This window comes from Zosterops lateralis (genome assembly GCF_965231275.1).
Source record: "Zosterops lateralis genome assembly, chromosome: 9".
NCBI lineage: Eukaryota > Metazoa > Chordata > Aves > Passeriformes > Zosteropidae > Zosterops > Zosterops lateralis.
Window position 1 is genome coordinate 14,332,014 of NC_139769.1, and position 142,746 is coordinate 14,474,759.

Genomic DNA, 142,746 nt, shown 5'->3' on the forward strand with positions numbered 1-142,746 from the left:
TTTGCAAGAATTCCTTATAAAATACCTTCTTTTTAAATTCCTCCCCTTTGCTTAATTCTTCCTTAGATTCTTTAAATCATGCTCAGTCAGGCTTCCAAAAGTTTTACTTCTTTTTTTTTTCTCACATGCACACAAACACACCTGTGTTCTGAGACGTTTGACACAGAGCATTTGAACACATCACTGCTCTTTGCAGGGTTTCAGCAAGGAGGTTGCACTATGAGCTGCTGGAGCTTCAAGAAGAACAGGAGGGGAGAACCTGGGAGCCTCAGGTCTACCAACCTCTGTTCCCAGGATGAGCCTGGAGCAAATACTGCTGGAACACATTTCCTAGCACTTGAGGGACACAAAGATGACAGAGAACAGATGGTGCAATGTGGCTTCACCTTTGATGGGAAGACTGAAGAGCCTTTCAAGGCTCAACAGAAGAGGAAGAGTAGAGCTTGCTATTTACCTTGACTTTAGGGAGGCCTTTGGCATAGACTCCCACAGGGTCCCTATAGTCAAGTGGGTGAAATATGGAGTGGAAAAATGTACAAGATGGAGGGATGATCAGCTGGGCTGTGCAGTGAAATGGGTGTTGATCAGCAGTGCTAACTCCACGTAAAAAGGAGGCTGGTTACTAATGGTGTTCCTCAGGGACCCATACAGGGGCCAAAACTCCTAATGTCCTTTTTAAGGGCATTCTCAGCAAGTTCACGTGATACTTTTTTGTGGGCAGGGGTGTTGATACTGACAAAGATAAAGCTGCTATTCAGAGGGGTCTTTCTTCTTTTTTTCCATTGTTTGCTTTCTTAAACTTAGGACTTTTTACATAAAAGCATGAAGTTTGTAAAGACATTTTAAAATGCAAAAGCACTACAGAATGAAGACTAAAAAAAATCATTTGGTCTTCTTATTTATCCATAGTACACCAAACTTTTTTAGACAGTCAGTCTGCATTCCTCATTTGCTGGGTGATATATCTGGAATCTGGTACCTAGAATGATCCTGAGCATGCAGACATTAATTGTGAATCTAATTGAATATAATTGTGGTTTGAACGCATGCTGCTAAATATTTGTAAAATGACCTTTAGGTGTCTTACACTGGGCATTCTAAATGTGTTTGATAAATTTTTGTTTTGACAGACTAGTTTAAATTTCCCATCTGTCCCATAATGGACATCATGCCTTCTTTCCAATAAGCATCTTAATGTTTGTACACAGCATACAATTTTTTTTTTAAATTAATTTTTTTTGTTGTTGTTGTTCTGTGTTGTGGGATGTGAACAAGGCATTGAGAGCATATAGAAAGATATAATGTTCATCCCAAAAAATTAAATAATACCCAACTTTATTGTGCACGATACCCATTTTATCCATTAGAGAGATTGCCCTTGGTGACTGAAAACACTGAAATTAAAAGACTGTAGACAAGATCCACTAAGGAATGCAAGCCTGTAAGTCTCAAACAGATGATCCTGAAAAACTACCCACACAGTTCCTGCACAGACACCTGGTAATTTAATGTTGCTCCCCTGGAGAAACAGCTCTGGGTATGCCTGAGTCTGGGAACAATGTAGAAAGAGCTAAGCAGTTTATTAGCATTTATTTTGTTCTTACACCTAGCTGGGTAAACAAGAGCCTATTCTACAGTGGAGGCCCCAGATGGCTTAGTACAATAATACATACCAAGCACCACTGTCTTAGGCTCGCTACAAAACACAATTGCAGCTTTCTCTCAGAAAATGATGGTATGGATGTCCATCTTTCATAGTACAGCATATTGTGGTGAGCCCATGCCCAACTCTTTCCTCAGCTGAAGGAAGCCTCAAAGACGGATTCTCCTGCCACAGGAGCATCTCCCACCACTCTGACTGTTCCACCCTGGTGAAACCATGTTGTCCATTCTTCACTGTGCAAAAAGCCCAACAGAGCTTCAGGCCAGGAGTATAGAAGGAACCAGACTCTTCAGCCCAGAGATGAGAGCATACACAGAAAAACTGAAGCTGGTTACAATCCATTCTCTCTACAATTTGTTTTTTTGCTGTTACATTTTTAAGTAAACTACAGGGAGAATACTGAGACCTGGCCAGTAGTCGAATCTTGTTTCCTTTCAGGAGAGTGCCCCAACCTAGCTATTTGATTCAGCATTTTCTGGATCTTACTCAACACACAGCAGTAGCTTCATCTGGAAGAATGAAGACAGTTGTCACCTCAGAAAAACCTGCAGGCTTGTGGTTTCACTGTTTCATTGACAGGTAAGATGATAATCTCCAGAGGCTGGAAAGTCCTGTCTTCTGTATCCTTTTTTATCTTTTCAACTACCAGTTAAGCAAAGCCACTATCACTAACTTTGCTACATATTCCATGGTTTTAGGCAGCCCCTGGGAACACCTACCAGAGAGAAGCTGCGAGCATGAGGGGCCTGCTAAGGGTTCAGATGTTATCAAAGCTGTACAACTGCTCTGCAGTCTCAAGGGCTGGGGTGCTTACAGGCATAACAAAACCAGATCTTTGGGGTACCACTTCACTATCCACACAGCACTGTGAAGGGCAGGAGAACCAGCTTTGAATGGAAGAGTAAGAAGAGTGCACTGGCCTCAATTCAGGACTCTGCTGCTGCCATTTGGCCCCTGGGCAGCTGCACAAGCACTCCTGCTCTGCAGCCACACTGCCAGCCCCAGCTCCTCTTCCTTCTCCTGTTCCCCCTCTTCACCAACGCCAGAATGTTCAGGGAGCCTAAGGATCCTGCTCAAGGTTTGAGGGCCAGAAATGTCAATCTCAACAAATCTAAGCCTTGAGGGAACCTCAAGCCACCTCACATCTTGCTGTTTTGTTGTGATCTCGTGCTCCTTGTGTTTCCCCTCTCCTCACCAGTTTTAGATCCGTGACAGTGCTGAGTCCAGCTGTGTAATATGAGGAATTCTGTCCTAGAGAAAAATCAGTTACCCCTCCCTTGTCCTCTACTCTGCTAACACACCAAAAATCTTAATACCAGAGACACTGCAAACTGTGCTCAGAATCTTGTGATCTTCAAATTACTCTTACCAGTTGGTGGTTATCTCTTTTTAACAACAACCACAAGGAATTCTGGCTCACTGATTCAGAGGGGAATTGCTTTGCCATGTTAAGAAGACAATGTAACTACAGTAAAAATTAATCCATTAAGAACATAAAATAGCTTTTTGTTTTGATTGTCAAGTGGGAAAGGAAAGGAAAGGAAAGGAAAGGAAAGGAAAGGAAAGGAAAGGAAAGGAAAGGAAAGGAAAGGAAAGGAAAGGAAAGGAAAGGAAAGGAAAGGAAAGGAAAGGAAAGGAAAGGAAAGGAAAGGAAAGGAAAGGAAAGGAAAGGAAAGGAAAGGAAAGGAAAGGAAAGGAAAGGAAAGGAAAGGAAAGGAAAGGAAAGGAAAGGAAAGGAAAGGAAAGGAAAGGAAAGGAAAGGAAAGGAAAGCCTATAGGGCATAGCTCTCTTCTAAGGTAGACAATGGTTTGTTTGGTTTGGAGCACTGCATTTTCTGGGGCATTTTTTTCAGTGTAAGGAATGTTGAAGACAAGTCATATGTGCTCTCAAACTTCAGGTAATGAAATTTAACCTGAATTAATGAAATTAAAAATCCAGGAAAATAGAAATATTCTGGCTATTACATAAAAACAAAAAGACAAACCCCAAAGCAACCAAGCAATCAACCAACCAACCAACCAACCAACCAACCAAAAAACAACAAATAGAGTAAAAGCCCCCACCCCAAAACAGTTCCCTGATAAATTATTGAATCCAGAGGTATACCTTTCTATATTTTCTTACTTAATTTCCCCAGATGAATTTTTGTCCTTTCAACTTAATCGCAAAATATTTTTTCAATTGTTTGAAATGACAGTACAGAAAAAACCAAAACAGTGCTCTATTGATACAGCTCAAAATGATGCTTCTCTACTGAGCTGGGTTAATTTACAGAAAGTTTCCCTCCAAAATTTCTAAGTGCTGACATGCAATGAATGTCTTCATTCATCACCATTCACTAGAGAACTTGCTTGTTGAGGGGGTTTGGTGGGGTTTTTTCACTTGTTTTGTTTCTAACCAAGCAGCTTCTTCCAATGGTGGTTTCTTGACAATGCTGCTTAAGTTGTAAAATAGGAGTATCCTGGTAAAAATGTTATTTGCAAAGATCAGAGTTCAGAGCTAAAACAAGAAAAACACCTTGGAACTTTTATGAAAAATTAAAGTAATACTATGCATGCATGTATTAGTTAGACCTTCTATTGAAGTCATAATTGTACCTTGTCAGTGATCTCTACCAAGTCATCAGTGTGTTTCTGGTGTCTTTTTGTTGTCCCTCCCCTGCCCTAGGAAGTTCTTGTATTATTGTCTATCATTATTTTGTTCCTGTGAGCCCTTGGAAGAAAGGTATTTGAATAATTTTAGGAGGTTGTCATCCCTCTTGCTAGAAGGGAGAAAGATAATGTGTTTTTTCCTCATCTAAGCACTCAGTGATCCCAACAAAAACAGCATTGCAAATAGGAACTACAAACAACACAGAACTCCCTGTATGCTCTGCTAATAGCAGTGATGAAAATCTCTGCTAATGACTTTTAGAAATAACCTTGCAATCTCTGACATCTGCATCAACTAGAGAGATAAAGTTACAGTAAGTCCTTGGTTGACATATTCTCAACAAAATCCTCTAAACCTCAATTGCCATGGAAACTACTTATCCTTAAGGAAGTAAGGATAGCTGAAATATTTTCTCTTGACAAAAATGGGAGTGAAGCCAGAAATATATGGGATTGTGCATAATGAGGCCTTTGATCTTTCATTTACATCTGTGTTAAGCAGAAGTAATCTCAGTGAAGCAAGTTGAGTTGTGGAACAAAATTTGTTTATAGGACAGAACAAGGTTTAAGACATTCTCTAGTTATTTCTATTTTCCATTATCTCCCTATGTTTATGTTAACAGAAATCTGTTTTACTTGTTAAATAGTTAAGGATGTTAACAGATTTCTTCTTCCCTTTTTAGTGAGAGAAACATAATAAGGACAAAGAGTATTTGTATATAAAATCAGTAGACAACTTTGAAAAAATGCTTGGGACAAATGGAACTAATCAGTCCCATTGAGGCTCAGAATTTTGCAGCCTGAGATTAAAAATGCCTCCAATTTAGACCAGGTGCCCCCAAATCCCCAAGTACTCAATTTCTATAAAACAGTGTGTAGTCTTTGCTGTGCAGAAACATTTGCACACATCTAAGCATGAAAATCAGCTCAGGAATAGAAAACTTCATTTCTGACTTTATGTAAATTGAATCTCTAATTTGCTGTAGGAGTTGTTTCATTTTAACATTGAGTTTTAACAGACTTTAATAGAGTAAAAATAACTTTTGAGAACATTACCATTAAAACCCCTATGGTTCCTAATAAGCAGATGCTCTCCAAAACTTAAGTCACTGTGAGCATCAGTCTGAATGTGAAAATGTGCACATGGGCAGGCACTGCTGGGCCACGGTGTTGCCTGCATTAACTAAACCCATCAATATGTCATGTTTGCCCAAAGCTTCCCACTCTGACAGCTAACTGGTTTCTAAATTACACTGCAGCAATAATCCCTATGAGATACACTGATTTTATCTCCAGGCTCGCTGTCTGCTGAGCAATCAGCCCGGACACGTCGTGGGTTGAGATGATTGTGCTCGGCTCTGGAGTGGGCTCAGCCTTGAGTGTTGTGTGCAGTTTTGGGCACCACAATGTAAGAAAGACATTGAACTATTTAGACGGTGTCCAAAGGAGGGAAACAAAGGTGGTGAAGGGCCTTGAGGGGAAGCTGTGTGAGGAGCAGCTGAGGGCACTGGGTGTGCTCAGCCTGGAGGAGACTGAGGGCAGAGCTCACTGCAGTCACAACTCCCTCCTGAGGGGAAGGGCAGCGGCAGGCCCTGATCTCTGCTCAGTGACAGCACCCGAGGGGTGGCCTAAAGCTGAGCCAGGGGAGGTTCAGGTTGGGTATCAGGAGAAGCCTCTTCCCCCAGAGGGTGGCTGGGCACTGGAACAGCTCCCCAGGGCAGTGCTCACAGCACCAGCCTGACAGGGCCAACAAGCGTTGAGACGACACTCTCAGGCATATGGTGTGGCTCTTGGGGTGCTGTGCAGGGCCGGGAGCCGGACTGGATGATGCCCGTGGTCCCTTCCAGCCCGGAACGCTCCGGGACGCCGCGAACAGCCTCCCACCCCCGCCCCGCCCTGACGGAGCCGCCCCGAGCGCGGGCCCGTGGTGCGCATGCGCGGCGCCGCCCGGCGGGCAGGGGTCAGGGGTGAGGGGTGAGGGGCCGGCCCCGCCCCGCGGCAGCAGCAGCAGCAGTAACAGTAGCAGTAACAGCAGCATGGCGAGCGAGGGCAGCGCGCCCGGGCCCGGGGATGGCGCCGGCCCGCCCGCCTCGCCCGCCCCGCAGCGGGTGCTCTTCCCGCCCACCTTCAGCGTGTCCGAGATCAAGAACAAGCAGCGGCGGCACTTCATGTTCCTTCGCTGGAAGCAGCAGCAGAGGAAGGTGGGGCGGGCTGTTGCCGGGGGGTGCGGGAGGCCCGGGTCAGGCGGGCCTGGCTAACGCAGCGCTGTCCCTCTGCCCGCAGGAGAAGTTGGCCCTCAAGAAGAAGCGGAGGAAGGAGCGAGAGGCCCTCGGAGACAAAGTAAGGGCTCCGGCCGCAGGAGCCGGTGTGGCGGCCAGGCCGCTGCTGTCCCGCGAACGGGGCACGGCTGGCCGGGGTGAGGGCCCTGCGGCCCTGCCCCGAGCTGGGGCTCCTCAGCTCCGCCAGCCGAAGGGTTTGTCCGCAGACTTCAGAGAAGCGCAGCAGCGGATACACTGAGAGTGATAAAACACCACAACAGGCTGCCTAGACAGGTCGTGGATGCCCCACCACTTAAAAGTTGCATCAAATAAATTATACTTCTAATTCTGTGTAGAAATATACACAATATCGTGGTGTTGGTGGTACGAATGTGGTATTTGCAATGAGTTTAATAATTACATGAATGTGTTATGTTAATAAACTATGTATTTTAGGCACCTCCAAAAGCCGTACCAAAGACTATTGAAAACCAGCGAGTGTATGATGAAACCACTGTAGATCCCAATGATGAAGAGGTAACTGCTTTCATTTCTGCAGGTGCTATTAAGTTCACCATTTTTTTCCTAAGAAGGGAGACAAACTGATTGATGAAACTGAACATCTTAACTTAACTTTCCCGTTAATCTCTTGATGAATTATTTTTACACGTGATGGGTTTACTAAGAGGTGATGTCATTCTTTCATTATCTGTTTTAAATAATTGCTTTTTCATTACTGATATTGGTTGTAAAAGCTGCCCATGTTCATCACACTAGATTCTTAAAAACATCAAAACCATGGGCCTTTGGATGATTAATTACAGAATAGATCTTGTGAATTGAAATTTAGATCAGATTGAACAATTGTTCTTCACTTATTTAATACATGGTGGATTTATCAAAACTTCTGTTCTTTCAGGTTGCTTTTGATGAAGCAACTGATGAATTTGCACCATACTTTAACAGACAGACAGTTCCCAAAATTCTTATTACAACATCAGACCGACCTCGTGGGGTATGTATGTTTTACTTGGAAACCAACTGGTTATAAGATACCAGGGTTTTCATCCTATGATTGTTACCTTAAAACTGAAAATAATAGCATTCACATGGATTTTTTTTCTGTAATTTTATTTAGCGCCCAACAATAACCTCGCATGTGTATGTAATCTGTTGGTTTCTCTAGCACTGTTTGTTTCCTCCAATAAAAAAACCCAACCTTGTGCATATGTTCTTGTATTGAGATGACCAGCACTGCCTGATGGGAGAGATTACTGGCATTTGTGAAAAACATAAAAAAAATTGCTTTAAAAATAAGGAAAAATGCACTTCAGACAGTTTATCTGAAAACTCAAGACATGAGTTCATGAAGAAATAGTTATATTGTACTTTCAGATGCTGTGAACTTTTTGTAAACCAATGTCTTTTATAAATGATGAGTGTGGAGATTATGCTTTTTGCATTTTCCTGCTTTTCTGTGACAGAGAAAGGGGAAGTCCTTAAAAAATCTCTTGTGTGCTGCAGTCTTTACTGCAAATAAATGTTTTTGCACTAACTGAATGAAGTAATTTAATAGCTTATTTTCAAATCTTTATAGAGATACTGGTAGTAATATATGCTTAGGGAGTGTAGTTGGAATGACCAACCCTCTGTTCTTTTAACAATTGAATTCAGCGCTGAGTTGCCCACAATGCAATTTAACTCCCCTGTTTTGCAGAGAACAGTGAGATTCTGTGAGCAGCTGGCTACTGTTATACCCAACTCACATGTCTACTATCGAAGGGGACTGGCTTTGAAAAGAATCATTCCACAGTGTATTGCCAGGGACTTCACAGATTTAATTGTCATTAATGAAGATCGCAAAATACCGAGTATCCTTTTGTGTATTTATCAGGGAAAGAAAACAATTCTGTTGTGTGCATCAGAGATCTACTTCACAGTGCAAATTACAGAGCTAAAAATCAGTGTGCCAACTTGAGTGTCTGATGGCTAATGGAATTTGGAATTATTGAAGAAAGTGTGTAGATATGGTGGCACTTTGTTGTTGTTTGTAATGCATGGATAAGCACTGTTATTATTTCAGTAAATTTAACAGTTTGATTAATTAACAAGTTTTTCTGACCAGGAAGATCCATTCTGTTTTTCTGGCTAGATAAAGCATTACAAATTTGTTAAATGAGAAAGCAGTAGAGGATAACACTTGTTAGCAATTGAAACAAAATGTAACAGACATCCTTCAGAAAGCTGGTTAACTAGTTTGGGAATGTATGTTTGAACATACAACAAAACCTTGGGCATAGATTATGGATTTAAACCTCTCATGTAATACTGCATTTTGCATAGAATGTTTCTCTGTAAATTACATGCTCAGTTTTATCAGCCTTTTTTTTTTAACTTGGTGCACAGATGGTCTTGTTTTAAGTCATCTGCCTGATGGTCCAACTGCTCATTTTAGAATGAGTAGTGTACGTTTGCGTAAAGAGATAAAGGTGAGACTCAAAAAACATTTGAAAACTGGGTTATCTGTTGGTTAATGATAAATACATCCAGTCTAGTTCAACTGTCAAATCTGCATTTTGATATGATTCAGCTTGATCTTGTAAATGTGTTTTTGGTAAGCTAACAGGAGGCTAAGGAGTAGTGTGTTCTACTTCATAAGCAGCATATTTTCATTTGCAACTTTATTTGCTGTATTTCTTTAACTGCCAAGTATTTTACAGTCTGAGTCTGACAAGTATTTTTAAAATCATGTCATTAAACAGCAGATGATAACCTACATCAGTAGGAAATACCCCATGTCTAGCATACACACAATAGAGTATAAAAGGTTTCATTTGATGTTTTTTTGAACAAAACCTAGTTGTTCTTGTTCCTATTGCCCAGCCACCTCTTCTGTAGTATTGCTTACTTAGCCCTAAGTAATTTGCGGTAAAATGGGTTTTCTTCTTTGAAATAAGTAATGTCTAATTAGTTTTTTATTAAAGAAGCCTATATGCTCTGTCCCATATATCTCTAGTTGGTATGAGTGCAGAGGGAATACTCCTGTGACAGGTAGAGTGCATTATCTGCTATAACAGGTTCTGCCAAGAGTCAAAAATGGTGCAGGAGAAAACATACAATTATTTGTGCTTTTTCATTGAATTTATATTGTTGAACCAAAGATCCTTATGTTACGAGCTGCTTCTTTACTTGTTTCTTAGGTTGTGTTTCAAAAAATGCTTAGGGCATGCTTTTGGCCCTGTCTTCCTATTCCAAACACTTCTTTGATAATCCATTAAAATCGTTTTGCATTCAATGTGTTCACTTTGATTTCAGCGGAAAGGGAAGGAGCCCACAGAGCACGTCCCTGAAGTGATCCTGAACAACTTCACAACGCGGCTCGGCCACTCCATCGGCCGCATGTTTGCCGCCCTCTTCCCACACGATCCTCAGTTCATTGGAAGACAAGTAGCTACATTTCACAACCAGAGAGATTACATCTTCTTCAGATTCCACAGGTGATGTTTTCCACAAAACTCATTTACGAGTCAGACAGAATACTCTCGTAACTTAATTCCTAATTTTAATTCTTTTCTTCCCCAAGGTATATCTTCAAGAGTGAAAAGAAAGTGGGAATTCAAGAACTTGGGCCACGTTTTACATTAAAGCTGAGGTCACTTCAAAAAGGAACCTTTGATTCCAAATTTGGAGAATATGAGTGGATTCATAAGGTTAGTAATGACAGTAGTCCTGTTTGGGGAGGCTAAATCTGACATGAAACATAACCAAAAATCTTACCCTAGAGAAGTGGTATAAATGCAGTTCTCAGAGTGGAAGTGTTTAACTGAAGCATTTAAAGGTATATTTTGAGAAACATGCAAAGCAGAAACATTCTTCTGTATTTCAAGCCAAAAATAAAAATAGCAAGGATTATGAAGGTCAATGCACCATAACTACTTATTTGCAACTCTACTGTACCATAACTGCATTACACTGACTGCTCTGCTATAAAATGGAGTGGTTATCCTTGTTGTTTGTGTTCCATCCTGTTGCATGAACTTGCTGCTAAACAACTTTTCTTGTAAATTTCAGCGTCGAGAAATGGACACAAGTAGAAGAAAATTCCACTTATAAGTGAAATCTGCCAATTGCTGGTGACCAGGAATACAGCAGCTGCTTTGAACTATGGATGATCTTGGATTCCTAACTAATGATAATGATACTGAACAGTATCTGTCTGCAGAAAGACAAACAGCAAACATTAAAACTTTCTACAGCAGCAGATGAAGTAGGATGTGCCTTTCTTCCTGGTTGTAGCCAACATGACAAGGACAGTGACTTTTTCAGTTTAGCAGGAAAAACTATGGCCATGTTTGACCAACTTGTCATTTAGCTGTCACTAAGGATTTGGCAGAAGTGCTGCTGTGCTGTAGAAACAGATTATGCTTCACAACATCAAAGACAGTAAATATGTTGGTCAAAGAAATTTTCAAAATAAAGTATTTATAGTTTTACAGCTTTGTTTTATTTTTTTCTGTTAAGCCAGACATCTTCAGTTAATCAGGTAAGAGATAAATATTTTAAACTTATTTCTAACTTACAGTATGCTGTTCCCTGACAATACTGGAAGTTTTCCAAAAAGGTTCTCCTATCCAGAGAACATGGAGAAGGCAGTATGCAATCCATGAAATCCATGGTATTTTATTTCATTAGCATTTTGCATAAAATAGGCATGTTGCTGAAGTTACAAAAACAATATGCATAACTCCTACAGGTATCTCCTTGTAAATATCACATTGACAAGAGGTCTATATACCCAAAGCAGTTGAAAGGAAACAAAGACAGATGGGAGATAATTCATAAAACCCCCTTACAGGAAGTACATAAAACTATCATCTAAAAATGCATCTCAGTGACTATGTGAAGTCTCTGAACAGAGTTTTCCCCATTACAATTTTAAAAATATTTCTTCAGCCTCACAGCAACACTTGAGTTGGTACTATCTGCACATAAACTACTGTTTAGCCTTAAGTTAGCACATTCACTGGCAGCTAGGAGGTCAAGTTTTCTTTGAGCTACTTTCTTTTCATATACAACTGTAAGTGCTTTTTCATATTTACCTAATGAATAAGAATGTGCATAGGGTAAGTTATCTCCTGGGGTAGAATTACTCATTAAGATAAAGAATAATTTGTCTTAATGTGATGTCTATGATATGGCACAGCTGTATAGCTGAATTATAAACAGTCCATTTTTTTTCCTGTTCTATTTCTATTATACTTTTAAGCATGGTACTGCTGGAACCTCATTGTTCTGAAGGACTGTTAACCCCAGGCAGACTTAGAGCAGCAGAGAATATTTACACTCCCCTCTCTCTGCTCTTCAGCTGCTACAGAGTGATGCACTGACTGTGAGGTGCCACCATATGCAGAAGTTAATCAAATTCTTACAGTAATTTCAAGGCCAGACTAAGTCAAGACACTTTTATTTTTTGCTTGGCATATAAAACTGATTCCCGTATGAAACAGAAATACGTTGAAACTAGCATACAGTTCATCTGGAGAGGTAGATGGTAAGAAGTTTGACAACAGTAGCACTTTTAGAGTTAGATTTGGCACATTAAAGCTAAGCTTTTGTACAGACTTCAAACCAGGCCGCTCCTTGAGGCACTCTGCCCATACACACATCAACAGGTAGGAAAAGATGCTAAAAGATCTGAAAAACAAAACCAAAATTTAGTTAAAAAGGTATCACTGCTAAATGAAGCAGTTAAAAATACATGTTTCAGAATATGCCATGGACAAGGATTTAGGGAAAAATACCCTTTTTCCACAGCTGCTTTATAAAATATTAGTTTAAAAAATAAACTCTTATTGAAGCCATCCTTAAAGATACAAGAAGATAATCAAAGCTCTTACAAAAGAACTGAAGCTTAGTGTCTCCTGGAAACCAAACTGCTAAGTGGAAGGATAGAAGAAGCTGTTCCCAATCACTTTGTGCTTGCCCGAACACCAGGTTTTGCCTTTGAAAAGCAGGGAATTTGTTGTGTAACTAACAAATTACACTTCTTCTTCAGTGAGGTGGTGCTGACTGTGCAAACACAAACGCTATCAGCTCATCAAGAAAACACAAGGAATCAACCTTTTCAGGAAGTGCCTCAACAGATGCTGCAAAGTGAAGGAGTTTCACATATAGGTAGTGTAACTAAAACAGAAACAAGTGTTCTAGTCCAAAGGCTATAACTGAGAAAATATTAAGCCCTTTATGTCCTGTGTATGCAGGTGTTTTGTGAGACAGAGGAAATATTGTTTCCCTACATCCACACCCAGGAATCACTTTACCTTACCAAACCTCAATGGGGAATTGTACATGTCACTGGTTAAGTACAGTTTATTTGGCTTTGTATAAGTTATCAGTCTATAACGCTTACAGATGATCTGATTTCTTCCTTGGATTAGTGCTTACAGCTGAAGCTACACTAGTGCAGCATCCATTTTGGCAAAAATTCACAATAGAAGTACCTTTAAAAGTTACAAGAACTCTCAAGCACATTTTAGTTATACTGTTGTAATTCATTGCTCAAAACAATGTGGGAAGTGGTTTTGCTTGTTAAATTGTTAAGGATCAACTTCTATACTGTTACTACTCTGGTCTTTAAACATGATTATTCTAGTACACACATCTGGAACTTTTCTACCATCTGCTTGAGGGGAGAACAATTTTAATAATTCAATATTGTGGTCACCTTTCTATAAAGCTGCCTAACAGCCCAATTTAAATCTAGCAAACTGCATAAAATTCAGCTACACAACCAGAATTTTTCAAGGTTAAGACTCACTATGAGATTTCTAAGGATTGTGAACTACAGCTAACTGTGTATCAGGTGCTTTGAAATAACATCTGTGCTCTCATCTCTGACAGATCCAAGTCAAGGGGCAACAGGAAAAGGGAACACAGTAAAATCATCACGCATTTACTGTGGTCAAAATAACCAAGTTATTGTGACTCTGAGTTTTGGTGAAACCATTATAGATCTAAAACTCACCTTTCTAAAGAGGTTAGCCTAAAATCTAATCACAAAAATGCCAGATGCATGAGTAGTTTTTCTGGTGATAGCAGTAATGCTAATGAACCTATGAAAGTTTCGGAATAAAAATCCAAATGAGTACTCCACTGTTTCTACTTACTTAAACTACTACCTCCATAGTAGCTAACTTGAGTGGAGTATGGGCTTTTAAAAGTACATACCTTAAAAAGTATATACTTTTTTCTTTTGGCAGAGGGCATCTCCCCTCCACAGTGGTAAGTGCTCTCCTAGGGGACCACCACCACTAATCTGGTTTTGGAACTGTTTTTTAAGAACTAAAGTTTGGTTTATCTGCCACAATCAGGATTCACCATGATTCATATGCTGTCAGGCGATTAATTCTATGTGAGAAAAGGGAAATAATACCCTTACAGAGAGGAAGACACAGCACAGTTACTGTTCAGTTGGGTTAGTCTAAATAGCAGCTCAGGAGTAGCTGGCCTCACTACTTTGCTACAGAAACTGTAGAAGCTCTGCAACAGCCAAGTGCTACTCATAATATCTACACCCAGCCCGTGTCCAGTACAGAGCTGTGACCAGAAACGGGGAGAAGGGACTAAAAATGGGGATCTAGACCAACACCAGCTGCACAAGTCAGATGTTTCTGAGTGCCTTTCATACAGCCTGTCTCATTTAAATGACAAAAGAGTTTATGAATTGTAATTCAAGAACTTACCACTGAAAGATACTGAAGTAGTTCACATAATTACAAAAATGAACAAACTTTCTGGGGTCTGAATGGATTTGTACTTGATGATACTCCCGTCAGAAGGGGATCATGTTGTGCATTCTGCAGGCAGAACTGCTTCAAGTCAGCCGCAGCTTGAGAAACCTAGTTATAAGAAAAGCTGGTATTAGAATTCACTGAACAATCTTAACCAAGGATGTCGTTTTTACATTGAAATGTATAAAGATTACTACTAAATGTTTCTGCAATATAGCTTATGTAGATTTTATGCAATAATTTCATTGTAGGGTTTGGTTTTTTTTTAAGACAAGATGAACAATATAAGAATGAGAACTGATTTGGATGTTTTAATTTCCATGTTAAACTTCTAAGTATGAAGGGCGACACATGAGCAAGATCTTGGAGATGGCTTTATTAAATACATGAAGATCCTTGTTCTAGCATAAATAATTTTAAAATACTGTCTATGGTTTAACATGTTCTACTCGGCTGAACTGGCATTTCAGGCTCCCTTGGAAAGCCATCCTTATGATGAGATAATGGGGTTCTGAGCACCCTTATAAGGGGTTTTTGGCATGCTCTGCCTTCCTAAAATCGGAACAGTGAAAAATTCTTTGTCTTGCTTTTCTGCTTTTCTTTGTCTTGCTTTTGCTGTAACTACGAACTCATAAAACAGAACGATCAAAGTTTCAAAAAGTTGCATTTAGCACTGACACTGTATCTGCCTGTTGCCCAGCTCCTCCGCCGTGCCAGGCGCGGTCCGGCCCCGGCCCGCACAAGTTCAGAGCAGTCCGTGTGCCTGGCAGCGACATCTCCATCTTGCCGTGCCGGGGCCGGCACAGCCTGTTGCGGCCCCGGCGGGGGCGGCCTGTCCCCGGAGCCCGACGGAGAGCGCTCCTCGCCCCGGGCACGATCGGGCAGCGCGGGCCGCGCCCTCGCCCCGGGGGAGCGCCTCGGCCGGGAGCGGCCCGGGCCCAGGGGAGCGAGCGAGCGGCCGAGCCCCGGCCCGGGGTGGCGGCGGGGGGGACAAGGCTGCGCTGCCTTTCCGGGCTCGCCTCGGCCGACGGACCCCGAGGGAGCCCCGGGAGTAGCCCGGGCGCCACCGCCCAGCCGGGTCGGGGGGCAGGGCAGGGCAGGGCAGGTGGGAGCCCCGGCCCGGCCCCAGCGCGGCGGGCGCGGCCCCGGGGCGGTGAAATGGCGGCGCGGCCGCCCCGTCCCGTCCCGTCCCGTCCCGTCCCGTCGTCCGGTCTCGGCTCCGCGCTCACCTTCACGCGGGTCACACTCGCCTCCAAGCGCAGCTGCTGCACCACCTTCTTCATGGCCGCCACGTTGGAGGAGCCCGACATGGCGGGGTCGGCGGCGGGCAGGGCTGGGCTGGGCACTGGCGGCACTCCCGGCACAACTTCCCGGCACGGCCACAACTCCCGGAGCGGCGCCTGCGCACCCGGGGCGGGGCCTCCCAGTGCCCGGGACGGGACCGGCCCCGCCTGAGGGCGCAGATACAGCTCCGCTCCGGGCGTTCGTGCTGTGGGCTGGAGGGAGGGCCGCTTCACACCGGGGTGGCGGATATTGGTGATGATACCCACTGGGCTCCAAGTTATGTTGGAGTTTATTTTGAGATGCGATGACTGAAGTTCCTAACTTAGTTCTTGCCAGCTGTTTGAGTGTTGACTGTAGCCTGGAGGATCAATTTATTAGTCCTGGTTCATTGCAGAAAGTGCCCGGGAACGGCAGTGAAGCCTGAGCATGGGGTGACATCGGGTAGTGCAAAGTGCAGCATCTTCCCTGCACACAGGGGCGATGGCAGGGCCGGGCTGTGCCCGCTGTCCCTGGAATGGCCTCAGGGGCGATGGCAGGGGCCGGGCTGTGCCCGCTGTCCCTGGAATGGCCTCAGGGGCGATGGCAGGGGCCGGGCTGTGCCCGCTGTCCCTGGAATGGCCTCAGGGGCGATGGCAGGGGCCGGGCTGTGCCCGCTGTCCCTGGAATGGCCTCAGGGGCGATGGCAGGGCCGGGCTGTGCCCGCTGTGCTGGGAATGGCCGCAGGGCGATGGCAGGGGCCGGGCTGTGCCCGCTATTCCTCCCCGGGCTGGGAATGCCCACAGGAGTGATGGGGTGTCACACTCGGGTCATTGTGGGAGCTCGCAGGTAAAGACACAGGCCCTGTTTAGTAGGTATTTCCCACTGACATGAGGAAATTTTAGTTCCACAGCACCAGGGTGAGACTTGCAAGGTCCGGTCACTGGAGCTGGAGAACAGGTGGATTAGAAGTGCCTGGGGCAGGGGCAGGAAGGGAATAGAGATCTGCTGAGATCAGGAGAACAGCAAGTGAGTTCAGCAGGATGAAAATCCAGAGGAGGTTTGTAACCTCAGAGGGGCTGGAAGAGCCTTCAAAGTGAGAACAACGAGGAAACTCCTGACAAAAAGTGAAAGATGGAAACAAGCTTTTAGCAGGGCCTGTTGCAATAGGACTGGGGGAATGGTTTTAAACTGAAAGAGGGTTGATTAGAGATGAAGAAGTTTTTTACACTAAAGGCGGTAAAAGCCTAGAACTGGTTAAGCAGAGAGGTGGGAGGTGCCCCCACCCCTGGAAACATTCAAGGTCAGGTTGGATTTGGGGTCTGGAGAAGCTGTCCCTGCTCACTGCAGGGCCTGGACCAGCCAACCTTCAAAGGTCCCTTCCAGCCCAACCCATTCCATGATTCGATAACAATGTTAGGACAGAACCATGTTTATAATATATTTATGGAGATGTTTTTCTGGCATGGTTGCCCAGCACAGTCACGTTTCCTTGGAGCGCTGCATTTGGCCAGCACAATGTGTTTGCTGCAGTTCACAATAATTGTCACTCTATCAGATCCAGGCCCTGCAAGAATCTTGTTTTGTGGGAATTCAGCTCTGTGTCTTTAGGAAAACAGTGGAATTGTATAGAAAATTATATTCTACCAAAGTGTTTTTATGAAAGGGGAGCAAATGTTAAGAGGAAGTGCTCTAGGGCAGATTTCTTAGAGCCACAGGGCTGTGATTTAGCAATTCCCCAGTTACTTAGGTGATACTCACTTGTGTAGAGGGTGTGGTTGGTTCTGTTTGCAGTTAGCTGGAAGCTTTCTGCCTCAGCACAGACACAACTTCCATTTTCATAAGTGGAATGAAGATCAGTACATGAAAAAAACTCCATATTTATGGAGTAACTTCTCTCATAAAAGATTATCATGAAATTCATTCTTAAAGAATGCTTCAATCAAAAAGAAAGTTAGAAAGCCCACCTGGCATTTGCTGTGGTCATATAAAGGGATCAACATGTCATTAAGTCAAACGAGACCTCGAACATCACAGGTGAGAATTTTTATACTTTTTCACCAAGATTTTTTTGATTTCACAACTAAACAAATAAATAAATGTATATATTAAGATAACATTCTAGAAGACCTGAGAGGAAAAAAAAAAATATGTGCTTTTGAAATAGTATACATAGAAAGAATTATTATCTAGTTCATATTAAGTAACTCAACACTCGCAGAAATATTTAATATAGCTTATTTGCATGGCTTCTAGCTAAAGGGAAGTGTGGCATCCTTGTCAATACTATCTGATTTTTACTAAAAATATCAAGACCTGGAAATTAGCAGTGCAACAACTACCACAGGTCCAAACACAGCCCAAGTAAACCTTGCTCAGAGCCAGCTTAGTTATTCTTTTTGCAGACATTAGCAGGAGCATTTTTGTGTTTCCAAAGTATTAACAACAGTCAGAAATATTTTGATTATTTTCTTGATGACATGATCAAGTTGTGGTGCTATTTGAATCAAGCTTTCAGGGCTTTGCATTTTTAATGAGATGAACAAAGGTAAGATTTCAGCTGAGGGATTCTCGTAGTCATGACACTCTCCAGAGTATCAATAGTTCTGGTAAGATCTCTCCATTGCTCTCACAGTGATACACAGCAGTAGCACAGGCTCTCTATTATCTCACTTTCATTGGGGAGCTTGTTCTAATGTGACTTATTTTGATGCTGTCAGCTAGCATTAGGTCACAAATTACTCTGCTGTCACTGTTCTCTCTCTGGTCATCACTCTGCGACAGTTCTGGTCTCACTGTTCTAGTTCCTGTGCTAATACCAAAGGAACCATTCCTGCCTACACAAATTGGAAGTCCACCTAAGCAAAACAAAGCATACAGGAAGAGGATGATAATACATTTACATCTGTTCTTTTTTTTTTTTTTAGCTGGTGGAGCTTCATGTTTTTTATGTTCCAGCAGAAGTGTGGAACTTCAAGCTGAACACAGTTCCTCTAGCTCTTACTAGCAAATTCATCTCAGCTGGATTTATAAGGTGAGTGTAGTTTTAGGTTTCATGTACATGGTAGGTCCTTCACACTGGCCTTCAGTCTTTTAGTCCAAAAAAAGTGTTGCTCTAGAGAGCATAATTTGTTGTCTAATTAAATTATTATTTCTGGAGGGTAAGTGGTGACCATAACTAGCATTACTTGCTAGTTAATTTGTACTGTATCAGGCTTAGCTCCCTTGCAGCCCATGTAGACCATGCAGCCCATGTACACCATTGAAAAGCACTTCCAAAGCAGTGCTGGTATTTCTGCAGATTGATTGATATTGTAAAATCGTATCTTACAGTCTTTCTGTCTCCTTGAGCCTGATTATCAAAAGCTGGAATTCTTTTGGGCAATGGGCCAGCTTCAGGACAGTGGCTTGATGAAGACAGGATAGCCTGTCAGTTCCCAGGAACAGGGATATGATGATCTGAGCTCTCTCAGTCCAGAGAAAGAGCTGAAGCCTTGTTTCTCAAGGGGAAGCATTACAGCCCATGAACCAGCGGCATTTCCTCTTTCTTCTTGAGCAGTGAAAGGCTGTGGACAACACCATGTACTGTCTGTGCTCTCAGGTTTAAAGGACTTAGTGAAAGAATACCCTAGTTCCTAGGCTCAAACCTGGCACAGGGAGTTGCATTTTTAATCTGTCATAATTTTATAAGTTTTATTTATACTCCTAAACACTTTGCTCACAAAATCTGTGTGCGTGTATTGTGGTAAGAAGTTGTAGAAAAATCAAATAACGTAAAGATGTGTATTGAAATGGTGTTTTTATGTGCATCTTGTCTATACCTGTGCAAAACCTGTCAATTCAGCTAAAACTGCAGGGAATAGAGGTTTTAATTAATTTGAATGGAGTCTTGTATTATCCATTTAAGACAATATACAGTGTAGCTGAAAAGACTGACAGCAGTCAGGTATGAACATGTAGGGCAGAATGTATTCATTCTCACAGCTGCTTTTGTTGAAAGGCTGCTCAAAACCAGAGAAAATAAATGCACATACCCATTTTGTTTGCTGTTCTAGTCTGCAGCAGAGGTGCAGAATACATGTCTGAAGTAACTTCATTTCACATCATGGACATCTGTCATTGCCCTATATGTTCTAGTGTAAATTTATTTCACTGAGAGATGATATTAAATTAGGATCCTCACTGATTTCAGTGGGTTTATGTCTGCCTGGGTATTGTTGCTTGCTAATGACTCCTAGATACTTGCTAACTAAGTATTCTATGCTTACTATGCAATGTTGCAGTACATTAGCATTACCAATAACTAGCACCTGGCCAGTGAATCACTGTCTTTAGAAACAAAAAATATTTTCAAAATCTTCTTTTATTATACTCCAGAAGAGGGAATGGCAGCCTTGCTGGTGCTCCCATGGCTTGGACGTTGTTGATAGCTCTGTTGTTCAGTCAGCTTGACAATCCTAGTGCTGTCTGAGTCAGCTTTACAAAGGATTCCTAGGTCAAAGTACAGGCCACTTCCATTAGCTGTGAAATTAGAGGATGATATTAAGGGTGTAATTGTATATGGTCCTGAGTTCTTTTTCCCATAAACTTGATTTCTCAGCCTTTGTGAGCCTTTTTTTTTTTTTTTTTTTTTCATTCCTCATTCCTCACCACAGAAGCCAAACTTTTATTATTTCTAGATGAGATGGCTGCAATGTATTCTGGTTTGCATTACTTTTAAAGAGATACCCTGAAGCACCTGACACCTGATATGTGTGACTGTTTCCTGCCAGCCAGTGGCAGCAAGTGACAGACTAATATTATTGTATTTTCCTAGCAGCTGCACTGGCAAGTAACTTTTAGATAAATTTCTGCCCTATATCTCAGGATCTGGATACCTAGGTATTTTCCCCCATTATACATTGTAGATGTGTCCACTCTGCAGACTTTGGTCCCCTCTGCTGCATCCCTGTTCTCCAGGGCAGTTTCATGATCTTGAGGAGGCTCCTTTAAGTTCAAGATATTTGAAATAATACAAGGGAAGCATTGTAGCCCACTTTAGTATTGTGTTCATGAGATGAAAGTGGTAGTGTTTTTACCTCATACTCGAGGTGTGGAGGCCTATAGGGCTGTTTGCAAGTGCAAACAAACCTTGACAGGTTAATGTTGAAGACATGTCCAAATGGAAGACCTGGTGGGTTCTTGTTTGTACTGTTTGCTGAGAGTGGCATGTGCTATCCCCCAGGCTGTGTCTGTGCACTGCTTGAGAAGTGAGATCTGCCTGGGCCAAAATCATCCTACCACCTAATCAGCGTGGATGATTAACAGTCTCAGGCCTGCATTTATTCCCTGGTTTCTTATATGGCAGCATAAAACAATTAGAATTGCTTACGCAGTGCTGCAGAGCTTTGGTATGCCTCTGGCACATTTGGATTTTTGTGCAGAGATGCTTTTTCATTCTGTAGTGATTTTTCTACTGAGCTCATTACCTATATGTTTCCATGCTTTCAAGTAGTACATTAAATGATGCAATTCATATTTGTGTCAGCATTCTCATCCTCAAAGCATGGTGGAAATGTTCACACTGTAGTGTTTGGTTTTTATTTAAAATACATTTGCATACACACATGCACACACCCAACTGTGAATTTGTGTTGGAGAAGACAAAAGCAAAGGAATGTGTCTGCTGCTTAAAGTGGACAGTGATGAAGGCTCCTGTGGCCCTGGGTGCTTGAACGGAATGTTCAACAGTCCTGGTCCAGCCCCACAAAACTGTCATTTATATGGAAGTACATGACTGTAGCTTCCAGTGTTGTTGGTATTCATCTGCAGATGAGCCATAGCATTCTGAAGAAGTATATTTCAAATTTTGTCTGCTTACATATTCTCCCTTTGTATGAGGCTGATAGAGTGTTAGTAGTTAATGTAAGGACACCCTCACAGTGCAGTGTTCTGACTGCCACACCAGCTCTCTGGCCTGTCTGTAACTGGGTTCAGTTCTAGGACATAGTTCCCAGTTTGGGTCATTTTGTCTGTGCAAGCCAGCACATACAGACCATTATCTTCCCTCTCCTACTAACTAGCCATCACCATTTAATCTTACAGATGTATTAATGAATGACAACATTCTAGGGTGTCTCCTCACATCACATTAAGAGCGCTGCGGGAGAAGCTCGGAGAGTACCTGGGTGGAGTGACAGTCACTGATAAATTCAGATTTTTAAAATGCATTGGGAAAAAACTAGCAGTGGTAAGTTATTTTTTTTTTTCTTTAGTGCTCTTCTGTTTTATAATGTAAAGCAGAGAATTCATTCCTGCAGATGGGATAGTATCACATAACGTAGAGATGACTTTAGGAGCACTTTTAGCATTTCTTTTAAACATGCTGCAGCATAAGCTCTTGTCAGAACACATTTATTTTCCCAAGTGCAAAGGCACAGCTGGACAGTTATATTAGAAATACCCTTTAAAGCAACAAGTGTAATTAATAATTGCCATCCAGTGAAAAGACGATATTTTTGATAAATCCATGGAATAAATACAATAAATCTGGTTGCATTAAAAACATCCTCTAACCCATAAGGCCATTATTACCTGTTCATGGTTGAGAATATGGCAGTTGACAAATTTGCAGTGGAAGCTCAGTGAGAGTTCCTCTAGTGGTTCCTGCTGTGACCTGCCCTAAAGCATTTAAGATATCATTCTCTGAATGAAAACTTCTCTGGATTTTTCACTGTTTAGTCCAAAAATACAGCCTGAGATGTAAGTAATAAACCCCCTACATTTGTGAATCATTGTTCCTCACATTGATCAATTCTACATATATATCTTAAAAAGTATAGCTAAAGATTAAATAAACTTGAAAATTAGTCCAACTGAAAGTTTGTTCAAAAACATAAGTCATTTATGTAAGTATAGAATGCTTTTTCCATGTCTCATTTCACCTCTTTCTCATGGATTTGGAAATTAACTACAAGCAGGAAATCTGGTGCCATTCTTTATTTCATTTCTAGTTGAATTATCATTAAAATCACTCTCACAGAAAACTAGAATAAATACTAAGTAATATGCAAAAACTAGGTGGAAAAACTTGAAAATAAACTTAAAAGACTGTGATACAATCTAAATTGGAAAGTATGTATATGTTTTCAATGAACTGAGATCTATTTAACTGGACGATAATAAGTAAGATGGTTAATTTTCTTCCCCACATAGTTCAGAGATAAATGGAGAAATTTTCCAGCCTTTATAATGTCAGCAAATGAATAAAATATTTTATGTTAATAGAGAATTAAACATACTGGTAGCATACATAAAGATTTATAGAGGCAAATGAAAGATACAGGTTTACTTTGAGGTATTTGGTGTTGCTTGATGTTTAACTTTGTAACAAAGTGTAAAGCAATAAACCAACTGCTTTATTTGTTGTTTAGGGTCATGGTAACCTCACTGAATTACATCTCCATGATCAAATATTTGTTAAGTGTTCTCTCCCCTTAGTCTTCTGTTTCACAATTCTAACAATGTAAGCAGAACCAAGAGCTGTGCTCTACTTGCAAGTCTTTTAAATGAAAAAATAAACTAAAATCATGTTCATTTCCTCTTCCTTTTTTGCATAGAACCTGTGTGTTTAATTGAATATTATTATTTGAATAAGCTCAGTTTTCTTTTCCTTACATTGGAGCACATCTTTCAAATATATATTGACTGTTTTAGACTTTTTTTTTTAGGACAGCTGTTAAAATGTGAAAGTTTATGTCAAAAAAAGAATATGAAGGAAGATGATAAATACAAGAAGACATAGGATAATATTAGATTTTTTTTCCATATACATAAAATATTTTGCAATACTGTATTAGGTGAATAGAGAAAATTATATGAGACTCAGCATTTCTGTCCAGATTCAGCTTGAAGCAATTTCTGATAAAAAAAGTTGAAAATTTTCTTTTCCTGTGACTGTTGGAACAGGTCCTTTGAACAATAAGAGAAAGTGTAAAGGATAAAAAAAACATTCAGTACGTGCATGTAATCTTGTGGGTCTGATTAAGATTTTGAAAAATAGACAAAGTTTCAGAACTATGTCAGAAAATACAATTGTAGTCTAAGATACTTTTTCCCCATAAGGCCACTACAGATAATAGTGGTGGTTATAAAAGAATCCAGTATGTAAAAATGACAATAGAATGCATATGTCACATGCAAGATTATTGATAAAAAAGTATTGTATTTGTTACTCTTCCATACTTTATTTTCCAAGGTGAAAGCAAAGCAGGAAACAGAACTGGAAGTGAAGTCATTTGCTCCCCCTTATGTAAGTACTAATTGGCTTGTAAAGTACCATTTTCAGAAAATTTACACTGCACATTTTCTTTGTCCTGTCAGATGAATATACTGTATATTTTCAGGCACTTAATCCTGAATTATACTTACTACCTGGAGTGGAATATTTTGAAGATACTTATTCATTACCATCATCAACTCAACAAAAACATCACATTATTGAAGAAGCCAATAGGTTTGGTCATGGATCAAGATTACCTAGCCTTTCCCAACAGAAACCTGAAAAAAGCAAATCATTTTTAGAAAGTATAAAAATCAGGCATCGGGTAGAAAGTCTGGAAGTGCCCAGTTCCGTGGAATGGGATGAGAAAGAATCTGTTCCAGTTTCACACACAAGCAATAAGCAAGACAAAAACAACAGCATTCCAGAAAAACAGTTTGGAGAAAAAGGTAAGCTTAACCAGTGTAGTGAAGGAGGATGATGAATGAGAAGAACAATAAATATTATGGTTAACATTTACAATAAAATAATATCTCTGTTTCATATTATCAATTATTATGCAGGTCAAAGTGGATCTGATGGATCTCTCTTTACTCCACGTCATTCAATTCCTGCAGATCAGGAGTCTGGAAAGTGTGGCCTGGTATTGCAGACCTCTGAGCAGAATCATCTCAGCCAAGATCAAGAAGAGTGCAGTGCTCCTAACTGGAATGACAAAGCCAAAGAAACTGCTCTTACTCATGTAAACCACAGTGATGGACAAGGCCAGGGTATCCAAAGACCCCAAAATCACATTAAATATCAAACGGGTACAAATGTTTGTTATTTTGGCTTTTTGCTAAAGCAAGAGTTCTAGAAAGTCAGCAAAGTAAAGCTAAGTTTTAAGAAATCTGTAATTAAAGTGTAAGTGCAATAGCACTATCAGAACAATATTCAATTTTTTAAAAATAGTTATGATATCGTTCAAAGAGATGCAGTTTTACCTTGTGAAACATCTCTGTGTGCTGATATAGAGAGACACTTTATTATAGTTGATAAATTTGTCTAATCACCAGAATATAAATTCTAATAATAAAAATACCTTTTATTTTTATTTCTTTTTTCTGTTATTCATGGAACATTTCCAAATCCTAGAGATAACATCACTTGCTATGTTGGAAAGTTGGAAAGGTTGGAAAGTCCAGTCATTGACAGTCAAATCAGTCTGATTTTTGCAAGTGTAATCTATGTATTTTTGTCATCACTATCCTGTCACAGAACTAGCAAACATGGAAAATAATGAGCACCAAAAAGATACAAAGTTAAGAAGAGATGGAACACAGGATGCTGAAATTCTTAAAATAGTGGAAGACCAAACTACAGATTATGTCCACAAAAAACAAAGGTTAGCAAATAATGATTCTTCTAAAATAATGGATAATATTAATTCTCCCATACAAACTTACTTTATAGACTTCAAATAAATGAAAGAAAAGGAGGGGGAAAAAATCATTTCAGTCAATGAACTTTCGCTTATTTTTTTGATTTTATCTTAGCTTGCAGAAAAACAGAACTGAGAAGATTAGAGTTGGTCTTGATGAAAAACTGGATAATCAGGTATGTTTTTCAAGGTAACATTCCTTGTAATCTTGAGCAATAAATATAGTCCTCCACCTGGAAACAGTCTAATTTTGTAAGACTGGTGACTCATAAATATGAAAGATTTGAGAATAATTAAGAAAAGTCAATTAATGCACTGCTACTTAGCAGATTTTCTAATGAATATCAACTATGTTTCTAAACAATTTAAATCTGCAATTACGAATTTTAGTTTAGAATTTGGCAGGTTTTGATTTCATAATTAATGAACCAGGGAGGCTCTTTTAAGGCCCTTAGTTCCTGGTCTTGCATGGGCATATCAGTGACTTGTGGGGTTGTGGACATGGACAAGAACAATTACCAATAGTCTGTAGTTTTGTCTGTATGTTCTCTGTGATGTAAATGTTCAGTGTTCTCATTTTGTTTGCAGAGATCCAGCTGTTTGTAATTTAGTCATCATGTGTACTGGTGACAGAATAAAGAAACCTACCTGCAGAAGTCAAATACAGCCCTCTCATTCACTCAGGCCACTTTCAGGGCATATGCCTTAATGAAACTATTCAGGATTATGGTTATGTACTTACAGTTGTGTCTTTTGACTCTATAGGGAGACGAAAATAAGCAGAATAATCTTACTTGTCCAAAAGAGTATATTTCACCTCCTAGTCCACCTTTTTTGGCACTGAGTGTAAATCCAGCTCAAGTTCCTGTAATTCAAGCACCAAGTGAGTACACGATTCCAAGAAATTGCAAGGAAGCGAACACTTAATCAAGACTGAAGAGTCAATGAAGACATAAATACCTACACTATACGTACATTCATTCACAGTATTGTTATGAATTTTAATTTATGATTAGAAAATTCTAGGTATTTATGATTGCATGGGCTGTCCTAGAGCTTGACAGGTTCCCAGCACTAGAAAACTCAACTTGTCAAGTTGTGGATGGAAGGAGAAAAGGAGGGAGATCAGATGAAATCTTGCAGTGAGAATGTAGCGAAGAAAATCATGAGTAGTGTTTCTGAGGAGGAGGATAGTGAGAAGTGTTTGACCTATGGTTGCAGGTTAGTGGAAATCTGAGGTATTGTCCTGCCAGCTGGAGTTTAAGGCAAGATTTTTCTACAGTTTATATTGCACTGTATTTTAAGCAGGAAATAGTCTTTTGGAGGCTTTTTTGGCTTTCTGGCAAGAGTTTGCAAAGTATGGAGTGAATGTATTTCTTGATTGCATAGATTTAATGATTTATTGTCTAAACATATAGAAAGATGTTTGTTTGTGTGTGTGTGAATGCCTGGATGCATGCTGGATTTCTCCCTGTTTCTAAAGCGTCAGCCATTCTGAAAAGTTAGATTAAAATGAAACCTGATTAAAATGAAATTGTTTCTACTGCTTGTTCTGACAGAGCTTTTGGCATAATTTGTGATGAGTGCATTACAAAAGTCTTAACTGATCCTCGTACTTAGACTATAAATATAATTGTAATATCCTTAGAAAACAAGATGGTAGAACAATTGCAACAAATGAAGAAAGACAGAAGGCACATGGAAAAAACTAGAGAAGAGCTGACCAAAAAAGCTAAAGGGCTGCTGGAACAAAATAAGCTGAGGAGATACTATGGTACACTTTTAATTTATTTTGGAATTTGGAGTGATTGAGAAATTACACTGAAACAAATGTGAAAATATTTGTCTCCTTGTCAGTGAGCTTAATTACAGAGAGAGCAGTTTGCTAAACAATAGCTCCAAAACTCATTTTGTGTAATAGCATGCTAGAAAAATTCAAGGTTGTATTGTTTCCTTCCACCCTTCCACTTTTTTTTTTTTTTTTTTTTTTTTTTTTAGCATATCTTATAAAGTTAAGGTTATTCTGGCTTTCACAAGCTATTCTCATGTCTCATGTATGTGCAGTGTCCAGAGTGTTCAGAGAGCTACTGCAGACTGTTTCTCTCTGAGGCCCAGGGCAGCTGGCATATTCTAATCCTGCCTTTAGCTGGTGCTTACAGAGGCTTGTACTGTGTTGATAGGGCTTCAGGTAAATTGTAGCATAATAATTTTTGTTCCTCCTATCCAATGGTATTCAGCTTATGACATGGAAGTTACAAGCCTTTTATGAAAAGTTTGACAAACCTTGGTTTTTAACAAGGTCAAATCTCACTGAAATCTCACACTAATTTTCTTCATAAAATTATTTTCAAGTTTATACTTAAAGCTATCTTCCATAAGTCACATCCCAGTTATACACAGATGAGATTTAATCATTTTGATGTTTTGAGAGCTTTCTTGGTGCTTAAATGTAGCTAAATCATTACAAGTCTCAAATATTACTTGTAGCTTGTTGGAAGGAGACAAACCAATTCTTTCAGTTATTCTCTAAGGACATTGCTGTGCCACACTCTGCAGCATGGGAAATTTGTATTTAAAAACCCCCAAACTTGGGTGCTTGAAGCAGTAACTCTGTAGTAGCATGGAGCTGCAATTCAAGCTAGAGTTGAGCCCCAAATGACACCTGCATTACCCTAAATAATGTTATCCAGTTAGGGAAAATAAAGGTTATCTTCACTGGCCAGGAGCACTTAGCTGCAGCACTTAGAACCCACAGAAAAGCCACACTGGATAAAACTTTGGATTTGGACCCTGTATTTTATCTCCCTGGACAGATAGAGCCTTTTGTTGCAGGTGTTTGTGTGAAAATTCAGTTCCATTTAGAGTGAATGTAATTTTAATGAAGTTTTTTTCATTAATGTTTATTTTAAAGACACCCTCTGCCATGTGTTAGTGTGTGCATTGGCCAGCTGAAGCTTGTGAGGTGAGCTGCTCATGACTTCAGCAGACCTTATGTAAAGGTGAACAAGACCAAATACTGTTACTGTTTTCCTGTGCAGTTCGTGAGGAATGGAAGAAGAAGTACTTTGAAACTAAGAAAGCTACAGTTTCACTGGAGGACACTTTAGACAAACTGGGACAAGATTTAGAGCTTTACCACAAGAAATTGCTCTTGCAATTGGAAGCCAGAGATAGCCCAAAACAACCAAACAATACAACAACCTCCAAGGTATTTGCTTTTATTTTTTATTATCTCTTTTTACACAGTCTGATGTTTTTGGTATAAAATATAAATTAAAGAAACAGATATATCACCAACCAATGACTTGTAAACTAACTTTAGCTCAGTGATCTGAGGGACAGAATTCCTTCAGGTCATTAGTCTCAAAAGGACTGCAGAAGTACTTCAGTGTGAGCATTTGGTTCTTTCTGCTTTCTGTTGGTACTTTTTTGTAACAAAATCCCCTTCTGTTCAGTATGGTTAATGGATTGTTCATTTCTACTTTGTTTCTATCATCCAAGATTCCATACAAGGACGCAATGGGGAGGAGGGTCTTTGGAGCACGCAGAACAAATCTGTAGCTTTTGAAGTGGTTGCACTTCAACTATTGTGCAACTGTGAGTTTCATAGGAAGTTCAGAGGGATTTAAAAGAGAAAAGATGAAAGAAAAGGAGGAAACACCCTTTGCAACCTTTCCAGTTGTGTCTGATAATTTTCTAGATGCATTAATGGAAGCAAGGCTGTTGACAAAAGTCCCTCGCCTAGGAAACATAAATGTCCCTTCCTTGCATCTGAAGGGTGTGTGCATGTCCATTCTAAGAGTATATATTAAATACAAACGTGTATTATTTGAGCTATCTTGAAACATATACAAAATAAAAATATGAATAGGGTTGACATGGCATTACTGGCTATGTTCAGATATGTTATTGCTCCTTTTGAGGGGCATATCAGGGGTGGGGTTTTTTTAATCTCCGTGGCTAGGCACTGAGAGGCCTTACATGAAGGATATGCACAATGCAGCATTCCTACAGCAGTTCTGTGGTGTCCAGCACCCAGAGAAGGGAGCCAGGATTTACTGAGCTGTCAGGCTGAGCACAAGGGTGCTCCCCACCCCTGGTGAGGACGTGCAGCCAGGCAGGCATCAGTCGGGTGGGAAAGCAGGTGAGCTGCAAAGAGGTTGTTAGAGGATTGTTTCTGAGTGGTGAAGTAACACCCAGTGAGGGAACAGATGCACTAATGCTGCACTTCAAGTTTGTTGTTGTTTCACACAGAATTACACAATCATCCGGATTGCTACAGTGCAGCATGAACTGGATCAACTGAGGAGGAAGCTAGATGATACAAAAATGAGACTTCTAATAGAAATTAAGGTACTCTGCCTTTTAATTAGAGCTGTCAAAATATGGCAATGTATAAAAAAATTAGAACTTCTCAGTTATTAGATTATGTAAATATTTGCTAAACAGTTCTTGTTTTATGCTGTTATTTTTAAGGTGTTAGGTGTTGTGACTTTAGCATTTGAGCTAAATTATTCCAGAACACCAGGTTATCAGATGACTTGGAATATATGGCATTCAAACAAATTAGATACTCAATGTACTATGTAAGCTAAGGTTCACAATCTTTTTCATAAAATTCCCATTTCATTCAAAAGGTAATTGAAGAAATACACCTGGTGTGGTGAGGCACTGAGCAGTAATAAATAGACCATGGCTAAAGAAAAAAAAAATGGTATGAAGGAAAAAAAACCAACAAAAAAAACCAACAACAACAACAACAACAACAAATTTAAAAAGAGAAAAGACTGCCTAAGCAGATGGCAGACTTCTTCATGTGTTTTATTCCATATCAGTGTTGCCTATGACTCTTTTTGGAAGGAAGAGGTAGTAGATCTATGATCTTTCAGCTCTGAAATCTTGAAATAGGAGTGCTCTACATCACAGAGATTGACCATACTCCTGTTTGCTGGGTACTCCAGGCTGGTTGTAATCATTATGACTCCTCCATTGTCTAGCAAGGAGTGGAAAGAACAATTAATTTTGCAGTTGTCTCAAAAACATCAAGGCAAAGTACAGAACAAAGTAGTGCTAGAACACATAAAATTTCAAAGATGAAAGTTGTATCTTGTGTTCAGCCATCCTGTATAAAATTCAGTCTTAGTTATATAAACCTATATGCATGTCAGCTCCCAAAAAAGCCATTCCATAAATGATGGGTTCTTTTGCAGATGAGAAAGCAGGCAGCATCTGATTTACGAGCACAGAAGAAGATTCATTCAGCTTTAATTCTCCAGTCCAGAAAATCAGGAATTTAAGAAGCTGACATGACTAACAATTGTGAAGTCTACAGCAGCTCTCTAGTGAATGTAGAAAAGAATTGCGGAGCATTTGTTTGTATGTTCTTGAAGTTACTTTGTAAAAAGACATTAACTATACATATGTGGAATTTGTATACTAGGCTACTGAGAGAATGCAGCTCACTTCTTTTTAAATCTCACTTACTGCAAGATTAGTCAGCTACTTAAGCATACAATTTAAGCTAGTAACATGTCTAAAACTAGGCTTTTATTTTTAAAGTGCAAATTAGTTAATTGTGTAACATCCCAGTGGTATGCTGATGTTCTTTGATTAAATAGTTACTAAGAAATAAACCTAAAATCTGTGACCTCCTGTTCTTATTTTCAGGCTTACACATTCCATTTTTTAGAAATTATTAAAATACAGTTTCTGTAGAACTACACAATCCATTATTTGGCTATTTACTGGAGTGTGTTTTTGCCTTTGTGAATATACCTATCTATAAATTACCAATGTATCATTACTGTATAATAATGAAGCATAAACAAAATCTCAGATAATCCGACTTTATTCCAGATCTAGCTGGTTTTGTTCCCTCTCTTATTAGGAAAGGCACACGGACATGAACAGTCTTCTGTAGTTTGAAAGTTTGCCTGAAAGCTTTCTCTTGGACCAGTATAATGATGATCCTGGTCCAATTTACACTCTTGCATATTCTGCCTTTCCTTAATTCCAAGGTCATGCATGTCCTGAGATGAACAATTCTCTGAAAAAGGAATCAGAAACATTTTCATAGGAATTTTCTTCTAGCTCTGCTGTTTGCCTCTTTGACAACCAGATGTTATCATATTAAGCAGAAGAATAACATGCTAGAAATTAATCTCAGCTAAAAAGCTGTCAAGGCTGTATTTATTACTGGAAATGAAACACTCATGGGAAATAAGTTATATGATAAGAAAATTATGCAGCTCTCAAAAGAATTGACTTAGAAATGTCTTGAGTCAAACCCCCCATTATCCAATTATTGTTAAGTCCTCTCTTAAAGATAGAATTTAACAAAGATTTTTAGTGCTAAAGGATTAAATAAATTATTAAAACTACACCCACTTTTGCTTAATTCAGGGTTGAAGCTCACATTCTCTATTTAAGAATTGTGTCTTATATGAGAGTAGGCTACTAGCTACTGGAAAATCAGAACCTAAATTTAAAATACAGTATTATCAATTATGATTCTTGACTCTATAGGAAAGAGAGTTTTATTATTAAGTCATCTGACCCCCAGAATTTTGCAGGTGAGATATTTGTGCCATTCTCAATTCAGCAAATATCCATCTCGCAGTATTGAAGCATTTAAGTAGTAATACACATTCTGAACTACATATATGTGTATAGAGATACATATATAGATATTAGATATATATAAAATGTAGCAGTTTCTCTTAAATCTTATAGAGTGGTGTTCTAGTGAAAAGCCTTCTGGTTTGTCAAGGGAATTTTTTTAGTTTCTGCAAGAGCAGTAGGTTTCACCTTCTGCTTTCTATCACCAGAAATATCAAGCAGCCCATTCAGATGAAATCTTCCAGTCTTTTCCTCAGTAGCCATTAGGGTAATGCTGCCATACTATGGTAACTCTTTAGCAAGCAAAAAAAACCAACAAAACAAAAAAAAACCCCAACCAGACCAAACCAAAAAACCCACCAAACCCACAACTGACTACATCTACCTAATTAAATAATTATTTTAATTAATGGAGTCACTTAAGCAGGGCCCAGTGCCACTTTAATCTGGTTGTGAAACAGTTCTGAGAAGCAGACAAGCAGTGTGGGCTGTAAGCTGTAAAACAAGTAAAGCACAGATAGGAACATTGTTTACAAGCCTTACCAAGAAAAATCATTTTATTTTAAAAAAATCCTGTAAACACCAGCCAATCTTTACATCACTATGGGTATTTTAAAAAGTTAATACAACTTCTTTAGGCAAATGATTTCATGAAAATATGAACTAGAAAGAAAACAATCTCCTATTATCTCAGAGGCAACACCCCATAAAAACAAAAAACAGGCTACTGAATGAATCTTAGGGTGTACGCTAAAATAGATATGCAATTCATTAAATAAGCTTCTGAATTCTAGTTTTCAGGAAGTAAAATAGCTTGAAATGGAAGGAAACATCATCCAAGCCCTCTTCATATCAATGCTTCTTCAAGCTAAGGTCAGAGATTTCAATTAATTTGACTAGTTTTTAAAGTTTTTGTAATCTCAATATATTTATATAAAATCAAAATCTGTGATAGTGTAAGACAAAATAAAAAATTACCAATTTTCATCATTCTATAAATCAAGGGTTCACATAGTTCTTATGGTGTCAGAGCTTGCCACATTGCTCGAGTTTGTTGTTCTGCTGCAGCTTCCCTGGAATAGTCAAGACTATTTCCATTCCACATGCCAATGCCCCTTAAGCCTCGACTCTTCACATAGGCTGCTTTCAGAGAGATGCTGTGAGGGTCATCAAACCACACCTGGTGGAACTGACCAGCAGAATCCTAGAAAAACATTTAAACACTGGTGTCAGTGATTACACTTTCTCTTGAACGCAGTTAAAAATACAATTAAAAACAGATATACAAGCTATGTAGATTTTTATAGTATTTTCCTGATTTAACAATTCTTTGGCACACAGGACAATTAAAAATTCTACACCAAATATTTGGATATTTTTTTAATTGTAGAATGTAAGTTAGAAAACAGTGACACAATTTAACTGAAGTTAGATGAAAAGACTTAGCTAATTTGTATTTTAATATTTTTTTAAATACAGCTAAAATTTCAGATACAGTATCTAAGCTAACAGGTGAATTTAGTTAGAGATTGTGGGTTTTTTTAAGCAATAAACAGTTTTAGAAGAGGTTATAAAATTTTATCAAGGTTATGCTGCTTTTACCTCGTCATTGCTTACAACATCTTTTAATCACCAATGGGAAATTTAAATAATGTCAAAAGAAACAAGACTAAATGGATACACTGTGGTGTTCTTGTAAGCACAGTCACTTATGGACTCTTTCACTGTGTCTATGTGGAAAACAAATGCAAAAGAGAACATGCATGTAAGGCACTGAGCTAGACATGAAAAATTGCATCTCAGAATCTTTTTTAGTTTAAATCATTTATCAACTCATGAAAGTAACTGTAACAGTGAAGGACAGAACTACGGGATGTCTTTGTGCCAAAATGTCCTTTTTGACATGATGCAGTGTCTCGAGAAGACTGGAAAGTAATAAAGATCTTTGTTACTCCTGTAGTCTTCAGGCACTGCACCCCTCTTCTCAGACTAGGAATTCAAGACACAGATTTCCAGCGACTCTCTACTATACTATTAAATATATATATATATATATATATATATATATATATATATATATATATATATAAGTAGAAAACATAAAAGGAAGAATCTAATCCAAATAACTTTATAGTCAAAGATGTATTGTTCATGAATGCTTACTCCATACCACAGTGTTTGGAAAAAGACTCTTCTTACCTTGTACTCATAAAATGGAGCCTTCTGGACCTCATCCCACAGCAGCCCTGACAGGGAACTGTTCACCTGCTTCATGATGGTTGAATAGGGGACCTGCCTCCCTGCAGCGTCACTGCAAGGAGCCCCACGGAAAGGCACTTTGGGAAGGGAACAAATGTGGTCCTGAAAAAGAAATAGGGAGGCTTGAGTTTCATGTAAGATATACTGAACTCCAGAATAGAAGTACAGCCAAGAACAATTCACAAAAGGCATTAGGGCCACAAAAATTCCAAATCTTCAAGCAACTCCAGGAGATAGTATTTGTAGAGAAAAGTAAATCAAAACAGTTAAATTTTCTTTAATCTGCAGTAATACAGGACTGGATGGATATCATTTAACCTAAACAGTTGTCTTATATTTTCCACCTTTAATTGACCCTTACATTTTTCATAAGTATAATATTTTAGACCTCATAAACTGCTCTGTTGTAACAGTCATAGGTTTGCTAAGGTTTGTTGCACCTGTCTTTAGAGTGATGTTGAGACAGCATATACAAGTGTTGTAGGGCCTTTGGACATCATCTCTTCTCATACAGACAGCATTTATAGCTGCTTAGTCAAACAGTGCTTGGATTGGGGTTCAGGCTGCCTAAAAGGAGCTAAAATGCCTTGTCTGGTAACACACTGCTCATCAGTTATCAGCCAAGCAAAAGATGTTTTGTGTCCCAGCTTGATGCTCTTATCCATCAGACCACAGTATTTCCTAGTCCAAAAACAAGATTACCAAAATCTAGTTGTATCTTTCCAAGGAAAAAAACCCTAACTGATTGCAAACACATAATCTTCACCTTACCGTGGATAGGTTTTGGCAGACATAGTCGTAGCCATACCAGGGCACACCCATCACAAGCTTCTTAGGATCAATGCCCATAGCAATGTACTCTTCATATCCTAGTTTTGAGGAAAATAAAAATTAACATGCATTACTTACTTTTCCTATGTTTTTTATTCTTACAACTAATTTAGAGCCAGAGGCAGGGCAGAACTTGCATGATCCCCAGACAAAGCCAAAGTACAAGCTGTCCTTTGCCTCCACCTGCACTCTCCAGTGAGTGAGAGGTTTGCTCTGCTGAGATCCCAGTAACTGCTCTAGTTGCTCACACTTTAAACCACCTGCCCCGAGCAGAGGTTCACAAAGATGAGAGAAATGTTTCAGGTTCTTTGCAATCCCAGGCAGTGTTGCTCTGGCTGCCATTTGTCATTCTAAAAGCATTCTTCACACTCATGATGTTACATGTAACAAACAACACCCAACTGCTAAAGGTCTGCCTGTAGGGTCATAGGGATCAGGGATACTGTTTTCATATCAGGAAAACACATATTTGAACACACTCAAACCTCACTGCAACAAAAACAAAATAAATCTGTCCAAGAAAAAGCAATCTTTTCAATCTATTCATGTGAACAAATAGAAGTGTTCTGACTCCTGGGGAGGTGTTTAGTCCTCACCAATTAAAGTCTGCAGGTAAGGAGCATTGGCTTTTGCAATGCAGTCTGTCCAGATCTGGCTCTGTTCATCATAGGACATCACAAATAAGAAGTCACAGGCATCTGCAATCCCAGTGTAGTTGTAGCACCTTTTATCTATGCATGCTGGAGACCAAGCCACATCAAATGTTACCTGAAGGAAAAATGCATAACTTTGTTTCAAGTATGGCCCTTAGGTGCCTCTGTTATCTCTTTAAAAAAACAAACTTGACTTTTAAAGACAATATTTCCCAAATAGTGCAGTTTAACACATCTTGATAATAATGAACTATAAGAGAAGCTGCTCATCTGATAAAACAAACAGAAGATAATAAAGTGAGTACTCCATTAGTGAATATATAGCACAAAAGAAATTAAAATATAATACGAAAACCACCAAAAATATGAAGCATGATGCAAATTCTGGAAACTTTCATGATGGGTTTGCCAAAACACTGTCAAGCTTTTGCCCCAGAAATATTTGCCCTACTTTCAACAATACATTGAGACACACTAAAACCTGGCAGCTCACACAGAGCAGTAACATTGTATCTACAACTCTCAGCAAAGCCCATCTCTCATTTAAATTCCCACGGGTCAAAAAGAGTGATTCTTACAAGATCATATCACAGCTAACATTCATAATTGAGCATGCACTAGAATACTATATTTAGATCTGCATAAACTTTTTCATATTCATATGCTAAACAGCACTGCCAAAAATCCTTACATTTCATAAGGTTAAATTTAATGTTTCTATAAAGCACATTATTATTACCTGTGATCCAGCTATTTCTCTGTGAAAAGCATCCGTAGTTTCTTTAACAAGCTCTGTCAATGCATAATACTCAGGGGAGGTTTCATTAACTTCTTGCTCTATATCTATGTTAATTCCATCCATATACTGTTTTTTTGCAAGGTCCACCTGTTGGGATATCCATGCTGCTCTTTTAGCAGGATCAACAATTTCCTTAAGAGGTACATCACCTAGACAAGAGGCCTTCAAGAGTTAACATGCATTTGCACCACAGTAATGGTAAGAAGGAAAGGTCTGTCTTTAGTTAACTAACAAATTCAAACACAACATAAAAAATGCCATATCAATACTGGTAAAATACAAAGGAGTTCACTTTTTCCCCCAAGCATAATTTTGAGAAACCATCCCAGAAGAGATTACCAAGCTTCTTTGAGACAGTGGTGGTAAAATTAAGTTCCTCTGGTTTTTCTATAATTTTAATCTTCTTACTTCTGCTTTAATAATTTAAATTTAAATATTCTCTTAGCCAAGGAAAACTGCCTTTCTTGAAATCTGAGCACTTTGAGCATTTCCACTGGTCATGTTCAGAGGAAAATTACTTTTGTGTTTAACCTTTGTTGTTTTCCACACTGTAGTCGTTCTACAGTGTGGAAAGGTTCTGCTTTTTCTCAACAGAGTCAAAAGGTAATTACAACGTGTAACCTAATGGACTTTGTCTTTCTAATCAGAATTTGTACCTGCACGAAGTTCCTCAGTGTTCATGTTTTAAAACTCAACCACTTCCTAATACAGAGGGACTCATTTAAGTGCAAAATACCAAGTAATTATTTAAAATCCCTTTCCTTACTTTGTCTTTTGGGTACTGCACATAAGATGCAGAATACAGACCCAAATACCAGGCTTTTCCTTGCTCCCTCTGCCTCCATAGCAATGTTTCCTGTTAGAGAACTTTTACTCCGATGTCGCTGGGATGGTTTGGTTACCACTGTAGCACAATCCACTGTTGGTTTCAATGCCCTGCACACCAGCACGTGCAAAATGTCTATGTATTATAGTCCTGGGTTCACTAAAGCCTTATTAATTAATCCTCTTAATGATTTCAATACAACAGAATGTAAAATGCCAAAGCAATACAGGCCTGTGTACCTTATCTTCTTATTTAGATATCATAAACATCCACGTTTTCTCAATGTAACCAACCTTTCAGTACTATCCTCGAGCCTTTGGAGTGAGCATAGCACATGAGCTCAGGGTCGTAGTTTCCAAAAGCTGCCACAGTGGTAATTTTTGACCAGTCGTAGGATTTCCAGCTTTCCTGCCCCACATCAAACACAAAGACCTGGAAAAGGGGGTAAAAAACACCCTTGTTAGCGCCGAGCATTCCTCAGCAGGACTACCACTCTCCACACGGCTCCAGCACTCACTCCCGCTGGAGGGATGGCAGGGAGGGCAGGGACGGTAGGGCTGGCAGGGAGGGCAGGGATGGCAGGAATAGCAGCCGGGGAGCCGAGCGTGGGCAGCGCCCACAGTGCGCCTGGCCCGGACACTGCCCGCACAGCCCCGGCCCGGCCCGGCCCGGGGACACGGCCCGGGGGGACACGGCCCGGGGGGACACGGCCCGAGGGGACACACGGCCCGGGGGGACACGGCCCGAGGGGACACGGCCCGGGGGGACACACGGCCCGGGGGGACACACGGCCCGGGGATACACGGCCCGGGGATACACGGCCCGGGGGGACACCGCCTGGGGAGACACAGCCCGGAGACACCACCCGGGGGACACGGCCCAGGGGGACACGGCCCGAGGGGACACGGCCCGGGTGGACACGGCCCAGGGGGACACGGCCCGGGGAGACACGGCCCGGGGAGACACGGCCCGAGGGGACACGGCCCGGGTGGACACGGCCCGGGGAGACACGGCCCGGGGAGACACGGCCCGGGTGGACACGGCCCAGGGGGACACGGCCCGAGGGGACACACGGCCCGAGGGGACACGGCCCGGGTGGACACGGCCCGGGGAGACACGGCCCGAGGGGACACGGCCCGGGTGGACACGGCCCAGGGGGACACGGCCCAGGGGGACACGGCCCGGGGGGACACGGCCCGAGGGGACACACGGCCCGGGGAGACACGGCCCGGGTGGACACGGCCCAGGGGGACACGGCCCGGGGAGACACTGCCCGGCCCGGGCCGAGCGCAGGGGTTCGTGCGGCAGCCCCGCTGAAGCTGCTGCGAACGGCGCTACCGCCGGGCCCGGCCCTGCCCCGCCCGCCCGGGCCCGGGGCCGCGCACCTCGGAGCCGGCGGGGCCCGTGACGGGCCGGCACAGCCGCGGGTCCCGGCAGGGGCAGGCGCCGGCGGGGCCCAGCAGCTGCAGGAGGCCGACGGGCAGCAGCCAGGCGCCCCACAGCCGCCCCATGGCCCGGAACCGGCCGGGCCGCGCAGCCTCGGCCCGGGGCGGGCTGAGCCCGGGGCGGGCCCGGCCGGAGCCGCCCCCAGCGCGGGGCAGGACAAATGAGCTCGGCCGAGCGCGGTCACAGAACAGGTGTTTATTGAAAGGTCTGCCCGGGGAAAGAAAGGTGCCCGGGTTGTTTCCAGGAGAAGCGGCAGCTCAGAGCGGTCTCCCGGAGGGTCAGGGCTCATCCCCGCCGCCCCAGCCAGCCGTGCCCGAGCGGGCTCAGGCCGGGCACTCCTGAGGCCCGCAGGAACACGCCGTGTGAGCCGGGACAGAGCTCACGACGTCCTCGGATTTCTGGTCCAGCCGAGGCTGCCCGTCCAGGCTGAGAGCGGAGTCTGAAGGAGAAAGGAGGGCGGGGTTGGTTACACACGGGGCGCTCTGCCCTACCCGGGGCCCGCACGGGTTTGGCAGGACCCGGTCACACGTACAGACCGGCCCTGCTGTGCACAGCGCACCAGACCCACCCGCGGGGACGCAGTGGAAACCCACGGACACGGGAACAGTCTCGGTCGGTGAACAGCCTTTTACACAGCGAAGCACTGGCTCCACGGAGAAGCATTTTGCCGCTGTCTCCTCAAATGAAACTGGCTCCTCGATTTTGACAACTTGGCGCTGCAGCTTACAACCTACAGAACATGAACCCTCTTAAAGCATGCGCAGAGTTTAGAAAATAACTTTCTGGACTTAATTAGTAGAATTAGCAAACAGTAAGACCAATGCATAAACAGTGTGACACAAGCTAGATGAAGCTAATCTGGTTGAAGTGAATCAATTTTTTGTCAAAGGCTGTGAGAAAATGAGGCACATGGGGCACGATTGCAAGGACAGAGGCTTGCAGATGGGATCTGGGTGGGACACTGATGTCCAGATCTGAAAAGATACATGTGGAAAGCTTGGTCGGCTGATACTCAACTTCATTTAAACTAAGACAGCACTTTATTTTGGAGCAGCACTGGCTCCTAGACCTCTATATATCCTCTTCTGCACTGTGAGCAGCATCACACCCACATTGCCATGGCTGAGTAGCTCAGTCCTTAAGTCTATGATCCAGGCTTTCCTGAACCAGTCACTCCAGGGAAACTTGATGTAAGAATACATTACAGAAAGGCCAACACATGCCCAGAGGGTTGAGTGCCACACAAAATGTGTAGTGCACCCTAATGTAACCAAAACATTCATGTTGTTTTTATGTAGGACCTGGATGGAAAGAACAATCAATCATTCCCAGGCTGATGTTTTCAGATTGTGTTAATCTTCAGCCTGAGGAAATGAAAAGATTTTCCCACCTCAAATGCCCTCTAGTTTGATAGTCAGGGCTAGATATGATTTTTAAAATCTAAATTAAAAGCCTGGAAATAACAGAATGAAAACAAGGAATGAAACTATTAAAGATGGCATAAAATTAGTTTTGTCAACAGTCAAACTACCTCCTTTTCATACTAAATTATCAACTTACAGAGTTTTAAGTTGAACACACAAACTCCAGGTAACTACACAATGCATAAGACATTGATTAAAAAACCCCAACAAAACTAGAACTTGCCGTGAACTACCAAAATCAGGAAAAACAGATTTTTTTTCTTGTTTCAGTCTGTGGCCACTAATCACAAAAATAGCAAAAAACCCAAGATGACTGTGCTACAGTTAATATAAACCACCTATTCATGTGATTAATTAATTAGTTGAAGGCAATGATATTAATATATGTTGGGATCTTAGTACCTCCTGCACAGGGGTCTTCTGAGATGATCCAAGAGTGACCAAAACTTGCAGCATCTTTAGCTAAATATCCACTGGGAGTTCGATATTCTCTTTCAATCTCAGCATCATATTTTCCACAAATTCCACATGTTTTTCCAGTCATCCAGAAAGCAGCTTGAATCTTTGTGGAAATACAGAAAAGTTGCACATAAATGCTTTTCTTCTAAAACTAAACCCACTTAAAGTAGCTTAAAAATTACCTCAACTCTATGCCCATCATAATATAATTTATCTATGCCATAATCTGGGGCTTTTAGTGTCAGTCCTTTCTTTTCACTGTTGATCAACATGCTTGCATCTGCAACAAAAAAGCAAAATGAGATCTTTTCTAAAATGAAGTTACTGGTTTAGGGTCCACCCTGAACCATTTGTTAAGTTCCTGGGGACATAATGCACACTCTACAGAATCTCAAAAGAGACAGTGGGAAGTAAAAAGACTACTGCTCCCTGCCTTGGGAAAAGATGAAGCCACTCTCAGGGGTGGCTGTGACAGGGGCCATCTAAATGCTCGTTCTATGGGCCTCTGGAATCAGCAAAACATACCACAGCTCTGCATTTTTTGGTCTGTGCAAAGATGCACAGGACCAGCATCTCTTTCTTTGCTTCTCTTCCTTGCCAGCCACTAGAAAATCTTGCATGGAGGTATGTTAAAATCTCCTAACTGTTTCTCAAATTAGGATGATCTTTACCTTACGAGGTGTTTGCAGGATCATGTCATCTCCTTCTTCAAAAGATCAGGAAAGATTAAACAAAACCTAAAGATGAGTCTCTTACCAGAATTAGATGTGTATGGAAGATCTTTTGAGGTTTGGACATCATTAATCTTCAACTGGACAAATCCATTGGAAACATACATGTCAATCACACTTTAAATAAAGGAAATTAGTGTAAACAAATGCTTCTCCTTTGCCCTATTCATCTTATAATTTCCTGTTCTGGCAGAAGCATAACTGCAGAATGCTCATATCATTCTGGCATGAATCACCTTCTACCCTTTAGGAGGAAGGTTGAGGGGGCCCAGGACAGCTTCCCCTGGCTTTATCGTGTCTGGGTGGCAGCTGGTGGCCACGGCTCCGGCAGGAAGACACCAGGTACAGGAGCCTTGTTGCAGAACAACCTGGTTGCTATTATCTTTACATAGATTGAAGGTGCTTTACATTTCAAAGGAAGATTGGGTTCCCTAGTTCTCTTACAGCCTGAACAGTCTGTGTATTATAGTATTTTCTTCAGAGCAGTGTTTGCTCTAATGAAGAAATATGAAGCTCAAGCACATCAAAAGCACATCCATACAATTGTATGAAACAATCAGGAATGATTCAGTGATGAGGAATGTCTTTATCACAAAAGATACAGTCTATAGAACAAGCATCCTTGTGTTCTTCCACAAAACAGGTGCAGGGAATACTAGATTCCTTCTGTTCTCTAACATGATGGCACAGTTAGGCACACATTTTTTAGAAATAAATAATTACTTGTAATGAAACCTTACAGATCAAAGTCTATTTATATGCTTTGAAGAACACTCACTACAGGGATTTTAGTATGCATAATCCCATACAATTTAGACTGAAACAAAGTGTGTCTTAAATTAATCTCAGTTAGATTAGAACATTATGTACCAACTAAGAGATGTCCTAAGAGAGTGACTCTAATCTGGGAAAAGTAATGCTCTTTTTGGCATGTCCACTTCTCAACAACCCTGTGTAATGAGTGGGGGTTCTAATTTGTCCTAATTATTAGCTTAGTGTGGAATGCCAGACTAATTATTACAATAGCTCCCTCTGGATTTATAGTTTATGTGTCTGCCAAATCACTAAGTACTAAAATGAGATGGTTAAATTCTAACAAATTAATGAAGAATTTGGGGCAATAAAGACTTGAGGTTACTGTGAACCGCAAATATATTTCAGAAGCACTTTTAAAAAAAGTCCCAAACCCCACTGACACTTCTAGATATCTTTCCATTGACATCAGTACTTTCTGCATGGGTCTAATGCTATTGCCAGTCTGCCCTACCAATTTGATCTTAATTTATAACATATTCAGCTTGGCATCTGTTTTTTATTAAGTTTTAAATTACTTACTGGCTGGCAAGTCTGACATTTACTGCTGTAAGGTCATCAGACTCTTCAAGTCTTTTCACCATCACCAGGAATTTAAGCTCTGGACTACAGTCCTGCACCAAGACATGGTAGCAATTTGCAGGCATTGAATACTTAAATTCAACACCATTGAAGGTTGTAATCTTATTTTGGAAAACTGTACAATGACCTGAAAAAAAGCCCAATAAAAAGTAAGCATTTTATAATTTATATTAAATAGCTATTTTATTTTACTTTTGTAATTAAAAGGAAAAAATCTTTTGGTTCTGCATGTTCTGACGTAGAAATGAATTAATTCTGTCAGACAAAATTTTAGATTTGTAGTAATTCAAAAGTAAAACTTTGCCAGTTGCCAGGCAGCAGGACAACACCCCCATGATTCAATCATTGTGTGAGATGAATTCTGCTCACAGCTGGTGCTGATGCAACTCTTGGTTTGTGGCATTTTGGCTTTTCTAACTTTGTTGTAGTCAAAAGAATTTCACAAAAGTTGGTAACAATTCATATATCATTAACACTAGAGAAAGTTCACTGAAATGCTGATAAACCAGGATTAGAAATACTTAGAAGTTGGGAAGGAAAAAATACAACACTAGACTTTTCTCTTTTTCACTGTAATGGCATTTTGTTGGACATCCTACAAGCTCTGATTAGAAATCATTTTTCAACAACCATAATTAATAAAGATTAGTTTTGGTGTTTACCAAAGAAATACCACAGAATGATAGAATGGCTCGGGCTGGAAGGAACCTTAAAGATCATCTAATTCCAATCCCCTTGTTGTGGACAGGGACACTTTATGAAAATGCATGGTATGCTATTATCCCACTGATTCCAAGCAAAATGTGACTCTTTATTGCAGGATTACATAAAGCTTTTAATTTTAAAACTTACCCTAAGTAAGTATAATGTGATTAGCTCTTAATACAGCATTAATCAAACAATAATCCCTTCAAGCTCAAAGTGCAGATTTGAAATTAATGAGTATACTTTTGGAGCTGTTTCACCTTCAAGATAACAGTGCTAATCAAGCAGAGTACCCCAAATCAGAGGTCGTTTAGATGTTCCCCTCACAAATTTGTATTGTATTTTCTTCACCAAACAGTTTTTGCAGTGAAGCTGAAATGGAGGCATTTGAAAATGGATGTATTTGAAAGCACTATTTGGCATGGATCTGAATGTTTAATGTTCCTAGTATGTCTCTGTTTCTTTACGTCTTTGCAGCTCACAGATTTTTGTAGAAATGCTTTGTTTCTCTGTGACATCCAACTGATTTTTAAGTGAATAAATAAGTTTAAAAATAATTAAAAAAAAAAAAAAACAAAACAACAACAACAACAACAAAACACAGCAAAAAAGGTAAAACATGTTTACAAAATTTACAAAGTCAATGTCTGTGCAGGTAGTTACTTGCTGACCTTTAAGACTTTCAACAAATGAAAGTGTTGCTTGAGAAAAGACCTTCCAGTCAGAGGACGGTGATGTTGAGATTGTTGAGATTGGTGTACCCGGATGTGAAGGGACTGGCAGGGGGAGACTGATGGCTGTGTCATAAATTGTGAGCTGAAAATCAGGCAGGAAACAAACATGAACAGAAATGCAAAGTACAGTGTTGAGGTAAGGTAGCATTTTCCTCTAATGTTCCAAGAGAACTGTGCTGACTGAAATCTAAATTAGCATCTGGATTTTGGTCAGAGTGAAAAAGAAATCAAGTCCTCTGTCTACAGCATGAAATAGTTCTACAGTGTGACACATCTGCAACCTACGGAACAGCAGTGCTACATTTGAATTTGGATAGTCACCAATTTGCAGCTTTTTGGGTGGCTGTATATCACATTTGTTCTCAGGCTGAACAGTTTGCTTACCTGAGATGTGCACCCTCTTTCTGCCTATACACCAAGTGCTGCTGTCCGGCTGCCTCAGCAGCCTGCTTTTACTGTCTTTTCCAGAACGCAGGAAAACTCATCATCTTTTTAAAGATTTTTGGAGGACTGGGCTTTTTAACAAGTTATTTTTTTAACATGCTATCAATCATGATTGTTTTCTCACCTGTTTCTTATTTCATATGCTTGCATGCTACATGAGAAAGACAAATATGTTGTAAGATATTTCATAGTAAAACCAACTGCATGAATATAATGTCTTGTGAAGGCAGCTTCTTTATAGTTTTGATTTTTTTTTTTTTTAATCAGCAGGTTAAAAAAGCCCTTAATCATCCTTTTCCTAGGTATTATCTGTTTTAGGATAAAAGATGGTGGAAATTGTTACCTCTGGCAACTTAAAGACAACATCACAGGTTCTTGGGGATGTCAAAGCCATAACCAAGGTTGCCTGGTGAGAGAGACCAAGTTGTTGCCTTTGGGAAAGCCCAAGCAGATAGGCAGCTCCTGGAAGAAATGAGTAAAACCTGGGGAAGAAAAGGAAGTAAGCTATTAAAATGAACTGTCTTTGAAAAAAAAAAAAAAAGGTTATTATTTGTTCACACTAAAATACCTCCATAAAGCAATATGCATTCTGTGTTAGCATCAGGGCATGTTTTGCATCAGGGTTTGGTGATATGTGATGTTGTATATGGATGGAGGGGCAGGCAAATTTATTTTTAACTGTAAATAAGATCTCAAGAGGCTGGATGGGAGAGTGATATGAAAAGAAAAGTGTGGCAAATTTGTTTTAAACACATTCAGACTTAAAAATAGACATCAATTACATAAGCTCTGAAATACTAACATGCTAAAATATTAAATTATTATTTCATATTAATATATCAGTCCTGCAGTGGTAACTTTAGGCAAGGATCCTTTGCCCACTAGGACCGTCAGCAAGCTGTTGAAGGGATCTCTATGAATGAGCCTCCAAACAAGCTTGGGACTAAAAGAGAGAAATACAGAAAATATTCCTTTATAAAAAGGCATAGTCTCAGAGCAGAAAAAAAGGTAAGTTCTGTGGCTTTGCTCCAGGATAGTCAATTGGATGATTTAATCTCCTCTAATAAGAGCAGATAACAGCTTTTACATTCAATCGAATGTAAAATGTTACCCTTTTCGGTAGATTTTAATAAAATCACCTATATGCCTTTAATGTGAACACTTGTGTTGTATGTGTATTTAGTTAACTGAGTTGTTGTACATGTCTATATTTTAGTACCACTATGCCAAAAAAATAGGCTTCAATGTGGATCTTTATGTTATTGCAGGCAGGTAAGTGCATGGAGGGATACAATTAATGAATGCAACAGATATTTCATGAAAAAGGAAACATGTGAGCTGAACCCAGAACGTGCAGTTTTCTTACATTAAATGTCATAAAATGTTTGTTATTTAATGTGCAAAAGCCTTATAGGAAGTTTGTATCACCTGCTTTAGAAGCCAGAGGCAAGTGCCTGCATTAGGAAATTAAGTAAGAGACTGATTGCTTCAGAGAACCAAGGTCAGGCTTCTGCTCTGAGCCTCCATGAAACAGGAAGCATGACAAAACCAACCTCCTAATTCAGGCACTTTAAATTACAAGTCTGGAATAGATTAGGTGAATCCCATCATCCCAAGTGGTTTTCTTGCAAAAAAAAAAAAAAAAAAAATGCAGTATGCTTTGAGGGAATGAATACAGAGAAAGCAAACATATGTAATCTGATTTTATAATATCCTACTGATTAAGGAGAATTTTTCCAGCTTGGAAATTGCAGAACTGAACCTGTAATTGTTTTGAGCATTGACATATACTTTTCAAAAACTAAAATGAAATTCTCACCATCTTGCAGTTGTTCGTATAATTGAAGGCACTTTTAGCCACTCCAGCTTCATCTGCATCGCTGGATAAGCAGCAAATTTCCCTGTTGCAATCTGAGTAGCAACCTGGTAGTCCTGGCAGTCTTTACCCCATTTAAGAGAACTCTAGTAGAGGGAAATAAATAATTTTTTTTTGCATAAAACATAGTAAGATCATTATGTTTCTTTTATATTTGAGCTGATTGATATTTTAAACTTACTGATACTTTTCGGTAATTTATTACTGAAGCATCAGCACAGAGTTTCCATCTGCTTGGTCCTGTGATGCTTGAACCAAACATCTGTATTCTCCACCTCTTGGGTTGTGTATCAGTGTACAGGACAAGCTGCAATCCTGTTGGCTGCTTGTTTCTGTGGATGGCACGAAGAACTGCAGCCAGTACTGGTGGCTTGCTGTCTCCCAAGAATTTAGGCTTCAGTGAGGAGAGATGAAATAGAGACCAAAGACATAAACAAGGCATTAGAATTATGATAGTAAAACCACTGGCATGACCTATGCAAGTAAGACTGTGTTGGGATTTTTTTTTTTTGTAAAGAAATTTCAGTGCAAGTAAAAGAAGTATGGTACTGGATAAAGAACCAATACTACCCAGCTCAGCACTGCTCTCTTACCAAACTGTAATTAAACTAATAGCCTTTTGGATAAAATTAGCTTGATCACCTGTTTAAAACCATGATAATTTTTATTACAGGGGTGTCTGTTCAGGGCAGCCCAAAGTGTGGTGGTTGCAAGAGGAGCAGCACATGGCCCTGTTTGATGCTGGACCCTTGTGCCCAGCAGCAGCACCTGCCTGACTGCGTGTCCTACCTGAGCTGTGGGCAGGGTCCCCACCTGGCCAGGGGAGAGCTGCAGTAGAATTTGCTGTGGGGCAGCATGTCCTCCCTGTGCTGCCAGTTCTGAGTGGCAGAGACACACAAAAGGATTGGGTGAGACAGAGCTGGAGAGGGCTTAGTGGGAAATGGGGAAAGAACAAAGCTGTGGCTGAGAAAGAGGTCAGGGAAGTAGTAACGTGGTGAAAAGATGAACAAGAGAGGTAAATTTATGCTGCAAAGAAATGGTGGGGGAGAATGTAGATCCAGTTGCCCTCTTTCCACAAGCTACTTGCACTAACGTCTGGGAGCTGCTGCTGCACAAGGGATGCTTCAGCAAAGAAAGGGTTATTATTTTGTAGGCATGTTGTAGGTCATTGCCTGAAATATGTGAAATTTTTCTTTGTTGACATCTGCTCCGGATTCCCTCAGTTCTAATAGAAGGACCAGGTACCATTAACCATGTACCATACAGACACTCCTGAATAAACACCTGGATTGCTCTCAGAGTTGGAGCCTTGCTGCACACTCAAGGTTTTTTCAAAGGCCTGTTGCAGTTCTGCTAACATGAGCAGAAAGACTCTGCAGTGAGGACCTAATGAACAAAAGAGTGGCAGAGTCAACTCCTAAACTTTTACAGAAAGATACACAATGAAAATATCCCTGAAATATCTCTCATCCAGCAGGTTGGCACTTCTAAAGTGTTCTGATTTTTACAGTGAATTATTTACTGAGTAAGGCAAATTTCAACATATACAGCAATACATTCCAGTTTCATTTAAAAATGTAGCCTGTATTAAATGAATATTGAATTACATTTAATGACTGTCCAAAATGCTCATCTCTATGAAATGAGAAACAGTTCAATTTCTTTCCATGCTGAATCACCATAATTTCCTATTCTGTTATAAATATATAACTGGAAATGCAAAGTAAATGTTTGAATTTCTTGCACATTAAGACACTTACCTGAGATATGGCTCTAGAGACATCTTCATCACTAGCTGAGGAAGAGGAAGACCTGATGCTGATGTTCAGGATTTCCCCTCCTGTGTCCTGCAAAAACAAAGAATCACCTTGAAGCAGATGCCTACCACTGGAAGTTGTTGCAGAATTAATCATATTTTTACTCTCAGAGAACTAGGATCTGATTGCAGCAAAGGCAGCAAGACTAGTTGTACACCCTGCTCCCAGTATATGCCGTAAATGTACCTGTTCATCCACTGGCTTAAACAAGAGCTGATAAACAGGTGGGTTTGCCTGTGAAAATAGATAGTATGTAAGAAGACCCCAGAGAAAATAAAAAACTAACTTTTGATAAATGCATTAAAAAAATCAATTCTGATTTTGGGGGGAAAAAAAGGCAAAACAAAATTATTTTTTTAAGGCATTTTACAGTGAAAAATTCTGAAATGTCAAAATTCTGATCTGAAATGCCCCAGAGAAGTAGAGTTCCTCTTTCTTTGGTCCATACTCTTATGAGCACAATTTTCTGATTTACAAAAACAATCACTATAATAAATATAAAAAGGTCTAGCCAGAGTGAATTACCTGTTGGTCAGAATATTCACTGTCCCCACTGCAGTGTCTGTCCCCAGAGTGGTCTTCTTGGCTGCTGCTGGCACTGCATGCTTGGCTGCTAGCAGAGCTCCCACTGCTGCTGCTGCTGCTGCTGCTGCTGCTGCTGCCACGCTTCCCAGGCTCTCTGCCATCAGCAGAGGAAGCAGCAGCAGAGGAGGATGAGCTGGAGAGGGCTGTGCTGGGCTCTGCCCACAGGCCTGTGTCTGCAGTCCCGTACTCTCGGTTAATCCGCTTTGTGCGCCGCCGTGTTTTATTTGCAGCCTCCAAAAACAGTTGAAAGCATTATGAATTTATAGCTTGTTCTTTGACATTTCCCTGGCTGTCAGACAAGATGCTCACCACAGGCTTCCGAGGAAATAGAATTTCCTGTCCCCACACACTGTGGAAGTTGTACCAGAACTCACTCAGGCCCATTCCTCCCAGCCCAGTTCTTTGCTTTCCCATGCCAGTTTTCCACAATGGAAACCCTTGGCTTCATTATAACAAATATTTCCCTCTCTGATGCTTGAAGTCTCTTACCATGAACACACTTTCAATGCCTAGAATCTTCTTCAGTTTAGTTTGAATGTCCTCATATGGAGATGTCTCTCCCTCTTTCTTTGACCCTGATCTTGATACCTCAATTATTTTCGAAGCTGCTTTGGATCCTGCTTGAACCTCCAGCTGTATTTTGTCAATATCAGCATCTGTATGAACTAAAGGCAAAAGCATTCCAGGGTTGTGCTGCTTGAGCATTTTTTACAGTGATTGACAGAAAAACTTTTTATTAGACTGTACCTGGCTTTAAAATTATTTTGGCTTCAAATTCTCCATATAATTTGTGCAGGTAGGTATTTCTTAAGAAAGCAGAATTATGTGATTTAAGGCTGAGACAAGTAGAACATCCCAAACTTTCAATTTTTTTACAGAACCTGCGTGCGTAAAATCTTCCTGCACTGCTGTGATGTGCCTCTTCTGGACCTTGCTGGTATCCTTTGGATATCACATTGGGCATGCTGCTTTGCTGCATTAAACAAAAATATGGCAGATAAAATCATTTTCCATTAAAAAAAAAATTGTCCCAGCTCCTAAAATAATTCCTCCAGTTAATGAAGAAAATTATGACAGTCCTTCTTAAAGAAGGAAGCAATGCTTAGAATTAGAGATCCAGGCAGTGGAAGTAGTGGTGTTTCCTGCAAAATGCTCTGTGGAATAGGACAGGTCTCCTGCCCACCCTTTCTCAGGCAGTGCTTCACAATTCCACTTCCCAATGAGAACCTGCAGGGCTCTTTGGAGGGGTAGTCCCTCTGCACCCATTCAGGCTTCTAGCTCTCCTGCTGCAAGCCAGCATGGCCTTCTCACACCAGCCTCAGAAGCTGAAGAGCACATGAAAGAATGTGCTTCTGCAATCCACTCAGGATTATCTCAGGATTCAGGAAGAAAAATCTATATCCTGCCCAAGAACTATATTTTTTGTGTTATTCTGATTCAGAAAAAAAAATGAGATGATGTACAAGGGATATGAATTTCAAACATCCTCCCATGACTGTAAAGCAATAGGAAGACATGCTGTCAAAGCAGTCCTGCCTGCATGCAACGAAGAAGGTGAGTGGACTGTGAAGGATCAAGTTCATGAACCACTGGGTTTTAGGCTTGGTTTGGGAAATACCAGACCCATGTTGAATTTCATCATTCCTGTGTTTGTGATCTGGTTAGCCAGCTCCTGTGTCAGGGGTACCCAGCCCTTCTGAGGAGCTCTCTGTTCTCTGCCTGTCTGCAGTACGGGTGGCAAGAGGCTTCCTCACCTTCCAGCTACCAGGCTTTGAAGATCCTTCTGTTGACTGCAGTAGCTGGTCAGAGATATTTCGTACTTCTCCTTTAGGGAAAATATGGGATTTCTTTTCAGAATCTACTTCTTCCATGTTCCTTGAAATAGCAAAAACTTCGCTCCTGTGGAGGTGATAAATGGCACAAAAGTAACACATTCTGATTTCACTCTACCCATCTTTGCTGGTGTAAAAAAGACAGTACTAAGCTTTATGTGGCTGCCAAGGTATGGCAGACCTTAACAAGTAGTTGTATACTTGTGATTTTAAAACAGGGAACTCACAATCAGTAACACAGAGCAAGGAAAACAAGAAAAGCTCTTCTGTACCTCACAGCTGCAAGCTCAATCTCTTGATGGCAGGGAAGGGTCTCAATTTTCAAATTTTTCTCTTTTATATTTATCCTGGTATCGGATTTCATTGTACTGTTGGCACTGAACTCTGCATGAAATTCAAAACCACTCTGAAAGTACTGTGTATTAATCCCCATCATTGCAATCATATGAAAATAGGCTCTGAAAGAGTGGAAATAAAGCCAGGCATAATTATGTATTAATATGCAAAAATTTAACTTTGAAATGCAAAATTACATTTTCATGCTGTTCTTTTTATTGTAAGACCCACTACTGATGGATGAAGAGATTTCTCACAACAGGATAAGAAAAAAGGTGAAATGCTGCTGGAAAAGGTGAAGTGATTTGTCTGAAAAACAAAGCTAACATGGAGCTTCTGACTGCAATGTCACTGGTACATTGCTTGAGGAACAAACTAACTCCAGAATCCTGTAGCTTTCAGATTCTGCCTATTTTTTTAATATTATCTCTACTATTGTTATTATCATAATTGTTCCCATTATCATTATTAGTGCTGTTGCTTTTGCAGATCCAGAAGTATTTCTCTTTCCCTCCTGAAATGCTTCTGGCTTATGCCAGGTGATTATGAGATTCTATGCTGAAATTGTAAAAAACTTGATACCTAAGATAACATATTTTCACATCTTAGTATCTTTACAAGTACAAATGTAAGCATTTTTAGCAATGGCAGAACAGCACAGTATCCTGTGGGATACCATGCACATTGCTAGATTTGCAGGGTTGTAAAACATCAGGAGATTGCCTTGCTTTCTCACAACTTTGCTGCTCTAGACTAGCACATTTGTCCAAAATCTGGGACAAGTAAAATCCCTGTATAGCTACATGCCACCACATATCTATGTCAAATGTAACTATAACTACTTGTGTGTGTATGTGAAAATATATGTAATTTTTACTTTGGCCTGATGTCAGCATGAATATCCATCTTGGTTTGCCACAACTGTGATGGTGTAAAATCGTCAAATACTGGTGGTGATACCTTTACATCCACTGAAAAAAGACAGAGAGAAATTATATGAACAGAGAAACAATAAATTCTGAGGATACAATACTTTCAATAAGCCTAGTAGTTAGTGCAAGGGCAGTGCTTTTACATTTTGAAATACTTTACATGGTTGTTTAAAGGTTGCTAATCTAAATCAGTTATACAAATATGTCTCAGGTGAAATATCCTAATTACTTCTCAAACCCTTTGGAGGCAGCTGGTCATGAATATTTTGACATTACTGGGGTGTTTTTCAAGATAATAGAGGGATTTAATTTCAGCAGAGGGACTGGACCCACAATAACTGTGGGGAAGCTGCTCAGTTTGGCACCCCAAGCTCACCGTCAGCCGCAGCCTGGGCCACTGTGACCCCGCACAGCCCCAGCTCCAGTGGCAGGCCAGCAACCGTGGGGATGATGTGCCTCATCTCACCCACCAGCACTGGCAGGGTCCATCGGCCTGAAATGCCTCTCTGGACCTCTTCCAACACTGTTTTCACCATTGGCTGCCAGTCTGATGATCCAGTTAGACTCTGGAAATAGAGGAGTAGGTTAGGTGAGTAGATAAGAGGAGACACAGAAGGGAAATTGTTCAGTATTGCAGACAAAAAAGTCAACAGCCTTGTCAGTACCAGCATCATGTCTTGAATGGCATCTTTGTCGATGTCAACAAAGGCAATCTCTTGACCCAATACTTTGATGTAAGCAGATACCAGGGGGTCTTCAGGTGGCAGTTCTTTCCATCCCAGAAGCTGTGGTGTAAAGGAGAAATGGGGAGAAAGGGAAGAAACAGAAAATGTCACTTAAGATGGAGCAATGTATTAACAAAGAGTAGATCCCATCTGAAGGATGAGAACTGTGGTTCCTTAGCCAAAAACCCAATAGATATATTACAGGTCTGAACCAATGTGGCCTTTCTTATATTGCACAGCTGATTTCAGAGAGAGTTTCCCCGTGTAAGGATGAGGTTAAAGGGCTTGGTAATTGCTGCTGCTGTAAGTAGTAGGTGACACCCAAGAGCTGATGAAGGAAAAACCTTATTCAATCATCATTTTAAAAGAGATGAACAGCCACTCAGTGTTGTTCTAACATACACTTTAAAACATTTTGGCTCTCAGCAGCATCCTCATCTTTTGTACTATACATTAAGAGCTGACACATGTTGAGTGAAAAGGTGGCATCTGTTGAGAGAGTAAGTACAATGTAAGTGCAGCTTTCCATGACTAAACAGGATGACGGACTCCTTTCTTCCAGAAACATCAAAGGGATGGCTCAGTGGGCGGGTGGTGCAACCCTGGTGCTGTCAGGAGCTGTCTGTTGCAGACAGGTCAGAGGGTGCCCAGACGTACCGATTTACCCAGCTCCTTCAGGACCTTGTATGTGTCATATTCAGCAAAGGGAATGTTCTGCCTCCTCATAAGCTTGGGTAGACTTTGTGACCGGAAAGCCACCTGTAGGAAAGAGTCAGACATCACAGGCCAAGTACAAGAGAGCTCGGGAGAACTCTTGTGCCTGGTATTAACTCACCGAGGCCACATGAAATACTTGTTCCATGAAGCCGTTGCGTTATAAGGACATGTTTGCCTGGTGGATGGCTGCAGGCTATGGCTGCAGATGCTGAGGACGTGCTGAGCCAGTCAGCCTTAAATTAGTCAGCAGGGATAATTTTAGGGTAGTGCAGCACTCAACCCAGGCTGCAAAGCTTGCCCAAGAAGCTGTATAAATTCCTACATGCTGTTACATGGAGCTTTGTGCTGCCCTGGCTTTATTGCTGGCTGAAATTTAATTTTGCTGTACTTATGCAAAATACCCTGGATCCCACGTGACTTAAGGTGGGCAGATGGATGTTCTGCTGTGTAAGCTTTCCTCTGCTCCTAGGCTTACATGCCTGTACTGGATGTGTTCATTGATGAATGTATGTGTCAAGAAGCCCAAATAAAAGAAGAAGCCTAAGTAAAATCATAATCATTATCTAAATTTTCCCTTCCACATCCGCCCTCACAGCCAGAAATGGAGTTAAACACTACATCAGAGTCCAAAAGCTGGCAGCCTTAATGCAATACTTACTTCAATAATATCCGTTGCAGTGTCTGCATAATATCCTCTTACTTTTGTGATTATATCAGATGGAAATATGGTGTTGGGACTGTTCATTAGATAGACCCTCCAAATGGCACCAGCCTGATAGTGAGCTGTCACAGGAATAAAAAGCAGCAGAAGTTAGGGTCTCCAGGGTGTCTGGTGCACATAAGCCACCTCAGGATGTTCTGTAGTAGTTCACAAGAGGTTCTGTCAGGATTCAGTCCCTCAGGTCCTCAAGTTTGCTACCTCAAGAGGAGGACTTCATTCTAGGGTAGAGTTAATGCAACCCCAGGGACTGAAGGAGACCTAAAATCCATGTGTAAGCAGCACTTTCCCCAGCAGATACCAGAGATTTGTGGTAAAGTCTCAGGCAATTTTGCGTGTTCAGAGGTTCTTCTGCTTTTTCTATTTCAAGAGTGCACTAAATTCACAGTTCATTATTGGGTTTTGGGTGAAAATCACAGAACACAACAGAGGCATTCGGCTACCTAAGCTGAGGAAGTGCACAGGGCAGCTGGTACTCACAGGAATAGTCACTGATCTGAATGACCTTGCTGTAGCGATAGCTCAGCCTGTCGAGTCTGGGGCCCAGGAGTTTAATGGCAATGTTGCAAGCAGCAGATCTGAGTAATAGAATTAAAATCATATGAAGAGAGTTGACTTTGACCAAATTCTTAGAAAACTGCAATAAAAAAATCTCTATTTTCTACTAGTAAAAATGTACTTCATCTACTTACAGTTTATAGAGCTGTGGGATCCTGCTAGCTGCCAAAGTCTTCATGTGTGAATATGCAAAACTGGCTACTTGCAGGCTGGGCTCTGTCAGCAGTGAGCTGGCCAGAGCTGATACTGTTGGAAGAGCAGGCTTTGTTTCAAAGAGAACAATACAAGCAACCATTCGGACATTTGGCGCAAGTGTGCTGTCCATGAAGACCTGGAGGGTGATCTCCCTTACCTACAGGAGGAAGACAGAACCTCTGAGTGGCCCATAACTTGCCAGTGAGCAGGGCTTCCAGAACAGTGCATATGTGCCCTGCAGCGGATAGAGAACAGAACCCTAAACAAGAGATGTGGGCACGGGACCTTTCACTGAAAATGAAGATATTGCTGGGTGCACAGTGAGCAGGGCTGGGAGAAACAAGCTGAGTATTACAGTGACTGAAGAAAACTCTTTCCCAGGATATCAGCAAGGATGGGATGATGTCAGGAGTTTGCAGCTTGAGCAAGAGGAAGACCAGTAACTGAGAAGCCTGTCTAGAGTTGCTAACATTACCTGATGGTTTTATTATTCCTGAATCACTGAGCAAATCCAACCCACACCCCTTAAGACATTTGTTTAAATAATAATTTCAGTTACTTTTGCAGGGTCTTTTCTTGCAATTTTCCTTAAGGCCAGCACAGCATCAGCATGAATTCTGTTTGGTAATGAAGCTGCATCTGAGGAAAATGTTGGCAGAAACTTCAGGATGCGTTTCATACTGGCTGGTTCTCCAGCATTGCCTATGGCTTTCAGGGCCAAGGACATGTCTTTGGCATCACCTCTACTGGTGGCTTCAGTAGCAAGGTCGTGGAGTGGCTGAAAATGGAGCAGACACTGTTAATCTTACCAGGTAATGATCTTGTAATAATGCATTAAAAATATGCATTTCTGTAGCAAGCAAAACAATTACTGCTGCAAATCTCAGAACTGAGCTGTTCAGACTTTTCTCCCAGAAAAAATCTCACCATCATTATCAGGATGCTAAACATGGACCATACAAATAGACTTGGTTTTCTCCTTGCACTGTGTTGCAATTGATTTTGAACTGTGCCTGAGCCTGAGTGTAGGAGAAAATCCCAGGTGGGTGCCTGCACCAAAGACTGTTGCAAGTTCAAAGGCAGTGCTGAGCTGGTGCCAGGTTCAGTCGTCCCCAGGGCCACCTCTGCCAAATTGCACTTGCATATTTTTCACTTCCTACAGCAATTTCAAGTTATTTCAACAGTTTTGCTGTTCTGAGAGGTGGAATTACCATTCTGATGGCTTGGCTTTGTTTCACTTCTTTTTGGAAGATTCAAACACATGTGAAATGCCAGCAACACCTTCTCTATGGCCCTGCTGAGCAAGGAGCTGGAGCTGCACAGTCCAAGGACAGTGTCCTGAATATTTCTGACAGTGAAATGCAATTGTGTAGCAGGGCTTCCTTGGAAGCCCTAACCTATGACATACCTAGAGCTTTGCTTATATTCACACTTTACTGCCTTTTTAATACACCCTACCTAATGTAAAAGTAGAATCATAATTATTTTTCTTTAATATGAGTTTTGTCACAACTTAACTCGATTTCAGGCTGGTTACAGGATCCATTGTCCCCGTGGGGTTCTAGTACTACATTTGAAATTCTGAACTGTTACAACCTGATCTTTCAAAGGCGTCAGCTCAGTGTTTCATTCTGTCTTTGCATTGCTGAGTGAGGCATGCAAATAGTGAGTTACCTAACTGCCAGTATTGTGAGAGTTAAATTAAAGGCACTTTTAAAATATTTTCCCCTTTTATGAATAAAAAATCAGAGTGACATACCTGAAGAAGTTCATTTGGACATAGTAAAGCCTGAGCACAGTGTTTATTCACCATGCTACCATATCCTAGGTAAACAATTATCCTATGCATCAGTACTTTTTGGATTTGGGGACAGGTCAGAAAAGCCTGCAGAAGGAAGAAGTATAATTTTTTTACTGTTTCTAGTAATTAGAGCTGTATTTCTCAATAAATGCATTTAAGAAATAGATAAAATTTATTTCTACTGTTTCTAAATAATTTCAGGAATTAAATCAAATACTAGACATTCAGCTACAAGAAAATTAAGTAGATTTGCCCCAGTTATGCTGTATGCTCTTTAGATACTCATATATTATTTTCTTGAGTTTGTCTTTTTTCTTTTTAACTTCTGATTTGGCAAAAAGAATCAACAGCAGTTTTCTTATAGTTTGTGTGGTTTAATATAAAATATAATTGCAAACTTTTGGCAACAAATGTTTGGGAACATTTTCTGAACCATTTCCCATTTTTATTAATACCCTGCATTTTACAAATACAGATGGAAACATGTTTTATCTTTCACTTATAATCCTATGAATTCACCTTTAAAAAGGAGTGAGAGGGAAAACAGAAGGAAGAATGATCTGTACTCACTGAGGCAATTTCCAGGGTTTGCTTGTTTGGTGTAACAAAATGGAAGGCAAGAGGGAGAGTCACTGCTGCTTCCCAGATGTTCAGCTTCTCGTCATGGATTTTTTGCTTCAGGAATCTGAATGTGTCAGTAGCTCCAGCAGCACAGATGGCACTCAGGAACCAGGGCCTGCCAGGAAAAGGAGGACTCATCATCCTCATTGCCCAGTGTGCCTCTGATCAGAGACCCTGGCTGAAGGTCATAGTTACCTGTAGGGGGGTTCATTGACAAACTGCAGCCACAAAGACTCGATTTGATCGAGGGTTGCTACACGAAAAAGCTGGACCATTTGTAGGAACTTGGCTGAAGCTTCTTTAGTGTCTCCTTTCTCATTATTCTGAACTAATTGCCTCAGCGTCTCTGTTAACTGTGGGGAAAACAGACAGTTGGAAGGATCCATGTCTAAAGTAATTATGTGATGACCTGTTAACCTTATAAATAGTAAAAGTGTGTGAAAATAAGGCTCTAATACCTGTAAATCTGGGTTTTTAATCCTGATTAGAGGAATTGGCATCTGGAGTAGCTCTCCTGAGAAATGATAACGAAGACTCCCCTGTTTTTGCAGCTGATATGTTGGTGCGCTGATAGGAGGCCTTTTAGTGCCGACCAAAGACAGCTCTTGTCTTCAAAGGAAAGAGGGAAATGCATCAGTAGACAGCAACCACACTGTGCACAGAGGACTTGTACAGCATTGGAGCAGACTGAGGGGTACCCAGTGGGACTGCCAATGGAGCATGGATTTATTGCTCAGGATTATCTGGAAGTCATATGACTGCAAGAGCCTTTGTGAGAGTTCACTAAAGTCTCTGAGAGGCTGGATGGATGTTTTGGGTGGCTTAATCAGTAGGGCACAGGCCACCTAAAACATACTGGATATCCTGGCCTGGGGATCCCAAGGGCTGTACGGTGTCTTGGCCCTTGACAGCCACAGGCCAGTTTTATCTCAGAAATCAACAGTAAATATATAAACAATTTTAGGCATGTCCCCCTGGTTGTGATAATGTAGGGACATGCACAGTGCCTACCTTGCCTCCATGACTGCTACCCCGTTGGGTTCATTGAAAGGAGAGATCTGGTACACCTGGTCCGACATGGCAGATGTCAACGATACCCCGCTGTTGTCATACTTCATCTTGTAAGTGAATGTCACTGTGCCCTTAATGTTCCTGGCTTTCTAGAAGTGCAAAGAGACCCACTCAGAAACAGGAATGGGCTGGCCAGCCCAGAGACGCCAAACCCCCCAGGAGCATCATTGCCATGTGGGTGCTGAGCAGTGGCTCATGCTGAGCAGAGCAGAGGTGGCTCCATGCTGCTCATACCAGGGGACAGTTAGGGCAGGGTCGGATGTAAGCCATTCCCAGGTTCTTCACTGCTTTATCCTGGCAGTTTGTCAGGTCCTTGCTTTTGGAAATGGTGGCACGGTTATTCTTGCTGTCATCCTGGATAACGTATCTGGTATGGCAGATGCCTTCAATCCCAGCCTGCAAGTGTTGGTTAAACACAGTGAAAGTCCCACTTGAAACAGCAATAAAAAGATCAAAGAGAACAGTCTGGGAAGTATAACTTACTCTTTAATGCTAAAATGAGAATAAAAATAAAATCAGAATGGAAAAAACAAACCTCCTGTAGCTCATACACATTTTGTGACTTTTTGATGGTTATCTGCAGCATGTTCAGAACCCCTCTCACTAGGTTAGTGCACAGAATGGGACAGTCCTCAGGGACAAAAATACTTCCAACCCTTCCTTCAGTGTATTCAAACTTAAAGGTCTGGCTGAGACATGCAGCGATTGTTTCTGAGAGCTTCGAGGACAGAATGAAGGAGTCAGTGGGCCAGAAGCCATTGTGTTCCTCCAGCTTTGGTGATCGAATCTGTGAACAAAAACAGGAAAACAATCATACTGTTCACCATCAGTTTGAAATAGTGCTACAATGCAGAAAGTGGACACTTCTTATCCATGGGAAGCCATAAGTCACTTGTCCGATGTTGCAGGAAACAGTTTCCAACTTGAACTCCTGTGCTGAGCCTGGGAAGCATCCTTGAAAATGCAAACTTCATGAAGGATTTCTGCCAGAAAAATAAGATTATGTGAGCAGAATTTAGAAGTTCAGCAAGTCTGATGAAGCTTGCAGGGTGAGTGAAATACCAGCTACCAACAATCAGTAGAGACAGGATACTCACTCCTTTCCCACAGATGACAAGTGAGATCTCCCTTCAGTCTGCAAGGCAGGCAAGCCATTATTGCCCAAGCTGCCTGCCCAAACATACAGGGACTGTTCTGGCTGCTGCTCCAGGTCCAGCACGTCCCCAGGCACCAAAGCCATGGCACAACTGATGGGGGAGCAGGGGTGACCACAGGAGCTCACACCTTTGGAAGTGGCTGACATCCCTCTGAGCTCCTCTGGCTGTAAAGCTTGTGCACAAGTCCTTGACTGCTACCTAGTGGGAAGTGTGTGCCTGCATGCACAGACCTACCTAGTCCTATACTTACACACCTCCCACCCTCGTGCATGAAAGTACATGTTCCTGCATAGAGGGAAAAGGTGTGGGCTCAGTGCTCTGTTTTATTTTAGGCATTTTTAATCAAGGCTGCAAGGGTGGCTTGCCTCTTGTCACATTTTCTCAAACTAAATCCTACTCAACACTGTTGTCTGCAACTGCTAACATTGTAGCAACTTCAGTGAGGTTACACAGAGCCTGCAATTGCAGCAGTGTGTAAAGTTTGACAATAGGTATTCCTTCGCACTGTTTCACTAACATATATACAAGATTATGGACTGAGAAAACTCCTAGGGTGAGTGCTAAGTGCAACTCTTACAGCTCTTTCCCTGTGTACTGTCTTCTCAATCCCTAGTCTATGGTCTTTTGTGCCATGCCAGTATCCTAAGCTGCTTGGTTTTATCTTTTTGCTGAGTAACAGTGCTTCCAGATCTGGTATCCTTATGATAAACACAGGCATTACCATTAGAATTCTTCACATTTGAAATAATGCCTATGTGAAGAATATCAAAAGGTAATGCAGACAGTTGGGTCTTTCTCATGTAATATCTGAATTCCAGTGCTGAGCTTTTTTTTTTTTTTTAAGCTATGGACCAGGTTAAAAAACATGGATATTTCATTCTAGAATAATCATGTTCATACTCAAGCTTGGTGTTACCTTAGTAAAATTATGTTAAGGACATTTCTTTAAAGCAGTTGCCAGCCATATTTTTGTATGGAGGTGAACCTAAGGTAGCTTTAGTCAAGGGGGCTCAGGTACTGAGGGCAGCAGAGCTGGAACAGCTCCAGCTCCTTCCTGCAGAAGAGCAGGCTGTGAGTAAGCCCGTGGTGCTCTCTGTAGGTCCCTGCTATTCTGGATGCAGCTGCAGACCCTTCAGCAGTGGCCTCAGCTCTCCCCATCATGCCTTGGGTACAGGTGCCTTGGGTGCTCAGTGCCCATGCCCACTGCCTCCACTGGGGAATCATCACTGCCTGAGGGAAACCACTTGGACTGACACTGGGCATAGCTTTTGTGGGAGCTCTACATCTTTTTGTCACTCATTTTGCCAGCCTGAAGGTATGACTGAAGCATCTTTAAGTGCATGATATTGGTGAGTGTGTGGGTGGGTTCCCATGGCCATGGTGATTTACCTGCAGAAGGTGATCACTGTGAGACACACGGCTGATCTCCACCTTGCTGGTCAGCCTCACCCCTGCCATGGCCAGGCTTCTGTCAGTGAGGTCATGCAAAATGATGGTCTCATAACTATACAGGTAAGTCTTGCCCATGTGAAAAACAGGCTCTGTTAGGGAAAAAAATATAACAGAAACACCTCTTTGGCTATGACTGTTTGTGGTGTTACTTGAACCAGCATAGCAAAAAAAGGTGATGCTGCCACTGCCAAAAAACAGGTGCAAGCAGTGAGCAAGGCAAGACTGTAAGGGAAGGCAGCAAGGGAAGGGAACTGCTCGCTGGCAGGGGAGCTACTTACCAAGGTCCTGTCTCTGGCCCTCTGTGAGGAAGGAAAGAAAAATGTTCATGAAAAAAAACACATTTTTGTAGATCCTTTCATGTATTATTCATTAAGTCACCATGCTAATGGTTGGCAAACCACCAGTAATGGGGCTCATCCCACACCCCCAGGAGACCAAGCCTATGCCAGCCCTGCTCACTAGCTGCTCCTTGCTTGGCTTTTCTCCTGCTGCTGAGCTTAGCACAGAAATCTAACTGTTTACAGCTGAAGCTATAAAAGGGCTTCAGCAAATGAAGCTGTAAATATCCCTGAAAAGCCCCAAGGAGATGCAATTTGCTCAGGATCACAGTGGCTTTCATAGCTCAGCAGTGATGGTAAAGCTTCCACTTACCCACGAGGGCGAACACCAGGACCAGGATGAGTCCCTTCATGCTAAAAGTGACTGAAGTCCACAGGGGGAAATCTGTGCCTTTTATAGAAGAATTATTAACAGGAGCAGTGAATTTTGTTGAGTTATCAACTTCTTATCAACCACCCAACAAACCCTTTGAGGGAGAGGTAGTTGGCATCAGGGCAATGGACATTTTTGCTGAACCAAAATCATCACAAGTTCTGTTGTTCTCACTTCATCAACTGAATGCCTTGAAAGTACCTTTAGAAACAACTACTTAAAAGTATTAAAACATAGTTAAAGCCAAAATGTATTATTATATAAGTAAAACTACTAATTATCCTTACTCCCTGAGAGCACCCAGTGGTATTACAGTCTGTGCTGACTTTGTCCAGGTTATCCTGACCTGACCACAGACACACAGCTTATCTAACTGATAGTGCCCCAGCAGGATTGTGCAAAACCCTGGGCAGCCCTCCTGTGACACCGTGCCCACCCCTGCCCTGCTGTGAGTGGGACAGGCTGCCAGCATAGTGCTGCTCTCTGGGGACAGGGACTTCACCCAGTAACACAAGCTTCCCGTCATCGTCACGGGGCCATGGCTGAACACCACTGATGTCCATGCTTCCCTCACCTGCCTTCTCTTCCAGGGCGGATGTGTCTGCCCCTTTCACTGGTGTCTTTAGCCACAGGGGGCTGTTGGTGGGGGTTGCCTGGCAAGGGGGAAGGGGTGAGGCTGACAGGTGTTACAGACACAAAACTCTTGGTTTAACAAAGGTGGACAATGTGCAACTCACCCAAACTCTTCACATCACACAACAAGGAGCGATATCTTCATCCCATAGTGGAGCCTCCTTCTCTCATCAGCAGGCATTTTCCCCATCCCTTTGTAGGCTACCCCACAGATCTCTCAGGCTGCTCTTGGCTCCAAGGTTTGTCTTCATTCCCAAGTCCACCTGTTCCCTCCAGTCAGGTCATGGAGTTGCTCCATTAGGAATTGGCACCAGGAAGGCTAAGGCAGCCCCAGGACTGGGAGGTTCATGTTGGTGCTCTGTGGCCACTGTTTGCCTACCAACCTTCTCCTCTGTGGGTCAGGAACCAAAGCTGCTGCTCCCCAGCTCACTGTGGGAAGGGACTGGATTCATTTCCTCATCAACAAAGCAGTGGCTCCTATCCAGGACAGCTTAGTTTTTGTAATACTGTTTAGCTGATGGGTTTTTATAATTAGTTAGCAGTTGGGATATAATTTATAATGTCTGACAAACAGTGGATTTTGTTCTTAGATTGCATCTGTAGAGCAAAAAAAAATTTGAAGTGTGACAAATCCTTTGCCATGTTTTCATTTGCTCTATAGTCAGGTCCTGATTTTTTTAACCCCTTCCCATGTAAAATTGGTAGTACATGATAGAAAGCCAAGCTATCCACTAGAGAGTTCTGTCATGTCTCTGGAGATCTCGTAAATGTATTTAAAGGATTTGAGTATACAGCTACTGGCTGCTGGAATTCAAGGCTCAAAGGCTATTATGGCATAACTATATGCAGCTGCACTGGTCTGTTTTTTTTTTTTTAAAATCTTTCAGGCAGCAAGGACTTGAGGTCAGTGGCAGTACAAGGAGAAAGCTGCTGTGATGGCAATATTAAATGCAACCATGCTTGTATCTCAAAATTATAACACTAGATCACAGAAACATCACACTTTAATAGTGACTTCTCAAAATAAAGGTCAAGCAACATTCCTCAAAATAAGGGTCCTCACTGGGAGCTGTACAGGCTGCACCCAGCTACAAGGGCAGGGTCTCCCCAAAACTACCAGCACTGAAGGCTGGGGCTGCAGAACCCTGTCCCCATCACACCCCATCCCTCCCTTTGGGCAGCAGATGCTGCATCCCTGGTCATCCCAGCCATGCTGCTGCCACAGGGACATTTGTTCTTCTGCTCAAAGGTCACCTAAACCTCCTGGCAAGGGTTTTGTCAAACTGAAACCTCTCCTTTTCTAGGTCACTTTTTCAGTCGCTCAAGAAAAATTTCAACTCCCAGCCTTTGCCCCCATATGCTCACAGGCCTTTTACACTATTATTACTCGGAAAGACATAACCTGAATTTAAAAGAGGAAAAAAAGAACCCTAAACTGAGAAAACTGTGAGGGTGAAAACAGTTTTGCTGAGCCCAGGACCTGTCCTGGACAGCATTTGAGCTGTGCTCAGTTCCCTCCACAGTGGCAGTGGAGGAGAGGAGCAGAGGCTGGGTGAGCCTCTCCACAGGCCTTCCTGAGGTGGACACCTACAGCCCACATACCCTGCAGTCCCACAGGTGCTCTGGCTGCCTCGTGGTTGGGTGATGCTCACCCAGGGTCTCCTGACAGGGGGTACTGCTGGGGCTCATCACACCTGAATGCCAAGGCTTGTGGAAAACAATCATCCCCAAACTGTGCTCCAGCCTTTGCACATTGAGAAGAGAAAAGCCCCATGGGCTGCCCCAGCTGGAGCTGGAAGTTTGTGCCAGCATTGCTCACAGAGGCCAAATAAAGCCCTGGATTCTGCTGGATTCAGCCTGAGGTTACCTGAAAAGTCTGAAAACTTCCCATCCCTGCTCCGTGTGAGTTCCAGGCAAGCAGCAAACCCACCAGCTCATGGCTTTGCTGCTGCTGCCAGCTCCCCATCATTCCACAGTGCAGGTTACCATGGCAGCATTTAAACTGCATAGAACAATATATTTAGACTTTTCAAACATATTTCTTTTTGGTACTAAGGACTTTACCTTTCTGAACTATAGAACAGCTATCCAAACAAGAAAACTCAGGTAGGTATGTGCATCCATTGAAGGTACAAAAGCTGCTGGGGAGAGCAAAACAACACATTTTTTTACAGAATGTTCTCAAGTGTTTTCAAAATCCCATTCACCCAGTGTGCATAATCAGCCTGTAAACACAGCCTTAAGGCAAGCAGAAAACACCTTCCAGGTCTGCTGGAATCTTCTGGGCTCCAGTGCTCAGGGCAGATGAGCTCACCCCTGACCATGCCCACACAGACCTGGGGCAGGGGGCAGGAGGCAGAGCCCACCTGTTGGTTGTTGCAGTGATGACTGTTGCTGGGCACAGAGGCTGGGGCATCTCATCCAAAGTGCAGAGGTCTGGCTCAGCTTCAGAGCCTTTGGCAGGTGGTGTGCTTGAGTAACCTGCCCTGTCCTGCTCAAAGACACCAATTCACCATTGCTTCTGCACGTGGTGCACCAGAAAATTAACCTATTCTTGGTTCCCTCAGAGCAGCCTTGCCCAGGGACACAATTCAGGCTTATTCCCTGAGCCTGCCGCTCCCTACAGCAGCACTGGCCCATCACAGAGCTCTGGCCAAGCATCAAGCACAGCTGCATGGCTACTGCAGAGGGTGCAGCATCACACCAAGGTGATCAGTTCCTGCTGCAGGGGTACAGAATCCCAGCACCAGGGAAGGAAGCACTGGGGGAACAAGCAGCAGCAGTAGTACCACAGCTACCCAACCCAATTCCCAGTGTAACCCTGGTGCACAGAAGACGTCCACAAACTCAAGAAGTCTGTGAAATGGGGGATAAGGAGAACATATGCAGACCTCATCTTTCCACCACCAGTGAAATAAGGAAGCCTTCACAATTTTTTCCATGCATGGATTTATTATGAAATCAGATATTTATGGGCAATCATGACAGTTTCTACAATAATAAAGTTTAATACTTTAAATTACTAGGGGAGATTCCACACATCCTGGAGTACTTAATTTAGTATCTTTATTATTCCTTAAGACGAGGTTTTTTACACCACACAATAAAAACATGAAAGTATTTCTGTTTTCTCCTATGCTGCAAATGTACAGCTTCATGGGCTGCAGTCCTCAGCCTCACAAGAACATGCTGTGTGTGCATCAACAGTGTCCTGCATATCCTCTGACTTCTGGTCAAACTTCGTCTGCTTGTCTGTCAGGCTGGTGGCTGAATCTGATGGGGAACAAGAAATGAAAATTAAACAGTTTACTTCACAAGTAGTTCTGCAAGCCACAGCATTTACCATGTACTAGTCATTAATTACAGCAGGCTTGGCTGTTCCTCATGGATTTACATATTTATATTTGTCTCAGTCACACAGAGATGTTCCAGGAAACCCACTTCATTAATAAGCCGGTTCTATCTTAAAAGCTACTACATCCATGAAGAATTTTATTAAAGATACATTTAGGAAAGGGTAGTATGATCTTTAAGAAAAAAACCCTTGGAAAACAGATACAATTCTATGCTCTATATAATCTATATCTAATCTAATCTATCTTTATCTAATGTCTTATAATCGACAATACACAAATAGAAAATAAATCCTCCTATATCACTGTGTGCAAGAATCCTGTACACGCCTGTTCTTGTAGTAATTAAATCAGCTCAGTGAAGTAGGACCACATCCAAAGGCAGCAATATATAAAAAATGCAAGATAAAGATCCCTGTTTGGGGTGCTGCACTTCATCATATATGGCTCAGTCTCCACAGGCCGCAATACACGGTTTTTAGCTGAATCACAATGTTGAGTGTGCTGTTGCCCTGCCCTTACCTTGTTAGCCCTAAGCACCATGAAGGAGAATTCTGTTTAGATTTTAAATTCCAGTACAATGAAAACAAGTAAATGTACAATAGAAAATGAACTCCTTCACTGAAGGAATGTTTGCCTATTAATAAAACAGGGAAAGGTCTTCAGTCAATAGGGCAATAAGTCCATGCCTACCTATGGCTACGTTACATTAGTCATATTTTTCAAGTGGAATAACTGAGCCAAGTCACAATCTATTTACACTTTTGCTCAGCTCCCCTTAAGTAGGATTTCTGTAGACTCACCAGCAGGGAGACAGTGGAAGCCCACGGTGACAGGAGCAGTCCTGGTGGCAGAGCAGCCCCTGTGGCAGCGCAGCACGGGCTCTGTGGAATAGCACTTGGACTCCACGCCAGCCAGCTGGACCGACTTCTCCAGCTTCACAAAGGAGCGCCGCAGCTTGCAGCCTGCAACAGCCAGGGGACATCTCGCATCGTGTGCTCACACCCTAAAGCTCCAGACCTCCCCACAGGCACCCAGCTGCCAATACTGCCAATTTGCAAACAAATTCCTGCTGTGAAAACTGTGTTTTGATCATAAAATGAAGCAGCTTTACTGACTGATAAACCTTTCAAGTCAGCTTGTGAGATATGGAGCCCTGGAAAGCTCATTTCAAATGCAACTGTCTACTTCTAGATCAGGATATAAAAACACAGTTCTTTCTAATAAGCATTTTTCAAGGTAAACTGGCTTACTGAATAGCTGTCAAACCACATTTTAAAATGTTGAATATTCAGCAGTGGAACTAAAGGGGAGATTTCTGACCAAATAAAATTAATCACTAAAGAACTGCATTATAACCAATGTCATTCAAACACAGAACTGGTGAAGAGAGAGAGCAACAGTCATTGCTGCCAACAAGTAATACTGATCTCATTTTGGATTCCCAGGACAAACAGTTACAAGTGAGAAGCTAAATAGGCCACAATTTATTCCTAGCTATAAGTTTTATGTCTTCAAATTTCAGCAGCTTCCACTGTATGTAAATGGAAACAGAATGTAGCCACCACCAGCCACAGGAATATTATCATGGATGTGCAGGTGAATTCCATATCCATCTAAGCAAGTTTGCCCAGAATTTGTGACAAAAACATGGAAGAATAGCAGCTAATGCTGAGCTAGACATGTACAAGCCATCTCCAGGGACTGAGGACGTCCTTCCCACAGGGCAAGTCTCTACACATGCAACGTGCCTGCTCTCCTCAAGCACTGTGGTGTGACATTGCATCATAACCTCAGCTGAGAGCACCAGCACATCATAAGATCCTAATCTACTGAAAGATTTAAAATGCAGCTTTTTTATTTCAACCATGTAATTAAGTTCCTGGAACTGCTCATGTACTTGAATGCTTTGTTTGACAGGTTGCACTGGTTCAAATAACCAGGTGGTCAGCCATGGTAATAACTACTAATCCTCATCTGATTTTTTGATGGGCCAACCGCTGAAAACTGATGTCTAGAAAATGCTGTTGTGCTTAAATCAAAGCATTCTGTGCGAGTATTATCCTCTTTCTGATCCTCTTCTAAAATATTTCAAAACTGAAACAAAGACTTCTATTAATCTTATTTTTTGAACTTCAACTAAGTTGTACGTTTTGGGTTGTTTAATCTGTGATTTCTTATTTCTTTCTCAACCTGTATGTAATTTTAAAACTTAATATATAACTTAATAATTAATCTTCTAATGTGCCTTTTATTTCCAAAATAGATATGGATTTAAAATTTTCCAAACAGATTATACATTTTCTGAATAACTGCAGTAATCTTATATTAAATTTATTAGAGTTTGCATACCTCCTCTGCAAGGCTTTTCTTCCAAAATCCAAGAATGTCCAAAGCTCACTGCATCTTTAGCTACATATCCATTGGGCATCCGATATTCCTGTTTACATTCTGCATCATATTTTCCACAAAGTCCACACATTTTCCCCGCCATCCATAAAGCAACTTGGATCTTGGAGGAAAAAGAAGCAGGAAGTATTTCAGGTTAAAAAAAAAAAAAAAATTATATATATATATATGCACACACACACACACACCTGTGGAGCATGTTTTTGCTATGCAGGTGCCACTGTTAGTTAATGCACAAACATTTAAAATCTCTTTGATAAGAATTCAAAAGGGTCTGACAGTCAGGTGTCAAACTCCTGTGGGGCTGCAGAATCTATCTGCTACCATCTTTATATTGTGCCAGTCTAGGATGTTAAGTTATTTGTGCTCTAGACTATTAATATGCTGAAGCTTTTTTCTGGTGGTTGTTTTGATACTACAAGAGAAAGACATGGAACAGTTTACTGACCTCTTACATTCCAGCTTCATATTAATTTTAGTGTAGACTTTACACCACTCTTTTATGTAAAAAGAATGGCTGCATTTTTGCTGTTTTGAAGAATTACACAACTGTAAGAATGGTGCTCAGGAGCTGAAAACTCATTTTTCTTGCAAAGGCACTGCTGACTCAGTGTATGTCTACTCACAGACCCACCTCCCAACACACATCTGTACTGCAAGAACAGAGTACTTTTGTTGATCAAAGATTTTCATTTCTCACACCCAGAAATAAGGGGCAGGACTGTGCAATCCTGTAGCATCATCTTCCCTTTTGGGTTTTTTGAGCCCTGCACACACCTGCCTTTGCCACTGTATACCCTTGCCCTTATACACACAGATTTGAGGGAATCCTATGGAAATTTCTTAACACCCAATCTTATGAAGACGAAGAATGATACCCTGCATGTGTATCCATCAAAGAACAGTTTATCAATGCCATAGGCTGGGGCGTGAAGTACAAGCCCTTGCTTTTCACTGTGGATCCACAGAGAAGCACCTAGAAGAAAAAAACAAACCAAAACAAAACTGGACCAAACCTAGCTTCTTTAAGAGGGGAAAAAAGCAACTGTTGTGGTCCTAAACTGTTCTTTTCTTCAAAATTCCTCAGTTACCCTTTTTAAGAAACAAAAAAATACAGAACAAAGCAATGTAGAAATGTGCACACATAGAAAATGGGAGTTTGCAAAAGGTTGAAAGACAATGTTAATGACCACAGACTTATTAATTTTTCTTTGGGTTAATAACATAATCACATTTATGTCTAGAAATTATTACAGAGCTGTCTACAGTATCTCTGTAGTTGTGCAGATCAACAAGGCTCTGAGTACACTGTATTGGAATATGGAAACATGAGGAGCACCATGACTGTCACTGGAGCCATTTCTGGCACAATTATCACTTCCCAAATACATATCAAATAGGACAGAGCTCAGCACTGGTACATGCTAACCCAATTTCAGCAAGATTCAGCCCAATACTGCAGCTCTTCACTCAGAATATCCATGCTGTATATAGCCCCTGACTACACAGCACAGGATGAAACAAGGTCTTCCTGTACCTTTCACAGAAACAAATTATTCCTGTTTTGGGACAACCAAGCAGGTTGTTTCACCAGTTCTCCATATCTACCTCTGGCAGAATGCAAGCCAAATTTATACCTACAAATCTAATCAGGAAAAACATCACTACACAAAAGTCATGTGTAGCAAGCAAAATTTGATGGTGTAGCTAAAACACTTCTCAAATTTGGAACTACAGTAGGACCTGCAATGATGTACAAAAAGGAGGGATCTTCATGTTAACTATATCTTGCTTATTTAGGCAAGATACAATTAATTCAAGAGCTTGATACTCAAAATCAATCTTTCTACATGTCCCTGTGCAAGTGACTAAAATACATATTCTTAAATATTACCTTAAAACCAAAGAAATACTTATTGAATACAAACTGATCAAATCTCCTTCACAGATTTCTTCTCTTCCCTTCTTTCTCCTAAAGCATATGTGAATGTTAAACAACATATGCAGCATCACTTACCAGCAGATGTAAGTGAAACATTTGTTGGGCTGTCAGCCCCATCCACCAGCAGCTTCACCTGTCCATTTTCAGGGAGCATGTCGACTTCACTGTCAAGGACAAGAGAGTTCACACCCTGCCTGTGCCACATTCACACAGTGACAGAGGCATTTTCCTACTCTCTAAATATCACTGGTCAGAGAACAAGCTCATTTCAAATGCTTAAATGACATCAGGGGTATTCTTGTCACCCAGAATGCAGGATAAGGGCATGAGCATCCCATTCTATATGCATGAAAAATAAATAAGGGAAGTGCTGAAGCCCCAAGGGCTGCTAACCATTGCAGGAAAGCTCAGATTGGAGCTCATTTCATGCTAAATGTGGACAGTGAGGTCCCTCAGACTCCCAGCATCTGGCAGAAGTTACTTACTGATTGGCAAGCTTGATGTTGATTGCTTTCAGGTTCACAGCTTCTTCTGCATTCTTCATCATCACCAGGAACTTAAGGTCAGAGCTGCAATCCTGAGCCAAGATGTGGTAGCAGTTTTCTGGCATTGTGTAGTTAAACCGAACTTCATTAAAGGTTGTGATCTTGTTGTAGGAAACTGAGCATTGAGCTGGTTAAAAAAAATGCCAGTGAGTTTTCTTTTCCATGAGAGAAAGTCATTAAATGATGTGGTTTATTTTTAGTGCCATATTATTTTAGCTTTGTATTTTTTTCACTATATGATATTTTCATGTGGTTTACATGGACTTTTGGCTATTAAGCACCCATAAATTCTTAAAAAGGCATATAAAATGTGTTCTTCTATCTAACAAACAATAATTGCCAGAAATTTTAAATGTTATCAATTCAGGTAATTGGTATCTTGATCCCTGAAATGCTGATGGTTTCTGTACTACATGCACAATGTTTTCTCTCAGTTGAACCATCCTCACATTATTACAGAACATCTCATAATTAACTGGAGATAATGCCAGCAAAATTTAGAAGATGTCTAAATAAATTGTGAGACTGAAGTTGTCATGCTTCTGAACCTAATTAGACTCTGACCTTTCAAATTCTCAAGCACTGCAGAAGGGGCTTCAGCAAAGACATTCCAGATGGGAGGCTGTGGCTCTGAAGCTAATATCCTTGGACCTACAGGAAGTGACAGGGGAAGCCTCATGGCTTTTTCATAGAGGGTAACCTGAAAAGGAATTCAAAAGCACATTCAAAATGCATCTGTGCCAGCCAACAGGTAAGATTTTTTCCCTATTTCTTCTGCTTCCATTGAAAAGATATTACATGAACGTAACTCATCTGACTCATTGTCCATGGGGTTTTTGCTTTTGCTCAGTTTTCTCTCATGGTGTGGGAGAAGTCATTCAGGTATTATTTGGGAAAGAATGAATTACTCCCTTTCAAAGATGATGACGTGAACAGTTACGGTGATATTACAGATGGAAACTCATGTCATTATGAGTACCCACATCTCTCTCTGTGAAAAAAATCACTATATAAACATCCTTCTGTGAAATATTACAATGCTGGAAATATATAAAAGTAATTGTCATAATTTGCACCCAAACTAATGCTAATTTAATTTTTCTTTCTCAGAATTGACCCACTGTAATTAAAGAGTCACACTTTTATACTAGAAAAAAAAAATAGGAGAGTGATAAAAATATTCTATAATTACATCAGGAAGCTTGATAACAACATCACACGTCCTTGGAGAAGTTAGAGCCACGATCACCCTGGCTTGTCGAGAAGGATTCTTGTCTGCTTTTTCAGAGAATCCCAGCATAAATGCAGCCCCAGGGACAAACTTGTAAAGCCTTCAAAAGGTCAAATCAGAAAGATTTAGTGAGATGGAGAAAAAAAAGGCTTCACACATCCCAACTAGATTGCCTCACACCTGTGAGTAAGTAGCGTAATAGTCTTCATGATCCCCAGTTATGTCCTCACATCCACTCTCTTCTCTACTGTTCAAGTGTTCAGTGGAAGGAAGGAAGGATCTTTTCCTCAGTTTTCAGTAATTATGGCAAATATAAAGAGTTACTGTACATTAAAATGAGATGTAATCCCACTCAGCTTTTATATCCAAAGGAAGTACTTGGACAGATCAGGAAATAAAATATCAGCCAGTACTTAAGACACTAGAACCTCGTGTGCAGATGCTGATTTTTCCCAGTTGACCAGTATTGTTAACAAGTGTCACTAAAGATTCAATTCTCACCATTCTGCTATGGATTTCACACTGGAAGGAACTTTAGGCCACTCCAGTTTCACTTGAGCAGCAGGGTGGGCAGCAAACTGCCCAGTTACCAGCTCAGATGAAACCTTGTAGTCCTGGCAATTCCGTCCCCATTTCAGGTAAGCCTGTAATGGAGGGACAACAGTCCATTTTTTAATGCCTGGAGCACAGTTTTTCTGGGATGCATGTAGAGCTGTACAAGCTAGTTTTGAGCCTTACCGCTGCCTTGTGAGCATTGAGGACTGAAGCATCAGCACAGAGCTTCCACTTGCTGGAATCTGTGAGGTTTGACACGAATACCTGCATCCGGGGCCTGATGGAGTCAATATCAGCATATGCCACAAGCTGGAGGCCTCCTATCTTCTTACCATCACGGATGCCATGCAGAAAAACAGCTAATACTGGTGGTTTAGCATCTCCCAAAAACTTTGGCTAAGTAGAAGGGGGAGAAAGTAGGCAAAGCATATAATTATAGAAGAGTTACCATGGAATATTTTAGATGCAAGATCTAGATGGATAAATGAAAAATAAACAACTGAACCACAAATATATACCAGCATATGTATCACACATATATACATGCCTATAAAACCTCATGCATATGTCTATAATGTGCACGTGCCTCTGCATGCCAGATGGATTTTATCACTGTGTTTTTATGAGCCAAAACTTGTGCCATTTCCTGAGCTACAGCTGATACCATGGAAATATTCATATAATTAAAATACAGTAATGACTGTATGATTTGGGCTTCGTTGTTACTATCCAGCCTGTGAATAAAAGAAAGTGGTTCAGTTTGAACAACATCAGCTGTCAGTTGTATGTGTCACTCATTCCCACAGCAATAACACCCCCCGGCTTGTCTCCCCTTGTTTATCTGTCTGGGTCTTGTGTTGGCTTTCTCCTCACACTTTGGCTGTGAGTCCTGTGGCACAGTCAGGTTTTGTGTTTGCACAGCAACCCAGCACAGAATATAATCCAAGACATTTTCTTCAACATCAGGAACCCGTTCCCTTGGAGAACAGCCTTAAGTGCATTATGACCTTCAATATCTTTACTCCATCATTCTTAAGCCTGCATGCATCTGGCCTGGGTGGTGTTGAAGAGCCCAGGTGCCCCATGTTACCTCTGGAACATGCCTTTTGCTGAGGCTGCTCTGAGCCCCAGCTGCCACCACCAGTGTCCTCACACTGGCACTGCAGAACATCAATCTCCCTCCAGGCTGCAGAGCTTACAAAATCTGTTGGGTGGGATTTCCATGAGTGAAGGGTTGTGATGCAAGTGAGAAGGATTCTCACTGAAGAGGAAAATGCATGTGGTAGCTATGGTGCATGTCTTGACTGATACCTGAGACTCAAGAGATTTTTCCCTTCCCATTATTATTATAATTATTATTATATACAATTAGTGTCAGCACACGGCCACTCTGGCATCATTCCAAGCTGTCAAAACCCCCTAAAAATGATGCAACTAACCCATGAAGGTCCAGATGAGGCATGACTGGATCTGGCAGAGGAATGTGAGCTGCTAATTTGGTCATCTGTGAGTTTTTCTTTTGGGAACTGCAAAAAAACCCAAAACCAAAATCAAACCACAACAGGCTTAAGAGGGTAACTTTAAAGCTTGAAGAAATTGCACAAGGCAGTGCTGAACAATACTATTTCTCATGGCACTTGGAGTTGGTGTGTTCCAGCCCTGAGCAGCTCAGTGACTTGCAATAGGCTTTGTTGTGCTTAGTACATAGGATCGAACTCTGAAAAATCTTGTTTTCCCAAACATATCTGACTCTTCACCATAAAGAACCATAAAGACCATATCTAGATGAGAATTCCCTGTATGAAAAAACAATGGACCAGAGCAAATCAAATTTAATCAGTGTCTCACTTCAACATGAAAGACCAGAAATTCTGCACAGGCCTGATGAACTGGAAGATAAACTGAATGGACCAGCTGAATAGAAAGGAGCATCTGAATAGACACACACTGCTGTAACATTACTTTTTGAGGAAACGATAGTATAAAGTACACTGCTCTGGCTAGATCATGCCCTAGTAAGAATCTGATCAAAATACTATAAAATAGTGTAACCTCCCACATTTGTCCACATCACTATCCTCATTGTGTACCTGCAGTGATTACAACCCAAGAAACCAGGTGATAAAGCCAGTCAAATGAACCAAGCTTCTGATGGTTCCTCCAAAGTCTGCAGCTCCAGTCTTTTTCATTGCTTTGGAAGAGGCTTTGCATCTCCTTTGCAGAGCCACAAGCGGCTTCATACACACAGCCCAAAAGGGAGCACAGCTCTCTGTCTTTACCCATCCCAGAAGAGCCACCACGGTTCTAATGTTATCAGTACTGTAATTTTCCTCAACAAAGATAACAAGTTGCCCTTAAAGATTCCATACTTCTATTGAGGAAAGAAAAACTCACCTCATGTTGATGTGCTGATTTAAAGCGGTACTGATAAATCTCATGAGCTTTCTTTGAAAATGACAAAAACAAGAAGATTAGAAGTCTCAGAGGAAAAGAAATGCTGCAATTATATGAAAATCTAAGAACTGGGAATTAAATAAGAAATTTACTAATTATCATTCATACTTAGTTCTGTATGCTTAGTCACAAGCATATAATGCAAGATGAAGTAGTTTATATAAAGCATTAATGTTTCTACCACAAAATTAAGACAGAAATATACAATGTTTATGGACAGTAAATTGTCAAAAAAATCCTATGTCCTGACAGTAACAAAATTTTCAATAAACCTGTGTAAACTTTTGAGATTAAGTAGACATTTGTGCCAATGATTTCAGGTGTGTTTGTAGAATAATTTTTTTAATTTTATGTTGCTACAATTTACTGGTCAACCCTTAATGTCCTAATGTCTTGCAAGGCCAGCCGCCATCAGGAGCCTGATTCATAAGCATTAGTAGCATCAGTTGATTTACTGACAAACCTACCCATATTTTGGAATATGCACTGCTGCTGCTGCTGCTGCTGCTACCACCCTCCAGATGTCCTGAATGATGTTTGTGGCTATGGTGGCTCAGTGACTCGCTGCTGCTGCTGCTGTCATTTGCATACCTCGAGTGATGCCCATGGCTATGATGATGATGACTTGATGACTCCCTGCTGCTGCTACTGCTCCTGCTGCTGCTTTTGCTGCTGCTGCTACTACTGCTGCTTTTGCTGCTGCTACTGCTGCTTCTGCTGCTGCTGCTACTACTACTGCTTTTGCTGCTGCTACTACTGCTGCTTTTGCTGCTACTGCTCTTGCTACTTCTGCCACTGCTGCTACTGCTGCTGCTTTTGCTACTTTTGTCACTGCTGCTGCTACTACTCTTGCTACTTCTGCTGCTACTACTACTACTCTTGCTGCTTCTGTCACTGCTACTGCTGCTGCTGCTGCTACTACTCTTGCTACTTCTGTCACTGCTACTGCTGCTGCTACTACTCTTGCTACTTCTGCCACTGCTGCTGCTACTGCTACTGCTGCTGCTCTTGCTACTGCTGCTGCTCTTGCTACTTTTGCCACTGCTGCTGCTCTTGCTGCTTCTGCCACTACTGCTGCTGCTACTCTTGCTGCTCTTGCTGCCTCTGCCACTGCTGCTGCTGCTGCTCTTGCTGCTTGCATCTTTGTTTCTTGCTTGCTCTTCTTGATCATTCTCATCTTCACCGCCAGCCTCTTTACGACGAGGAGAAACAGCAGACGATGAGGAAGAAGAGACAGCTGAGGAGGCAGAAGATGAGCTGGAGGGATGTTTTATATCAGGGTCTGCCCCAAGCTCTGTGAGCATAGTGTTTTCTTTCTTTGAAGGTTGCTTCTTCTGGTGTCGAGTTTTATTTGCAATCTGCAAACACAGTCCAAGAGGTGCAAAAGAGAGAATATATCTGGTCCTGATTTTACGAAGTAAAATTTCTATGGGTGTCAGAGAAAGCTGGATTCTCACACCAGCTTTTCAAGGAAAAATGCTCTCCCTGCCTCACTCACTGCAGAAGCTGCAGAATTCCCTCAAATCTATTCCATCCAGCTGAAATCCAGCCCAGCACAGACCATCTTGCTGGATGCATCCCATAGGAGCAATACCTCAGTGTGGGGCACTGGCACCTTTCAAAACAGCCCCATCCTTTCTTTGCCATGCCAGATTTCCACACTGAACTTCAAATCCTTGCCCTCATTTAGGGGAAAATATCATATTCAAAGTCACTTGCCTTGAACATATTTTCAATGCCTAGAATCTTCTTCAGTTTAGCTTGAATGCTGTCATACGGGGATGATTCACCCTCTTCCTCAGACTCTGACTTTACTTCATGAATTATTTTGGAAGCTGCTCTGGATCCTGCCTGAATCTCCAGCTGAATTTTGTCAATATCAGCATCTGTTTCAAGTACACACCAATGCATACATTAGAAAGTTATACTGCTTCAAATAGCACTGATAAGCCAAAGAGGCTCAGTATTTTACCTGGGATCAAGGCTATTTTAGCTTCATGTTCTCCAATTAGTCTGTGCAAGTATGTATTTTTTAGGAAACTGGCATCTCGTGACTTTCTGGAAAAGCAGAGCTGACACCCAAGATGATGCAGCTTGACGCAAATGTCTCGTTTGTGAGATTTTCTTCCTGTGATGTGGCGAAGATCCTCTTGGGAGCTATAGGCCTGTTTCTTTGATGTGCTGTCAGCTTCTTGCTGCGTTAGAGATGAGTATGTGAATACCACTGGGAGTGTGTCATAGGCAAGAGTAGAACTACAGACATCCATTACAGACAGGGTAAATATTACTATATAAGCAAGAAAAAAAAAAAAAAATAGGCTACCTTTGTGGAATCTTCACCAGAAGCTGTATCTGATGGTTTGAAAGGTTCTTCCACAATATTTGATGAAGCATCTCCTGGGAGAATTGAGGTTCTCTTTTCAACACCTAGTTCTCCTAAATTTCTTGATACAGCAAAAGCCTTATGTCTGTTGAGATATGTGCAAAAAATAGTACGTTATTCCAGCCCCTCGTCTTTGGATTAAATACATCCTTGTCAGTATCATGTGACAGCACAGAGGTAAGATATTTGAACAGGGATGATATATGATTTAAGAAATATAAATATTATTGAAAACAAAAAAAAAGAGTTCATGACAAATAAAATTTTCTTATATTATAGGAAGTTTTCAAAATCTGGATAAATTTAAATAAAATTTCCAAAGCATTAAAAATATTCCTTCAAACATAAAAATCAAAATCTTTAGAAGACAATAAAATAATAAAAATAATAAGAACACAAAATAATAAACAATTTAATATAAAAATTACACTGCTAAATAATTTAGGTATCTTCTGATTTTTAGCTACTGTATTTTTCTTCCTCATGCTTTATCCCAAAGGTTCTGCTACACACTGAAGAGGCACTCTATCTATCTAGAGACCTCTGGGGGGGTCAGTCAATAGTGAACCTTGTCAGGCTTCAGCAACACAAAATATTCTGAAGTAATGCTGCCGTACCTTCCAACCACTATCTCAGTTTCCTCTTGGCATGGGTTTGTTTCAATCTTAATATTTTTCTGCTTCATGTCTACCTTGGCATCAAACTTCATTGGTACTCTTATCAGGACCTTGCCTTGAATTTCCACAGCTTGTTGGAAGTATTCTGTGTTGACACCCATTGTTGCAAATTTCTGTACGTATAAGCTGAAACAGAGTACAGCAGTCTGATGTAAGAAAGGTTCTCTTTTTACCCAAGGGGTTTTGCCTTCCCTTAAAAACCTCCTTAATATGTAAAGCCTTAGAAACCTGCCCTACCTGGGGTTTATGTCAGAACGAATCTGCACAGTGGATTCAAGCAACTGCGAAGGTCTAAAATCTCCACTTAAAGGGGGAGATATCTTTCCATCAACTGCAAATGCAAGAACAATATTTGAACATTGTAAAAATGAAAGAAAGGGGTCGAACATAAGCAGTTTTCAGTAGGAGGCAGTGTTTTTGTTAGTACAACAAATATGCCTGGAAAATAAAACAGACTTTGGGGTACATGAGAATTTTTATGACTCTGCAGAATACTGAAAATATAGAGGAAGCTTGTTACGTAGGCAAAGGTTCTGATGTAGCATATTGAAAATCGAAATAAAAATATACTAAGAAAATGAAGAGCTGACCCAAACTGAAAGTTTGATAATTAGTGTGACATTAAAATTTCAGAAACATGGGGAGTCAGAAGACAGAGTGAATGCAGAGAACAAAGTTAAGCAACCTCTGCTCTCCAGTCTTTCCTCACATCAAGTGTGTACATCTTGTACTGTGGACCCAAAACCAGACACTCTACTGCACATGCAGCTGCCAATGTGCTACACAGAGAAGGAAATCATTGTCACACTGGCTCTGCTCTTGCTTCTGCAGCCCATGATACAATTGGCCTTCATCACCACATGAGCACACAGCTGGTTTATCGTACCAGGTTGTCCCGCCCTTCCTGCTTCACTGCTCTCTGCCTGGGTGATGAACAGCCTATACACTTGCATGGGTTACTCCCTTCCACGTGAAGGATTTTGCATTGCCTTTGTCAAATTTTACCACACTTCTGTCAAGCCATCCTCTCCAGCCTGTTAAGCTGCCTGTCAGTGGCAGCCTCACCCCCAGTGCAGCAACTGCTCCCACCAACTCAGTGGTAATATTGACACAGATATCCTGAGGGTGAGGGTGCCTTCTTTTACAAAGTTCAAGTTTTAAAAGAAGACAATGAACGAGTGCCAATGGCAGAGGAACAGTTCATGTAACAAGTCATCAATTATATTTTCAGGTGTTGACTACCCTTGGAGATCAGCAGTCCAGACAACCTTCACTCATTTTGTAGACCATCCATCCAATCCATACCTCCCCAATTTGGCTACAAGGTTGTTATTAAAAAAACCCCCAAAAATCAAACCAAATGAAGTAAAAAAAAAAAAAAAAAAAAAAAAAAAAAAAAAAAAAAAAAAAAAAACCCCAAAAAAACAACCACAGAAAAAAAAACACAGAAGACAGACAGAAGGGGCAGAGCTGCAAAGATGTTACTGAAGCAAACTAACAAACCAAAAACCAGGAGAAGCAAAGATTGGGTACGTGGGAGAGCACAAGCACATGTACATTATCCTTCATTATTTATGTGGTGTCAGCAGATACTAGAGTCAGTTTTGCCTAATTTAATCTTGCTGCACAGCTCACAGTATGATCACTGCATTAATTTCTTGATGAGGATTAGCACTTGCATATTTATTCTTTTAAAAGAGAGTTCTAGTCTCTTTCCACAGGCCCTCCTCTCTTTCAGCCTTCTTAATGTTACTAACAGTTCTCTTTTGATTGTTTTCTATTTTCTTCTCTTTTAAAATCAACGCTGAATCCTGCTTAGTTTGTGTGTACACCTCTTAGGAGCAGCCCCCTTCTACCTATATCACCTCCCCAGGCAGCTCTTGAGGTTTTTGGCCTTGGATGTTGTGGCCTCTCTCTCTCTCTGGTTTCCCAGGTTCTCATCTCACCTTTTCTGTCTTCAATCCATTCAGACAATGCACAAATCAGCGCATCCAGCTTCTCTTCAAACATCCTCACCGCCCCACTCTCCAATACAAAAACTAGTCCTTTTTATAACTTCCTGGCTCTTCACTTCTTCCTCCAGCCTCCCTCAGCCCCTGTCCCTCTCATGCCCTGCCCAGAGCTGGCAGAGCTGCTGTCCCCGTGCCCAGCTCACCGCTGACCGCAGCCCTGGCCAGGGCAGTGCTGTAGGAGCTGTACTCCAGGGGCAGGCCGGTGCAGGTGGGGAGGATGTAGCGCAGCTCTCCCAGCCACACGGGCTGTGTCCACTGCCCCGTCACACCGCTGCGCAGCTGCCCCGCCAGTCTCTTCAGCACCGCACTCCTGTCACCGGGCTCCGCAACACTCTGCAGGAAAACACACATCCAAGAGCTTGGAGTATGGAAGGGTAACACTTTTTCCAGCATTGCAAAGAAGAGGAGGGGGCCCTGGTACCTTCACAGCCTGTTGTAGGACTTCCTTATTGATGTTGATGTAGGCCAGCTCTTGGCCAAAGAGTTTAAAGTAAGCCGATATCAAGGCGGTTTCTGTTGGCAGCTCCTTCCATCCCAGCAGCTGGGGAACAGATAAAGAAACAAGTTTCTTAATGCAACACTTCACAAATGATAATTCATCCAGGTGACTAAACCCATCACTGGCCAAGCTTCCCTTCTCTTTTGTATAATTTCCATTTGTAAGTAGCATGATGGCACTAATTCGGACCCTCTTCCACCACTGAGATGTCCCTAAATGTTTGGTATCCCAATACAATAACAATTACACACAGGGTCTGGGGTGTTAGTACCACTAAAGCCAGTTTGAAAGCACAGCAAAAAAAAAAAATCTTCCTTGAAGAAAAAGGGATATTCTTTTAAACTAGGTGAGATGAAGACAGGGAGTGGGAAGCCTGCCAGGAGAGTGACACACCATTCTACAATGCCTGCAAATCCCTTCTCTCCTGTGCCCCTCCTGCAACCATCTCTGAGGTGGGGAGGAGGCAGAGCCAGAGCAACAAGTGATAGAAGCTATTGCAGCCATGGCAGATGTCCTCTGCAGCCCCCATTGCACATCTCTCCTTCACAAAAATACTTGAGCTGACTCCTAAGAGAATAGTTTATCTCCTGACACAGGGCTTAGCTAGAGTGAAAACCATCACCAATGCCCCTTCACATAACCCACAGGTTGTATTACTGAAAATACCTACAGCTTTTCCAATCTCCTTTATCTTTTTGTATGTGGAATATTCAGCAAATGGGATGTTTCGTTTCATGATGATGTCTGTGAGGCCTTCCACACGGACCCCAGCCTACCAAAACAGCATGAGAAGGAGCAGTCTGAGACATGCTTACAGACAGGAAACTTTGTGAGCAGTTTTAGTTTTAATTTGATTCATTATTGATTTAGGTAAATATTTACCTCCACCAAATCAGCCACAGACCCTGCAGAATATGCCGTCAGCTTGGAAATTATTGATGATGGGAACATCGTTCCTGGGCTGTTCATAACAAAGACATCTCCAGTAGCACCAAATTTGTAGTTATCTGTGGCAGAAGTAAACAAGAGACATCTTTTTTCTAATCATTCTGTTTATCATTCAAGATTGTATTTCTGCAGCCTTTTCCATTGTCAAAAGTAAGATATATCATTAAATTAAATCTAACTGTTTAGGCAAAAATTACTGAATGGCTACTCTAAATATGTGAGCCTCACATTTAATTTCTCACTGAAACAAAGAATGTCATATTTCTCCAAAAGGACTTAATATTTCAAGAATGGATTTCTGAAGTGAAAGTTTTCTGATCGCTGAATCACTTACCAAAGTAACCACCAATACGTATGACCTTGCTGTAGCGATAACTCAGCTTGTCCAGTTTGGGGGCCAGCAGCTTAAGGGCAATATTGCAAGCTGAAGATCTAAATAAAATGAGAGAGGTAATGGCATCCAGAAACAAGCTGCATCCTGTCAGTAAATAAACTGACCTCAGTTGTCAGCACATGCAAAAGATCAATATTTGCAGAAGAGCACCTGCTTTGTTCCTGTCTCTACTCACGTGTTGTATGTGTACGGCGACCTGCTCTTGGACAAGGCCTTCATGTGGGAATACACAAAACTGGCCACTTGCAAATTGCTCTCCTTCATGGCCACATTGGCAATGGTTGTTATTAAGGGGAGGGCAGGCCTTGTCTCAAAGATAACAGCACAAGCTATCATCCGCACTTCGGGGGAAAGCGACTCCTCAGCAAGGATCTGGATGAGATATCCCTGCACCTGCAGAGACAAAACAGGGTCTGGAATTACCAATAAGTGAAACCATTTTGCAAATTGGATCCACACCTAACCCACAGGAAATATGGGAGAGGGGATCATTATCCCTGCAGAAAGGTTTCCTGATCTTTTTTACTGCAGGGTTCCACATAACTTTACTAATATAACTGAAGGGGCCATGGTGGGAGAGCCCCATGGAGACACTGAACCTGAAATAAATGTCCATCTATTGATGTATTGAGTCAACCCATGACAATCAAAAAGGCATCAGCATTGCTTTGTGCATTACTGACATTCAAATATCAGTAAACATCTTTGGAAGAAAAAAATGTAGATAATAAGACATATTCATTGTTTGAAGTAACTCCACTGACTTGGTGAGCATGCTTCATTATTTTAGACCAGTTTAAAAGGGTTCAGCAGTTCACCAAAGACGGAGTGAATGGTTTCTCACGTAGGTCCTATAGCTAAACCATCTGAGGGGCAGGAGCCTTGCCTACAATTTCTGTGACAGCAACCTCAGCGGTGTCAGTGGTGACTCATCCAACCTCAAGGGAAGGGTCTAAAGCAGGCAGAGAAATGCTGACATTTGGCCTAGGAGTTCAACAGAAAGTGTCTCTCCTCCTGACTATAGAAGCAATTTAAATTGTAATCAACCTGACTTTTAGGTGGCTAATTGTCCACCACATATAACTAGCACAGGACTTAGTTGGTTATGACAGATGATATCCTTCCTGAAGATTCCTACTGCCTAATTATCATTACAGCTTAGCAGAAAACATCAACTGAATGTAAAACTGTATAGTATTGTTCTTAAAAACATTCTTTTTTTTAAAAAAGACAGCTGAATCCACACATGATACCATTAAAATCATTATCCTTATGGCACATACTCTAATTCACTAAGTAAGGAGAATCTACCAGATCCTACATACTGTTTTGCGGTCCTTCCAAGCAATTTTTCTCAAGGCCATAATGGCATCAATCTGAATGTGGACGGGGATATCAGAAGCACTGGATGAAAATATGGGCAGGAACTTCAGGATGCGCTTGGTGCTGGCTGGTTCTCCCACATTGCCAATGCACTTCAGAGCTAATTTCATTTTGTCCTCACGGCCTCTGCTGATTGCTTCATCTGCCAGGTCATGGATGGGCTGGAAACAAAGCACAGTTCAATCTTCTCACTCTAATGTGTAGACTGTCCACAGTGTCCCCCTTACCCACTGAAAAGCCAACCACAATTAAGCAACTGACTTCAATAAAATCACTCAATGCTGCTTTCTCTTAGAATTTTACCCTTGCAGTGTGAAAACTGTGTTTTCAATGATGACACAAATGACTACATTGATAAAATGATTTTGATGCCTTTCTTCTGAAGAAAACCTACAAAATGTTTATTTATATTTTCAGTCACTCTTTTTATACTGTATCTTAAAAGAATTAAGCTAATATATTGAATATTACTAAATTATTAAAAAAAAAAAAAAAAACTTGGCAAAAAGCTGCCCACCTGGAGAGCTTCTTTAGGACAAGATGAGGTCTGAGAACAGTATCTGTTCACCACAGAACTGTATCCCAAGCTGGCAAGTTGTTGAAGCACGGGATTTTTCTGGATTCGAGAACTTGTTACTAAATCCTGTGAAGAAGAAAAAAAATTGATTCATCTTTTAATACAGTGCTTCACAAAGCTTTCAGAGTAGGAAAATCATCAGACCTTATTTGAAGGGATCAATTTCAGAATGATTACTGTTCTCATCAAAACAATTTAAAGTAGGTTGTAGACATTATATTTGGAAGTTTTACTTAGGAGCTTAATTCCCCACTGGCACTTTACACACATATAAGCTTACATAGCTACATTTTGATTTTCATCAACTGAACATAACACTGAAAACATTAAGATTATAAATAAATATCAATGTATAAATGAAATATCTCTAGAAAAATATGCAATTCAATTATATTAATGATGCATTTTCGTATTGTTTCTGCTTTTCCTGTTTAAGAATATTGGTTAGAGATGGCAAAAATCTTGTTCAGAATAAATGGTTCATTATTGTTTCAACATATTTGGTTTGCATTAATACTTTTCCTGCAGCATTTTCCACTTCATGGACTATTATATAATTGAAAGAGCTGCTCAAGTGACATAACATCGCAAACACCACTTGTTTCAGAAATAAGAGATTAAAGGGACGAAGTTTTGTCAGTAGAAAGTATGCCATGTGATCCCAGCAAACTAAAACAGGAATTATTCCCAGAAGCTGTTATAAGGGCTTGGGATCAATATAGAGAAATGAAGACATAGAACTCTCCTCTAATAAATGCTATGTCAAAAATAAATCATGGGTCAATGTTTCCACAAAATTAGGGTACACAAGAGGAGAATCCAACCTCCAGTGTACTTAATCACAGGTTGTTGATTATAATTTCTTCCATTGGGAGACAGGAAAGATTCAGAAGATGGCTTTACTCACCGCTGCTATTGGAACAGTGTGTTCATCAGCTTTTGTTAAATGGAGAGCAAAGGGAATACTTAGAAGAGCCTGAAGGTAGCTAAGGTCATCACTGCGGATTCTGCTCTTAAGGAATTTGAGTGATTCTGTGGTGCCTGTCGCAGAAACTGCACTCAGCAGCCAGCGCCTGCAAATAGATTTTGTAAAAATCCTTCATTTTAGCTCCTAATTCTCACAAAACCAGAAGAGTTTCTTATATGTTGATAGAATGAAATACCTGTAGCGGGGTTTATCTGAACATTGTCTCCAGATGGATTCAAGGGTGTCAACGCTTGCTGTGCGGCAGAGCTGGACCAGCTCCAGGAAACGGTATGGAAGATCATCATGGAAATCTTGTTGGTTATTCAGGACTATGTGTTGCAGTGTTTCGATTATCTGTTACAAAACACAAGATAGAGGGCATGCATAATTACACTCTTTGGAATTCAGTATCACTTCTTTTTCCTTTTTTTTAAAAATTAAGAAAGCAATTTGGAAAAAAAAAAGTACCCTTTGCTCAGGGTTTTTCGTCTTGATGAGCTGCACTGACATCTGTGGCAGTACTGCTGGGAACTGGTATCGAAGGCCTCCGTAGCTCTGCATGGAGATGTCTGGGGAGCTCCCCCACTCACTCTTCACCTCAAGCAAGGTGAGTTGTTGTCTGTCAAGAGACAAGTGTCACAGGAGAAAGGCATGATCTCTCTTCACCCATGTGCCTGGTTTGTTTGTTGGTTCAGTGATACTGTGATGGTATCTGTTTTACTCTTTAAAATTTTTTCTTATCAAAAAAACCTTTTGCTAATGAATAAAGTCTTCTATCTAGCACAAAATGGCATTGGAGTTATCTACAACAAAATTGTTTCCTAGGAGAAGCAAAATTGCTGTCAGCTGGATGAAAGCTACTGACCTGGTGTAATGAATGATCATATTTCTACATGCACCATCTTCCTCCTGACACTACAAATTAGACCCTTTTCAGAACAAACAGAGCAGTAAAGTTGCATTCTTATGGTATAAACGAGCAAAACAGCTTTTCTCTTTTTCTTCCATGTAATTGTAATACCCATTTGTCCAGGGTACAAATAAAAAATGGCTTGTTGAACTTTTTGGACTGCAGAAACTCTAAGTGTGATTACACATCTTCATTCAACTGCTGTGGAGCTCAATTCTCATTTCACTTCAGTTGGGGGTGAAGGGGACTATAGGGATAGAGTCTATAATTATTCTCACTTTGTGAAGCAAGCCCACGTCCCACCTACTTTGCTTCCATGACGGCGACTCCGGTGGGTTCACTGAATGGTGAGATCTGATACACCTGCTGAGACACCACCTCTGTGATCAGGGTATTACTGTCTGTCTGCTTCAGCTTGTAGGAGAAAGCTGCAGTCCCTTTGATGATCCTTTCTTTCTGTAGGAAAGACAGGGAGACCCTCAGAGTGAATGGGAACACAATGGCCATGTTTGTGCTTAGGAAGATTTTTCACATCTCACATACCATCGCATCAACAGGGCAGGGATAGATGTAAGCCATTCCGAGGCTCTTCACCACTTTTTCCTGGCAATTATTTTGGTCTACAGTTTTCGTAACAGACACTCGGTTGTTATTCTTGTCTTCCTGGATGACATACCTTGTATGGCAAACACCTCCAATCCCAGCCTGGCAGATGAATACAGAAAGTGAGACTTCCCAATTAGATCAGGATTTTGCTATGTGAGAAGTTTTACTTTAAAAAGATTCTCAATGAATCTGTTACTATTACATACAATTGTTCCTACTGAACTAAATAATAGGCATGTGAGCAATACTTGGTCAGGAGATGGAGTTTAAAATTAAAAAGTAATGAATTAATTAGTATCAACACTTAGCAAATAAATTTGATCAAGTAGCTGTATTATGGAAGCCATATAACAAATACATTCATGGATAATAATTCTTTTTCTCCAAAGAACTGCATGGTAAGGCTTAAAGACAGATGTCTTAGAAAGAATTTAGCCCAGTAATTTGTCAAACTCACATGCAGAAATTTACTTCTAAATGAATGAAAATCACCTCTTTCTTACTACAAACATACAAAAGTAGATGCAAATAGACAGAAACTCAAAGGAAGACCAGCTAAAGAGAATAAACACATCCTTTCAGCAAAATAGTTTTAGAACCGAAAGAAACTCACTTCTTGCAATTCATACACGTTCTGTGACTTTTTAATGGTTATCTGTATCATGTTCAGTATTCCTCTCACTACGTTAATGCAAGTATCGGGGCAGTTTTCTGGGCCATAAATGTTTCCAACCCGTCCACTGCTGTATTCAAACTTGAAGGGCTGGGTAAGGCATGAGGAAACCATCTGGGTGATTTTTGAAGATCGAGTGAATGGGTCCCTGGGCCAGATGCCATTGTATTCCTCGAGCTGTGGGGAGCGGATCTGGGAGGAAATCAAGATACGTAGGTGAATAAATCATTTTGGTACTAAATATGCAAACAGATTGAAAAAATTAATATAACCACTAGAAATTAATATAACCACTCTTTTCTCCCAAGTGTAGGTTTAGAAAATCATAGAGCAGTTTATTCTTCTGTCTTTTGTTTACACTATTGTAAACCCAGTGCAAATCCTGTCTGCTTGACAGTACTATTTTATCTTACAGAAGCAGTTAACATATCAAATTAAAGTCTCCCTTTTTGTCAGCCTTAAAATAAATATTCTGCTTTAGATTTAGCAATTTAAAAGCTTATATCATTCTAAATATAAAAAGATGCAGTTTTAGAATGTTTCATTCTAATTTATTTCTATGCAACTTTTAAAAATTAATTACTATATTTGGTTTGTGTCTGTTAGTTATTTAAATCAACCAAAGTATTTTAACAATGAACAATATATTTATAAACACTAAGATACAATGTAAAAAAGAAACAATTTCAATAACTTTTGCAAAGTTACTGGAGGCTTAGGTGCCTCAGAGCACAGGTTGATGCACACAATACAACAATTTCAGGACAAAGTCTGTAGTGTGAAATGCAATCCACAGCCCCTAGTTTTTGAAGATCTATAGTTCAATACAACTGCTGAGAGCTGTCACTAAATTCAGTATTTAAAGAAGAACCTCTAATTTTTACCTGAATTAAAGGAACAAAAGTACATTTCTGAAGCATATTTATTTTGAATTGAGCCAAGCCCTATCACTGCTGACATCAGCAGAGGAATGATTTCACATGTACAGATCTTCTACTGCATTATTCAAACACTAAACATTATCACATACCCCTTTCTGATGATTTTCAATTTTTAATCATACCTTTATCATGTATCACTTTTTTATCTTTAACTTTTATCACTTTTTAAGTCTATGTTTATCAGTTGCCTTCACAACAATGATTTTACACACCCTAGTCCTGGCTTCCCACAGGAGTTAGAAATGTGTGCTAAGACTAGAATCAAATCTTAAAGCAGGCTTAAATGCCTTTAGTTAGTTTGCCATTTTCTAGCAATCCCCCAGCAACTGTATTTCTGATAAGAAGTCTCGAGGAACACCTGCTACAAACAACTTCCACAACAAACACAGGTAAGTGACTCGTCCCCTCTGAAACAGCAGCTCGCAGATCATTCTCTGATACCTACAGTGATAAGTCTCCAATTGTGTTTCCTGCAGCTTTCCTACACCCCAGATCAGCCAGAAGCAATTACAACTGTGATTTTAGCTTTCTGTTGCACATTTAGGAGATGCAGTACCTTGAGGAGGTAGGTGTTCTCTGACAGCCCACTGATCTCAAGTTTGCTGCTCAGGCGGATGCCAGCTTTGGCTAAATTCTTCTCTTGAAGCCCATTCAACACCCAGCCTTCATAATTGTACAGGTAGCTCTTTCTGCTGCTGAATCCAGGGTCTGTGGGAAATAACAGCCATTTTCACAATAGTTGTAAGCGTGTTCTAATGAATAGAAATTACAGCAAATTCACTGAAAAAAGGTTATAGAAGGAAATTTACTTACCAATGTCAAACTTCTGACTACCTACAAAAAGAGAGGAAAAACAGATAAGTAATGTTCAATCTAGATTGAATTGCTGCCACTGAACTTAAGGAAAATTTGGAAAAGAAAGGTGAAGGAGGGATATGTAGCCTTACCTACGAGGGTGAGCACTAGTGCAAGTATGATTCCCCTCATAGTGAAGGTGAATGGGGCTCTGCCAGACATGGTCAGACTTTTATGGAAGAAAGCTCAGGAACACGTGGCTGTGTTCTGCTGAATTCTCAAGTATTTTATCAGTTTATGTAAACACTTCCCTTTTTGCAATCATGCTTTCTCTTCAGATGGAATAATATAAATCAAGACATACCTTGACATCTCACTGATTATCTCATGAGCCCTTTGCTGAATTTTTTTTAAGTTTCTACTTATCCTAGCAGGTTTTACTAGATAATTTACAATAATTTTACAATAAACACATTACTTAATTTTCTAGGTTGTGTCACAGCTGGCTATTTGGTCCTGCCATAGATTGGGTTGATTTTGCCCAGGTTATGCTGACCTGGCACCTGACCCAACCTGTTATCTAGCTGATAGCGGGCCAATTAACAGAGTCAGTGTCACACACTGACAGTGTTCGCTCTCTTCTCTCAGTACTGGTTGCAGCTGCCCCTGCAGACAGTAGACAAGGACAGATATCTCCTTGCTATTATATTCCTATGTGCACCAAAGCACATTTAACATTCTAATGAAAACCTATATATATGGCAGATATAGATATTTATTCAAATAAATCAGAGGATCAGTGTGTCCTTTCAGCTCTGGTCACAATGACCATGAATATTTTTTAAATGAACAAAGATTTCATAAGCCGTCAGTAAATATTTTATCTTTCAAGCTTTCAAGGTAAATGACAGCCAAATTTGAACAATTAAAAGCCACAGAGACTCCTCCCAACAAAGCAGGGGGAATGGGAGTGCAGGTCAGCTAGAACTTTTGCATTTCCTAAGGAGTCAATCACAAAATGCAGCCAGCTTCACCATTGATTTATAGTGACAGCCCCAGCACACATTCACACAAGTGCTCTCTTCTAGAAACCTCAGGGCCATGGAGACAAGTGGAGATGCACAAAACACACTGGCCTGTTTGAGTATGGGGGATTGATGAGACTTATTCCTCCCAAACAAGTGACACAGTCTTCCAGAGTGAGTTGGGTGGCATCTGGATCAACAATAAAAGGCAAGAAAAATGCCTTTGGGAGGATGTTTCTGAAGGAGCAACTTAAAGCCTGTAGTTCAGTGTGTTGCCTGAAGTCATACAAAAGCCATGAATCCCATTCAAATTCAACACCTATGACATACTGGTTAATTAGACACTTTACTTCTACTCCCATAATTCCTATACTTATATGATTAACCACAGGAGCAGGCTTTGTGGCAAATGGCATTTTAACACCCACAAATGAACATTTATTTACTATTCAGCAGTTTCTACAGTCTTTCCTTAGCAAGTGGTGTTCCTAGGCTGTCAGGCCCACAGGTCTTGACTTTTTTCAAACAGATTCCATGTGGACTGTAAATCCACCTTAGGTTGTGCAAACTATTTTGGGAACTGCCACCCAGCTCACTGCAGAAGATACTTGAGGGATGAAGGGTGGAGACTTGCAAGAAATGTCTCCTTTTTCATGATTATCTATCTATAGTGTTCAAGGGAACAAGCATGTTTTGTGCCTCAAGGGACAAGCTCTTTTATACAGTTATAATTAATTTTTTATTCATAAATATTTCTTTGAAACAAACTTTCTTGTTGTGCACTCAAATAGTTGTACATCTTGTACAACTCAAAACTTTAATAAAGACACATGAATGCTGTCAGTGTGAAAACTACAACAAAATATAGACTATGGAAGTTTAGGTTTTCATTACACCGTGTAGCTTTGTAGGGCATAGTGAACATTAGATATCAGAAGTGTATTGTCTGAAAGCAATAAATAAGTCATCCAGTAATCTGAACACTTCTTCTGAGGTCAGCTTTTTGATACAACTATGTCAACATTTCATATCTTCTCATCAGCTTCTCTCACAAATCAGAAAAGAAAATCTAAAACCAAGATGTCTTATAAGGCTCACAGATTAAAGCTTAGCGATAACTGCAAATTAAAAAAAAAAAACAAAAACAAAAACAAGCTGCACAATATGCATAGGACTGCATTACCCTGCACAGCCTTCCATTTTCCTTTCAAGAATAACATGCTTGTATTGGTATTATCTAGATATATCAGTTGCCTTGACCTGGTTAAAATGTACCTGGACACAGAATAAGCCCAAGAAAATAACCTAGAATATAGTCTGCTTTTTCTTTTGTCCTGCTGCAACTGAACTAGAGCATGCCTATAGAATGTGGTGGAAGTAGTTCTTCAAAGTAGGAAGGGAGCTGTTTTGTAGGGAGAAGGTTCTCTTATGAAAGGTTCTCTTAGGGGTTTTTTGCTATACAGTCTGTATTGCAGGAGCTATATATTGCATTGACTTCAGCCACTGGGGATGAAAGGGAAAAAAATTAACAACTCCAATATAATCCTGGAAAGTAAGTACTCATACCTAATCAGACTAATATTTATTGTAAAAACACACTCATCACAGGCTGAAAAAGCAGCAATGAATATTGTATTAAAGATTTTTGTGAAATACCACAGTTTAAGAGAACCACTCATCTTTTCAAATCATGCACAAGTAGGTAACAATAGCTGTACTGTGATCACTAACTGGGAGTCTCCACTTGTTCCTTGAGAAGAGCACTCACTATATTATTTCAAATATACAGCCATGTGTATACACCTGTATCACATTCCTGCAGGAAGTCTCCTCCTTTGCTCTTCAAGTCTCTGCGTAAGAAAGATCCTTCAGTTTTTTCCAACAGCTCCAAGTACCACAATGTCACCCTCTGCAGAATTCATACCATTATTAGCAGTAGCTTCAGATTTAAAAATCTTCCCAGTCATTGTATATAAAAGAAAGCTAAAAGATTCTAGCTATGCTTTACTTCTTTACAGGGACAGGACTCAATCTGTACTCCAGACTTCCAGACCAAGTCTGAGGCCAGCTCAGGACTCAACTGCAAACACCCTTCTAGCACAGGTAGTTCTTCCATGGAGACATTCAAACATATTCCACTTCTGTTAGATGGGTTACAGAACTCTAAAGCAAAAAATTAATACAAAATGTTGTAATTGCTAATGATTCAATGGACAGAAACAAGAGTTTGAATGGGGTAAGTTATTTTGTTCTTCAAGGCACTATTATCTTAAAAGCTACCTTCATAAAGAAAACCAGGCTGAAGAAGGAGGGACCAAGAAAAGCAAACACAATTAACAGTCACCGTAGAGCACCCACTGGAACAGCAGCAGCCCCTGGTGGCAGCTGGATCCTGCCTCAGCCATGAAGAGCTGCAGTCACTACTGGCTTGAAAATAATCCCTGTTGCAGAGTTCTGTTCTCCCACTGTATATATTAAATTTTCACTTTAAATTTTTTGAATGTGTATTTATTCTTCCACAGGTAAAACTCAGGCAAGAGCTGCCCAACAGCTGGGAAACACGAAACCAACAGGAACTGCACACTGCTACAAAGCTGGAGTGAACAACATGACATTGAACACCCATTTATTGGGGAAGAACAGGAGAAACAGAAATATGATGTTGTCTTTTCCAACCTGACTTACCCATGCAGCAAAAAGCCCACCAAGGCATTAGAATTGGTATTATCATTGTATCCACTTCTGCTCCCTTACAAGTGCTATATGAAAACCACACGAGTATCATCTGCAGTTTACATTGGCTACTACTCTGTGTCAAACTGGAATTCAATGGATTGAACTCAACAGCAGAAACTGCAGCTTTTTACCTTAGTTTCTTCAAGAACTGCAGTTTCTTCTCCTCCCTGTATATCCTACTTTTATTTTTCCAGGTAATACAACCACTACACTCCATCCAATTCTCAAGAAAATGGGCAGAGCATCAATGCATTTTCAGTGAAGGATTCTAAACTTGAGTTAAATTCCCACTTCTGACCCCAAGAAAGGCAGTTTAAGCCCAGATTATCATTCAAAAGGCCAAATACACAAGGATCAGAGCTATACAAGTGATCACACACGCAGAGCCATATATGATCACATATGCACAAAAACCCAACAGGAGAAGACAGATTTGTACTGGGCAAGGAAAATTACATGCACTGAGTAAGGTGAAGGAGATCTTGAAACATATTACCTCTCACTTTGCTATTTTTATTACATTATAAACAAAAGAGACTTCCCCAAGGCTACACAAAAAATAAAATTCTGGAGTCAATTAAAAAACAAAAAAACTAATAAAATACAAAACCAGCACCAGATTTGTAGACATTGCAAACAGCCCTACAACCATGGTAGCTTAAAAGTTTACTGCACACAAATCATAGAACCAGGGTCTTTTAGAATAGAATTACACATTTATTGTTCACATTTGAAATACTTGGGTTCCTGACTGAACCATTGAAAGTCCTAATGGATCTGTAAACTGAGTATCACTATAAAACAATTTTAAATGCCATGTAAAATAATATTTATGTATGCATGTGTTTCATTTCATGGTTTCTCAGCATAACCACTTGCTCTATTTACAAATATATAAAGATTTTGCACTTTAAATCATTGAGATATCAAAGAGGTATTTTCAAATCACACAATAAATATAGAACCTGTTTTGTTAAAAATCTACAGTATACTGTACATTCAAGTCGAGGAAAGAGGATTTAATGCCAGTTACACTTGAGACATAAATGAATGTCCAATAATTAAACAATTTCTAAAAGTGCTCTCTCTGCCTGTGTTGAAAGGTAACATTAGGATCCAGTATTTCATTACAGTTAAAGTTTCAGACCATTGCTTTATTCACAGAATTAGAGCTTCTGTTACTAGAAAAATATCAAAGCTTTTATATATTTTTAAATTTTCTTTCAAGAGTTGCAAGAAAGAGGCAAAAAATGGTCTAAAAAGTAAAAGCCATGTGCACGCACATAGAAACACACCACAATTCAGATCACCACATAATCCTCTAGAAGAATGATCAAACTCACAGCATTCTGTTTCATTTAGAATGGTAAGTTTATGAACAAGTCTCTAACAAAGAACCAGGCAGGCAGCCCTAGAAGTCTAAGGCAGCTGTTCCATGTGCAAGTTTCTACATAGCAGAGTGCCAACTCCAGAGTCTTCCCATGACTTTGTGCATTCCTCAGTTTCTTCTTTGTCATCACTTTCCACCCACAGATTTGGCATGTTATCTGCAGCAGGTTTCTCTGATGCAACACTGGAAGCAGGAAAAAAAGTTACGATATAATTATAAATAATGCTTTGAATGGAAACAGTATTGTTTTTATGATACAATTTTAATATCCTTTGTAATATACCAACCATAAGCTTTAGAATATGTTGTGCTCTACATAGACTTCAGCACTCTAAAAACCATCTACATCATCATTTCACTAACCTGTTTTGTGTAATATATTGAGATATCTGGCAAGGTTCTGGTGAAACAGTCGGACTCCACACAAGGTGAGGTTTTCTTTGCCGAGATGCAGGCTTCACTAAACGAATGTCTGGATCAGAACCTAAGAGAAACACACATCAGTTAGTATCAGTTAGTTAGAAACACACACTGCAGTCCACTGGAAATAAGCAAGTTCTTCAAGTGTTTGTGTCCTCTGCCTTTGAAAAAAACCTCAAACACAAAGGCCTTAAAGCAGACCTATAATAATAACTCTCATTGATATAGACCTGGGATAAAATTTTTTAAGTGCATGTAATGCTATTGAATGAAGTTATGTTAAAATTAGGACTCTAAATTTGAAAACGCAGCATTTGCATACATGGCAACCACTGCAAGTAGTCAACATTAAGCCCTAAGTAAAGGCTTCTCCAGCATGCACAAACAGTAATTAACACCAACATGAAAATCTGGAAACCTGTCAGAATACAGAAAACAAAATCAAAATAAAGTTAGATGACTTATTGTTTACATAAACCTAACTATCACTCAAGTCAATGGAAAAACATGGACAACTTAGAGCCAGATCAATGCCTTCTCACATTTAGATTTCAAAGCTTTCATATGAAGTGGAAAACCAGAATGATTACATGTTCTACAGTATTTATGAAAGCACCTGAAAATTACCTGCTGTTCTGTCAGGTATTTGATATCCACCAGATTGTTTCACAAATATAAATTCCCTACATATGTAATTATCAGGAAGAGAGTTACAATTCCCTTTTTGGAAATTTGGAACCACCAGTTGCCCTGACATGTGGAGGCATACATGGTACAGATTTACAGACACATGGTAATAGTTTTCTTGAGATGTTTTGGTTTTTTAATTGTTTTGTTCATAGTTGCAACTTCTAGTTGAAAGGAAGAAAAAAAACTGTGCAAGAACATAATTTGAATCAAATACTTGCTTCTTAAGAAGGCACTTGGAGTCGTCACATTTTCAGACTTGCAATCAGCAGTCATAGTTAAGAACTGGTGCTTCAGCCATGCTCCTCTATCTTCTTCAAATGCCTTTCTCTAAGAAAAGAAGTGACAGTTTACCCTTATGACCACATGAAAAAGCCTTAGCCCACATTAAACTGATGCTTTTCTATTTCAGAAAGCCAAAGTTGTAACATGTCCATGTCACTAAGGAGAGCCAGCAGCTTAATACAGCAAATACTGTCTGTGAGCAAGCTTTTGAGCCAATGAGGATTGGCTGAGGATAAAGAGACTTACAAGCCAAGTCCCACAGAGGTCTGAGTAATCCTTTCAACTTTACTGCTTTGCACTCCAGTGGCACTATCTCCTTTGCTCCCCATCCCCCTCAGCAGAGAAGCACTACCTCTTGGAGCAGCCCTCATTCAAGGCAGCTGCCAGGAATGATGGAATGATTTATTACTGCTTAAACCTTCTAAACAGGGAAAAATTACATTGAAAATAGCACTGATTGCTTCTGTCTAAAACTGGGGCCAAAAAAAAAAAAAAAAAAAAAAAAAAAGGGTTGTGTCACTTTCCAGCCTCTCTGAGCATAGAAAAAGAAAATAATGTCTAACAGACAATCACCAAGAGATCCAATGGCTCTGGAATCAAGCAACAAGCTATTGCATCTCCAAAAACCATCAGAGAAACAGGATGCTCCTATCCTATGTCAGCAGAAAAACAGAGGAAGCTGAACTCCAACACAAACTTTCACAAACACCTACAGAGTTTACAGCATTGCTTCTCATTTCATACTTGAGCACTCTGACAAGCTGAAGCATGAGCAGTTATATTTATGCTGCAATGTAGTCCTAAACGTTTCCAGATAAACAATTATTGTTTATTATCACTCACAACTTTTAAAGATGAATTCAATACGCAACATGAAATGAACCAACTCACTAAAATGCAAATAAAATTAGTCATAGTATTTGTTACCATGTGAACTATTGCTATCCCAGTACCTGTTCTGGGTCAGACAGGTTGGCCAGTCAGCTCCATATTCAGCCCCCAACAGTGGCCACAAGAGATGCTATTTACGAGCATGGCCACATGGCCTGTGCATTCCCTCACAGGTTCCCAGTCCCAAAAGCCATTTGATTACAGATACTGAAAGGCATCCCTTGTGCCCCATTTTTATTATTTGTGAGTGTGTTGCCCATAAGCTCAAGCAACTGCTTTTTGAAGTTGATGGCATCATTGCCTTTACAACCTCCTTTAAAAAAAAAATCCAGAAGTCAACTATCTAACTATAAAAAAAAAAAAAAAAAGTGTAAGGTACCTTTTTGGGTATTTTTTTTGACTTAATGTCAAAATTAAGAGTTCCCTCTAGTCCAAGTCTTGAGGGATTTGGTGAACAACTGCAGTGCTTTTGTCTGCTCAAACTAAACCCACAGCTTTATAAATTTTAATCACATCCCACTCCAACTTTCTGCTCTGCACTTCAAAGCAAGCTGTTCTGTAAGCAATGCAGTCTACTTTTTTTCCTTCAATGGCTTTTTTCCTTTCATATCTGGACCATCCCAGTCTCACAACCACATCATCATGACCATTCCCTGCCAAACTTGTAAGCTCCTTCATATTTTTGGCCCTAACTATGGGCTAGACCAAAGAACACGTGCTAGAGCTCATTCACAGACACATCTACCCTGACCGCCAGAACCTGTGCTTACTGACCAGCTTAAGTACAAAACCAGAACAGAAAATGACCCTACTAAGGGAAACATAGCAATTGCTTGGTGTTTTTGCAGAAGTCATTGGTTTTTGCCAAAGTTTAGAAATAAAGTATCTTTGAGATTCAACCCTGAGGGCAAATTTGACTGAAATTTGAATAGGCCTTACTTTCGTAGGAAACCAAACTTTAGCAGCATCTAAGGGATTTAGATAATTTTGTTTCAGCTTTTGAAATATCTTAAGTGCTTCCAAAGACTGTTTGGTTCCAGTTGGAGAAACTGTATTTTCCAATACACACAAAAACCTTGGCTTTTGAATTACTAAGAGAATGATCTTCCAGAACAACCAAAGATATGTTTTATACAGTATGGCAACGATCTTTCTCTACAGACATCAGAAATAGATACAGCTGGATGGCTGCACTTCAGCACATATAAAAGACAGAATTGTAATTCCTCTTCCCCAAGAGCTCCCTTTCCTAATACCTCAAGTCCTAATCTAATAGCAGCTTCTGTAAAACTTTTTCGTTCCTTCTCGAAATTCTTTTTTTGTTCTCGAAACAGTCTCCATTCTTCCTGAAGACGCTCTCTTTCTTCCAACAAATAGCAGTCTTGTAGTAACAGAGTGGTGTCATCATCACATGTAAGCTGTTGCTGTAGATAAAGCAACAAAAGCCAAATGTTAATTTGGGAGTGACTTAAGAGGTACAGTATTTCCACAGGTTCAGTTTTATCAGAAAAATGGTTGAAGTTTAATATGGAAACAATGCAGTAGATACCAAGCTGGTGGATAGTGGGGCAGATTTCAGATAGAAATCAAAATGTCCCTGTTCAGGCACTCTCACCTTTATTTAGCCCCGCAAAATTATTCCTACCAGGAGTAAAACGTCCTTAAATTATTAACTAAGCCACTAGCACAGTTAGACAATCCACTAAGTCGTTTTATTTTAAAAGTATGATGAAGGAATGGAAAAAGGCTCAGAGGCAAGAGTGGAACATTAAATAAAATACACTTGGATTCAATCAAGAAAAAAGAAAAAATAAAGCCTACTACCTGTAAGAGCTGTTGCTGAGTTTTGATCATTTCTTTACACTGCTGAATCTCTAACTCCAGCTTTTCAGTTTCTAGCTCATGGACTTCTCTTGAAATGACATCTTTTTCATTCAAAGCTCCTGAATGTCCACGTGACACTAAGGGGGAAAAAAAAGCATCTTTAAAACAAGTTTAAACCTCCAACACCTCATATCAGAGACTATTTGGTAGACCAAAAGATTTTAGACTACTTGTTTCAGCCTGAAAGACAGATACAGTGTACTCAAAAGCATTTCCATCAGAGACAAGAGATCCAAAATTGGTGCTACATGCGTAATTATCCATCAAATCCAGTCCAGAAAAAAAAAATGAAAACACGGCTAATTCACATTCCTCAAAGTAAACAAACCATCTACACTGCCATGAGAGTTACACAAAATCCTTGCTTGTTTCAGCAGTCATTTAAAAGAGAACTCAAGACAACTAAAGATTTTTTCACTGACATGCTGTTAAGCCCATCCTTCTAAGCCCATGTTTGAAGGGCTTATGTGTTCATAAAAACATGACAGTAACTATATTTATCACAGATATAAAAAGAAAGCTTTTTTCTTCAAGTCCTGTGAAGAAGAAATGGAGCTAACAAACACTGGATGTATGTTTTCATTCCAGTAAGGGAATGAATTACAGAAATGGTTGTATTTTACCTTCTGCTTTATTTAACTTACTGCATAGCTAAATCACAATGATTGTAATAAGTCAAGTTTTGATCCCCTAAAGCCAGTACTTGAACATTAATAGAATCCTAAAGGGCTATATATACTATGACCATCCCTATAAACTAGAAAACCTAGAAGATGACTCCAAAAAAAGGCAAATAATTGTAACATTTTTCCTGATGCTTATTTTTCAGTTAGTTACACCAAATAAAGTATTACAAGCATTCTTGAAATCCTTTCTAGGGTGCAAACATACTCTCAAAGGCCATCTGCTCTTTTATTTGCAATTGCATGCATGACCTTCTCAATCTTACTCTTGACAGCAAACATCCCTGTGGTAGTAGCTGCATTTACTTGCATGGGAAAATAATACTAGGAAAGAATTTTATATATTTTTAGCTGTCTTAATGCTGTTTAACAGCTGGAAATGAGGAGAGTCCAGCACCATACCATCAGTCAGTTTGTTTTAGAATGCCACAAGAGGTCTCAGAGGATGTGGCACGAAAAGGCTCTTGACAGAGAATTACATATTTTGCATCTAACTATTTCAAAGTGCCACATCTGCATTACTTTTTTCTAAAATGTATTTTATATATACACATAATGCAGTCAAACACCAACCTTGGTTATCCAGCTTTTCAACATGATTTTTCAACATTCGCCACTGTTTCCTAATGCTGTTGGTAAGCTGTTCTCGCACAGTTTCACAAGATAATTCCCACATATTCTCTTTATTTAATTCTCCAATATCTTCCTCCTGGTCTGACAGCACCTGTAGGAGCAGAAATAAGAAGCTGCAAACCATTCGCCCCTCCAAATATGTGTATTTGTATATATAAATATGTGGATAGATTCAATTTATTGAAGAGAAGGTAAACGCTTACATAAAGGGAAGATTTTTCTATCCAAGGAAATTTGACTCTCAGGGAGTTCAGTTCCCTGACAGCATAATGCTGAGGAGGCAAGTGACCAGGCAGTCCCCAGAACCCCACCACAGAGACTGCAGGTCAGCTAGCAAGGCTCAATCACTCTCACATCTTCAACCCAGACAGGTTCAGACTCCTGAGTTCTGCTGCCAAACTGAAGCAGTAGCTGCCCCAGTACAGGGGCAAGTCACCCAGTCAAGTCCAGAAGAGTATTCACGCCTTATCAAGAAGGTGACAGAGAACCTAGTGCTTTTCTACACAGCCATGGCAGTAAACTGTTCAATAAAAACAGCCTGTAAATAAATACTTTATATCTGGAAACAAACAAACCAAAACTTCCCAGGCACACAAAGTGCAGTATTTTGCATTGCAATATAGAATTACATACCAGTACCTAATGTGTTTAAATTCACTCGAGGAATATTTTCAAGCTTTTCATTGACTTACTGGAAAGAATACACCGTGTATTGTTCATGGAGAGCAGAATATTTAAATATGGATGGATTTCATGCAAAGCACATGATGTGCAATCCACTGCAACTCTCAGAAGAGGTTTACTTTTTTTTAATAACTACCAAATTACTCCAGAACTACACCACAAACACCAATGGAGACTTAATTTTAACTGAAGAATACTTACCAGCCCATCTTCAGACCTTTCTTTAGGTTTTTGTTTCTGTGGTGGAAGAAGTGAAATAATATCTTTCTTCATTTGCTGAAGAACTTTCTTTAGCTCAGCATTTTCCAGTAAAAGCTGTTTTTGGCGTTGTTCATAATCACTTAACAGAACTTTGTACATTTCCTCTTCATTTCTGGAAGAAATAATCTTATAGTAACAACATAACAGCCCTAATACATGCTTCAATTAATGTTGTTCTAAGACAACTACCTGGCTTCTGTTTTATCAGTCCTCCATGCACCTCTCTTCCCATCAGCTCTACCAACATAATTTAGAACTTCCATAGCTACAAATGAAAAGGATATTTCAAAGTGTGAAACAATATACAAATAGATAAAGATTTAGATAACATTGCATTTATATGTAGTTATTATAAAAAGACCACATTACTCAAATATCCCCCTCAATCTTGAAAAATGAAACCACATGGCCCTGCTCAAAGCAAAAATAACTTAGTCAAAAAAAAAAAAAAAAAGGTTTTGAGTTGGAAAACAGAGAAGGATGTATTCTCATCCTGTCTTATCTTTTTTATGCATTTCTTAATGATACCTTCATCCCTATTTCAACTTTTGTATCAGTGTATCAACTCTATGCTCATTCTAGCAATAATGCCAGCTTTATCTCCTGTTTAGGGTAAGGAACTTATTAATGTTTCATAAGTTATTCCTCAAAACAAAGAAACTTCTCTGTCCACGTTGGTATAAAAATAAAATAAAAATCAAAATACCCCAACACCACCACAAACCCAAACCCAATACATGACTACAGATTGGTGGTCCAAGCTAGTTACCTATCAAGAAAACAGTAACTACTTTTAAAACCCTGCTATTTTCATTTCACTGATACTTGAACTAGTACTAGCCACCTGAAGTCAAGGATGCTTAAGTTTTGCTGACCTCTGAGTGCAGTTTCTAGAGCTTACTGAAGTGATATCTAAAGATTTTCTGCAGATAAAACAGGTGTTCCTCCTACTGTGCCCTAACCTAGTTTGGCTTACCACAAGGACTTTTAGAAAACTAAGTCAGCAGAGAACCATCTTGGCAACAACATGAATAGTCTTCTTCTGGTTTAGTGAACTAAATGAGCTTACTAAAACATGCACTACAGCTGGCAAACAGCTGAGTTTGGGGGTGGCAGGTGGACAAGAGCAGGACTTCCACTGGAGATATATCATATAAATACTTTAAGACCACATATATGAACCAAATGGTACTTTTTTTTTAAGTATCTAACAACAATACCCATTTTCAGCCATTTTTTCACAGAAAACTGTATTTATGGTAAATACCACTGATCAATGTCTTGAACACAATTTTTGGGCAGTACAACATAAAAGTACTCATGATAGAGATCTGGTCTGTCCTCATTTCACATAATACAGGGTGGTACATCTGCCTCGTGTTACTTCTCAAATCTCTCATTACTTGTGCTAACCACAAGCAGAGTGTAGTATCTCTAGAGTAAAAAGCTCACACAGTATGCCTTCCTGATGGCAACTGCTTGGAACAATATAGTGTTTCTGACATTATTCAAAATCTTGTGATAGCAACAGTAGCAAGAAAATAGAGGAGAGATGACTCCAGCACAGACATTGATTCCTATGGAATCCTAGGGATAAATTTTCCTTAGTAAGAAAAAAAAAACAACAAAACAACAAAACAAAAAAAGCAACCCCACCTCATTTGGTAAAGATCAGCATTTGGTTTGTGCTTGATTAAGTAATCTTATGCAACATAACATACAAAAGTCTTACACAGTCAGCTAACATGAAATATTGCAGGTTTTCTCTAACATTCTAACATCCAAATAAAATCTGCAGGAGAGTTGCATTGCCTTTAATGATAAAAATGCATAAAATTGGCTCTGGTTAACATACAGAATATGCTAATTTTGCTGTGGTAAAATTCAAAGAGATACTTACCTAACTTTTTGTCTTTTTTATTCATGACTAACTGATGCAAGCGTTCCTTTAATTTGTTATATTCTCTCTCTTTCCTCTTCATATCGTGATTGTATTGTGTAGCTCTACTTGAAATTATGTTCTGTAACTTCTGAACCTAAAAGCAATTCCACAAAAGGCTGTTTTCTTCCACTACAGTATAAAAATAAATTTCTTCAGAAAATCAAAATGCATGAAGCAAAAAAAAAACGTCCATAAAACTGTACTTCTGGTAAAAGGAAGTGACAAAAGGAACCAGAAGACCTCTCCCACCCCATGGATTCTGATCTCAGACTTAACTCAGGAGAGGTAGTTTCTTCTCAACAGAAACCCACATCATAAGAAGCAAATTATAATACTATAATTCCTCTGAAGTACAGCTAAATTCACGTTCTGATAAGTCACATAACCTCTAATGTCTTTATTGAGGGGAGCAGAGAAAGATATATGTTTATTTTCAGTAATTTGTGTTCAGGATCTAGGTTTACTCCAATTCTAAAGCATACTTGTTAGGCTTAAACTAAAAAAATAAACTCCTCTTCCTTGGGGCAGCAGGACATTGAAAGAAACTATTCTATTTGGTCTAAAAGAACATTAAAATGTCATAAAGCAAATTTTTGATATATACTATCAATTCCTAGAGTTGTATTGTTTGGGGTTTTTTAAATTTTCTGATTTAACCTTACAAACATACAGCACGTTCAATACCTTAAGCCGGAACTTTAGGAAGTTCACTGTGTACAGTTAGTACTGTGATTCCCAACTATATGAATATGTTTATGAACACAGAACATGCACAGAAATTTAGAGGAGCCACATTCACAAAAACATAGGAGCCATGTGAAGTACAATGCTAGGAAAGGAGCATACAGGAAACAAATCCCAAACTAAGAAGTGTCATGGATGTCAAAGTGTTTTCTGATCTTGGTTGTTTCAAGATATTTAAGTTTAATGAGATTGTGATTTTGAGCTGGGTTTTCCCCCCCATCCCCCTTCTTATTGGTCTTTTGCTCCCCTCTATAATAGAATAAGAAACCCCTAAAAGCCTCTATACATAAGTGTTTGACTAAGTGACTGAATCCTGTTGCCCCTCCTACTTTTTGATATATCAGAACATTCTAAGATAAAGCTGTACACAAAGTCTCAGAAAATTGCACACCTGTGTTTCTGCAGTACTCTCTACTATTGTTATTGTATTGTTGTAACTTGGATGTATCCCTTAGAGAACCTATTTATCCATATGCAACATGTCAGTCACCTTGAAAGACAACATTTACCAACAAAAAACTACATTCAAAATGAGCAACTACAAGACTCCGTGCAAAAAAAAAAATCTTCAATATCTATATAATGACTTGTGTTAATGTACAAAACAACTCACTTCATCCTTTTCATTTTTAAGTAACTGGTGCAAATTTCTGTTCTTGCTTTGCAGTTGTCTGTCTCTTTCCTGAAGCCCAACTATTTCCCTTTTAGATAATTCCAACTGTTCCTAGAAAAAGTGTTGATAAGTTCAGTATCAATAAGAATTAAAAGCATAAGATTAAAAAAAAACCCAACCAAGCAAAACAAGCCATGTTAACCAAACTACCAAACCACCTCACTTGAGATATGGCTTTTAGGACTTTTTCATTAAGTCAGGATTCTGTAAGTATGGCTGTACTGTGAAAGTGAGGTGGATATAAGCAATCTGTATGAATTTGGAACTACAGTTTTACTGTAGCATTTCTGTTGAATAATCAAGAGTAAAATTAACACAGATATACAGACTGTGACCATAACAATGCAAATGGAACATTTCACATATACAGAGAAGGCTAGACAGATGATCTCATTACAGACAATGCAAAACTAGCATTTTAGAAAGTTTTGTCCATGAATAAGACTCAGACCTGAAATTGGCAGCTGAAATGACAGCCAAATACTATATATAAGCTTTTCCTTCATATGTGTAGTGAGGTACAAATGTATAGATATATTCAAACAACAAGAACTTCTAAACAAACCACAGTGAAATACAGGTAACACCATAGTGGAAGTCAAGAGGATTGCTGTATGGTATCTGAAAGAAACTACATGAGCAACTTCACAAGCTCACAGCCAAATTAAATGCCCTGGGATTTGTGTAGTACTAAGATTTCCCTCTCTCCCCCTTAAAGCTATTTATCTAGAGAAAGCAACAGGAGTGTTTTAGAACTTTGCATTTTATAGTGTTTGTATCAAAATCAGTGCAGTTACAGGTTACTTTTAATATCATCAAAATCCTTCTTCATGAATGACCAATCTCAGCAAACAGGCTATTATGATTTTGAAAATCTACAGCAGTATTTCTCAAGGAGGTAGTGCTGACCAGCCCAAGTGAAAAGCAAACTTAAAAAAGCATTGAATCATGCACTGAATTATTTTCTCTTTTTTTCCTATTTTATTTTCTTGGCAGAATTAAGAGAAAGTCAAGTCTCTAATATGACTGCACATATAAGTGCACCCAGGAACTTCCAATATATCAGCTACTCCACAGGGACTGGCCTTGAGCATGTGTTTATCCTGTGATAAAATGAAGCTTAGTAACTTCTGGTTTGACAACAGTTTCTGAGGAATTCTTACAAAGACTTTGTAGTTGGATGTTCAAGGAATCCAAAAACAAAAAAGCTACATGGAAAGAGACTAATAAAAACCCTGCACTAGAAGAGTTCTGTGCTTTTACTTGTTACAATTACATTGGGAATTTATCTTTCAGAGCTGGGCATACCCTTTTAAGCAATACTAAATGATAAACACTTTAGTTCCTAATACTTTCACCCAAGCGTGCATTAACACTCCCAATTCAAACAAACAGTCTTCCCCCTTCCTTGATTAAGGAGGCTAAAATTCTAAGTAATTAGAAGTTCTCTTATTAACTTGTATTTCATTAACTTTAAGGCATTTTCATTTGGGAAAGTACTTCCAAAAACCTCAAAATACAACTGCAAATTAGTACTGGGTAGAAAAAAAAAAAAAACAAAAAAAAAACAAAAAAGGACTTGCTCTTAAGAATGTAGAGAGCTGCATAATTCTAGTAGAATGATCTTGTTTTCTACCTTTAACTTAGCATAGCAGTTCTGTAAGTGATCCATATCACTTCCCAGTTTCAGATGCTGCATTTCTACTTCTTCCTGAGCTCGAAGGTTCTTGTGCTGCAGTGCAAGCAATTCATTCATACAATTTATGATAGCTATTAAATTTAACTCTTTTCCTTTGGACTCCGCATAAATAGAAGGAAAGCCCAGTGTTGTTAATTCCTGGTAAAAGAAAAGGGAGGAGGGGAGGAAAATGAGATCAATAATTGGATCAATCTCCCACCATTCTCCAAAAGACAGAAACGGTATAAGGTGAAATCCTGTATGAAGGGGGAAAACCTGAATCTTACTTCCCATCAACTTCAGCTTCTAGGCACTGAGGAAGAAGCCTTCTTAATCCAGTCAATCTTTCTTTACCACAATTGATTGTGTGCAGGTGACAATCTCCAATAAAGAGAAAGTTATGCTTACCCTATCAATATAGGATATACTCTGTTCAATATTATCTTCTGTGCAGAAGGCACTGAAAAAGCTGTGCATGTTTTTGGATGAAGGCAGTGACAAGCGTAGCACTTGTGAGTTCATGTTTGTAGGAGATCTCTTTCTTTCTGAGGTATATGGAAGTATATTTTTGCTATCTAAAAGTTAAACATTAAGAAGAAATCAGCAATTATTTTAACACATCACATAAAACCAAACCCTTATGTTCTCAAGTTTTTACAAAAATTTAGATTCTATACTTCAGAATTTGATTTAGAATGACATTAAATAACTCACAATATATATAGAAAAAAACTTTTACTGAAGATTTAGACTCAATAACACTTTAAAGTGTTGTATCATTCAAATTTTATTCATCTGCCAGGAAAAAAAACTGAGCACACTTCCTTTTTATTGACTTAATACAACACAGGTGCAAGACGTGCATTCAGTAAAATTCTTATTGAATGTATGGTATTATTATACTTAAGGGTATGCTGTAATTTACTCTTCCACTAGGCAGAAATAGGCAAGAAAATATTTACTCCTTTAACAAATTTGTAACCAATTTATGAAGCAAAAGAATATGGAACAAGTAAAGAAACCTTTGAAAATACAAGATACATTGAGAGGCACGACTATAAAAAATAAAATGTGACTGCAAGTTCTTAACCTTTCTATACATGTGCAGCATTTCTGTAAGGACTCAATCCAAGACAACGCACTGCCTGTATTATTTACCATGCTGTTTATCTACTCAAATATGTCATGCACAAAACTCCAGTCTCTCTTTAGCTGCCATAATATCACTGGTAAAATGAGCAAATCAACTAAATACAAAATATTCCCAGTTTACCTGATGACAGCACCGGCACAGTAATAGCCTTCCAATCTCCCATAGCAACAGAGACAGGCTGGGTACCTGAGCAACTGGTTCAGCAGCAAAGTATTTAGTACAATTGCTGGCAACGTGTGTTACGTAGGCATCTCCTAAAATAGCAAGAGCATTTTAGATTAACAAAAGCAGCTAATACAGCTAGAAGGTTAAAGGAGGCACAGGAGAGTGACTACTGAACTTGAACCACGAGAAACTTACTACTTCTTTACACTAAATTTGGAACACAGTAAGCACAGCAAATAGTATACTGTAAAAATGATGCATCTGTCTATATTTAGCCTTCACTGTCTTGGAAACCATTAACCAAAACCAAAATGCCGTGCACACATGAAAATAAGAGACTCATACTGTAGATAACTAGTTTCTTTCTGTCGATGTACATCAGAGAAAACAGAGCAAGCCAAATATTTTTCCTGACATATACAAACAGGAAGCAATTTTATTACTGTAAACTTATATAAAGTTTTAACATATGCCTGTCTAAATGGATTGTTACTTAAAAAGATGTATTACAAAGGCTCTAGAGAGGATATTGGCAGAGGGCAAAGGAACTTCTGATAAATATTTAACCATTTAAATTAACATATACATTTAGTAATACTGCCTTTCCTTAGCAAGTTGCTTGCTTCCTTGCAGAAACTCCAAAACTGTTGAAGGAAACAAACAGGAGAAGCCTTACCCTTGTTGGCACAGCCCTCAGTACAGCACTGTCCCTCTGGAAACCAAAGGGAAGCCACCCACCCAAAAGAAAGAACAAAGTGATTGTCCCCTCACCCCACCTCCACAGCACAGTGAGAAGGCACATAATAGCATTAGTTATCTCTCACTGCTGGAAACTTTAAATCCAGCTTGGATGCTAAAGACTTGGACAGCACAACCCATCAGCTGTTACAGAAATAATGATACTTCAGGGAAACAAACTTTCCACCTAACAGAAAAGAAGGCCCCTTTGTTTCAACCAACACTTTGGAATAAAGTCTAAAGTCTGTTTTAGATGGATTCAGTAGGTTTCAGAGGACAGAGATATTTCTCCCTAACCCCTTGCTAATGTTCCAATAAATACACTTTGGCTAAGCAACTTCTACATTTCTGACACCAACACTTTGTATTTTTATCACTATAGGAGAAAAAAAAAAAAAAAAAAAAAAAAAAAAAAAAAAGTTGTTTGGGCATGGAAAGAAGGGAGGGGAAGAGGGGGGAGTGTTTTGTTATCCCGAAGGTCTCTTGAGAACAGAGACAGTAAAAATGCCTACCAAATGTCAAAGCACAAAATGTCCAAAGAAACACCAAGTTTCCAAGAGATCATACTGGTGCACAGTCATTCTACAGAATGCTCCACACTAAAGCAAAAACTCTAAATAATTATCCAGCTGGATGAACATTTCTCCAGGTTCATAAAGGTACATGGGAAAAAAGGTAATCAGTTACGCCTCATGTGTGTTGTAATTTACCAGCTCCTGAAAACTTTCAGATTAGAAAGTACACATAAGGCAGCAAGAACACACAGTCAATGTAATGATCTAGTTGTTGTTCTTGTTAAAGAAATGGTTTGTTCTCCTTTCTCTCTACACTTGATTTATGTATATTTTTCTTTCTCCCCTCCCCATAAAAGCAAGATGTTCACAAGTTAACTAGACAACAGTGCTTTTAAAATGGAATTCAAAGTCAGTAAGTATTAAGAGGACACACTTCTTATATGCTACTTTCATTTTTGATGGAGCCACCAGATAGATAAATGCACAAACATAAGAGAAAAAAGCAACAAATTAAGGTACAAGTATGTTTGAATTACTGACATCACAGACCTGCAATCTAATAACATTTTCCAAATATTAAAAACCCCAATATACAAATTCCATCAAGCACTGTTGTAAAGTCCACAAAAATATTTATCTCATTTTAGATATGCTGCTACTTCCAAACAAACTGGCTTTTATTCTTAAAGAGACTGCGCCCACACTCACTGAACATACAGTATTATCAACCCCCAGGTCCCTCTGCATTGACAATACTATTCTGACACCCTAAACAAGGTCTGACTGGCAGCAGGACTAAGCCAGGTGCAGGAATGCAGTGATTCTCTAAATTTTCACCCTGCAAGTCCCACAGGTTCATTCAGAGCAGATGCTTTAGCAAGACCACCCTGTACACAGGGATTTGTTACAGTTCCTTCCCTACCAGGTTCAATGGCTTGCCCAAAAACCTGTAACGACCCACTGTTTTCTAGAGATAATTGCCCCAATTGGCAGTGTCACCTCCTCTCCCAAGCAAGAAATTCCTGAAGGAAAACACATGGATTGTGCAAAAATGAATCCAACTTCAAAAGTGTGAATACAAGAGCTGAGCCATCTCACTGAAAAAAGAAACCTTGTATCAAACAAGACCCAAACACATACCCCACTAAAATCACAGAGAGTTTGATTAATACCAAGGAAGTAGTAACTAAACCAAGGCATTTAAGTGCTAGTTGGAACACGTGAATTACAGAAACCACAAGGAACTTTAAAAAAAAAAAAAAAAAAAAAAAAAAAAAAAAAAAAAAAAAAAAAGGCACTGTCATAGTAATAACATACTGGAACTCCTTTGAAAGCCACCTTGGGAATTTTTGGACAAAAAAAGTACAGAAGTATTTCCAGGAACTTCTAGATAATTCACTAATAAATACATTTTTTTTTTTCAAGAACATGATTAAAGTTCAACATTAGTATATTTCATAAGCCCAAAGAGCTGAAAGAAGCTTGTCATAAAATTACTGGTTTGTGTTTTGGGGAACAGGAGAAGAACTGACAATAAACGTGCCAAGATTCAAGACAGAAATCTGATTCAGTAGGCCTGAGTTCAGGCCATATAAAAACCTGAAAATCATAAGCAGTAAAAAGTAGAACTATAAACATAACACAATAAAGCACACCTAAAACTTCTAAATCTCACCTTTAAACTTGGAAAGGAGCAGTTGTAACCGGGTTAGTAAAACACCACTGAAACAACCAGCAGAGAATTGTCACAGTGCTGTGATCATATTGCACCATCTGGTCACCCCTAACCCAGACAGGGTGTGACAAGTGGAAATGCAGTATCTGCTAACCCAGAAAATTTACACCCCACACCAAGGTGGGGAGGATATGGAAAGGCACCTCTGGACAGGTGCAGTGTCAGAGGAAAGTTTGAAGAGTCAGCATCAACAAGAAACTGCCCAACATTCCTTCTCTGTATATTCAAACACTACAACTTGTGACATGCATATGTTTCAACTTGTAAAATTGCAGGAGTACTCAGCATTTACTTGGAGACCAATTTGATTCTTTTCTACTAAAATAAACCCAAAGGGAGCTATGGAGCTGCTTAAAGCTTTTACATTTGTCTAGTAATCTACAGAGGTCACACAGATGGCTTTTATCCGGATAGACAAAAAGACACAAAAGTCTGGGTAAACTTAGGGTAGACTCTAGACATGACATTGTAGGTTTACAAATACATCTCTGATAATGCCATGACATATACTTGCTTGAATTCATGTAATTACCATGAAAGCCCCTGCATTTTCTCCCTAGAATTTTGATGTTTATTGTCTTGTTACAGAATTCCTAATAAGAATTTATCGTTAGCACTAATATATTACATCCAGAGATAATGGTACAATAAAAAGAATACTTTTCTCTAAAAATCTATTACAATTTTAGTGACCTTTGTTAAATATTGTCATTTTAATGATGGCTCTTGCAATTAAATCTGAGCCCAGATTTTTCTTCCCACACTTACAAAATTGCAGCAATTTAATCATTAATCTATTAGCTTCAAAATGAGGGTGAAGAAAGCCCTCAACTTATCTACATTCCATGGAAACTTTAAGTAATATCAAATTTTCAGCTGAATTTCCCAGTATTGTCAAAAGTAACATGAAAAATCAAGTCAAACCATCCAGCCTGTGCGTGTGAAGTCTCTGTTCATTCTTAATGCATCATACTCAAAAATCCCAACTACATTTCTCCCTTCCATTTTACTTAAAAAAAACAAACAGGAAAACAAATGAAAACCACTAAGAGCATTAAGAAAATAAATACTCAATCTTCTCAACACATATAATTACACAAGAATATACTCTTACATCTGATAAAATTCAGTGTTCAATGACTGTTCTGTCAGGGCCTTTGCCTCAAACACTCAGGTTACATGGAATATAATCTGATTTACTACCTCAAGATTCAACTCTACATGCTATGTACACAGATGACCGAAATCCTGTTAATTCAGTCACTGAAAAAATTGAAACACATGGAAACGTTATATCTGGCTCCCAAATTGCTACCCCCTTTTGAACTAACACAATGGAGTTCACATTAGCATTTTCCTATCACTACACAATAACTCTATTGTTAATCTTGGAAACTGCATTTCTCCCTTTGGACTCACAAACCACTTACTATATGTAACCAGAGCAGGACATTCTGTTACCAAGTCTCCTTATGTCACAGACAAGAAGAGAACCTCAGAAGCCATCTTCTGCATGTCCTCCTCTTCCTGAGGTCAGCTTTGGCAAAACTACAGCTATCTCTGCAAGCAGACAACTTTTTAAAAGAAAAGCAAACCGTTATCTTATTAGTTCCTAAAGTTGGTGAGGTATTCACTGGGCAGAGCCAGAACTAGTATTCCAGAAATTAGGAAACTTACATGTTTCAGTAGCATATAAGGTGAAAGTTAAATCAAGCATAGAATGCAAAAAGATAACTACATAGTTTCTCTAGAGATTACCAGGGAATTCAAGGAATAATTCTCCTGTAAATTCTAGATTTCTGTTAATTGAAACATGTCACAGAAAAGACCTAACAACTCAAAACAAATGGGACTGGTGAAATGTCAGCATACCTTCTACGGAAGGAAGGAAGGCTTAAAAGTCTGCTACAGTGTTCTGGAAGAAAGAATCATCCAAGACACCTGGGCAAGACAGCATAATTGGATTTTCAAAAAGCTTCTCACAATGTTCCCTCCAAAAGCCCTTAAATTAAGATGTTAAGGAATTAATTAATGATAGATTATAAATGGGAAAGGACAAAGTGTAGGAACAAGTTATAGAAGGGTGAGCAAAGTGTATGAAAGTCACAAAGAGACAAAAATTAAGAGTCCCAAGGGGTCTGTGCAGGCATCTCTGTTGTTCAGTAAATTTTAAAAAGGAGAGGAACACATGATACACTCATGTACTATACAGAGTTATTCACAAAAATAAACACAGGTTGAATGATGAACTGCAGAAGGTTGTCCTCATACTCAACAAATGGATAATGAAAATCAGCAGCTGAAATTCCTTGTTCAGAAACACAAACTAACACAATGAAAAAGACAACTCTGCTATGCACTTAAACCAACAGACTCATTATCATGCCTAACTATCCATCAGGCAGGAAGAGATCCTGAGTCCCTGTGATTAGTCCTCTGGAAATAACAGCTCCCAGGCAGTTAACAGAACCCTGGAGCAGAGGACAGAAGAGATTAACATAATGTCTCCTGATTAATACAAAGCTTCTCCACCTTAAATATCTCACAGAGGTACCACCTCCTCTGTAACTATACCTAAATATGGTGCAAGAAAGGTCAAGCAATGCTTTCATACAGAAAACTAATAAGCTGTGACTTTTCAACTGGAAGAGGGAACAGCTGGAGAAACGGGACCAACATACAGAAAACAAATATTCTTTGCTTCTTTGAACACAGCAGTTACAGAGAATGCAATGAAACATTCAGTGCAAAAGCTGGGAAATAAGGGCATTTTTTCCACATAAGACACAGACTGGATTGTATCACCATGAGGTGCTGTAAATACTCAATACATAAAGTGCCTCAAATTTTTTGAAAAACATCCATCAGCATCTATTACATTTTAAAAGACAGATGCAGCCTCTGCTCAGAAATCCTTCAATTCCAGACTGCAGCATCTTGGGAGAATGCACAGATAAAAAGCACTGCTATACGAGCAAACTATACTTAACATCTTTTCCTCAGCATCTGCTGCCAGCTTCAGAACCAAGATATTGAGCCTCATGAGCCTGGTGTTACCCTCTCTCCTGGGATCTTTCTGGTCCTAATTAAAACTGATATTAGTATCACAGCTTTCTGCCCCCAACCTCCCCCCCCCCCCACCCGCCAAAAAAAAAAACAAAAAACCAAACCCTTGAAACAACACCTTCCCCCATAAACACCTATAATCTGAAATCCCCATTCATTGCATCAAATCATTGCTCTAGTACTCAGAAAGTTCACTGTTAAAAATTTACCTAATACGCTCACATTTTCCTTCGAATACTTCTTATTTTAAGCCATTGCCCTGAAATTCCTGTCATACCTTGGCAGCCTATGGAGCTCTGCTTAACTATTTCACTCAGCACCGCAAGCAGCAGAGCGAGCATTATACGTAATCTGGGGATGCAGGAGCACTACAAACTAGTCTCGCATTAAGATTTGAACTTCAAATTTAACGTAGTTTTGCTGCAAATAAATAAAATTTCAAACAGCGTTTTTAAAAAATGCCCAAGTCACTTACGGAACCCGTACTCTCCATCACGTGAGCCGCCCGCTCAACCCGAGCAGCCCCAGATTCCCTGACTCAGTGGGAAGCTTTAGGGCTCTCACCTCCGAGCATCCGCCGCTGGGAGCTCCACAGGGACAGCGAGCGCCGGGCCTCGGCGCGCCGGGGGAGCCCGGCACAGCCCAGCCCTGCCCGCAGCGGCTCTCCGGGTCCCCGCGGTCAGCCGGAGCCTGGGGGAACGGAGCACATGTCAGGACCCACAGCCCGCCCGGGGCCCTCCCCCGGCCCGGGGCCAGCCCAGAGCACGGGAGCGCCGCAGCCCCGGGCTCGGCAGGGGAGCCCAGCACGGCAGCGCCGGTACCTCCGCCCCGGCCGCCTCCCCCGCGCCCCGCCGGCGGCCGCCGTTACCCGCCGCGCCCAACGCCCCGCCCGCCACGGGGCGGAGGAGCCCGCGCACCCCCCACCTGCTGCAGGGAGGGCGGGGAGACAGGAGCGGAGCGGCCCCCGAGCGAGCCCCGCGGGCGGTGCGGCCCTGCCCGGGCCCCGCGGGGTTAAACCCGCGCCGCGCCCCGCCCGCCCCGCCGCCATTGGCCGGGCCGTTGCCGGGAGACCCTGAACGGCACCTGCCGCCCCGGGCGGCCCCGCGGGGCCCGGCCGCGCCTCCGCCACCTGCCCGGCCCGGGCCCGGCCCCTCGGGCAGCTCCAACGCGGCCCCGGCCCCTCGGGCAGCTCCAACCCGGCCCGGCCCGGCCCCGGCCCCTCGGGCAGTTCCAACCCGGCCCCAGCCCTGGCCCCGGCCCCTCGGGCAGCTCCAACCCGGGCCCGGCCCCTCGGGCAGCTCCAACCCGGCCCCCTCTGCCATCGCTCTCTGCCCCTGTGAAAAGTCACTCTCTCTCTTCTAAAAGCGCTCTTCAGGAAGGGGAAGGTGCGATGAGGTTTGCCCCGGGCCATCTCCAGGCTCCATCTCCAAGCCCAGCTCTCTCAGCCCGAGGTGCAGAGGGGCTCCAGCTCTCTGGGCATTCCGTGCTCTCCCCTGGGCCCGCTCTCCAGGACAGCCCCGTTCCCGTGCTGGGCACACCGGGGCTGGGTGCGGGGCTCCGGCCGGGCCCTGACGGGAGCAGAGAGGGAGAATCCCCTCCCTCGGCCTGTGGGCCACGGTTCTTTGCCTACAGCCCAGGACAGCCTTGGCTTTCTGGCTTGGCTCGTGTCCAGCTTTCCCCAAATCCTTCCCCACAGCTGCTCGCAATGGGTTCTTCTCCCAGTCCCATGTCACAGAAATGCCTCCCTATGGATGACCTGACAGTCTTCTCTGTGGCTGGGAGTGATGGTGAAAAAGCACCAAGATACCCAGTCTGGGCCATACTTTATTGCCCAGAGAACATCAATTAAACTTTCCAGTGTCACACCATTAAATATGTGACATATTGCCTTTCATAAGTTGAAGTTTTCATCCTAATGTATTTCTGGGTTAATAAATAATTTTCAATATTATCAACCTTAACCTGTTGTGGTATTTTTTTAATTAGGATGAGATCACCAGAACAGGTCCAATATTCTCTTTGTATTTAGCTTGGAGAGGAGTACTTTGTTGGAGGAGTCAGTGCAAATAATCACAAGCATTAAACAAAGCGAGCTCAAGAAAAGGAGATTCATCAGAAAATCCGGGACTATAAAAGGGAAATTTTGAGGCATGGGGTGGTCACAAACAACCACCAAAACCGCTCGAAAGACCTCATATTCAAATAGGTTAATGGACATAATTAGCATATACATAAGTATTCAGGAAATGTAATGAATATGTAGTAGAAACGTGATGAATATGCATTAGTTCCACGGATATAACCTGTCCTGTTAGGTTGCTCTTGGTGAATGCTTTGAGAAGAAATCCCCATGTATTGAGAAGAAACCCCCATTGCATCCCACTACTAATAAACTAATGCCAGCTTTCTAACCTAGTAAATTTATTGGGAGACTTTATTTCCAGGTTTTCGGTGACAGGGAGAGATTGATGATTATTCTTGCTATTTTTTCATCAAAAGCTAGGGTGTTATAGACCAGATCAAGAAACTAAAAAAAAGAAAAATTACTGACAAGAAAGAGGCTTAGAATGCAGTAGGCAGAATTACTATTGTGACTGGAAAGACACCACTGCAGAGAAATAGCAGCAATTAGGATATAAAATATTTATTTTTAATAGATTGTAGTTATAGACCCTTTTTTAAAATTCAGTTGTCCACCTAAGTTGGCAAATTTTGCTTGTTTTCTGAGTATTTTCAGTATAAGAAAGTGGTAACATAGGACACAAGTAGTACATTAGCATTTTCACTGTTACGGTCAACTACAGAGAACAACACTCTGTGTGCAACACGGGATGGAACTGCAAAAGAAAATGGGCCTTGTAGGTTTTCCTGCCACAAACACACTGTGATAAACCTCCCTACGTCTCTCAAACACTGCTTGCTTTGCTTCCCAATTCTCTTTCATTCAGCATTTCTGGTTTTAAAAGGTCAGCTTAAGAGTGGAAAAATGCTGAGTAAGGTTAAAATCAGCCTTTCAGAAGTCAACAACGTTTTAACTTCCAGGGCCAAAATATACTCCTGCCATACCTATTGGAAATAAAGCTATTTCTCTCATTTATGAGCAGATCATAACTACCTCTCCAGGCAGTTGAAAAAGAATATGGGGCAAGTAAACTGACTGTTTCTTGCTGTGTCAGAAGGATGTTCTGTCAACTTGCAGAAATACTGATTATTGTTTTGGCTTTTGGTACCTTCGCAAAAGCACTACAATTTGTTAATAACTGGGGTTTTTTAGTGTTATTTGGATTGTAGGAAATCATTCCTCGCAGTGCAGAAGAAAACTTTCACTTTATCACTCAGGTTAATGCAGAGACTTTGGACCTTTATGCCGCAGCTTGGCCACAGGTGCACTCCGAGGAGGAAGCAGACTTACACAGAATATGTTAGTGGTAATGGCGAGTGGGACAACAGACCTTGTTCACAGGAAGGATTAAACTCCCGGAGCTTTAAAACATAATACAGGCATGGGTGGCGCCGAATTCCCTTTGTCCATTTGATTTTAGCAGCTGTTCCTGAAGTTGATGCTATTCAAAGGAGAACTCCCCAAGCACTTTGCTGTGCATCATGGATCGGGTTTGGTTTATGTTTTATTAAAAGGCTGGCCAGGAAAGGAAAAGTTTTTGTGGGATGCATTCAGGCAAGAGCATCAGGAAATTTTACCTTATGGAAAACACAGTCCAGCACAGTCCTTCACTGATAGTGCACCAATTTGGTATAACATAGTCTTTTTAGACTATGGTAAGAAGTAAACCACAGCTTTCTAAAGCGATTCATAACAGGGTGACATAAGGAGGATTTTGGTATAGAGAAACGGTGGTGTCTTGGGGTCCTAAGGGATACAGTAAAGAATAACACCAACTATTTCCTGTACTCTCTTGAGTAATATCATAAATATCCTGTAGTGGATGTCAGGTCTTTGACAATAACATGAATTTTAAAAGTAACTCCTTAGAGAGCTTTTTCCTTCTTTACTTGGGCTTGCTTGAGTCTAATCAACTGAACTATCTGCAGTGTCCTTTTATTTTGCTTTATAATTCAGTTAAAAATAACCAAACAACTTGTGTTATTTCATAGCTGTTCTGTTCTGTCATATAGACTGTTAGCCTAAAAATTAATTGCAGTTCAATTTCTTTTATGAACATACTTTATAGAATAAATTATTAGCAAAATCTCGAAGATGTATTTATAATTTCTTCTTTGTAATTATTTGCTAAAATTTTGGATTAAGAATTATAATGGGAAAAATATTAAAGAACCAGGGGACACTGCTGTATGAGGTGAAATATACAAAATACCTCTCAAAACTTAAATTCAAGCTGGATTAAACCGTAACATGAACAGTAAGACAACAGGCTCCTACAATGCAGAAAGAGGGACTGATCCACAGTTTGTTTGCATTTCAATTCAAACTCATCTTCTTAAGTACATTCAGAAAGGCTGTTTGCTGGAGTGGTTTCTATAGCAGTGTCCTGCTTGATTACAAATCAGCAGGGCTGACGAACCCTGGCCTAGCAGAAGCTCATTAAAATGTCTGATCCGGTTATGCAATAGGCCGGTGGCAGCCTGTGACTCCTTTATTGTCTCTTGGTGTAAGAACTGCACCTCGACAAAGCCCAGCTCATGGGGCTTTCATGCCTCTTTGTGGAGATGCATAAAAATAACCCCATAAGCCAGTCTGTGGGTTGTGCTCTGCACTAGTAAGCGCTTTAAGGTCTGCTCTCAGTTCTAGCTCACACATTAGAAGCTCCAGTCATGCAGTGATCTTAATAGATGTCTCTGGATGCCATTGCAGACATCCAAAGATGTTAAGACCTGCAGCAGGTTACATTGGAGGCTCCAAAGATGCCGAGACCTACAGCAGGTTACAGGACTTTACATTCTTAAGCCCACTTGTGTGATCCATTCCCTCCTCTCCCCCAGTGTCCCACTACATGAGAGTGGCTCAGTATTTAAAAGACATTCAGTTTCTGGCTGAAAGTTTCCTCTGCTCCTGCACTTGGGCAGTGAAATTTCAGATTAATCCCTGTTAGGTTAAAAAAGCAGAGAGAAAGATGCCTATCTTTCCCTGGGAGTTTGACCAAGGACACCAACAGTCACAAAAATATCCTCAGATGAGAGGGTGTTCTTACTTGTCAGAGTAAGTCATTGTGCCAAGCCAAAGCCATGGAAAACAAACTAAGCTTCAGGAAACCAAGTGGATGCAACACAAAAGAGATGCTGACTCCACAGAAAAGAAACCACAGCCAAAACCTTTGAACAAGACTGCCTCAGGGTGAGTGACAAGATTCCAACTAAAACACGGACTGCCACTATTTCACTGCTCCTCCCCAAAATTGTCTACATAGTTATGCTTTTGCACAGGCCCTGGTTTTTATTGCACCCTCCATCTGAGTCAGTTCAGCTCGTTAATTTTATTTATTTTAATTTTTTGTTGGGCTAGAATACTAGCAGCTTAGCAAGTGAATTGGCTCACAGCATGTTCCAAATATGCTAGAGCAAGTACAAAACAATCTAGGATAGAAGAGAGAGAAAAGAAAGAACAGGGAGAGGAACGAGACCCCCCAATTTTAGTGTCAATGAGGCATTAGATACTAATCCCTTTCACGGAGCTACGTTTCTCTCTCTGCAACCTTATTTCTAATTAGAGATGGGAACAGATATTTCCCTCATTTAACTGTCTCCACACATGATATGGGTACCATAGGCACTCAATTTTTTCTTCCATTTTGGGAGGCAGGCACCAGGTAAGCTTTCACTGAATTTACCCCAAAGACCTTTGGAGGAAGATAAAACATCAAATGGCTACAATGCCTGCAGCAACTCAGGTTCCCTTCTGAAATTGTTCAGACTAATAGTAGTTTAAGAGACCTCTTCCATGAAGTAAGGAGCAGCACAGACAATGCCATTTAGTTTAACTGTGTTGAAGAGTTTTGGTGATGCAGATATTTCATGACAAATTTTGATGTTAGTAGCTATAGCAACTCATGCCATGAAACAGCTGTTCTCCTTCCCACCCTATCCTGTACTACACATACATCATCTTTGGAGAATATGTGCAATATTTTGCATGTCTGCTTCAATCTCCATCTGAAAAAGCTCCACAAAAATTTGTTCAGTATCTCACACTTGTGAAATAGGGAGGGCTAAATGTCACCAAATCTTGTGCATCTAACTGCTCTCCTTCATTACACCAGCTGCTGAATTAGTTGTGCAAATGCCTTTATCAAACACTAAGGCACCCAAAAGTGTTTGAAATTGTTGTAGTCTGTTTGTAAAGGAGGAAGAGCCAAAGGTAGCACCAAGGAAATGAAGAGAAGCTCCCACAACTTGTGAAAAGCAGCAAAATAGCATTTCAGGGGAAAGCAATGAATGAAGCATGTCAGTTTGGTGTCTGCAGAAACAGTGTGTGGTTTATCTTTTGCCAGTCATGAAAATAGTCATGATCTCTCACCAGTCATGAAAACAAAACTTTCTTTTATTGTCAGTAAATAAACAGATCTATGTCACAGTTCAGCACCTCAGAATAAACAGACAACCCCAAACCCTGAAGAATCATCAGAGAAAAGGGAGCAAGAGTGGTGTTAATTTTAAACATGTGGGAAAGGAGGCACCAAAGTATTAAGTGTATCTTTAGGGAAATCCATTCCATAACTGAGGGCTGCAATTTATTTTCTTAGTTCCAATTTCAGATCATTAGAACATTACATTTCAATAAAAATATACCCCTGATGTACTCAGCTGAGTTTACCATTTGTTTTTCAGTCCTATGAAGCAGCACAGGCCTCAGAACTACCAGGACACTGCATGCAAATACAAATTTTCTCTGTTCATGAGAAAATTTACTGTAGCATAATTTATTGACTGCAAAAAGAAGAATTAAAAGCTTTCACCCAGTGCTACTATCAACCATAGAGTGAAATATTTAAGAAAATAAAATTTCTGGAATCATATTTCACCACAGCACTGTCCTTTCAGTTTGATGCCCACAAAGTAAAACAAAGTATTATAAAAGTAAGATAATGTAATCATTTCAATCCTGTCTCTCTTTAGCTGATCTCTGATTAGCTTGCAGAGCCATTAAATTGCAGTTGTCCACACAGAACACAGTTGATACTCCAGTTTTTAAGCATTCTCAGCTGCAGCTAGTTTTGAGCAATGCCCCTCTCTCTCGGGGTGCTTCATGTCACAGTATAGTCTGAGCTAGGGTGAGTTAGACGCTTAAATCAAAATCCTTTATTTTTTTCTTTCAGGATGAACTGAGCAGGAATTTAGGAAACAATTGTGTTTAGGAAACAATCACTCTTCAGTGTGGCAAGTGCTGATGTTCAGGTGCCTATGTACAACTTAAACTTCACGTGCACAAGTGCCATCACCTACACTATGAACATAAAAAGGAAATTTCAAGACAGATTACCAGCTGAAAGGAAACTCTAACTATTTAGCAAAAATGCAATATTCAAGTTAATATCCTAAAAATATAATCAAATACTTTTTGTTTAAAATAAATTTGAGGTCAAACAGTATGGAAGTGAGCAGTGTCTCAGATATCTTTGCCCAGACATGCTCTCTGCAGAGAGCTGGCCTGCCTCTTGCTTGCTGTGCCTGAAGCAGAAGTGCAAAGACCAAACCAAAACTGAAGAGAATATTTTTAAATCTAAATATTTAAAGATAATAAGAAAGGCTTGGTAATGTGAGTTTCCTCCTTAGTTCTTGATCTGAAGCCTATACTAAGAAACTGCTCATTCACCAGCACACACAGTCTAAACACAATAAATACAGCTGCTACAATAACTCTGTCCAGAACTGGAAAGACGGTGATGAGTAACTTGTTCTTACTAGTCTCTAAGGTAATATTTTAAGAAAAGTTTTCTGTTATTTGAAGAAATAAAGTGAAGTGCTTAAAAAAACAGATTGAGGCCAACAAATGGATGCTTGTAAATGTCCTTGAGTGAAGTAATTTTTGTAAAATTGTTATCAGAAATTGCATTCCAGGAAACACCTGAATATTCCAATCCATAAGCTTAGGTTATTTCCTTGAATATCCACAGAAACAACATCTAATCTTGCATGCTGTGAGCATGGTAACAACTCTTATGCACTTCTGCAGTCATTGTCCAGGCTGTGATGTGCTCTAGAAAACATAAAGGATTATGATGATTATATCAGGTTCCTTTGGAATGAGATCTGGTATTCTGCACTGTACAATTGGATTTACAAAAATTTAAATAATGCCCTTTTGAAATGAAACCAAAGAAATCTTTTTAAACATCTGCATTGAAGCATAAAAGGAATCCATGATGAATAAAAAGGGCATTTTTTCAAATAAAAGTGATCATGAAACATGGTGGGGAAGGTTTGTTATCATATTGAAATCACTTGAAAACTGCAAAAGAAAAAAATCATGGTGATTTATTTTAGGTTCAATCATAAATTATGTTGTTATTTCTGGCACCATATCCACATAGCTGACAGTCACCTTTCCCTGGTGACTAAAGTATACTTGCTGGATTTTGAAAGGAGTTGAAACATAAGGTTAGGGATTCCTCAGCTAGAATAAAGCAATCTTGATTTTAATTTCAAACCTCTAGTATTGTGTGTGCATGAGTGTGAAATTGCCAATAGAAGGAATGTGTATGGATTTCATAAGGGAAAAGAACCCTATATTTCCCTCTTATACTATCTGTAGGAAAGGGAGGAATGGAAAAACTTCTTTTTAGTTATACAGTGAAGTGCCAGCATGTAACATTATTCCCTGATTTAGTGCAAAGTTTTAGAGCAGAGGATTTAAGACATTACTACCTGAAGTTGTTTTCTTCACCTCTTGCTGGAGGTGACTGCCTCTGGAATATCAAGTAGAGCAGTTAAGAGGAGAATGTCTATTTCTTCCTGACACAGTTAGCTCCTGGAAATGAGAAAAATCCACACTACAGCTCCATGGCACAGAGAGTGAGGGATGGATGGTGTTGATGTGCAGAGAACTTGCATGGGAAGATGGCTGAGGAAAAGCTGGGAGCAGAGGGGCTCACAAGCAGCATCATTGCTCACACTTTATGTTACTAGAGCAGGGCTTGCTGCCGGCTCCAAGTGGGAATTTAATCATGGAAAACATCAGCATGAGATAGTACACGGATCCAATGTCGTGGGATGCAAGTCTGTGGAGCCTTTGGGGCAGTGCTACACCCTGTGTTTATCCCGAGGGCAAAAGGAAAGCCCTTTCAGGGTGAAGGCAGCTGAGCATTCATAGGAACACCTCAGCACTGCTTCTTGTCCTGAGGGCTGCAGGGTTTCCCTGTGGGCTTCCAAAGGTCACAGATCTTGATAGGCTGCACACACAAACCTGAGGATGGTGAGAAATACAGCAATCCATGTCCTGTGATTCTGCAGACAGGCAGAATTAGTCTGGCTTTAAATACATATTTATACAGTTTAAAATGTTAAAAACAGTAAGAGATTTTAAAAGCAAGATAACCCAGACCTCTCCTGTAGAGAAAATTTCACAATGTTATAACATTGTTGTCTTCTGATCTTAATGTCTCTCTGACATCCAACACTGAGCTTATTACAGACAGAGGCTCTGAGCATTCCTGCAGCCTCTGCCAGCTGGGGACCACAGGACCATGACCATCTCCCCAGTTCAGGTCTCTGAATTTTTGGAGGGTAATATAAGGTGATTCATCTCTTCCTTTTTTCCTGAATAATGCCTAAATATTCTGCATGATGGGAGTGTGGATTTGGAATTGCTTCTCTTTAGTCCAAACATGGAGGTAGCCTGCCAGGGCCTTCAAAGGGAGAGAGTGGTGCTGTGATTCCTGCAGGGAAGGGGCTCTGAGCCCGGAGAAAAATCAAATTTCTAAACACAGTAAAAAGCATTAATAATTTCAAATCTAATTGCTTATTTTCTACAGAAAATTGCACATACCAGTGCTATTTGAACTCCCCTCTTTGGGATAGTAAGCCACTCAGAATATGACAACACTACAACTCCATTTCAGTGGAACAATAGTGGCATCCAGTGGTCAATCAGCAAATTCAAAGCCCTGCTTTCCAGGGTTTCATTGGGATTCTGTGATCTGCTCATACACCTCACAGTCTGTCCTTGATTGCCTTTTTTTTTTTTTTAATGGTGGTAGATAGTACTTCTCCTTGAAAATTGAGTGTATTTGCATTGCTGTTGAAAGAGTAAAATACATTTTCTAACATCCAATAGTTAAAATGCAAATTCTCCAAGGCCCTGTTGCAGTTGGCAAGTAACTGTAGGGAGGGCAGGGTTGGCCTTGATGCGAACACATTTGATCTAAAGGCTCTGTTCTTGTGATGAACGAGGTCAAACAAACAGTAATACATCAGTGCAGCTGTCTTCTCTGTTTGGTTCCTCTGGCTGTCTGGAGGAAGATCTGTGTTCAGCTCTATAAATCACCAGAAGTAATACTTAGGTTGCTATAAATCCTTGGAAACTTATTTTGTTGTGTCACTGAAGTCACTTGCATCATGTCTCCTTACTAGCCATTCACTATTAGGAAAATGTGTTGTGTAGCTTTATAGCATTTTCCCTAGACTGAAATCATGTTCTAAGATGATTTGCCCTATTTGGTTTTAAAGTCTCACCTTTAACTGTGGATGGAGAGCTTCCATCCACATCAGGCTGATCATCTTGATGCCCATTGCCTCTGTTCCTGCACCAAAAGAAAGGGGGTGTTCTCTCCACCAGAACCCCAAGTAGCCCATTTACATCCATCTTCTGTTTACTCCCTTTAGATTTCAGCCAAAGCAATGAACCTAACCCTGTCTCAGTAATGACAAAGTATTTGTCTTCAGCCTCAGTCCTTCACGAAACAAAATGCTGTAAATGACATCCTGTGATACATAGGGGGAAAATGCATATTTTTTTTCCTATCAGATAAAATCCTGACAAAATTTAAAGATTCAAGCAGGGAACTAAGTTTTGAGTTGTGTAACTTGATAGTCATAACGTATTTGTACATCATTCAAGGGGAAAAAATACTTAACCTGGATTCAGACCTCTGCGGTGTTGATATTGATATACCATCCATGATTCTCACAAGTAATTGTGAATGTTCTGAACAGTATATCTTTCCAATTTCCACATTAAAAACTAAATACAGTTTTTACTTTCAGTGAAAAGAATAGCATAAGATATGTTGAAGCTTTCCATCTGCCTGTGTTGATAACATTCACGTGTATCTATCCTAAATATATCAAATATAAGTTCTATAGTGTATACCCATTTCAGGTTTATACATTGTCTTAACAGTATTTGTGCCACTTGATAAATACAGAAATATAATTAATTATCATTAGGGAGTGCGACATCTGACAGAGAAAAACTGAGTTACCTTTTTTGAGAAGTTCAGAAAAGTTTACTATCCTATAATTTAATCATATGGCTGTCAAGTGATAGGAGGGGCATTGCATGGAGGGGAGGGGGGAAATTTTCAGTTGTGGTTAGTAGATGCTTTCTACCCAACAGAAGGATGTCTTCTATCTCAAATGTTTTGTGCATTTTTATTTAGGCTTATGAAATTCCCAGTTCTGATTTCGTTTAGGTTTGCATATCCCCTTCTTTTTTTCCTCCCTGCCCTCAAATGTGTCATGTCCCAACTCAGTCCCCATTCAAGTGATTGCAGACTCCCACTGACTGCAGTGGGAATTGGATTAAATCTCTAAAACAACAATTACATGCCTAGTTGCTTTTTATTGCTCACTTAAAAATGCATTCTTTGAAACACTACCAATATTTGTAAAGGCTGAGGGCTTAATGTGCCAAACTATTTAGGTTATTTGGAGACCTATTTTCCACCAGTGCCTCGGGATTTAAATAAATGCTATGAAAGAGTGTTATTTACATTATGCATTTATAACAGAAGTGTTTATATTGCATCATTATTCTTCATATTGAATTTCCTCTAAATGCTAAAATTTAGCTGGTTTGAACTCAGTGGGAGACCTGCCCCTGACTTCATCCAAACTGATACTGGGAGCTGACATGAGGAAAAGGGGATACAGTTTTCAGATCATGCTGAAAGACAGACAAATTTTGTGAAACACCTTTCCTTGAACACTGTGCTGACTGTCTCTTCTGGAGATCACCCTTGCCCTGTGCACTTCTCAGTGGACAGGCACTCGGTGTCTCCCGAGCATCAAGAGGCCATGTGTTAGTTTGGCAGTGGCTGTAAACAGTAGCTGAAGTGACTGTGCTGATTGGAGAATGGCTTGCAGATCTTCTTCTGCAAGTAGCACCCTGCACCAGCTCAGGTCTCCCTGTCACAATCCTAATTCTAAAATATGAACCTCATACAATAATGGGTGTGAGAAGGTTATGTAGAAATTAATTAACCACCAGAGATCTTTTACTTGACCTCTGAGCTTCTGAAAAAAAGTAGTCACTGAAGGAAAACAGAGCAATCCTCTTCCTATAAAATCTACTTGAAAGAAACAATATAATTAAAACAACCCTGAATCTCACAAGCATGGCCTAGAGGAAGATTATAAAATCTGCATTTGGCTGCATGCCTAATGACTTTTACTGCAGAAGTGTTAGCCTCCTTCATCACCAGCCTCCCCTCTGAATGTGCAAACCCCATCTCTGCCACAGAGCTCTTCTGACTATAATGGACCAAGTTCAGGCTTCTCTCTAAAAAGAGACAGCAGGAACGCTCTGCATAGGTTTGGAAATACTACTGAGGAACTCTGTTAGGCACCATAAGGAGGCAAGTCAGATTTGGGAAATGAATTGAAATGGTTACAGAATTTTCTCTTTAATTTGACAGAGGATTGGCAAAGGACACGTTGAAAGCAAATAGCCTGAAATGCCATGAATCTACCCACAAATCAGCTGAGCAGTAAATAAAAATGAGCATGAAGTGAGATTGCAAATTAAGGTGGGGAGTACATACACACTCTTAATTTCAGCAGTATTTCAGTGTATGGTGATTGTAGATCAAGGGAGCCAGATTTTTCCAGGAATTAAAAGTGTATACCTCAACCTCAATTTGCTACAATATATTGATATGCTTCAGACTCAGATTTAAAATCATTTCAACGTCATATCTTGATATGCTACAGTAATAATAATAAAAAAAAGATGTTAGTTTCTAGTCGACAATGCTGTTTTTCTAGAGCTAATATAAAAGTAAAACATTACTCTTCTGCTAATTCAATGAAGTTAAGTATCTTGAAAGCAACCTATTAAAATATCTCAAGATTAAGCACTTGGTTTTTGCAGGATTCTTGGTAAGTATAAAAGGTTTTTCCACAAAACCATAGGCTGAGATGATGGATTCCAACTCTTACTTTCTTTGTTTGCAGTCCTCCATTTCACTCTGTGACTACAGGCACAATTTTCCCCTAAAAGCTTTAAATTCTTTTACTAAATTCTCATGGTCAAGTTTATCTGCATAGCAAAATTTTCCTTGCCAGTATTGTTTGATTAGCAAGATGTTACTATGATGCTAGAGGCAAACATTTGCAGTACAATTAAGAACACCATGAAACTAGGGCAAAGCTGAAGATTGCTGAACACAGCAAAGTGAAAGGACATTAATGTGGGACAAAACAATACTGAACTTTATCATATATTGTAATGGCAGTGGATCAAGCAAACACTTCTGGACTAATGGAAAATGGTTGTGCAACAGGGCAGACATGATAAAAGAAAAGGTTAGTTGTGTCCATATGCCTGGTTAGTTAAAACAAACAATCCTCCTTCTCAATTCCATTTTCTTAGTGATGCTCTCCCTGTTGCTGGGTCTCAATGGCATCTGACTGCTGCAGCACTGTGGTCAGTCAGTGCAATGCAGATGGAAGGGTTACACTTGACCAGATAATTTAAATACAAACATGAACATAACACTTCTACAAAATAAAACTAACAAAGACTGATGTTCCACAAGTTGAGACATTATTAGTATTACTACTACTACCTAAGGTCTACCCAGCAATTTTTCAATACATGGAATGATGATTTTAGAGCCCATTACCTGGCTTTCAGTGAGCTCAGGTCCATTTCCATGGCAACATGAGATGCAGCCATCTGAAAAGTTGTCAGAAGGCTGTAATATTTGGCTCCTGTGCAGCACATGGCTGATGACAATCCACACAGCTGTAGGAATTAGTCTCCACTGCAGGCTTTTAACTAAATGAAATAGAAAAATAAATATCCTATTAATTGACTGGGGGTGTGTTTTATTGCACAATTTAGCTTTTCAAAGATTTAATAAAAGAAGTCTTTGTAGGAGTGTTTATTGTTCTAGAAAGTTCCAATACCTGCACTTTAGTTATAGCCCAGGCCTTTGCAGTAGAAACTTTACCTAATTCTTCTTTCTTTCTTTGGTTTGTCTGTTTGTTTAAAGTAAGTGCTTTTTCTCTTTCTCTTCAGCTCTGAATTGTTCACAGCCTTTGGCAGGGCAGGACACCCCATGTGACACTGTGTATACAGAGTGCAAGGGGGAGTTGTTTGGCCAGGTTCATAAGCTGGTATATGGTGACTGACAGTAGGTTGAATAGACTGTGGGTGTGATGGGACAAATGGTCTCAGGAAGAATTTGTGCAATTTAATAAAGTTTGTATGAGAAAAATACTCAAAGCTCTGGAAGATTCCTAAGTGTTTAACTAATGGAAGAGCCAGTAGAGCCTTTTGAAAGGTACATGCCCTGTGCATGCTGCAGGCTGAAACAGCAGCTGGATGTAGCTGTGGCCCTTGGAGCCATTCCAGACACAGGGGAATGTCCTGCCCTTCCTGGAAGCCAAACAGCTGCCCTAGCTGACTGCCCTGCATATTAGCACAAGAGGAAACCTGCCAAGCTCTAAGTTAACACACCAAGCTGTAAAATGCAGTGGCTCAGTGGAGCTGTACATCCCGTTAGCCACATCTCCCACTAAAACATTCACCCACTGCAGGGGCCAGGTGGTGGCCCAGGGGCTGTGGCTGCAGCACTCAGAATGGTGACCATGAGCCCTGATGCCATTGCTCTTTGTCAAAATGCTTCTGGCACCCTCATACCTTCCCCAGCTGCCATGGCAGAGAGCAGTGATTGATGGTGCTGAGCATGCAACAAGCAATCCATGGGCTAGGCAGCTTTATTCTCCTAACAGGATTTGCTGTTTGCACTAGTTCCCGAAACACAGCACAGCCTGCTTCTACTTTGAGCATATTGAATTGTAAGGAACTAACTAGAAAAGTACATGGGAGCATGGCATAATACTGTGCAACATATGGCTGTTCTGGTCTGCCATGCCCAAATTCTGTCTAGCATAAATAGGCTCATTTCCCACTGACATCAAGAGTTGCTGTCTTAGACTATTCTGTACTGAAATCTAAAAGTGGATCTTGATCATCCCCCACATTATCAAACAGAAAATAAAGCCAGGCAAAATTCTCATAACAGCTTTAGCATATGCCATCACTCTTTCTCTGACAAGTGATTTTCCTCTCATTGCACTGCCTGTCCTCTGATTCAGCAGATTACTTGCAGGACAACGTGGAGAATGGGCCTCTTCCAAATGCACACAGCAAGAAATAACTCAGTTCTGGCTTACAACTTGGTTGAAATGGTGCCAGGGCTGCCCCACACCCTGACCAGCCCTGTTCCAGGTGTGGGAGAAGAAAAGCGATGCATTAGAGAGTCTGAAATTTGACTCCTGATTCACTCCCAGGCCCCCTGCTCTCCAAGAGCAGCCATGGTAGGATGCAGCTCATGATAGACATCCACCATCTCCAGCAGACACCTGTGTGTGTTGCTGCTGACCCACAAGCACATTTTAGGGAATACAAGGCCATGTATGACCCCCTTTATGTGATCAGTAGCTCCTCCAGCTATTTGTATTCTGCTTCCAGATAAGGGACAATCCTGGCTCCTCCTGGGTGGATGGTCTCCCCAGGATGTGAGGGCTGGGAGACAAAGCAGTGGTTGGGCCCCAGGATGCTCTGCCACACAGCCCAGCTGTAGCACAGAGCCTTGTAAGTTCTGCTTTGCCATCAAACTGCTGTACCACATGAACACTGTTGGTTTTTCATAGCAAAAGGAAGTTTCTCCAGGAAAGGACACACTTGGACGGTCTTATTGTTTTTCCTGCAGCCTTTCTGGTGGAGTAAGAGAGAAGCCACATCAGCTGTCAGTGAGATCCCCTTTGGACTGATGTTTTTCAAGTGGTCTGCTATGTTGAATCTCTAATTGCACTAATGGACCTAATGAACCAAAAGTCCTGGAGGAAGCAGAGAATATCATAGTGAGAGGGGTATTTAAAATTAAATCTAATACAGTGCTTGGGAATATACTGCCAGGAACAGTTCTGCTTCAGAGTTGGTGGTGGTTCAAAGGTCCTACTCACCCTCTGCCTGCCTCTGTTTTAATCTCCAAGAGCAGTTGCATCTCCCTTGGTTGGCAAAACCAGACCCACCTCACCCATGATTGTGGAGAGCAGCAGGGAGACAGCTCTGCACCACCTGAGCCACAGCATTCTCATTCTCCTCCTGTGCAGGAGGGGTTTCCTGCCCTGGTACCCTCTCCTTCCAGGACGTTCTGTGGAAATTCATTGCATTGCACTCCATCTCACCCACCTATAAGGTGCTGGTAAAGGAGAAGGATGCTGCAGGGTTCACAACTCCCAGTCCTGGTTCTGAGAAGATGATCTCTAACAACTCTGCCTTTTCTTCTTCCACAGGATTTACTATGGGCAGTCATGAACCTCTGCTGATTTCCCCTCTCAGCCTTCTACCAGCAGCATGCTCAGCCCTGAAGAGGAGAGGCTCATGAACTATGTTATTTCTTTATGACAAAAAAAATTGCAAATAAACAGGCAAACCTCTTATTTCCTAATGTACCCTAATGAGCCTAATGTACCCTATGTTTATTAACTGGGTATCTGCTGGCTTTAGTATCTGTTTTAAGCTGTTTTCTATAATTGTTTGGTCTGAAATGGGAGTGTGTAAGGCACAGTTTGCTTCATGGTTCCAAGATGATTTTTAATTACTGAGTGGCCTAGCACTGGGATGCTCAGAGCAATCTTTTAGTAATAAAACAAATTATTTCTGTATCTCTCTTGCTGTAATTGCCTGGTATATAACATCTTTTATTTTATTTTTATTTTCTTAAACTGGGAAAAGAAGGAAGCAGGACCCAGCTCCTGCAGACTTGTGCTTTGGCTAAAACACCAGCAGCTATCAAGATTCCGTGACCAACCTGCATTCTGGTGCTGGTCAGAGCAACTGAACAGAAGGCCATGTGGGGTTTGTTATGCTGTGGTTGCCATAGAATTATTTAAAAGGTATTTCATTGCAGGACAGCAAACTTCAAAAAACAACAGTAACAACATGAGTCTTTCACATTTTTCTTCAGTTACCCTTGCTCCTGTTTGTAAGTGCAAATATTTATATATGAGCCAGGATAGTTTATCCCTCCTGCCGCCTTAACAGCAACATAATATTACTTAGCAGATCTTCAGTTCCACTCACATAGGGACCTCAGCCCATTTCAGGAAAGAGTTTAGCTGTTAACCCCTTCAAGAAGTCTAAGAACTGTAAAATTATTACCTGCAGATAATGCTGTTCAGGATCAGTGGTGGAACCAGTAGTAGGGTCTGGGAGCTGTGGTTGTGAGGTCTTGTGCTGTGGCTGCCAGTCTGCCTTCCTCCCACTCCATCCTTCAAAACAAGAAGGCTGAAAATTTTAAAATCTCCAATTCTTCCTGTGTTATCTGCAATAACACAGGAAGATCCTATAATACAGTACTGGATGAAACCTAAGGTTATTTTGTTTAAGATGCACCTAACTAGGCCTGAGGCTCCAACATACACACTCATCTCTTTCTGAAGCACTCATTAATGGTGCTTATCCTCTCTAATGAGAAAGATCTAGTGTCCAGCTCGATTATTTCAGACTTTCCCCAGTGGTCATATTTTCTGCAGCTGCCAGGTTTGTTGCTGTCTGCTGGACACCTCTCTGTGTGTCCAGGACGTTCAAACCAGTCTCCTGGATGTGACCTGCCACTGCCAAGCTCTTGTGCAGCTGGTGCAATCATCCCACTAACAGATCTCAGAACAATATCTTGTATTTTTTTCCCTACTTCCAACACCACAGCACCAATATCCATTTTGTGACCTGGTACGTTTCAATGATTTATTTTTGTGATAGCCCTTGCTATTTTTACACCTGATTCTTTCTCTGGGTTTTTGTTTGTTTGTTCATTTATTTAGGGTGTTTTTTTTTCCTTTTTGCTTTATTTTCTTTGTAAACTGAAATGCAACTGCAGTCAACTTTCCCCAGGGAAATCCAAATGCAACCGCAGCAGTACTTGGAAGCTTTGGCCATAATCCTACACAGAAGGTTCCTCTCTTAAGGAACACTCAAGAGAAACTCACAGAGAGTTCAAGGCTCATGTGCATCACAGAGCACTTTAAATAAGCTTTCTTATGAGTTTTGTGCAATGCCAAATGCACTTTGATAGCCTGTGTACAGATGCTGTTGCTTGATGCATCCACCACTTGTCCCACGTGTAGACAAAGCATGTGGCAGATAAACACCAGCCTTCTCCAAGTCTGCTGTAATGCACTCCTCTCACCCTTGACTTGAAACTGCTGCTCCATTAGGCCTCCTTTTCTCCCCCATGCTTTGCAATCTTAAGCCTTGTTCACCATCCCAGACTTCACCTCTTCCCCACGACTGACAGCGCTGAAGGTCTGTGCACCACCCCTTGTTACTGTAAAGTATTAGTTGGGGGCAGCTCTGCAGGCTTTGCTGCAAAGGCAGACTAAAAGCAGATGCACAGACAGTAAAGAGGTTCTCACAGGGTTGTTCAGTGAAATGAAGAAAAGGAACTGGAAGACAAAAGAAAATAATTCCTTTTCCTGGGTCAGCAATACTGTGACTCTGAAAGGACCTGGTAGGCATTTAGACTCCAACAAGTAAGGGACTAAAAGACTGCCAGCAATCAGAGGAAAAGACCATTTAGCAAATATTGGTGGATTCATTTTCTCCTGTTTTAGCTTTAGCCTCCCGCTCACAGGATTCAGGCTTTGAAGTGCCACATTAATTGTACCAAAGCATTGTACCTGCAGATTGATGGCACAACTCACACAGACTTAGCTCAAAATATACAGCAGCAGTTCCAAAGTCAGTTTTCACACTAACTGGAAGTATCCTCTGGATTTCGCTGCAAGCCCTTTGCAGGAACTCAAGAGAAGCTACTGTTTATTTTCCAAGGACACATTCAGTTGTAGGGACATGTGGTACCTCGCAAGCATTGAGAGAATTTAAAATTAGATAAGACAATCCTGATAAGATACAGTTTTATATAGGTTAGTTTTCTAATTAGAAACCAGTCCTTTTATTTTTACTTTCTCTTCAACAACATTATAAAAACCTCCGTGCTCTCAGTCATTAGCTACTATGCTTTAACTACAGATATCCATTATTTTTAAATACCGGACTAAACTCAGTTTAGGCAGGCTCATTAGCCCATGAATCCCCCTAAAGCTCTGTCTCTGTGGCTGGGACGTGACTCAAGGCAGCAGCAGAGCAGAGCACTGGGATGGATGTGCCTGTATGGATCCGATATTTGTCCTTCCCGCACCTTTCGTTCCCACCTCCTTGGGACAGGCAGTGCAGTGGCCGTGACTTCACCCCATGTCACAGCTCACATCGCCCCGCTGGTTCGGGCGGAGAACCGAGGGGCAGGAGAAGAGCCCTTGGCATTCAGGCCGTGCACAATCCCCTCCGAAACCCGGGGCAGAGGGGCACAGAGGGGCACAGAGGGGCACAGAGGGGCACAGAGGGCACAGAGGGGCTCAGAGGGGCGCAGAGGGGCACAGAGGGGGGCACAGAGGGGCACAGAGGGGCACAGAGGGGCACAGAGGGCACAGAGGGGCTCAGAGGGGCTCAGAGGGGCGCAGAGGGGCACAGAGGGGCACAGAGGGGGGCACAGAGGGGCACAGGGGCACAGAGGGGCTCAGAGGGGCGCAGAGGGGCACAGAGGGGGGCACAGAGGGGCACAGGGGCACAGAGGGGGGCACAGAGGGGCACAGCGGGGCAGAGGGGCACAGAGGGCACAGGGGGGCACAGAGGGTCAGAGGGGCACACAGGGGCACACAGGGTCAGAGGGGCACACAGGGGCACAGAGGGGCGCAGAGGGTCAGAGGGGCACAGAGAGGGGCACAGAGGGGCACAGAGGGGCACAAAGGGGCACAGAGGGGCACAGAGGGGCCCCGCTGCAGCCCCGCTCGGGGCGGAGGAGAGGAGCTGCGGGCCCGCCGAACGTCAGTGCCATGTTAACCATGGCTGGGGGGACAAAGGCAGCCCGAACCTGCAGCTGCCTGCCCTCACCAAGAGCTTAATCATTTTTAAATTCGGAGAATGAATGCCATGACCTGCAATTATTCATCTTTTGTGTTGTTAGCTACAGCTCCCCGCGCTGTGCCAAATCACACGGTTCCAGACCGGTTTGGTGGCTGGAGCCTTATCAACAACCCCATCTTTACACTCCTCTGCCTGCCCTCTCCCTAAGGCACCCTGTCACCCCCCTGCCCAGTCCCTGCTGAGGGGCTTCCGAGGGGCGAGCAGGACCAGCGCTCTGTGCAGAGTCCCAGGGTGCTGAGAGAGCCCTTGGGGTGGCACAACGCCAGCAGGCACCACACAGTGATGCCACCGAGGTGCTGGGCTGCCCTGGCAGGCTCCAGGCAACGGGGAGGAGGGGACTAGGAGTGCCATGTACCTTTCAGGGAACGTGCCGTGCTACCTCCCAGAGTGGCTCCTACCGGCTGCCCTGTGGCAGCACCAAGGGTGCACTGTCAGGGGAAAAACCAGCCACACCAAAAGCAGACCTTACCTAACAGGTTGCACACTGCAGTTGTTATCACCAGGAAGAGCCTGGGCCCCAGCACAACTGCTTCCCATTTCTGGTTTTAGCCCTAATATTTGCATTTCTCCAAAGTACTTTTTAGACATCCACAGTCGTGAGCAGGGAGATGCCCATGAAATGCCAGGAAAGCTGCCAGTGCTGTCACTGTGTCTTTCAGCTCTCAGGGAATGTGCAGCTGCCATAGGGCACCACTCACCTCTGTGACTACTTGTTGGGGCAGACCTAACCCCAAGAGCAGCTGGTGGCCATTACATCACCACCCCCATCCCTCCTGGGCTATGACTGGAAGAACTGTGCTGCTCTCTGCAGTTTTCCAGCTTGGCTGAAGGACCAGCAGGTGCTGAGCCCGTGGGGACACGGGTGTAAGAGCAGCCAGGACCAGGGACAGGCTGCCCAGACCTCCTGCAGACATGCAGCCTGTCTGTGTGCAGCATCATGGGGTTGCAGTGTTGCAGAGTTCTTTGGTTGTTTCCTTGTGCCTGGTCAAGACTGTGAGGCTTCTGAAGGAACTGCAGTCCATTAGGCAATGCTTATTAATGGACACCTGTCTTCAAGGAGTCTTCAGATCTACTCAATTAGCATAAACAAGATTAATTTGTTGCTCCAATTATCATTCATATTTTACTGCACTATTCACTAAAGAATTGTAATTTTACATTTCTAAGTGATACACAGGACCTGGTTCAGGGCATCTCCTGCTTCATGAGCTATGTTTATAATTAGACTTTTGATTTGTCATGAAGTCATGGGGGTTACTCAGAAGATGAGACATGGGTTTGGCCCAAGTGATCCTTTTGGGAAGCCACCAAACAGAACACTGAGGGCAGATATAACAGAGGGTTATATATTTGTACATGGGTTATAAAAAATAACACAACATTGTTTAAACCAAGAATAAGCAAATAAATGTACTTAAAATAATAGATGAGTACAACCTCCCTCCTATCAAAACTAAAATTCCAGAGGTGCTTCAAGTAGTAACACTTCTAAAATCAGACCCAAAGAAAACTTCATTGTAATAAAATTTGGCTTATCTTCAGTGGTATCAGGTTTTACTACTTTTTGAAGATGCCTAAATAGACCTTTGACAGCTGCTACTGTTATGGTATTTGTGCTGCTGGGGCCATGGCATCTAACAGATGGAAAAGCAGATAATGCAATAACAGCATTCATGAGTAATGTTTCAGAAGTAGGAGTCATGGTCTTTAAATAAAACTGGGCAAAGCAGAGCTGAGTCAACTTCACTCCTAGACCAAAGAAAGCTCCAGTTGCTTCCACTTCAACAATGTCCAAAATATTCCTTAAAAATTAAAGGGGTAAAAATTTAAACCTCATACCTGGAAAGATGCCTGTGTGCCTGTGGGCTCTCCAAGGAGAGCAGTCATGAGGAACCTATGAAGACCCCACATGCAGGCGGGAACCAGCTGCTGCACAGTGTCTGACCAGGACCACCAGGATTCCTTCAGCAGGACCACCCACAGGCTCACCTCACTGCTTCCAAAATGTGACAGGAACTGTAAGGAGCTTCCTGCTGCATTTGGTGGGCAAGCAGTCCCAGTCACTGAGGCAACTCCAGAAGCCCTAGGTCCTTATTCTCACAGTGATATATCCCACTTGAACCCATGCAGAAGGGAGGTGCACAGAAATAATGAGCAGAACACAGCAGTGTCACCCTCTCACAGAGAATGTTTTTATTGTACTGTTCATAGAAACAACACATCAAAAGAGCATTGCTTGTCTCCCAGCCAAACATGGAGACCAAATAAAACATTAGCAAAAACTCACTTTGCTGGGCTGGGTGAGGCACTGATTGTGTCATCTCTGGCGTGTTGATACAAATACACGCTGGATCCAGCTTGCCTTTTGAAATAATAGCTCACTCAATCTTCATTGTGGGATTAAATGCATCAACAGCCCTTCAGGGCAGCTCCTGATGGAGCCTGTTACTACCATTTGTACCGAATAAGTGGTTATCAGCCCACAGGAAATTATTGTAGCAAGTCAAAATATTCGGTCTGACTGCCTCAGGGGAGGATGAACTGCTCATACCAAATCTGAGTGTTATCTCACCCCTGGCACCTCTTGTAATCAACGTTTGGCTTGACTGGCTGAATGTTCTTTGTACTTGAACTCTGAAGCTTCTACTGCTGTTGCAAAGGGTGAGAAAGGACAGAAGGCAGGACAAGAGGGGAGAGAGAGAGAAGTGAATTGTCACTCACCAGAGATTCCTTTCTAGAAATCCTCACTGAGTTGTTTGGGCTTAAGTCTCTTGGGATATTGAGGTGTCACCTCCTAATATTCCTTTCAGCTTCCTACCCTTATGTCAGGGTATTGAACATCAGCTCCTAGTCCTGCTGCCCCTGAACATGACAGCTGAGCCTCTGAACACCCACAGCCCAGGATGGCCCAATCCCATGCAGACAAAAAGGGCTTACAACCACAGCTGGTACATGAACAGCCCAATGAAGAGTCAGTAGCATCAGGTTTAGTGTTGTGGTTTGAAAGCAAAACGAATGAGAGGCTCCAAGTTAGAGATATAATTTAATAAGAAGAATGGTAAAAAGGTAAAAATAAAATAAAATAAATGCAATAACACAAAGGATCACTGACAGAGTCAGAATACAACCTGAGCAGGATGGTGGAAGCAGTCCAGGTGAGGTGCTCTTCCTGAAGCAGTAATCCTGTAGAAAGGTCTGGGAGCTCTGCTCCTCTGGGAACCCAGTGGGTAAGTGCCACTTGCACTGTCCCACATACCAGCTTATATCCAGGTGAGAATGCTTGGCTCCTCCCCCTGGGCAGAGCATCTCACAATAGGATGAGGAGTGTGAAGTGGGTCTTTGATGGCCCATTAAACAGAGATAACCCCTGGAGGGAGCTACCTGTGACTCATGGGCCATTAGCAGAAGACACCCCAAAGGCGTTAATGGGCCATTAGCAGAAGACACTCCAAAGGCCATTAGCAGAAGAGGCAGGGGGCTTGGGAAAACACTAGCCCACCTGGTTTCAACAGTTCATGAAGATGGTGATAGAATAAACACTTTGTGTACATCCTACACTGCAACCCAGGACATTTAGTTAGTCAGAAGAGTTTCCCTCTGCACTGGGAATCTCCTGTGACCTTCTGCATCTCCTGAGGCTCCCTCATGTCAATCCCTCCGATTTCTGGCTCATTTGAACCACTTCCACCAAACAAAAAGGTCTCAGAACTCACACAGACGTAAATCCTCAAGTCATTTTGCAAAACCTCTGAATCTCAGGTATAACACAGTAAGCAGACCATACACAAGGTGAACAACCAAGAAGCCTGATTTTCCTTCACATGCAACTCTGTGTTTACAGATGGATTCACAACTCCTTGCAAGTCATCCTGCTGCCTTTTGGAGAAGCTATATTCATACACCTGCAGAGAGAAAGAGCCAAGAGTATTTCACCTCAATAATTCTTTAAGTTTTACTGACTACAGAATGGATAAAGATGCCAGACTGGTATTTTCCTGGCATTGACTGGGTGAGAAGATTAGAGGCATAGCAATGATGGGATAACAGGGTACTGGGGATTTGCTGGGAAGCCACTTTGGGGATTGCCTTCATCCTCTTCCTGTAAGTCCTCACCTATGCACAGGCAAGCATAAAATTGCATCCATAAAACACTTTTATCCTGATTTCTGAATGGAATGAGGCATGGGTAGTGTGTAACTTTTTGCCTGACTAGTCCCTCAAAATTTTTGAAACTCACTTTCATCACTCACTTTCAATAAAACTTGGCTGAGCAGCAAGGATCTAAAGGTGTTGCCTTACCAACAGGTTTTGGGAGAATAAACAGTTGGGCAGAGAGTTTGCTCCAGAGAATCAAGGACCATGGTGCAATCTCAGCCACCACTGGGGACGGGAGGCACAAGCACTTAACAGAAAGTCTGCAGCCAGAGCTCACATTGTATTCTGCAGAAGTTCCTCCATCCTTGGGCTTGGTCTTGTTTCTGTAAATCAGCAAAGCTCCTGGAGCCCATGGAGACAGAAATGTGGGCTAAGAGGAGAGAAGGGGTTCAGAAGATCCTGCCTGGGTCCCCTTGTGCTGGGAAGGAGCTGAATGCACATGGCAGCCTCTATCCAGTTCAGAGAAACCAATCAGAAAACAGACTTCTTTGCTTCTGTTGCTCAGAGAACTTACAAACTAAAAGCTAGAATTTTCAACTCACATTTTAACTGCTAAAATCAGCCATAAGCTCAGAGTTTCCTTTTCTTTTGACAAAGTATTTTTCTCCAACATCTTTAACTAATATGTATTATGCAAGCCTAACTATTTTTGTTATTTTTGGCATTCTGACCTTGCAAAAACTCAAGACTAAAATCTCTGCTCAACCATCTTTATTTCTTTTTGTGGCTCTCTGGTCTGTGAAATTGAAGGGTTGCTATAGGACCCAATACTGCTGGAATTTATCTGTTTAGAAAGAAGTGTGGTTTAATCTGTGCTTTGAAGAACAAAGCAGAACACACAAAAAATTACATGGACTGTGCAAAGAGATTATAAAGGAGAAAATAGGACAAAACAATGTAGGTCATCATTTGACCTAATTATAGTCATAATTTGGGACATAATCCAGTACTGTAAATTTGTGAGTATGGGCACAAATGTGTCCTCTTTAAAATTGGTAATTGTGTCTGAGAGGGGCTGGTGTGTTTGTCAGCCAGCCTCTTGCTATAGGGACGGTTTCCCATATAGCAGAGACTTTGCATCTAGACCACACCATTAAATGTCTTCAGCTCACAACTGCTGACACTCACAGGGCTCCTTTCACAGAGAAGGGGCCACTGACAGCAGTGTCACTGTGCACAGAGTTAGAGCACAGGGGTGAGCAAGTTCACCATTCACCTTTATCCCTACAGACACAAACCCTTACATTTCTAATTAAATTAACTCATTTGTACCTGTGGGAAAATCCCAGCCCAGTATCACAGAGTGCACTGCACAAGCCAATACACTGACATTCATAACAACTGATGCGTTAACTGGGATTTGAATAGAATCATTTCAGCATTAATAACATTTCCATCTCTGGAGATCAAGCCTTTTCATTTCTGTGCATTTTGACATCCTTTAGTAACTGAGCATATTGCTAACAGAAATCCAAGTAAAGCCAACACACCAAGCATTTGTTTGCATAAATACAAATGGAACCTGGGGGTAAAAATTAGTGCTACAGAGCTGAGAGCCTTTAGCATAAGCAAAAATTTTTAACATTTAGGGACAATACAGTAGATACATGTTCTTAACTATTACACATATGAAATGTAATAATGGGTGAGATGATGCTCCCAGGCCAGTATCCCACCACCTTCCACAGAAGCTTTAGGAGAAAGGCTAAAGGACCTGTCTAGGTAAGAAGCACATACTCAGAAGGTCACATATCAAACCCCTAACAATTACCTGTGCTCAGAAACAAGAATTCCTTATTTTCATATATCTCAAAGCGAGTCAGGGAAACTAAAGTTCAGGGATGGTTAATGTGCTGACCTAGAGATATGCATATTGTTGGGTTTGGTGTGGGTTTTTTGTTTGCCATAGCCTTTTTAATGGGAGTTTTTTGTTTATTTCTTTGGGGTTTTTTTAGAGAAGTAAGGCCATATCTATGATTTCAATGAAATTAATGTTTAAGTTAAAATACAGCTATTGCTGAGAACAAATGAACAAGTAATTTATGCTTTTCTTATTCTGCATGTTGACTTTCTTACAGGGCCATATATCAGAATCTGAAGTGCATAACTGGGATTTTAGTAAAGGCTACTTTAGAAAAAAAATGCTGTCCCTAACACAGTTGTCTGTGGTAAGTACAGCAGAGGGTAGTTTAAATATTGGTTCACTTCAGCTCACACAGCAGGAGATGCATGGATGCATGTAAAAGACAACTCACAACAGCATACCTGTGAGCTGCAAAGTAGCACTTCTAAGTGGGTTGGAAGAAAACAGATGCTTCTGCCTGATGCAATGAAAAAACATTCTCAATACTATAAAAAATGTGTACAAAAGAAGCCAGGGACCAAATGGTACTTGAAAGATAAGCAGGATGTTTTGAATCATGGCTGAAAGTATATAAATCTCAATTCCCTATCCTCCAAAAGACCTTGTGCGTGGGGAGAAACTATCATGACCTAATTCCTCAATTCCAGATGGATTTTTTTTTTCTTTTTCCCTGATAGAAGTATGCCTAATCACTGCAAAGTATAGCATTTAAGGGGGACTGTGTTTTACAAAGATTTCTAGAAAAAGCATCATCTGTGTGACTCCACATAGCAAGCAGAGGAAATAATGCAGCTGCTGGTTCATGGCAAATAAAAAGTCTTCTGCAGTCACTAGCAAAATGTGGCATCCATGGTTATTTTTCAGACCTGCTACAGTTCACAATATGGTCTCTGCAATGGCTGTGCCAGCATAAGTAGGAGTGGGTGCAAGGGGGAAAGTGGGATCACTTCTTCCAAGTGACTTATTTAGAATTATAGGCTGGGATAAGTAACAGAATATCCCTCCCTGCTTCTTTTTAGTATCTCCATATATTTTCTTTTTTTGGCTCTAATCTTGCAAGCAGCCATTGCTTTGGGCAGGACCAAAGGCTGATTCTGCCCTGCATCTACTTGGATAGTGGCCTGTAACCAGAACCATAGGGGAAAAGCATAAGAAATATGACAAGCTCAAAAGGACCCTTCCTCTATCATCTTCCATTAGCCAGTAGTTTAGAATCTACATGCAGACCTCACTGAAACTGTGAAAGAATCATATCAGAAGAATTGCTCCTATAGTTCATTGCTACTTGGAAGAGAGTTTTAAGGGAAAAAAAATATAAATATATATAAAATAAAGATCTGATCAGAGAAAGGCACCATCATATAACTGCAGTAGTTATTGCAGTTCAAATAAAGCCACAAGCTATCATATGCACAAATACAGATGTATTCCACCAGTCTGTAGGAATTACTGGAAAAAAAAAATTAAAAGCTCACGAAAATCTATACAGAGGGAAAAATAGTCACGGTAAAGCAGCCCTAAAGTAGTGGAAGGGTTGTGCTCTAGAGGCACTCAAGCTCTAGCAATCTGGCTGCTGTCCCAGAGGGACTCATCACCCACACCACCTAGGTCAAACTGACAGCACAGATATCAGGAAAACTTCTCTCCCACGTACACAGCTACTAAACAATGATCAGTCTAGCTGCTTATCCAGAAAGATTCAAAAGATCTATCGTGTAAAATAAAACCTCATTGTTCCCAGCTTTCAATAATAGTTCTCTGAAAAGCATCTCTAATGATCGTGACCACACAGGCTTTATGGGAGAGCAAATCACAGAGGACAGACCATAGATCTTTGCCCTGGGAAAAGCCATGGAGCGTTTCTTCCTGGACCCAATGACCAACTGGAAAAGCAACTTTGGTTTGGGAGCAGCTGGAGAGAGGAAAGAAGAGGGGACTATCACAAAGGTTTTCAAACCATAATTGCTGTGAAAATGTTGTCTTAGAAATATCTGCTTGCTGCTTACTGCAATACAGCAGCTCTTAAGGCTCTCAGATGCAGAAAGACCTGCAGCACCACCAGGAAAACGCAGAATCTCGTAACTATCTCAACTTAATGGCAACTCGTCCCTTTCCTTCCTCTGCCTCCTATGAACTAATGTCCTGAGATTTCTGTGAGTGTTCACCCTGAAGCCTTCCCCAGCAGAATGTACCCTGACATATATAAATAGGAGCAGGCACGTGCAAAGTCAACTGATACAGGTATTTTGGGATATTAGTGAAAAAGGGAACAAGGTAACCCCACAGAACTTGTCTTCACCAACTGCCTTTCGTTCTTTTAATTATTTTTTTTTTCTACTCACATATAAATAGTGCTTTAACGGTTTCCTTGAGACAAACTATTCTGACAAATGTTTATGGAGTTAATAAGGAATTCCCTGCTCTGTGAGTAGGTAGATGTTTAGACAGTTTGATACTGGAAACATTACACAGCCTGTGCTGTAGCAGTTCATAGGAAAGTTTGATGCAAGATCAGTTTCCTGTTCCAGTCATGTCACATTGGAATTTATAGCAGTAGACCATGAGGCAGCAGTTCCAAGGAAAGCATCCTGCAGCAACAAAGGGCATGTCACTGCAAATAGTACCATTCTCCAAGCACCCGTTTGCAGGCTTTTGGGATTTGTTTCATTGAAGGCTTTTGGTTGTTTTGTTTTTTTTTTTATTTATTTATTTATTTTTTTTTTTAATTAGACAACAGAAAGGATAAGAGACCTCAAATCCTCCCACTTACTCGTAGCAGAATGATTGGTAATACCCCTCAGACCTTAACCCAGACCAGGGGTCCACTGGATGAGGTGCTGTAAAAAACCCAAACCAACCCTTTACCTTTGCTTTTCCTACTTACCTGGAAATATCATCCACAGATAGTTATTTTGCATCCTAAATCCCAAGCTCTGCAGGAGAGACCTAATGTGTTTTCCCCTGCTGCAGATACACAAGGTCTTCATCCAAGCTCTCTTCAGGGCCTGATTCAACCAAGCAATACACTGGATAGTATTACTAGCAAATAGGAAAATGTTATTAAAATAACCCCCACCCCCACCCTGGACAAAGAGTAACATGAAACAACATTTCCCCATCGTTGCTCAATCACCATTCAAACAAAAAGCAAAACAAGACTTTCATTTTGAAGTACCGTTTTATTTTCTATTAGGTTTGTATACAGAGCTTCAGCCTAATTCAGACAAACTGTGCATTGCAGTAGCTGTAGGGACAGGGGTGTTTGCATGCTGTGCCTTTGCAAGGCCACCTGGGGTGGGTTTCCAGGACAAGGTTTTTGTAGCAGTGTGGGGTGGAGGGTACAGGGGTGGCTTTTGTGAGAAGACACCAGAAACTTCCCTATGTCTGACAGAGCCAATGCCAGCTGGCTCCAAGACAGACCCACCCCTGTCCAAACCTGAGTCCATCAGCAACAGTGGCAGCAGGTCTGGGATAATGTATTTAAGGTGGATGAAAAAAAGCTGTGCAACTGCAGCTGAAGAGGAGAGTGAGAATGTGTGAGAGAAACTGTGCCAACACCAAGGTGGGCAGGAGGTGCTCCAGGTGCCAGAGCTGAGCTTCCCCTGCAGCCCATGGAGGCCCATGGTGGAGCAAAGATCCACCTTCAGCCTGTGGAGGATCCCATGCTGGAGAAGGGGAATGCCCAAAGGAGGCTGTGAGTACATGGAAAGCCCA

The 142,746-nt window shown here is 40.9% G+C and overlaps 8 protein-coding genes across 14 annotated transcripts in view; 2 read left to right on the plus strand and 6 right to left on the minus strand.

Moving 5' to 3' along the window:
- The first annotated feature begins 6,344 nt into the window (after positions 1-6,344).
- On the plus strand, positions 6,345-11,066 carry RPF1 (ribosome production factor 1 homolog). The gene is made up of 9 exons (XM_083867185.1): positions 6,345-6,516; positions 6,599-6,655; positions 7,030-7,110; positions 7,493-7,588; positions 8,291-8,444; positions 8,980-9,062; positions 9,889-10,070; positions 10,157-10,283; positions 10,645-11,066. The coding sequence occupies exons 1-9, from the start codon at positions 6,352-6,354 to the stop codon at positions 10,684-10,686; spliced, it is 987 nt and encodes a 328-aa protein (XP_083723311.1). The 5' UTR covers positions 6,345-6,351; the 3' UTR covers positions 10,687-11,066.
- A 955-nt stretch (positions 11,067-12,021) lies between these two features.
- On the minus strand, positions 12,022-15,752 carry GNG5 (G protein subunit gamma 5). The gene is made up of 3 exons (XM_083867187.1): positions 15,593-15,752; positions 14,316-14,471; positions 12,022-12,267 (listed from the first exon to the last, which is right to left on the minus strand). The coding sequence occupies exons 1-2, from the start codon at positions 15,671-15,673 to the stop codon at positions 14,346-14,348; spliced, it is 207 nt and encodes a 68-aa protein (XP_083723313.1). The 5' UTR covers positions 15,674-15,752; the 3' UTR covers positions 12,022-12,267; positions 14,316-14,345.
- A 57-nt stretch (positions 15,753-15,809) lies between these two features.
- SPATA1 (spermatogenesis associated 1) lies at positions 15,810-32,120 on the plus strand. Of its 5 annotated transcripts, none has more exons than XM_083867374.1 (14): positions 15,810-15,886; positions 17,556-17,660; positions 18,551-18,657; positions 21,735-21,852; positions 23,860-23,913; positions 24,008-24,332; positions 24,447-24,692; positions 25,141-25,267; positions 25,419-25,479; positions 26,069-26,186; positions 26,952-27,077; positions 28,342-28,511; positions 29,558-29,656; positions 30,514-32,120. In XM_083867374.1, the coding sequence occupies exons 2-14, from the start codon at positions 17,625-17,627 to the stop codon at positions 30,598-30,600; spliced, it is 1,674 nt and encodes a 557-aa protein (XP_083723500.1). In that variant the 5' UTR covers positions 15,810-15,886; positions 17,556-17,624; the 3' UTR covers positions 30,601-32,120. The 5 variants fall into 5 exon arrangements, with proteins under 5 accessions (XP_083723500.1, XP_083723502.1, XP_083723503.1 ...); XM_083867375.1 differs by lacking the exon at positions 15,810-15,886 and adding an exon at positions 16,438-16,472 and having other exon boundaries at positions 17,574-17,660; XM_083867376.1 differs by lacking the exon at positions 15,810-15,886 and having other exon boundaries at positions 16,416-17,660; positions 24,501-24,692.
- A 186-nt stretch (positions 32,121-32,306) lies between these two features.
- CTBS (chitobiase) lies at positions 32,307-38,800 on the minus strand (the record flags this gene model as incomplete). 2 transcript variants are annotated; one of them, XM_083867380.1, is made up of 8 exons in its annotated part: positions 32,307-32,416; positions 32,900-33,125; positions 34,121-34,282; positions 34,952-35,049; positions 35,608-35,779; positions 36,404-36,612; positions 37,583-37,721; positions 38,675-38,800. In XM_083867380.1, 7 exons carry the CDS (start codon positions 38,798-38,800, stop codon positions 32,940-32,942), a joined length of 1,092 nt encoding a protein of 363 aa, XP_083723506.1. In that variant the 3' UTR covers positions 32,307-32,416; positions 32,900-32,939. The 2 variants fall into 2 exon arrangements, with proteins under 2 accessions (XP_083723506.1, XP_083723505.1); XM_083867379.1 differs by lacking the exon at positions 32,307-32,416 and having other exon boundaries at positions 32,434-33,125.
- A 177-nt stretch (positions 38,801-38,977) lies between these two features.
- On the minus strand, positions 38,978-61,711 carry LOC310912464 (vitellogenin-2-like; the record flags this gene model as incomplete). The annotated part of the gene is made up of 33 exons (XM_083867053.1): positions 38,978-39,174; positions 39,304-39,465; positions 40,562-40,721; positions 40,801-40,898; positions 41,375-41,466; positions 42,685-42,871; positions 44,211-44,265; positions 44,971-45,109; positions 46,447-46,589; positions 46,685-46,897; positions 48,264-48,350; positions 49,395-49,570; positions 49,653-49,878; positions 50,660-50,804; positions 51,010-51,195; positions 51,951-52,044; positions 52,382-52,571; positions 52,671-52,790; positions 53,388-53,489; positions 54,106-54,230; positions 54,646-54,743; positions 54,858-55,075; positions 55,478-55,696; positions 56,678-56,803; positions 57,290-57,455; positions 57,536-57,693; positions 57,799-57,949; positions 58,352-58,500; positions 58,646-58,807; positions 58,947-59,198; positions 60,958-61,109; positions 61,299-61,319; positions 61,672-61,711. The coding sequence occupies 33 exons, from the start codon at positions 61,709-61,711 to the stop codon at positions 39,059-39,061; spliced, it is 4,728 nt and encodes a 1,575-aa protein (XP_083723179.1). The 3' UTR covers positions 38,978-39,058.
- Positions 61,712-65,396: 3,685 nt separating this feature from the next.
- LOC310912465 (vitellogenin-2-like) lies at positions 65,397-88,840 on the minus strand (the record flags this gene model as incomplete). Its single annotated transcript, XM_083867054.1, has 37 exons — positions 65,397-65,637; positions 66,521-66,682; positions 68,070-68,229; positions 69,005-69,102; positions 70,144-70,232; positions 70,554-70,740; positions 71,178-71,313; positions 71,806-71,944; positions 72,346-72,488; positions 72,583-72,795; positions 73,839-73,925; positions 74,794-74,844; positions 75,321-75,658; positions 75,710-75,896; positions 75,993-76,211; positions 76,573-76,748; positions 76,826-77,048; positions 77,177-77,321; positions 77,854-78,039; positions 78,151-78,244; positions 80,069-80,258; positions 80,347-80,466; positions 81,095-81,196; positions 81,307-81,431; positions 81,707-81,804; positions 81,942-82,159; positions 83,092-83,310; positions 83,667-83,792; positions 84,634-84,799; positions 84,890-85,047; positions 85,162-85,312; positions 85,911-86,059; positions 86,147-86,308; positions 86,823-87,074; positions 88,380-88,531; positions 88,637-88,657; positions 88,771-88,840. The coding sequence occupies 37 exons, from the start codon at positions 88,838-88,840 to the stop codon at positions 65,519-65,521; spliced, it is 5,631 nt and encodes a 1,876-aa protein (XP_083723180.1). The 3' UTR covers positions 65,397-65,518.
- Positions 88,841-92,536: 3,696 nt separating this feature from the next.
- SSX2IP (SSX family member 2 interacting protein) lies at positions 92,537-113,239 on the minus strand. Of its 2 annotated transcripts, none has more exons than XM_083868015.1 (14): positions 113,171-113,239; positions 106,508-106,641; positions 105,643-105,809; positions 105,193-105,393; positions 103,497-103,607; positions 102,098-102,233; positions 100,387-100,462; positions 100,138-100,309; positions 99,193-99,343; positions 97,877-98,013; positions 97,309-97,476; positions 95,098-95,206; positions 94,133-94,253; positions 92,537-93,952 (listed from the first exon to the last, which is right to left on the minus strand). In XM_083868015.1, exons 2-14 carry the CDS (start codon positions 106,548-106,550, stop codon positions 93,799-93,801), a joined length of 1,746 nt encoding a protein of 581 aa, XP_083724141.1. In that variant the 5' UTR covers positions 106,551-106,641; positions 113,171-113,239; the 3' UTR covers positions 92,537-93,798. The 2 variants fall into 2 exon arrangements, with proteins under 2 accessions (XP_083724141.1, XP_083724142.1); XM_083868016.1 differs by lacking the exon at positions 113,171-113,239 and adding an exon at positions 107,803-107,870.
- A 28,980-nt stretch (positions 113,240-142,219) lies between these two features.
- The window catches only part of LPAR3 (lysophosphatidic acid receptor 3), a 13,456-nt gene continuing 12,929 nt past the window's right edge, over positions 142,220-142,746 (minus strand). The window contains exon 3 of the mRNA XM_083867168.1: positions 142,220-142,746. This exon is cut by the window's right edge and continues 2,705 nt beyond it. The gene's annotated coding sequence lies outside the window, so the exon portion shown is untranslated.

What these genes read in the sequence shown, in the direction of transcription:
- RPF1 (XM_083867185.1), top strand. Translation starts at nt 6,352, where the DNA reads ATGGCGAGCGAGGGCAGCGCGCCCGGGCCCGGGGATGGCGCCGGCCCG. An exon ending in GAGAGGCCCTCGGAGACAAA is followed by an intron (nt 6,656 to 7,029) that starts GTAAGGGCTCCG and finishes TATGTATTTTAG; the next exon opens with GCACCTCCAAAAGCCGTACC. An exon ending in AATATGAGTGGATTCATAAG is followed by an intron (nt 10,284 to 10,644) that starts GTTAGTAATGAC and finishes TGTAAATTTCAG; the next exon opens with CGTCGAGAAATGGACACAAG.
- GNG5 (XM_083867187.1), bottom strand. Translation starts at nt 15,673, where the DNA reads ATGTCGGGCTCCTCCAACGTGGCGGCCATGAAGAAGGTGGTGCAGCAG. An exon ending in CGAGTGTGACCCGCGTGAAG is followed by an intron (nt 14,472 to 15,592) that starts GTGAGCGCGGAG and finishes TCTTATAACTAG; the next exon opens with GTTTCTCAAGCTGCGGCTGA.
- SPATA1 (XM_083867374.1), top strand. Translation starts at nt 17,625, where the DNA reads ATGTCATTAAGTCAAACGAGACCTCGAACATCACAG. An exon ending in ATCTCAGCTGGATTTATAAG is followed by an intron (nt 18,658 to 21,734) that starts GTGAGTGTAGTT and finishes ACAACATTCTAG; the next exon opens with GGTGTCTCCTCACATCACAT. An exon ending in AGTCATTTGCTCCCCCTTAT is followed by an intron (nt 23,914 to 24,007) that starts GTAAGTACTAAT and finishes GTATATTTTCAG; the next exon opens with GCACTTAATCCTGAATTATA.
- SSX2IP (XM_083868015.1), bottom strand. Translation starts at nt 106,550, where the DNA reads ATGGGAGATTGGAAGGCTATTACTGTGCCGGTGCTGTCATCAG. An exon ending in TGTGCCGGTGCTGTCATCAG is followed by an intron (nt 105,810 to 106,507) that starts GTAAACTGGGAA and finishes TTTAACTTTTAG; the next exon opens with ATAGCAAAAATATACTTCCA. An exon ending in CAATATATTACACAAAACAG is followed by an intron (nt 93,953 to 94,132) that starts GTTAGTGAAATG and finishes TCCTGCTTCCAG; the next exon opens with TGTTGCATCAGAGAAACCTG.